This window comes from Rosa chinensis, chromosome 2, assembly GCF_002994745.2.
Source record: "Rosa chinensis cultivar Old Blush chromosome 2, RchiOBHm-V2, whole genome shotgun sequence".
Classification (NCBI taxonomy): domain Eukaryota; kingdom Viridiplantae; phylum Streptophyta; class Magnoliopsida; order Rosales; family Rosaceae; genus Rosa; species Rosa chinensis.
The window spans coordinates 14727819-14847261 of record NC_037089.1 but is presented as its reverse complement, the minus strand read 5'-3'; the positions used below and the strand labels follow the sequence as shown (position 1 = coordinate 14847261).

General features: G+C 37.9%; 14 protein-coding genes, 3 long non-coding RNA genes, 4 other non-coding genes and 1 pseudogene across 26 annotated transcripts; 19 read left to right on the top strand and 3 right to left on the bottom strand.

Annotated features, from left to right (window-relative positions):
• Positions 1-1006: 1006 nt before the first annotated feature.
• LOC112189976 lies at positions 1007-2968 on the bottom strand. The gene is made up of 5 exons (XM_024329391.2): positions 2810-2968; positions 2653-2705; positions 1722-1898; positions 1515-1592; positions 1007-1416 (listed from the first exon to the last, which is right to left on the bottom strand). Exons 1-5 carry the CDS (start codon positions 2864-2866, stop codon positions 1239-1241), a joined length of 543 nt encoding a protein of 180 aa, XP_024185159.1. The 5' UTR covers positions 2867-2968; the 3' UTR covers positions 1007-1238.
• A 3251-nt stretch (positions 2969-6219) lies between these two features.
• LOC112189975 (wall-associated receptor kinase-like 14) lies at positions 6220-11192 on the top strand. 2 transcript variants are annotated; one of them, XM_024329390.2, is made up of 4 exons: positions 6220-6772; positions 6984-7734; positions 8774-8842; positions 9602-11192. In XM_024329390.2, the coding sequence occupies exons 2-4, from the start codon at positions 7008-7010 to the stop codon at positions 10885-10887; spliced, it is 2082 nt and encodes a 693-aa protein (XP_024185158.1). In that variant the 5' UTR covers positions 6220-6772; positions 6984-7007; the 3' UTR covers positions 10888-11192. The 2 variants fall into 2 exon arrangements, with proteins under 2 accessions (XP_024185158.1, XP_024185156.1); XM_024329388.2 differs by having other exon boundaries at positions 6221-6772; positions 6980-7734.
• Positions 11193-24127: 12935 nt separating this feature from the next.
• Positions 24128-25991, bottom strand: LOC112187982 (thioredoxin-like protein HCF164, chloroplastic). The gene is made up of 4 exons (XM_024326969.2): positions 25707-25991; positions 25196-25423; positions 24918-25021; positions 24128-24647 (listed from the first exon to the last, which is right to left on the bottom strand). The coding sequence occupies exons 1-4, from the start codon at positions 25878-25880 to the stop codon at positions 24365-24367; spliced, it is 789 nt and encodes a 262-aa protein (XP_024182737.1). The 5' UTR covers positions 25881-25991; the 3' UTR covers positions 24128-24364.
• Positions 25992-27076: 1085 nt separating this feature from the next.
• Positions 27077-27768, bottom strand: LOC112188486. Its single transcript, XM_024327610.2, has one exon. The coding sequence runs from the start codon at positions 27743-27745 to the stop codon at positions 27254-27256; it is 492 nt and encodes a 163-aa protein (XP_024183378.1). The 5' UTR covers positions 27746-27768; the 3' UTR covers positions 27077-27253.
• Positions 27769-29373: 1605 nt separating this feature from the next.
• LOC112188511 (protein HGV2) lies at positions 29374-33228 on the top strand. 2 transcript variants are annotated; one of them, XM_024327635.2, is made up of 7 exons: positions 29374-29532; positions 29808-30095; positions 30616-30872; positions 31671-31874; positions 31995-32085; positions 32282-32552; positions 32643-33228. In XM_024327635.2, the coding sequence occupies exons 1-7, from the start codon at positions 29507-29509 to the stop codon at positions 32973-32975; spliced, it is 1470 nt and encodes a 489-aa protein (XP_024183403.1). In that variant the 5' UTR covers positions 29374-29506; the 3' UTR covers positions 32976-33228. The 2 variants fall into 2 exon arrangements, with proteins under 2 accessions (XP_024183403.1, XP_024183404.1); XM_024327636.2 differs by lacking the exon at positions 29374-29532 and having other exon boundaries at positions 29712-30095.
• Positions 33229-35013: 1785 nt separating this feature from the next.
• LOC112190638 lies at positions 35014-36182 on the top strand. Its single transcript, XR_002932482.2, has 2 exons — positions 35014-35315; positions 35856-36182. It is a non-coding gene; the product is annotated as an uncharacterized LOC112190638 (long non-coding RNA).
• Positions 36183-38183: 2001 nt separating this feature from the next.
• On the top strand, positions 38184-41124 carry LOC112188385 (BTB/POZ domain-containing protein At5g66560). Its single transcript, XM_024327488.2, has 4 exons — positions 38184-38654; positions 38765-38834; positions 38929-40227; positions 40306-41124. The coding sequence occupies exons 1-4, from the start codon at positions 38605-38607 to the stop codon at positions 40903-40905; spliced, it is 2019 nt and encodes a 672-aa protein (XP_024183256.1). The 5' UTR covers positions 38184-38604; the 3' UTR covers positions 40906-41124.
• Positions 41125-42875: 1751 nt separating this feature from the next.
• On the top strand, positions 42876-45606 carry LOC112190036 (cold-regulated 413 plasma membrane protein 2). Its single transcript, XM_024329450.2, has 4 exons — positions 42876-43312; positions 44091-44198; positions 44303-44373; positions 45025-45606. Exons 1-4 carry the CDS (start codon positions 43134-43136, stop codon positions 45276-45278), a joined length of 612 nt encoding a protein of 203 aa, XP_024185218.1. The 5' UTR covers positions 42876-43133; the 3' UTR covers positions 45279-45606.
• A 2965-nt stretch (positions 45607-48571) lies between these two features.
• On the top strand, positions 48572-49971 carry LOC112183749 (annotated as a pseudogene).
• Positions 49972-50168: 197 nt separating this feature from the next.
• On the top strand, positions 50169-51896 carry LOC121048967. 4 transcript variants are annotated; one of them, XR_005807175.1, is made up of 4 exons: positions 50169-50212; positions 50355-50424; positions 50595-50792; positions 51675-51896. It is a non-coding gene; the product is annotated as an uncharacterized LOC121048967 (long non-coding RNA). The 4 variants fall into 4 exon arrangements; XR_005807177.1 differs by lacking the exon at positions 50169-50212 and having other exon boundaries at positions 50407-50424; positions 50600-50792; XR_005807174.1 differs by lacking the exons at positions 50169-50212; positions 50355-50424 and adding an exon at positions 50504-50517 and having other exon boundaries at positions 50600-50792.
• An 11254-nt stretch (positions 51897-63150) lies between these two features.
• On the top strand, positions 63151-63234 carry LOC112191115. Its single transcript, XR_002932836.1, has one exon. It is a non-coding gene; the product is annotated as a small nucleolar RNA SNOR75 (small nucleolar RNA).
• Positions 63235-63348: 114 nt separating this feature from the next.
• On the top strand, positions 63349-63434 carry LOC112191116. The gene has a single exon (XR_002932837.1). It is a non-coding gene; the product is annotated as a small nucleolar RNA SNOR75 (small nucleolar RNA).
• Positions 63435-63512: 78 nt separating this feature from the next.
• Positions 63513-63580, top strand: LOC112191044. The gene has a single exon (XR_002932760.1). It is a non-coding gene; the product is annotated as a small nucleolar RNA Z105 (small nucleolar RNA).
• A 936-nt stretch (positions 63581-64516) lies between these two features.
• TRNAI-AAU lies at positions 64517-64590 on the top strand. The gene has a single exon. It is a non-coding gene; the product is annotated as a tRNA-Ile (tRNA).
• A 427-nt stretch (positions 64591-65017) lies between these two features.
• LOC112188393 (oxygen-evolving enhancer protein 1, chloroplastic) lies at positions 65018-66778 on the top strand. Its single transcript, XM_024327498.2, has 2 exons — positions 65018-65339; positions 65822-66778. Exons 1-2 carry the CDS (start codon positions 65100-65102, stop codon positions 66575-66577), a joined length of 996 nt encoding a protein of 331 aa, XP_024183266.1. The 5' UTR covers positions 65018-65099; the 3' UTR covers positions 66578-66778.
• A 1820-nt stretch (positions 66779-68598) lies between these two features.
• On the top strand, positions 68599-69615 carry LOC112183748. Its single transcript, XM_024322086.1, has one exon. The coding sequence runs from the start codon at positions 68599-68601 to the stop codon at positions 69613-69615; it is 1017 nt and encodes a 338-aa protein (XP_024177854.1).
• Positions 69616-71031: 1416 nt separating this feature from the next.
• Positions 71032-73052, top strand: LOC112188352 (CASP-like protein ARALYDRAFT_485429). The gene is made up of 3 exons (XM_024327450.2): positions 71032-71342; positions 72495-72627; positions 72720-73052. The coding sequence occupies exons 1-3, from the start codon at positions 71212-71214 to the stop codon at positions 72912-72914; spliced, it is 459 nt and encodes a 152-aa protein (XP_024183218.1). The 5' UTR covers positions 71032-71211; the 3' UTR covers positions 72915-73052.
• A 960-nt stretch (positions 73053-74012) lies between these two features.
• LOC112189815 (pentatricopeptide repeat-containing protein At2g22410, mitochondrial) lies at positions 74013-77065 on the top strand. Its single transcript, XM_024329174.2, has 2 exons — positions 74013-76198; positions 76893-77065. The coding sequence occupies exon 1, from the start codon at positions 74209-74211 to the stop codon at positions 76183-76185; it is 1977 nt and encodes a 658-aa protein (XP_024184942.1). The 5' UTR covers positions 74013-74208; the 3' UTR covers positions 76186-76198; positions 76893-77065.
• A 7174-nt stretch (positions 77066-84239) lies between these two features.
• Positions 84240-85141, top strand: LOC112188963. Its single transcript, XM_024328202.2, has one exon. It carries the CDS (start codon positions 84345-84347, stop codon positions 84807-84809), a length of 465 nt encoding a protein of 154 aa, XP_024183970.1. The 5' UTR covers positions 84240-84344; the 3' UTR covers positions 84810-85141.
• Positions 85142-94687: 9546 nt separating this feature from the next.
• LOC121051607 lies at positions 94688-95902 on the top strand. Its single transcript, XR_005806220.1, has 3 exons — positions 94688-94797; positions 95386-95626; positions 95738-95902. It is a non-coding gene; the product is annotated as an uncharacterized LOC121051607 (long non-coding RNA).
• A 14618-nt stretch (positions 95903-110520) lies between these two features.
• On the top strand, positions 110521-110901 carry LOC112183747. Its single transcript, XM_024322085.1, has one exon. It carries the CDS (start codon positions 110521-110523, stop codon positions 110899-110901), a length of 381 nt encoding a protein of 126 aa, XP_024177853.1.
• A 1721-nt stretch (positions 110902-112622) lies between these two features.
• Positions 112623-113213, top strand: LOC112183746 (STS14 protein). Its single transcript, XM_024322083.1, has one exon. The coding sequence runs from the start codon at positions 112623-112625 to the stop codon at positions 113211-113213; it is 591 nt and encodes a 196-aa protein (XP_024177851.1).
• The last annotated feature ends 6230 nt before the right edge of the window (positions 113214-119443 follow it).

The window sequence follows — 119443 nt, the reverse complement described above, 5'->3', positions numbered from 1 at the left end:
TTCCTCCAATCTAACGAGTATTTAGTGTTGTTTTACCACTGATCTCATATGTTAAATTAATTGTGGATCATAAACAACCTTTGAAAAAATGAACTGCAAAGACTCCTGATGGAGTCTAATAAGCTGCAGCTTTGTTCCTAAATGCTAGTTAAACCAGTCTGCTTAAATTGTTGCATATCTTCTTGCTTAAATCGATGCTAGTTATGCTTTAAACCATCTATAGCCACCACCAACATAATCCAATCCGTAGAATGAAACTTTGTAAGATGGGCACATAAAATCTCATTCTTAATATCCAAATTTAAGTTCTTGCTAAAGATCTATAATTGATGGATCCCTGCAGCGAGATGACGACCAAAGCCGGTGCTCTCTATTCATCAAGCTTACGCATACTGAGCTTTTAGCAATCAAACCCCCGGCAATGAGCAAAGGACCAAACCCTACCAGTAACAGATGAGGCACTCCAGGGGCCTCAACGGTCCTTTACGTTGTGCATGAATCCAGAGCAAACAACAAAATAACTCATGGAGGATAAGTCGGACAAAAAACTTTTTGCCGCACTAAGGGCGTGAACCAATTGAAGGGAAACAATAGAACATGTTGTCTTTTAATGATCTAAAATTATGTGGAATACCACCAAGGCACTAAAATATAGTGTGTAATCATAATGACTATAGTGAATTCAGATCCTCCTATCAGAAGAAGGTGGGGTGATCTTCAACAAGAGCTTGTTTTTCAATTGGCAATAAACCTGAATTTTCAATTGGGAACCACCAATGAAATGAAGAATATGCAACATGGTAATGCCTCCAATAATCCACTGGATTCCCTAATTCTCAAGCCTCCGACCCAAAACAAAAGTTACCAGAGAAATTAGAGAATAACGGTGGGAAAATGACCAAATATAAATTTTAAAATCTTGAGCAAGTAAGGAAGCAAATCAAAAGGGAGTATAATAAGTTTATGCAACTCAAAAGACAAAGGAGCCTGGGGAACAAGAGGCGGTGAAACACTTGCTTTTATCACTGAAAAAGAGTAAGAAAATACTGGCACGATTAATGTGAGAACAATGCAATTACAACAAAATTGCAGATTCCATAACTTCAAGGATTAACCCTTGGGCATGATCACTCCATTTGTTCATCAATCATTTCTAAATGCTCATCAGGAGCCAGTATGATCAGTGAGAGAATAACAATACAGAAGCATACATTGAGAAGAAAAGGATGCTGACATTTTTAGTTTGTCAGTTTTTTACTTAACACGCCTGAAGAAGTGAGAAATCGTAATGCTTGGTTCGAGTTGTTCAACACTGCTTGTGATCTGGGGATCTGCATTTTCCTTTTCTTCAAGAATTCCAAGGACTTCTCTAAGCATGGAGGAGGAGCTGTCTGATTCAGAATAATAGCATCAACCCTGCAAAACCACAAGTTAACGAAACACACAATTTTCATTCAGAACATGGCAATTTTAAAAGTATTTCTTTCTGTGTCATAAAAGAAGAGGTCCCTTACCCTGAGCTTTTTCGTTTTTTCTTCTTCTTAGTAGATTTCGAGTCAGCCTTCTCATCCTCAGAGTCTGAGAAAACTTGCCTGCACATGGAATGTGACTATCTAGTTATAATCTCATAACTAATGATAAAAACACACACATACACACAAATAGTGAAGGAAATCGTAATACTTCACACACACAGAAACAGTGTAAAAACAGAGTCATACTTCTCACGAGCTGCAAGTAGTTCAACAATGTTAGGAGGAAGCATCCCTGCAGTGCCCATGGAAGATTCTTGGTGTGTTTCATTTTCAGAAACATCTTGAACACTTTCAACAGTAGATTTCCGTGGTGTTTTCTTCTGGGCCCATTTTCTACGACGTTCTTTTCCTTCACGAGCAACCCTATTTGAAAAGTAAATATCAAATGCTGTTACACTTGATATCCAAAGTAGATGCAAAATATGGAAACTATAGTGTGCACACACACCACTCCAAACTCCCTTAAATTTTGTTACAAACTTTTCAAATCATGTCAACAGATAGGTATATGCATGGTCTAATCTGACATGTAAGTGCTATATATTCAAAAATATGCACTGATTTATAAAGCACTCCTACAAATTCCATGCCATTACTTCCTGTCGGCTTCAGTTTATCTTAGTTACTGATATAAATACCATTAGTATAGCAGCAAACATGCTAAGTTTCTATAGTCATGTAATCGGATTCCACCGTATAATCAAAGCATTAAACTTCCCAAACTTTCTACTGGCATCAAAAGAACAAAACAATGGGGTAAAGGAAACTTTCATATATGCCTTCAACCACCATTCACAACTTCAATGTTATCCAACTAATTCTACTGTCTATTCCATTTAACAACAGAGATTCAAACTTATCTTCTTAAAAAGCATAATTATCTGTCTTGATGAAACAAATTGGACAGAAGGTAATAGCCCTTTAATAAATACTACAAAAAACAATAAACAGTGTTTCGATTACCAATATTTCGGGCATTTAACCTCTTGAAATTGAGAAACTCAGCTCAAGTAAATCAATTTTCATAAGAACTCAGCTCAAATGAATCAAACTCCCACATTTCAAAGCAACCAAACGAAACCATAATCAAAATCAAGACGGTGCTCGAGTCATATACCTCGCCTTATTCTCTTTCTGAAGCTTACTCAGTTCTTGTTCCTGTTGTATTCCCTGTAATCATCAAAACAAATAGGGTAAGGAACAAGTTCCAAGCTTTTTGATTTCTGAAATTAAATCTCTGAACTTTAAAACTATATTTGGTAGAGTTGGATCACCTGCTCGGCCGTGAACTCCTCCGGCGCGTCGGAGTCGTAATCTTCTCTGTCCGACATCGGAATCCGACCCCTTTTTGTCTGAGGAGAGTTTTGGGTACGACTAGGGTTTTAGGGTTTCGGTTTTCAGGTTTAATCGACTCAAAACGACGACGCTGGTTTGTGCGAGTAGAACATAAGAGCTTTGGGTATTGGGCCGGACTGTGCGAAATGGTTCTGAGCCCTATGGGGGGAAGGATGACCTTGGGCTTGAATTACTGTAAATTGTTTTTTGAACATAAGATGCGTTCCTTTAGACTCCGCGCGCTAGAGTAATCATGAAGTTGATGTAACTAAAGATGAAATAAGAAAAATAGCGGTTACAAGAATCTCTTGCAACGGTTAAATTAAGGGTTGTATAGTAGGTGGGGATTTGACCATTTTACAACTCATTTTACTATCGTTCTGCCGACTAAACTCCACTAGCACTATAACCTATGGTCTTTTGGAGTCCATGGGAATGGTCAATGGAGCTTATCAGTCCACCAACCCTTAGGATTAGTAACCTAAATTTGTTGCTTTTAGGTAAAGAGTTTCAATAACTAGCTATTTGAGCATCGAAGGAAAACCTTCAAATGCTCAAGACTTCACAAACGAAAAATAAAAATTTGTTAACAAAATTGCTAGAGACTTCGTAAAATTCTAAAGTCAATCATATTACCACATACATGATTTGTGTGAATTTAAACTTGAAATCTCAATCATAAAGATAGAATTTTGGAAACTAGAGCTATATATCATCGTGACTTTCACAAATTTTACAGGTTCTTAATCACCAAAGAAAACACCAATCAATATATTTGATTATGGGACAAGATGAGTCCCGTTAATCAATTTGACAACCATTCAGACCTAAACCTTCTACCATAAAATGCACCGACAAATTTGTGATCAAGTACAAATGAAATCTCTTTGAAGAAAATCGATCCAAGATTGGTGAATCTTAAACTAACAATTATCAATCAAATCTTAGAAGCCTTGGTTAGCTAGCTAGGTATATATGAAGACTATTCTGCACACCAATGACAATAGTTTGTTAACTTATCACATATACCCGGCCATCTCCTAATTTTTGTTTTTCAAAGCCTGTCTATTTTTGATGGCAATGTGCATGTGACCTTCGTCATGGAAAACTTTCAATGTAGAATGATCCCAGTCAAGTAATTAATTTAGTATTTGCCTGTAATTTTCTGGGCACCAGTAGTGGTTTTGGCACCTACTTCACTCCAACGGCCACAGACACAGCTTTGTTGAGTGAAAGCACCATTTCCAAGCCAATGCTTAACTTAAGAAAAGACCAGTAAATGCAAGCTGAGCTCAATAATGGAGCCAAATTAATGAGACACGAGAATGATAAGTAGTATAATAGTGATGCAAGGAAATTGAAATAAATACCAAAGGACTTTGAGAAGTCGTTGAACCAATTCCAACGGCAAGTTTTGGATGCTGATCGATGAGATCACTGAAATAGTTCTATCAACAACCCTTGCACGAGAGACTCGATCTGTCCCACAGTCTTTGTTGCTATCCTAGAAATGCTAGGTCATGGCATTTATAGAAGATGGAAACTAGCTAGTTGTGGCTAGTGAGAGGCGCACAAAGATTGATGATAAGGTAAGATGTTAATTCGATGAACTGTTTTTAAAAAATTAAGATAATAACAACATAAGAAGCAAAATAAACCTAAGCTCTGTCTCGTACTCATGAAGAAGTTAAGATAATAAATTGACAAGCAAAATAAAATTACAGCTTGTAGGCTTGTAGCTCAATCGCTCAACATTGATCATTTTATGTCTATTTCCTACCGATAATTAGTAATAGTACGTAAAAGTGAAAGTTATTTAGCCCGTTTGTTATCTTTCTTTTATACAACTTTAATGAGTAAACCAATTTCGGTATATTATTGATATTCTGTAGATATTACCTCTTAAGGATGACCTAAATCAACTCGTCGATCGACATCAAGTAATTACCATCAAATTTTTTGGGGGTCATTGGTCAACCATTTTGGCTATATATATGAATTGATATGCCCCTCCTCCACGGTAATGACGTTGTCCACACACGTACCATAATGTTTAAGATTGGGTAGTCAAGCCTTCTTTAAGATTGCTTGGCTCGTTTCGTTTCCATCGGATCCTAAAAAGGACATACTCCTGCTAAACATTGAGTAAAAGTACACCAACACTACTAACGCTAATGACATTTCGAATTGAAAGAGATTATATTATGAAGTTAGTTGTTCTTCTACTGCACCACTTGTAGGATTGTTTATACTGAAGTCTTACTATCTCTTCGACGAAGTCGTTAAAATATAAACGTCTTTTTTCTCTCCTCTTCATAAAACAGAACATCACTTGCATTTCGTTCAACTAGCACTTAAAAAAAAAGTAGATAGAGATGGACGAGGCAATCTACTCATCTAGATGTCTTGCCAATGGTTTTGGCGTAAATATATAAAACTCAGAATGATAGACTCTTTTATCGATCAAAAATCAAATCATTATAGACATGTATAAACAGTTAAATACACGATTAACATTGACGATGTTATAATGAGGAACCGCATCAAATCTGCATATCATTTACTTTGACTAATTATGTGAAAGAAAAGTCACGATGTCCACAGTGATGCGATGGATTTTGTCCCCGTACAAATTTTCTACGCAAGGCCCCTTTAATCACGCCTCAAAGGTGCCCTAAAAAACAGAACCAAAGAAGATAACAACACCATGACCAGGTATGTATATATGAATATAAACATATTATACAAAGAATTCAGGGAGGAAAAAAAAAAATCTATATGTTGGTTGCAGCAAATGATCGAGAAGCTGGCCAAAAGACTATGACCATTGACCAGCAATTTACTTGATTATACATATAAGAAAGAAGGAACAAGATCATGGTGTACATGCGGTGATAATATAATTCTTATAATTCGGTCACTTCTACTCTGGGTTCTAAAAGCAATTAGTTGGTCTTTTGTGACCCTAAACAAAGGTCAAAACCCAGGGGCGCCGGCTATCGCTCAAGATCATGGTCTTCTTCTTTTCATGCACGTTTGGCGGGAAATTTCTCACCTTTTCAGGTGTTACTATAATAACCACAGGCCACAGAACAAAAGTGATAGCAAATTTGTGGTGCTCGAGTGAAAATGGGAAACAGACCAGTTTTATTACCCTACCGTGTTGGACAGTGCAACTGGACTTTTTCGGCTCTCATGGGTATTTTCGTCAAACTCTTGATCGACGTTCTTCATCTTCTTCACGGCAGCCACGTCTGGCAATACAGAGGATTATAGGAGTGGAAGTTAGCCCAGCATAAACTAATCAAAGAAGCAGAAAGGTGAGTACATCCCCATCACCCCCATGCTTGAAGAATATGACATTTCTTTTAAGCCATTAAAAAAGAAAAAATAGAAAAGCACGAGAGGGGAACATAGTGGAGCTGAGGCTGTTAACTAGTGAGACCCACTTCCCCACCTTCGTCGAATGGAAGCAGTCATGGTTAATAATTTAAATCCAACAATTGTTGATCTGTGTCAGTCAAACCATTTATAATTAGCCAAGCTGACCACAACATTCCAATCGATCTCTGTAATTTCCCATTCTCTACAAGCCCATTTCTGTACCAGAAAAAAAAAAAAAAAAAAAAAACGCTTTGTTCATTTGCTTCTACAGAAAGGCATCTGTGTCATTCCACCAAAAAGAATACACAACATTTGGCAGTTTTGAGTACCACCCATTTTACATTCTTGGAGTTGCAGAGAGCTGTGGCAAGGAAAATAAGAAGAGCTTTTTTTCTGGTTTTGAAACTCTCTCATGATCAAGAAGCTGAAGAAGAACCAGAACTATAATCAAAGCACTTAATTTACATGCAGAGGAGACAGAGTAATTACTCCAAATCCCATTGAAGACGCTCCCAGAGGTTAGACCTTATTTATTGGTATAGATGGCCTCCCAACTGTCATCTTTAATTGCTCAGTTTTCAAGCTTCCTTAATTATTTTTCCCAAATACCCAGAAATCAAAGAGCAGAGCCTTTAATTGCTCACTTGATATTTCTAGCTTCTTGGGTATTTGAACTTCATCCTCAACATATATGTCAAAATCTTACTTGACATCTACTTTTACAGGAAGGAAGCCAATGATTTGAGGTTCAACATGAATCATTTCCTCATGAGCAAAAACCTTGTGATTCTGCTCCTCATAGCCTCCGTATCCAAAGCCCAGAAGCAGAACTGCACAACCACATGCGGATCCGGAAAGTCTGCCAAGCCGGTTCCGTACCCGTTCGGGTTCTCAGACGGGTGCAAAATCCAATTGAACTGCTCTAACAGCGCCATCTCGATCAGCAATTTCACAGTCCAGAACATAACCTCAACCAGCATCTTCCTCGATCTCCGGGCAAAATGTGACAGACGGGTCGAATCTATACGAGACCTGTTCGGCGAAAACTTCGGCCCAACTTGGAACAACAGCTTGCTTCTTCAGAGCTGCCCAAACTCTCAAAACGGCTGCTACATTCCGGTGGACTTCGTTCAAAAACAGTTCGGTTTGAAAAACTGTACAGCTAGAAAAGGCAACATAAGCTGTTTATCTCACGAGAATAAAGGGTCGGAGATTATGGAATATAGTGACTTGAAAGGGTACAACTGTACGTACTTGTTCGGATCCATTGTGCTTAATTCCGGTAAGAACTCGGCGCTGTCGCTCCAGTTTGGGACGATCGAGTTGGGCTGGTGGGTTCAGGGCTCCCCCGGTGATTGCGCTGGCAATGCCACGCGTACGGACGTTAAGCTCGGCGGGAGGAAAACTCCGGGGATCCGCTGCCGATGTAAGGAAGGATATCACGGCGACGGGTTCAGAAACGGGACGGGTTGCCGGAGAGGTTAGTCAGTCAGTCTAGTCAACCTGTTTTTTTTTTCTTTTGACTCTTTGGAAACTTTGCTTTCTGCGGCGTCGTTTTACGACTCTTGGTCTGACACGTCATCATTTGGTTTTGGGAAAATTCTAATTTGGTCCAATTGCAATGAATTTTGTGGTGTATTTGGCCACCAAGTCATGGTAGACTTTGCAGCCAAATTCGATTTGATTTTGTTATTCGAAAAATATCGGTATGGCCTAAAATCTGGTAATGTACTTGTAGATGACTAATTAGATGTGACTAATTTAGACCATAATTTGAGGGGGAATTTAGAGTCCGATGGAATATAGACCTTGCATAGTTGCTATGAAATTTTTATAATATTCTTTCGCCATAATTTATGTCGAGTTTTTTATTCCTTTTGTTGTGAATTGTTCTCCTTGTAACCAAAGAATCGTCCGAAAGTCAAATGTTTAGGCTAATATTCCATGTTTATTTATGGAGGGATATTTGGTAAAGCACATGCATTTACTAAATAAATTGGACTTTGGATAAATAGATTAAGGGGAAGAGTAGACTTGTAATAGCTACAGTTGCTATCCGTGTATTCATTTTCTATGAGTTTTAAGTTTCAACAATCTGGTACTGATTAATGAGATTATTATGTTAAAAGGCATTAAGTAATATATCTAAGCTTGCTAGGAGAATAAGTAATATGTCTAAGCTTGCTAGGAGAAGTACTAATTGAGGTGATAATCTTATGCACTTGCAAGTTCGACCAGAATTTGTACTTGTGTTGTGATTCTGGTTCTGCTGCACCGCTGCTTTTTCAATCATCTCTTTTCTCAGAATAAGTATAAAGTATGCAAATGGCCTGTATATGAAAGGTTCTAGTTGGAAACTGACATTTTTATACAAGTGGAAATTGTGATTATGGGCCACTAATTGCATCTGTAATTGCATGAACTTGGATAATGTAGCCCATATTCCTGATACCTATATAGCTTTAGAATTTCATAATGTAATGTTTCTAATCATTTTATACTGGTTGTCATGTCTTCAGTTTCTGAATGCAATGCTTCAAGGTACTTGTCTGGACGTTTTGGGGGAAGAGTTGGTATTCTTATTGCAGGTAAGCTTTGTAGTCTTTTCCCTTTTTCTTAATTTATCATCTCTCAGTTCTTTTACCTCTCGCTTTCTTAATTTATGGTTTCAGTTTTCTTTAAAGAAAACTACTTGCATACCTCTGCTAAAAGAGTAAAAGCTATCTTAGTTGTTTAAGTCTGGTTGAAACTTGAAATCATACCAAAAATGTATGTTAACTACTTGTAGTTGCAGTAATTGACTTTAATTTTCAGAGTCTAAGCCATATGATTTATTTGTTTTCATTTGTCCCATGGTTTCCCTGGTTTGGAATCCTAAAAAGGTGCCCTTAAAAATAAACCCATTCAGAAAAGACCCTTCAGAAAATTCAAGTTGCAGATGCATTGGTTCTCCACATTTTTATCCGAATGTGGTGCATGTTTCTGCGTGCTTCTGATATTTGTTTTTCTAGTAGTCTGTCTATCACTATTTCCATGCAACACACATTCCTTGCTTGATTGTTGTGGAACAATTAGCAGGTTAAAATCTCGAGAATAATGATTTAGCTAAATGGCAAACTAACAAAAATTTTACACGTTTTTTCATGAAAGACTTCAAAAAACTCTCAAATCAGTATCTCAAGTGAACGGTAATACAATGTGGTTCTCTCATATACATGAGATATGAATCATGTCTGAACAATATTTGATAAAATTTCATTTTTTTGTTATGTTCTCTAGATATACAAGCGAGTATATGGTACATTTTAATTAGTTTCGTGTATTGCATTGCTCTGTCTTCTTTGTAGGGTTTATTGCTGGAGCTTTATTAATGGCTGGTCTATTTCTTATCTGTTACTATCTTCGTAAGCGTTCCACTTGCTTAAAAAACCAGCTGAGTGCAAGGCGCCTTCTATCTGAAGCTGCAGGCTCCAGTGTTCCATTATATCCCTTTAAAGAAATAGAGAGAGCTACTAATTGCTTTGCTGAGAAACAGAGGTTGGGTACAGGGGCCTTTGGTACAGTTTATGCAGGAAAACTCCACAATGATGAATGGGTTGCGATAAAAAAGATTAAATACCGAGACTCTAACAGCATTGACCAAGTCATGAATGAGATCAAACTCCTCTCCTCCGTGAGCCACCCGAATCTAGTGCGACTCTTAGGTTGCTGCATAGAGGGAGGCGAACAGATACTTGTATATGAATATATGCCTAATGGAACGCTATCTCAACATCTACAAAGAGAGAGGGGAGAAGGACTTCCATGGACCATAAGGCTCACAATTGCTTCTGAAACTGCCAATGCTATAGCCTATCTCCACTCTGAGATGAATCCACCAATCTATCATAGAGATATCAAATCCAGCAACATACTTTTGGACTTCAACTACAAATCAAAGGTAGCAGATTTCGGTCTTTCTAGACTTGGAATGACAGAATTGTCATGCATATCAACAGCTCCACAAGGGACTCCAGGCTATGTAGATCCTCAGTACCATCAAAACTTCCATCTTTCTGATAGAAGTGATGTTTACAGCTTCGGGGTAGTTTTAGTAGAGATAATAACCGCAATGAAGGTGGTTGATTTTGCTAGACCTCAAACCGAGATCAATTTGGCTGCACTTGCTATTGATAGAATAGGGAAAGGATGCTTGGATGAAATAGTTGATCCTTTTCTCGAACCAAATAGGGATGCTTGGACTCTTTACTCCATTAACAAGGTAGCCGAGCTTGCATTCAGATGCCTTGCTTTTCACAGCGACATGAGGCCTTCTATGACAGAAGTTGCGGAAGAACTAGAATATGTCAGGCGCAGTGGGTGGGCCACGATGGAGGAGAATGTAGGCACAGCATCATCAGTGGCATCCTCTTGTTCATCACCGTATAACGGAAGTGAGAGGTCATTGGGTGGTCTGACTGCTAAGAAGACCAGTATAAGAAGCCAGAGATCAATCGTTTCACTAAGGGTGGACAGTTCCCTAGCTCCGATGAAGGAGGAGAAGGATAACTCTCCTGTTTCTGTACATGATCCTTGGTTAAGTGACCAGAGTTCACCTTCAACAAACAGCTTATTGGGTAATGTAGTTCAGTGAGACGCAACTACTCTTTTTGTGTGCTTAGCCCATATATTATGTCCTGTTTATAGTGAAAACCAGTCCACCCATTTGCTGTCTATACATTCCATGCAGTATATTTTTGTTTTCCTAATTCCTGCTGAAATGCACCAAAGAATTTGCATGTATACAAAGATAAGTTTACACCAATCCTAATCACAATTATGTTTCTAGTCACAGTCAGTAAGAGCCAATGTCTTTATGAATGAGAATTCTACGGTGGGGATCGACGAATGGCACCCTTTTTCTATCGAAAAGATCAATAGACTTGTTGCGTTTCTTTATTTCATTGGTTTTGCTTGGCTCAGTCATGAAAGGGCCATAGGGGGGATAATGGTACATTTTGTTGAAGAGACGAATGTCTTCCCATTATATGCCTTTTAGATACTGTCAATTCCAATATTATTCTTGATCACTAAAATAAATACCACTCAGATCACTTGCCTCTTGACTCTGGAGTACATGTAGTTTGTTTGTGAATTAAACAGGAATTCGTTAAAACTGTGTTGATGACCATCGATCATCACGCACAGTAATGATTACATTCATTTTCAGTTGGGAAGCACTGAGAAGCACGGCCACGGCGATCGCAACACCAGCAAGGCAGAGATGGAGTACATTCTTTGGAGCAGAATTTGATTTCGTCTTCTTCGTTGGGCCTATAATATTTCACATGATCATAGTCACCTCTCACCCTTAAATTCTCAACCACATTAACCTCGCTGCTGCTAGAAGCACCAAGGAAATTTTCATTGCCTGTTAATGCATGGAAATTAAACCAAAGTAGAGGAGATAAATTATAGTACCGTAAGAAAATCAAGATCAGAAGAAGAAAGTTTACAGCTGGTACATACATTCTGTAAGAGCAAAGAGGATCACGAAGACGATGCAGAAGACATGCAACTGCATGTTGTTTGATTTACCGGTCGCCATTGATGTCTATGAGAGGTAGCTGCAATGAAGTTGTTGGTTTTCTTTGGTGATATACAATCAAATTGCTGTGGTATTTATATGAAGTGACTAGAGACAATACATGGTGAAATATGTGCAGAAAATCCATAGAATCCAAGAATACTATAACAGTGGCGGCTAAATTATAGACAGAATTCTTTTGTGAATCAATTGGAAATTATACCTTCTAGGGAAAGTTACATCTGTATACGGGCATAGGCTCATTCACAATTACAGTTCCTTTTCCTAATTAAAGCTATATTATGTTTGGAAAATATAATTATGAAAAAGTCATACTCAAATCATGAAATACAGTCTGTTAACAACAGTATAAACTAGTCTACTCAATCGATAAAAGTTTTCAGCACAGTTGCTCCAATCACCTCAAAAGATCCTTCATGAAGGGTGTACGTACTTGTCCCATGAGTAATCAGCAATGTATCTACCGCCTTGGTCAGAGACTTCACAACTTGTTTTCTGCTTGTCTTCTACAGACTACGTATCATCTCTACTTCCTGACCATTTCTGCCCTAATAGATCTCTGCTTTCTTGATCTAATCCTTGTAGAGCAACTGGTCCCAATACTCCCAAGTTCCATGTCTCAAAGTGAGGACCATTTTTCTGTGACAACAACTAACAATAGTTCAATTACCATTAGACTAAACACATGAAATTAATACAAGTCAAAAAACTTTTAACACAAATCAAGCTATCCACGTTATGATGTCTTTTTTATTTGTACTTTCCCACACTCACTTCCTTTAGAGGAACTACAAAGGATATGTACTGAAATCAGAAAGCACACTACAGGATCATGCAAGTCAGTTATGAAGCATTTCCTGGTATCATGAAAATAAAAAACAGTGGAACATTAGGTAGTATCAACGTACTTCAAGAAATATATGCACCTGAAAAGCAAATGTGAAACTCCAACCAAGTACAGCAAGTATAACAGACCAAAAGTTTTAGTAATGCTCTTATGCATCTTGGCTGGAATTTTTAAGGTACACTTTCTTAAAGGTAAAGTGACTGGAATTTCTATCATATGGAGAACAAAATTTCTATCATATGAAACAATAACAGCAATACAGGACTACCCAATATCATATAGTTCAGTGCAATATTGATAATTGTCCAATGAGCAGTCAATAACAAAATGGAAAACTCCCAAGAAAATTTCACGTACAACACGAGGCACACAGCAAACACATGAATTCAACATGATTTAAGCAAACTTGGTATAGGAAAAAGTGCTAAACATGGAGTTCAACAAGAACGTACATATGAATGCCAAATTCTAACATGTTCAGAAAGTGAATACCTGGAAAAAAAGTGGCTCATTTGATTGCTACATTGTAGATACCAAGTCCCTGTACTACCTAATTTGAAGATAACATAAGAAATACCATAATAATATAAGAAAGTCAAAAAGTTACCGAGGCTCTTTTCTGTGTAGAAAGCACCTTGGCCTTTTCATAAGGATAACTCGTTTGTTCCCCTTGTTTACTAAGGCTTCAGGCTAATCTTGCTTGTAAAATTTAAATAAAACATCTGAAAAAAGAAAATATATTTGTAAAAGGATAATTGAGGTGTCAAAATATGGTAACCTTGATCAATTCTTAGGCCTTATATTTGGCCTCCAATTATTACCCTCCTATATTATTATCCTTTTGTAACTTTATATCACAACCTGCTCAATATGGTATAGATAAAAGGGTAATAAAGGCCGTACTATTTCAATATGGTGATATTGTGTTTGATCTACAAATTTCTAGCCAGGTGTAGTGTCGCGGGCAGCACTGTTACCGACTAAGGGATAGACAAGGGTTTGTTATTTTTACTCAAAAAAAAAAAAAAAAACCGGAAGATCCTTACCCGAATAAACTAGCTGCTGCGATAAACTAAAAGCAAATTAAAACAAGAATAAAATTTGGAGCAGAAATGTGTTGGCAAAACATTTATTTCATTTATAGATATGATTATTTCTGGTTTTGCAATACATTTGAAAACTGAAATAATGCAAGTCTCTTGATCTGTGTTGTTTGTGGTTGGCTAGTTATCGGGACGACAACCGTAAGTACACTCGTCTTCAGTAGCATGGCAGCCAAATTTACCCGGGAGATAACAGCACCAGCAACTTCCTGGTGGTTTACATTTTGGAGCGCAAACATGAATTCTATCAACCCTCGACAGTTTACCAGTTGCCCCAGCAATATTACTCTCACCACTGCCTGTTTGCGTTGTATCGAAAAAAAAAATTACAAACAGGAAAAATTAAATTTTTCTGAAAAATCAAGAAGAAGAAGAACATACACTGAGTAAGAATCAAGAGGGTTATGAAGACGATGCAAAAGATAGGCAACTCTAATTTCATTACTTTACCGGTCGCCATGATTTGTCTGTGAGAGAAGAAATTGATTGAACTTTGGTAGTTTGGTATGCTATGAAGCTTGTTGAGATAAAAACAAGTTGTTGGAGTCAAATCCATGGTCAAGGATAATAAAACGTAGTTGTGTAATTAAAAGAGAATCTAGACCCAAAAAAATAATAATTAAAAGAGAATTAAATGTTCTGACTATAATAACTTTGTCATAAAAAGAATGGGTGTGGCTATTGCCACCTTACTATTTTTTTTGTTCACCTACTTGCTCATTACACCCTACATTTTAATTTTAATTATTAAATTTATTTATTTAACTCATTTCTCTTTCCAATAATATCCTTATATGACATATCTAATTAGAAAATAAATATTTTAACGAAAATATCTCATTTAATTTATCCTCATAAAAAAATTAAATTTATTAAAGTTTCCTAATAAAATCACAATCTCATTTACTGCCATTTAAAAAAAATTCTTTCGATTTCAATGTTCTTTTTTTTATTTTTTTTTATAAGGAATTTCAACGTTCTCTATTTCAATCTATGTAAAAATATTAGTAAATTTACAACTATGATCAATGAAGAAGAGATTGAATTCTTTCTTCGTATTTTAAATTTTTACTTTCGGCGTTCACAAATAATATTGCAAGATTTTGATGAAGTTAAAGGTAATGGTTTTGTGAATTGAATAACGAATTAATGATGAGGAGGCAACAAAAATAAAAGAAAAAATAGTAATAAATTCAAATTTGGGTTGAGAAGATAAAGATTAATGTTATTCAATGAGAAATTAAGTAGTCTTTGTATTTAACTAATTACTTATATATATATTTATTTTTTTCTTACATATTTGGATTTTAGAAAATTAGTGTACTTATTAGTCATTTTGCACTTGGGTAATATAGTCTTTCAATAATTTAAATGTTTGTAGGATAAACTAAGAAAATAGTAGGATGGCAATAGCCGCACCCAAAAAGAATTTGATGTAAGAGTTTTTCTATTGGAACCTCCAAATTTACTCACTTGACCTCTATGCTTTTTACACCTCCTATCAAATTTTTAAATACTAAATTTACTCATTAAACCTCATTAAAGTTCCTCAAATAACCTCACACATATAATTTACAAACAAACTAAGATCTTTATAATAAAAAACTTAGTCATTTCAATGATTTAATTACTCTATAAATCTTAATTACATCTCTATTCCTTAATCAGACAACATAAATCTCTTATCCAATAAAAAAAAAATCAAACACAAGGTATTGAGTTTTAAAAATTAATAAAAATAAAATAACATGAACTATTATGTGATTTTTTTATTTACTTTTTCTTTTTTAGCCGTGCCAAAAAAAAAACAGATTAATCATTTTTACTTAATGTTTCTCTATTTTCTGTACCTCATGATTAATTATTTAAATTTTTATTTATTCATTTTTATTTGCTAGCTCTATTTTTTTTTCTTCTTTTTGCAAATATAATGGATAGATTTAGATTTAGGTCATAATACAATTTATTTTGTTCTCCCTGACCAATATGTGTTCAATATGCATATCATACATTTTTATCTTAATCATAGTTTTATTTCTTATTAAATATATATATATATATATATATGAATACTTTAATGAGTATGTAGTGAAATTGAAAAATGAAAATAGATAGGGAAAATAATAAATAATGCAATATAATATTATTGAATTGGAAAGTCTAGAGAAAATAAATATAACAATTTTTTGGTATAATTATTGTCCTTAATAGTCATTTTATAACAGGTTATATATGTCATTTAATAATTCATAATAGAGTGAGGTCAAGTGAGCAGATTTGGAGGTCCCAATAGAAACTCTCTTGATGTAAATCCGTAATACATTTTAATTCAAAACATTATTGATTAGCTGTAACGACTAACTAAGAGACCAAAGTATTTTCAAAAGAGTTGCTAAATTAACATTTTAGTAAGACAAAATAGGCAAATTACCCCATTATTTTTCTCATGATTTTCGATTTACCCCCTGACATTTCAATTTTGATTATTTACACCCTAACTTTTTTAATTATTGCTGATTTACACCCTACCGTTAACTTTTAGACTTTCCATCTAATTTTCCCGTTAACTTAATTAGCATATGAGAGACATTTTCATCTTTTCAACTACCACCCAAAAATAAAAATTTTACTAAACCAACACCACAGGAATATCAGCACGTACAAAAATAAATAACAAGAGGATTTTTTTTGTTTTTGTCTTTTTTACTCTTAACACTTTGACAAAAAACAAAAGATGACACAATATTGTTTATTCCATATACTTATAAGGGTCTCGATGTTTCAATTTCACCTAGATACTCCCTAAACTTTATAATTTCACACAAATGTCCATGCCGTCAATTCTTCTTCAAAAATTATGTTACCTTGCTGACGTGGCATTCCTTTCACACTGAAATGACTATTATACCCTCACCTACTCTTGTTTTATTATTTATTTATTTGTTCTTTTTTTTTTCTTTTTTTTCTTTTTTCCATCATTCAGGCTTTAGAAATAAGATCAAAACCACACAAACCACAACAATAGTATTGTCCTGCTTTCATCAACTATTGCGTACAGAGATCATCTGAGTTCTCCAATTTTGAATTCAAACATAACCAATAATCAGAATCATGCTATAAGGTTTATTTGTGATAAAAAAACTAATCAAAGAACTTCAAAATCGTTACTGCCAAATGCCAATAATGAACCCGTAATAACCTCAAAAACCCCAAAACGTCAATTCCTGCAAACCCAACTGAAAGTGAAAAATAAGAGTACCAGTATATAGAGCTCGATGAGGCAATGGAATGTGATGTCCTGTTCATCGCCGTTCATAGCTGGAGCCGTCGGAAAAGTAAGGAAACTCGCCGTAAAAACCCAAAAGCTTCCCCCTTTCGATTCTCTCACTTGGATCATCATATGAACAAATGAACACCATAAATAGATCGGCGAGGTCGAGAGGAAGACCCTGATATAGGTGCGGCACCGTGATTTGGCCGGAATCAGATAACCCGTCGGCGAACCCATAAACTTTTCGGGCTTCCTCCTGCTGCAGTCACCGGTGCTTCGAAACAGAGACTACCGATATAAGCATCGTACCGCTTGTGGCCAGAAGACGGAGAAATTTTCGGATCGCCTATTGTTACAAAACGGGTTGGGGAGAGGTCGGTCTCCTTTTTTTCTTTTTCTTTTTTTTTCTCTTTTTTTCCTTTTAACCTCTTCTTCTTCCCCCCTCTCGTCTCCATCCTCATCTTCACTACAAACCCAAGCAAGTGCTGGCCATCCCACCATCCATCCATCATCCCTATCATGTCGGCAAGCACCACCACCCCTCCCAATCACCCCTCTCCATATGGTGGCTCCAAACCTGATCGAAGTACACCCAAACCAAATCAATTCACCTTCCACCTCCCTTTCTTCCTCAAGTTACTAGCTGGTGCCAAAACTGTGCAAACCTTTTCTCTCTATCAGTCGTTGCCGACACCAATTTGAAATTTGAACATAGCACCACCATAGAGAACAAAGCAAGATGTTGTGGTGTTTATGTATGATTTGTTTCTCTATCTAACTCAAGTTTATCGGAATGTCAGATGGAGGACGCTAGGTTTTGAATTGGGCTGAGGCTTCTGGCTTGACGAGGCTGGTTGGGGTTTGCAGCTTCTCCTCTTGGGCTGCTGCTGCGGCTGCTTCTTCTTTGGAGGCAGAAGGAGGAGAAAGATAAAGAGATGAGGAAAGAGAGCTGGAAGAAGAAGAAATGAAATGAAAAGAAAAAACAAAAAAAAAAAAAAAAAAAATAAAAAAGAGTATGTGAGGGTAAAATAGATATTTTGGTCTGAAATGGATGCCACGTCAGCAAAATAACGGAGCTTTGACGGAGAATTGTCAGCAAGGACCTTTTGTGTGAAATTAGAGAGTTTAGAGAGTATTTAGGTGAAATTGAAACGTCTGAGACCGAAACATCGAGACCCTATAAATATAGGGAGTAAATAGTATTTTGTCCCAAAAAAAATATCAACCCTCTATTTTCCAACATCAAAAGCACATAATTCTCTAAGTGGTAGACAAATAAGGCTAGTTGGGCTAAGTGCACGCATATGTGTGCACTCTAAGTGCCTTGTCTGGCCTAGCGAGGTGGCGTTCCATTATTAAATAGTCGCATCCTCTTAGTGGCAGGATGAAACTGACTGTAGTCAGATTTCTTCGCCGGCGACAACATAGTTTGAAAGCTGCATTTTTAGTAATTATGCTTCATTGTAATTGAGTTATCTTTACGGTATGTCATCGCTATGTCAAAGTAAATGGGGTAGCTAATACTGCAATCTTTGCTATTTGGTACTTGTTTGAATACATATATTTTGTAGAGACTCCTGATATTATTTTGGGATGTACTCTAGATGCTTATTGTAATAAGGGTTTGGACTCAATGTCCCCTCCTTGTATTCAGTAATTTCATTAATTAATAGAAGATTGAGGGTAGCCGCACCAGCCTTAAAAAAAAAAAAAAAACATAATTCTCTTCGATCAACCAAGTAATATTCCTTGATGGCCAATAAGAAAAAACAAAATTCGATCACTGCAGATATGGCTGCAGCATTAATTGCTCTTCCATCTGGTACATTGTTGCAACTCTGATGGGTTTGGGATAAGGGCATAAGCTCCTCAGGAGATGGGTGTTGTTCTTCCCATCTTGAGAACCAATTGAAGTCATTTCCCCTCATTATCGATATATATAACTATATATAGATAGATAGAAAACTAGTTGCAGTGGAGACTTACCCAATTCAATTTACTATGTTGCGCTAACTTTGCTTCGATCTTATGAATTACTTCATAATAATTAAGGAGGGATTGCTACCAAATCAATCCCAGCCTAGTAGAATCTGTCTAGGATTGAATTTTACTTGCTTGGCCACAGTGAAAAGATAGGAGTCAGGAATGATGGTGGTGGTGAGGATTTGGGTTGTGGAGGCTGACTAACCAGATAAGTAAGGAGGATTCTTGGTCAATAACTCAATACCCTCATGTTAATTATTTTTGTACATGTTAGTGTTGGTTTGCTCAAATTTTTTCGGGTGGTAAGTGAAAAGACAAAAATGCCCCTCATGTGCTAATCAAATTAATATAAAAATTGGATGGAAAGTCTAAAAGTTAACGGTACGGTGTAAATCGGCAACAATTAGAAAAGTAAGTTGTAAATAATCAAAATTGAAATTTCAAGGGGTAAATTGACAGTCATAAGAAAAGTCGGGGTGTAATTTAGCTATTTTGCCTTTTAATTAGTAATATTATAACTAATTTTGCAACAAATTAACTTCAACAGAGCGTGTAAACTAAATTGATATTTGTGTTTAACTTTTTATAAAGATGTCTGACCTAGCCGCTCTGCTAGGGTTTACTCGTTGGCATCTTGTCTAAGATAAAATTTCCAAATCTATGGCTGCTAACCCAATTTTCCTTTTCTCTAACGCGTCATATGTTGATCTGGGGCACGCTGGTGGTCGTGATTTTTTGCTTTTCCTTCTGCTTTGCAGCTTCGCTAGAGGTTTGATGGATCCGAGTTTGGATTTGTATTTGGGTTTGGATATTTTGGGTGATAGAGGTACGGCGGATTGCCGAATCAGTCCTTAGAGATGGAGGGGATTTCTGCCCTCTGGTATTCACGTCGTCGTCGACACTATCAATCTCGGGAGACGGCCATGGTTTCTGTCTTCTGATGATTGCGTCGAAGACGAAGACACTAAGGTTGGTTGCTGGGTCGCCGGCGGGAGTGGGCGACACAAGATTGACGACGGGAACGGGAAAGTCAATGGACATGGTTTCAACAACGGTAGCTACGGGGATCTGGCAGCCTCCATTGCTGCACAGTCTAGACCTGGATTCCAATGGTCTCGAGTTCAGGATTGCATCCTGCTATTGAGCACCGGTGGTGGAAGTGAAGACCCGCCTACCGGAATGTGGCTGCCGGCGGAGGCAAGGTGCAGCAAGAAGTTTGGTGGCGGCTGTGTATTGTTATTTGCTAAGGTTTTTCCCAACTGGGCTGCTATGGATGTGGGTCTCTCTATTGACTTTTGGATTGGATTAGTTCAAGCTTCTGTGGAAAAGGAGCCCTGCAAGGATCCTGAGACTGAAATAATGGAAGAGCTGCATGCAAATGGTGGAACTGTAGGGGATGCAAGTGCAGCATCCTCAGCTAGCAATGTTTAATTTTCCCTTGGATCGCAAGATCTAGCTGCTTGGTTGTCACTTTTATTTTACTTACTTTTGAGTATTTAGGTTTTGTTAGAATAAAGGTGCTTGATTGTCCTTAAAAGGTGGGTGTACCCAGGAGTGTGAGGCTCTGTTTTCTTAGAATAGACCCTTTGTATGTCCTAAAGGACGGCTCTTTCTGTCAGCCCGTTTCAGGTGTGTCGTTTCTAGTACTGCTTGCTGAAATATAAATTTGACTGACCCCTTTCGATTAAAAAAAAAACTAAATTGATATTTGATTGTGTAATTAAAGGGGAATTGGATGCATTGTGTAATAACTTTGTCATAAAAAATAATAAAAAATGACTGTAATACATTAATTCAAAAAGAATTTTCATATACACACCCCCAGTTACTTAATGTACACTCCCTATATTTTTTTGTCATCAAACTTCCAACTATACCCCACAACAACAAAAATAAATAAAAATAAAAATAAAGAAGATTCTACAAATATAAAATAAGAATTAAATGCTTTATATATCAAATTATTAATTAAATATTCTTATAGGTTTTAAATTTTCTCTTTTTCTTCAAGATACAATCGACCTCTTTTCAATATCATACTTGAATGTCAATGACAGATGAAATAATTGAGTCCATATGAAGAATTAGGAAGCATATGTAATATCAAAAGAGATTATAAAACTATCAAATATATCTTAGATTCATGAATACATCATCATCAATCACTTCGCGCGTTTGCAAAAGAACAACTATGGCTCATTCTTTACCGATTTTAATATTGGCTATGACTATATTGATCATGAAGATATTGACATATATTGAATCTTTTAAAATCTTAGAGGCATCATGTTTTTTAACTTCAATAACAACAGAGGTAAAAAGTTAAGTTATTCAATCTTCTAGCCTAGCTATATATATACCAACTTCATTAATGTAAAAAAGAAGAAAAGTAATTAGTAACTATCATACTAATATGTCCTCGAATTAATAAGTAATTATTCCATAATAAATCAATTATAGTAAAAGAATGTATTAAATAAAAAATTATGATACAAAGCCGACCTAATTTTTTTAAAAAATTTTCTCATTTATTTATTTAATGAGGAGGGGTATAGAGGGAAGCAGTGGTGTTCACCTGGTCAGTTGTTGACCAAATAATTTATGCTCAATAACCCTTAGATTTACATTAAAGGGTGGAAAACAAAACATCTCAACTTAATAATAATTATCTCTGCCATCGGATTACATACAAGGGTGGTTGAACATTATTTTCTTGGTCAATAACTGACCAGGTGAACATTTTCGTAGATGGAAGTTCGATGAAAAAATGAGGCAAAAAGTATAAGAGATTTACATTTTAGTCATATTATAAATAATTTTAGTAATATTATATATAATTTGGCAACAAATTAACCTCAGTAAAGGGAACTCTAAAGGGAAAATATGCTCTCTTCTCTGACTCCCGCAAGGGAGGTTTCTCGACGGCGACTATCTTCGGGTGGTGGTGGTCTTGTGTTATTGACTACGGCGGGTGTCCTTTCGCCTTTCTCTAGTCTAATTCTTGGTGGTGCCAGTGGAACTACTCGACGGGGCTCCTTGCTCCTAGGCTGCTGCCTCATTTTTCTCGTCACCGGCGCTTGATATGGTGATGGTGGTTCTGGGATCTATCTGAGGTGGGATTGGTATGCTAGTGATGTGGGCTCTCTGTTGAGGATGGCTGCGAGGGAAGGACTCGATGTTCGTCCCGTGGATGGTGGTAGTGATTGCATTGGGTTGATGTCCCGATCGGGTGTCGACGCTGAAGGCTGGGATCAGGTTCTGCGTGGGGTTTTGATGGTGTCGAGTACTGGTAGGAGAGGTGCTGCTGTGGAAAACGACCAAGGTAGGGTCTGGTTTTGCGGTGGGATTGCTATTGTCGGTTATATAGACAGAAGTGCTGCTGGTATGGGCGACGAAGGCGTGACCTGTGTGGCAGCGGCGTTGCAGGGGCTAAACTTGGCGGCATGGCAGGGGCTGCGTTCGTCATGTTTGCTAGGGTTCTCCTTGGTTGTAGTTCATGGGCCCCAGGTTGGGATTTGGGCCTTTCTAAGGGGTGGTTTTGGGCCTTTTTGGTTCCTAATTGTTTAGATTTTGGTTTAGTTTTGGGCCTGCATTCTTTTTTACAAAAGGAAAAAGGATGTTACGTCATTTTCTTTTGTTGAGTGGAAGAGATTGACAAGGGACAGGTTGCTTCTTGGTTATTTTTAATTGTTCTTGGGGCAACTGTGTTCTCTTGATTTTGCACTTAATCAAAAAAGGTGGGTGTGCTAGTATAGTGTGCTCTATGTAATGGCTTCTTCTGACGGCGAGCAAGTCATTATTGTACTGCTTGCTGAAATTTATAAAAATGTGACCTTTTCAACTAAAAAAAAACTTCATTAAGGGAATTAAATGTATTCACTAAATTAAACGTTATTGTTAGAAAGTAATTATTATTAGATAATTATTGGATTATTTGCATACATGTATTTCACAGACTCATCGTATCTCATTGATAATTTGTTTTGTTATACAAACTAAACAACAACCCCACCCCCCCCCCCCCCCCCCCCCCAAAAAAAACCAACCAACACATCGCCATCCAAGGAAGTTCTCTGCTATCCATCTCACACACACAAAATAATGGCGACCAGAACATCAATCAAAGTGCATCGCCTTCATAGCCATCTTACTGAATGTAAGCATTTCCATGTTTCTCTTTTGTAACCTAACTCTCAAACTTCTTCTTTCTTCTTCAGCTTGATCTATAGTATATGTACTTATTTAACCTTGTGGAAAGTAGACTAACTTTCTTTAAAAAATAGTAATAAAAAGGTTATCAAACATGATTTCTATTAAAATTGTGAAATACAGCACACGATTTTTTGCTAAGATCGCTTCTTCTCAATTTCAGATTGATTGAGAATTTTAGTCTTTATGATTTCTTTTTCGATATGACAAAAAGGCAACAAAATCAATAATGATTAGGATACCAACACCAGCAGCAGCTGGGATATACATGTTGGCAAATTATCAAGAGATGATCATCCATTTAAGAGCATCAATAAAATACATCTTTGTGAATATCGGTGTGGTGAAGGACGTTGTTACTACTGTAGTACTCTCAAAGGCTTGGAAAATTACTATACTCTCGAAGAAAATTGTAATAAATATTGCGTCCCCGACCTTAGCTAGCTAGCCAGTCAGAAACAATATAGATCAAGAGACTTAAATTCAAATAAAATAAATTAATGTTGTTTATTTTGTTCATCTGAGTCATATAAACGGTAGATATTTAACTTTGCACTCACCAACAGCTTGTTTTTCATTAAGCCAGATGTACAGCTCAATATAAAGCAATCTCTTCAATGACACTTGAAGTATAAGCTACTTTTTGAATTCCAGTGAAGTAAATCAAACCAAAAAAATTTATATTTGCAATAGTTTGCGTCAATCTTAATGTCTTATGTATTAGGTTCAATGTCATGCTTGTTTAGGTTTGCAGCAGACACTCCCCATGAATAAAATGGAACAACTGAAAGAGGGAAATAGGAGGAAACACTTAAACACCGTACGTCTAGCCAACTAATTACCTACCCGTTGAAAATATGTTGACACTCGACAACATGAAATCCCGCAATTCAGAAATTTAAAACTCATATTCCTTTGTTAAGTGCAGCTTACAAAGATTAAATAGCATGGGAGTCTAATGAGATTCACCAATTTGAAAAGCTAACTGTTTCTGATTTATATACGTAAACTTGTTTACAATTAGAAGATTATATCATATGGAGGATGATTACCTCTCTGATGTAATTCTTTTAACAACATGATGACTTCTCCCCCAAAAGAAGTTAGCACCTATCCGTGACTTCTTGGATCCACAACTTGGTGAACCTTTCTGTTTTCAGCACTGGAATATTTCCCCACTACACGGGCATGAGGTATGGAGGCTTCTCCGCGGGAGAGGGCATCCACATTCTCACGCAAGTACTTTTCTGGGAGCCTGCCAGTAACATTGCCCTCTTCATTTCCCTCTTTATCTAGGAATGCAAAGTGTGGAATACCCTCAACACCAAACTCATCAAGCTCCTGTTCCCACTTTGTGTTGTCAACATTGAGCATAACAAAATTTACACGACCCCTGAGTAAAAGAAGTGGTGAATATGAAAATGACAGATGATCTATATAGAATAAGAAACTGTGTAAGAGGCAAACATGTAAGGGATGTCTGAGCGTTGACAACTGATGACAATGAAGCTCTTAGAAATCTAGAGAATCTTAAACATTCCAAACAGATAAGCAACCAAAATTGGTCTAGACTAAAATGAAAGAAGGCATCTTAAATTAAGGCTGTAGCAGAGATTGATGATGCATCTATGACTAATAACAAGTTTGTACTTGAAGATCATACTTATACTGCTGCTCAACTTTGTAGACATCTGGAGCTAATTCCCTGCATACTTCACACCAATCAGCATAGAACTCAACAACAGTCGGCTTGCCATTCGAGAGAGCCTAATCACCCATAAAACACAGAAAGATCGATCACAAGCAAATAACAGCAAGGACACCTTGTTAAATATTATGTTCAGACTTCAGCAGCATGCATGTATACGCTCGGAAACAAAAATATAGCCTACACACACCTGTTAAGCTACACATTGTAAAAGAAAAAGTAATTGGACGAACCTCTTCGTAAGGTAATGCAGCAACAGTTAGGTCCTTTAAAGAAACACCAAAATCGAGCCGTCCTGATAAGAAAAGTGCTAATGCCGCAAGAGTAGAAACCACTGCTACTTGCCTGTTGGTATTTTTGTTTGGAAATTCCGGAATGCCAGCTGGGTCTGTCGAGGAACTACTCATAACCGTGCTACTCACTTCATTACCAGAAACTGGCTCAACAGGCGGCGACTTTTCCTGAATCAGAATAGCTGATCAAGATAACATCACTCGCATAGTAAACTCGTAAAGACCCGCAATTCATGAATCAGATTACTAATTCAGGGAAAATACAGATACAAAAATGGAAACTTTTTTTAAAAACTAATAATGGGTACAGATTATCATTTTTCTTCACAAATGAGCATAATTTTCTATATCAAAGACTTTAACAGCTCAAACCCAGTATAAAAAAATATGCAACTTACTAAAAGGAGAAGAGTTTAATCCTCCAAAAGCTGAGATGAAAAATGAAGCATACCGAGGTGGAAGGCTCACTGGGATTTGGGGTTTTCTGGCAAGCAACGGTCTGAAATCTGCGGTGGTCGTTGGTTCGGGAGGGAATGGAGGCTCTGAGTTGTTGGGGAAGTTGAGCAGTTCGGAAGCACGGCCGGAATCTATGGAGTCCGACGGGGTTTGAAGCCAAGCGAGCCATTGCAGATTTGCGGATATGGATAGTTCGGTTGAATAACGGACGGAGTTTTAAGTTGAATAGTGTTAATTATAGAGATAGATGACAGTCGAGTGTTAAAAGACTTTTCAAGTCATTTGTCACATAGCTAGAATCTCCAAGAACGTATGCCTCTAATTTCTAATAACTGCATTTTATTACGTCTAGTTAACACCAATAACAATTTTGGAGTGATATGCATACATATAACTTTTCCGATAAATTATTAGTTATTCACGTTCAAGTAAGTTTCAAAAATACTATTATAACTGTTATCACTTATCAGTGGCGTAGCTAGAAATTTTATTTAGGGGGGTCAAAAAATAAACAAGCTATTACATTGAAAAAAAGTTGTTTACTAACACAGTTGCTCATTTAATGAAATCTTTACGTAATTACCTTGTACCTTGATAAATTACATGATGAATGATACTAATTTGTTTGGCAATTAGATTGATTTATTAGAGAATATTAATTGTGATTCCCTTTGCATTAATAGAAATTGAAAGAGGAAAGCATCAAATAGTAAAAATAGAAATTAAAGAGATAAGATAAAGTTGATTAGCCGAATAAGCATTATTTTCATTTCCTAGGAGGGTCATTAAAGTATTATAACATCTATCTATATGGAAAGTTAACCAAATCAATAGAATGAGACCCTTTTGGCCCTATACTCCCTACCCCCATAATTGTTACGGAGTCAAGTAATTTCTTGATCCTCTTTTGGTACTTGTGGATTCAATGGCACAATAAAAGAACACCATTTACCACATAAAGTGTAGTGGAAAATGCTATTTGGAACTAATGAGACACTTATGATACTCGTGGTTGCTCAAAATAACATATTACAGTCATTTCAATATAAATAAAGATAACATAATTAAAATTATTTGGTATACAAAATCAAGCTTACTAGGACTTATGAGACACCACAATATTTATCGACCGAAAAAACACCTTGAGATTTTTGAAAAAAAAAAATTATTAGACGCTAAACTATTACCATTGGACTTCCACTTGAAAATGTACAGCTGATTTCTTAGATATTTCTTCAAGTTTCTCTTATTTCGAAAGTTTTATATTTTGCTTAGGATATGGAGTATAAAAAGCTATGGTCCTCGTCCTCCGTCGTGTCACATTTACAAATTGCAGGCGTGACGAAGCTGAATTGATCAAATTGATGGCGTAAAAAATTTAATCCGTAATTGAAAGCTCGATCACGATATAAAACAAATGGAAAAGTTTACAAAGCTGATTGAACTAGCTAATTAAGAACCCAATAATCACTACTATACTCCTACTTAAACCATTACAAAGTTTACAGAGCTCAAATTAAACCGAGATTTCCACCGCCGGTGTCAGTTTTCCGGTCGCAAAATAGCATTGACGACGGAGCTGGCAACCACGACCCCCAAAACCTCGGCTCCCGCCACGAGTCCCGCCTGCGCCAACCCTCCAAATCCCGCCACCGTTTCGATCCCCTTCTCCACCGATTCGATCCCCTTCTCCGCCGTTTCTATGCCCTTCTCAGCCGTTTCTAACCCCTTCTCCGCCGTTTCTATGCCCTTCTCCGCCGCCTCGAACCCTTCCTTCACTATCACTTCTGTTTCTCTCTCCGCCTCCTTCAGCTTCTTTCGTATCCCGAACAGCCCGATGTCATCCGCTTTTGCCGGGGGCGCCGCCACAGCAGCCGAGGCCGTCCACGTCAGCGAGAGCAGCAGCAGCTCCCTCCGCCCGGGAAATGCGGCCCCACGTGGCGGCGCGGGGGAGGCGGCACGGTGGGCATTGCGGACGGGGTGGTGGAGTGAGAGCACTTGGCCTACTACAGCTGACGGAGCTCTCGCAGCCATGTCTTTGCGAATTCTAATCTTCCAGCAAATTTTGCTTTGTTTTTATTTCAAAAGGAATCGATAAATGACGAGAGTGCCCTTGCAGTGCGTCCTAAACGAATCGTATTGGGATTCTCTTTCTTTTGACTTCTGAGAAGTATTCACATGAGAATACGAGATGCGATTAACTTCGGTGTTTTCAAGTCATGAGTGTGAGGGTGAATTGTCTTTAAATGTAATTTGGTTATTTTGAGATATGGTGTCCAAGAGGAGCAAATGATTCATGTTAATGTTATGACCTCGTCACCATCTTGATACTCGGATTTCCTTACTTTTTCAAGGTAGCGTGCATGTATAAGTGCAGGTTTGGTTAGGAATTAGACCTATTCGATTCATGACTGTCATTAAGGCCCTGTTTGGATAGCAGGAATATCAAAATGATGTATTTTCTTTTCCAAACCGATATGGAATGAAATAGATTTTGGTATTTCCATGTGGGTTCTGGAATTAATTTTTCATTTCTATTGAAGTGTTTAGTAAGTTACAAAAATGACATTGACTATTGGCAGCAAAGTACAAAATTTTTTAGATGAATAATTTATGTAATTTTGCCTTTGACAGTAAAAAATGGAGTTAGAATACCACCCCTGACTAGGTAAATTCTATTCAGGTTTTATATATGAGGGAGTCAATTTCCAGTCCAATGTCATTTTTTATTTTCTTTCCAATCTCTTTTACAACCAAACGACGTCTCTAAATGAAAAATGAAATTAATTCTCATTCCATATCATGATTTCCTGCCATCCAAACGAGGCCTAACAGTTACACACTAATAATATATATCATATTAGGAATGTGTGTCGTGGTATTGAGGACACAACCATTTTTTTTTTTAATTGGCAAAATAACAATAAAGGCTACAAATAGTCTTTTTTTTATTTATTTTTATTAAGGGTCGGTGCTGCTGCCTTCAAGCCTTGATTAATGAAACCTCAGAATACATGGGGAGACATGATGTCTATACCCCAGATTACAATAAGCATCTTGAGAACTTCCTGAAATAATAACAAGAATCTCAACTAAGATAATGTATTCTAACAAACACCAACTAGCGAAGAGTGCTCTACTGGCTACTCCATTCGCTTTATAATTGAGGTGACATACATGAAAGATAACACTTTTTTGGAAGAAGCATCATTGCAAATAGCACAGCTTTCCCACTATATTGCCATCAGAATATACATTCGGTGACACTTAGTTTCATCCTGCCATTAGGCGACTGCAACCATTTGACCAAATAAGGAACTCGCCGTCTATCCAGAGCAGACACGTTATTGCTACTAGAAGGTTGCGACAATTTGCCAGTGTAAAGAACTCGCCACCTACCTAGAGTAGATAAGGCACTCAAGGTGCATATACCGAGACCAAGCCCACCTCGTTCTACCAAATATTGGTAGCAACTTATTAACTCAACAACTAACAAGTAAAAATTACAATAACTAAAACATTTAACATTTAGCATTTAACATAAAAAAAATTAAAAAAAAAATTAAAAAATCCGAATGGACCGAGACTAAAACCCCAGGCCCATGGTAGGCCCAAATAGTCTCCTTTTAACACAACCTAGATCTAAGAGATTATAACAAAAAGCATTTGAAGCAGACAGAGCTAGAGACCGATTCGAGCTGGAAATTATTGCAATTGAATCGGCAAGAAAATTTGCCTCCCTCTTTATACTTGAAAGATATTTGGCTGAACTTTAAAGCAAAGATTAACAATAGCATGAAACAACATCATGATACACCAAAAGATGCTAATTTTCTTGTTGATACATTCAATCAACAACCAATTGTTTATTTAATAATGAATTTTTTTCTTTTAGAAAAAAAAAAAAAAGAAGGAAAGACCAGTGTCATTTTAATTTTTGTCCTCGTTAAATTAGTTAATGACGACTATACCGTTACGGCGCGTACGATACGTTTCCATTTTCCCTCTCTCTCTCTATAAAAAAAATTGGGGGTTTTCTGAGTCCATTTTTGCGCCAGAAAAGAAGGGTTTTTGATTTTTGCTTTTGACGAACCATGGCGGAGGAAGCGTCAGCGTCAGTGAACGAAACCCTAGCCCAGCCAAATGCGGCGGCGAAGTCCAACGAGGCCACCATAGCGATAGCAACCGAGGAGGGAGGCACCGAGTCCACCTGCAACAACAACAACAATGACAAGTCCGAAGCTTCTGCCGTCACTTCTTCCGACGGTGACCGCGAGAAGACGCTCGAGTTCGCCGACGAGCTCATGGAGAAAGGCGCCAAGGCCATGAAGGACTCTGATTTTGGCGAGGCCTCCGAGTGCTTCAGCCGCTCTCTCGAAATCAGGTTAGGGTTTTTCACTTTTTTTTTTTTTTTTCTGGCTTCCCTTTCATTTCTCAGCAAATTGAGCACTTTTGGATGTCAATTTTGGTTTCTGGTGTGAGGGCGTGTACGATTTAGCATAGAAATTAGGTTGCTGGAGTACGAGTATCAGTGAAATTGGGAAATTGGGCTTTGCAAGTATGAAATGTGCCTTTGATAAAAAAAAAGAAGTTCTTGTGTTAATTGAGGAAATGTGGTGGAATTCTCAGTTGCGCTTTTTCGGAATTGATATTATGCTAGTGATGACACTTGAGTTGGCATTTTGTGCATTTGTAGAGTACCAATTTTCTTTCTTTCATATCTTGTTGTAGTTATTTGTGACATTTACATGTACCTGGTCTGGCTTCGCTTTATTATTATGTGTTTTCCATCGTTTCTATTGTCATTTTAACTCATTGATATGTTATGTGATGACCTATATGGTTCTGTATGCGTTTCTGTTTCTCCAAAGTGCTTACTGTTAAAGGTGTGTTGATAAACACAGGGTTGCACATTTTGGTGAACTTGATCCACGGTGTGTTAAGACATACTATAAGTATGGATGTGCATTGCTTTATAAAGCTCAGGAGGAGGCTGATCCATTGGGTGCTGTACCCAAGAAAGAGGGTGAATCTCAACAAGAATCTCTTAATGCTGGATCTGCTAAGAATGTTGTAAATGGTGAATCTTCCACAGCTTCCGTTTCAAGTAATGCTGAACAGGATGCAAGTCCAATCCATCAAGGAGCACTGGATGATGGTGGTATGTCGCTTGTGATGAACATGTTTTTTCATGAGTTTTCTTCTATATCAGTTGATCATGAGCAAAGCACTTGCCTTTTATCATTCTTGTTGCATATTATGTGCATTTGATTTACTTAGATAGTATGAATAATAGTCTTGTCAACGACTTTTGACATGCATGAGACAGTTTCCCTGATGGCACTATTGCTGCTTGCATACATTCTGCTCCAGTATGCCACCTCAATTCTATTGGAAAAATCAATTAAATAATGTATAGTGTTAAGAAACATACGTTAAGTGTAATGCCTACATTATACCATATTCCTTTTATTAGATGTGATCTGCACATGAACAACAGTTTTTTTTTTTTTTTTTTTCATTTGTCATGCTTATGGGTCTATGTAGTCATATGGTTACTATTTTGCATTTTCAGCTGGTGTGGGTTTAGTTATTTATTTGATAGGCTTTTTCCAAGTGCAAAATACTCAAATACTGAGCTCTGTCATACAGATACAGGAACAGAAGTTTAGAATAAGCACAGTAGTCTTTTTTCCAAGTGCAGGATACTCAGATACATAGCCTCTCATACACATACAGAAACAGAAGTTTAGGATAAGGATAGTTACCTGTAAAAATGTTGGACTTGGAGGAATATAAGGGACTTGGTAGTGTAAGATGATTTTTTCTTTTTTCTTATTACAAAACTCAGTTAAGACATGGAGAACGATTTCATTCAAAAGACCAAATGTTTTAAGTAACAACAGTTATAATTGTTTTATTTGTTTGCATAACTGTTTGTCACTTCCTTTTGAGGCAGTTTCTAGCGAAAAAGACCAGGAAGAAGATAATGAAGGTAGTGATGTTGAGGACCTTGCTGAAGGTGATGAGGATGAGACTGACCTTGATTTGGCGTGGAAAATGCTTGATGTTGCAAGAGCAATCATTGAAAAGCATAACTCTGGTGATACAATGGAGACGGTGGAGGTGCTATCAGCTTTGGCAGAAGTGGCATTGGAAAGAGGTAAGCTATGTAACTGATTTAATTGAATTGAATTTTTATTTTTTACTTAGAGTAAGAGATTCTTGAACTTCTATTTATTCTGAAAGTGTCTTATTCGGCTTAACTTGTTGCTGCATGTAGAGGACTTTGAAACTTCTCTCAGTGATTACCAGAATGCACTGTCCTGTTTGGAGCGGTTGGTTGAGCCTGACAGTCGACATATAGCTGAACTGTATCCTATTCTATATTGAAGTTGGCTTTGCCAAAATCCCCTTTAAAAATGATCTATTTAGTTGGTCATCTGGTATTTGGATAATTAATGTTACTAATAAAAGGTTCTTTCCTTTTTTTTCTTTTTTTTTAATTTATATTTTTCTTTCCCCACATTTCCACCAAGTCAGAACTCAAACCTTAACTGGATAATTCAGAAATTTTCGAATATGTTTGTGTCTGGAGATTGGGTCTAAGCCTGATGAAGCGATTCCATACTGCCAGAAGGCTATTTCAGTTTGTAAGTCTCGTGTGCAGAGGCTCATGATTGAATCCAAGAGTTTCTCAGGATCAACAGCATCATCGGCTGCTTCTGAAGATCAAGGTGTCCAGCAGTCCTCAGATGTAATTAAGTCTAATAATGCCGTGACAGATAAGCAGACAGAGATTGAAACTCTAACTGAGCTTTGTGGCGATCTGGAAAAGAAGGTAATTTTGACATGACATGTTGATATTGACAACTGTGTTTTGTTAATTTCTTTTCTTCTGAATTGTATATATTTTTTTTTTACTCTGTAGCTTGAAGATTTGCAACAACTGGTCTCGAACCCAAGATCCATTCTAGGTGAACTTCTGGGAATGATGTCTGCCAAGGCAAAAGCTGGTGAGAAGAGTGCATCTTCAGCAGCGGTGGGTTCTTCACAGATGGGCACTGGTAACAACAATGGAGGTTTTGATTCCCCAACCATTTCCACTGCTCATACAAATGGATCTTCTGGAGTCACACATCTTGGCGTGGTAGGAAGAGGAGTGAAGCGAACGTTGACAAACTCAGGCACGGCAGAATCAAACCCAGGGAAGAAACCTGCTTTGAATTCATCAGAGGGTAACGGTGAGGGCAAAGAATCATGAAGGCTTTGAATTCTCGTAATTCTAGGACTAAGGACTATTCTGCTGATTCTAGATTTTAGTATTCTGTTTGGAGTGATTCCTAGTGGATAGAGAGTTTAAACAAACTAGTAGACTTGTATTTTGATAAATCTTGCTACTAAAAAATTGAGATCATGGATAACTCGCTGTTCAGTCTAGTTGGATATTGTCCATGCCGTGAAGTCATTTTCTGTTCTATGAAATGAAAGGTAGATTTACATTTTACCTTTTGCCTTCTGCTTTTTGAAGTTCTTTGGTTAAGCATATTTTACACCTGCCATTTAAAATTTGTGAAGTTTTAGAACTTGGTTAGTGATGATTTTTTTTTCTTTATTTTCTTTGTTTATTTTGTTTCTCGTTGATCCAATAGATATTGTTCGGAGTGCAGATAAATGCTTCTGTTTCCCTGTACTCTTAAAACTTTTATTTACCCCTCTTTTACATGTGAGGCACCGACCACCACGGCTAATTTCTCAGTTGGCCATAGAGTGCACAGTATCCCGGCAGCCATGGCCGACAATTGACAATGGCTAATCTGTGTTAAAATTTTATAATCTGAAAAACAAATTAAGACTAAGATATAGAGACAATATTTGAGCAGCATCAAATTAGAATTGGGTAAAATGTCCCTTCACTGTTTGCACCTTATTGAGGTGGGATGACTTTTCGAGTATGCAATTGGACAGATCTAGGACATATCATATCGTATATCACGTCGATGTTTTGCTGGACAAGATCATTGATATTCTTACTTTTGGACTGGACCAAATCAGGCTAACCTGAAAGACAAATTTACCGGCCCTGTCAATGAGTTTGTTGGTGTTGTCAATTTTGTTTAATTAATATGAACAGTTCATCTCAGAAGTCCTCTGTGTATTTTTCAACTTGTTCAAATGTCTTGGAGTGATTTTTCCTCGAGTAATATGGACACATTTACAGCCAAAGCCGCTGAAACGAGAATATTATTATTGTTATGGTTGACATTGCTTATGAACACAGTAGCAGCTGAGCATCTGAAAGTGGAACCGAGTGATATTCTTACCATCTTAGTGGTTCCCGAGTCCATTTCACAATAGATTGGGATATTGAAGTAGTGAAACACAATAAGTGATTATTGGCCGCAAATTTTGATTCCTAGTATTTCTGATAACGATATATGATTCCGTTTTGTCTTGAATATTGTTGTTCTTCTTTCATCAATTTTGTTGTTTAGGTTTGTTTTTCTTGTCATTCTAAACTATATAAAGGTATTGCATAACTAATTACGTACAACAAAAAAATGACTGAAAAATCAATTTTTACAAAATTCATCGTTCAAGTGTGCAAATTTTAAAAAACTAAAACCCCATTTATGAGCTCACGTTCAAAGATCACAAGTCATAACTAAACAAGTAATCATATATGAAGTCATCTTTAAATGATGATTTTTCCAAAGAATAACTCTCTACAGGGCATCTTTCATTATCATCATCTTCATTCTACTATTACCTCAAAAATGATGCAGGATAAATTCTTAAAAAGAAGCCGAAATGACAAATATTTTTCTTCACCTCCAAATATGTCGTTGACATATAAGGTCGGTAAAGTTGACATATATATATATATATATATATATATATAACTGCTCAGGTGCGGATATCCGCACCTAAGAAAAAAGGTACGGATTTCAAGTTTTGACTCACTTTTCAATCATATTTTCACATCTTAACCGTTCAGTTTTTAGGTCCTAATGTATAGATCACCTCTGCAAAATTTCAGCCAAATTGGTGATCGTTAAGACATCCAAAACTGCAATTTACATCCCCATACCCGACTTCATTCCCCATCCTCTTACCCGCCTCAATCCCCGTAATAAGAAATTGGGGATTCCCCGTCTCCGTTTCCGTCCCCATTAGGGATTACTAATGGACAAGAGACGGATGGATCATGAATTACTATGCAAAGAGCATAAGCGATAGCTTCAACACCGAGGTAGTGTCACACCCCATTAGTTGCTCCATCAAGACAAAACGAGTCGATGATATCCAAGTGGTTGACGGCTTTATATTAGTAATGATTGGATAAGAAGTGGAAGCAAAGCATCAAAATTGATCCACACAAATCTTGAGCTCGATCGACCAAAAAACAAAGAACCAAAAATGTGTTTCAGGGTGGAGTGCAAACAATGTGGGAAGTACTCGTGGGGAGGGTGTGGAGAGCACTTGAAGACTCTCTACGGCAGCATTGATAAGGGGAAGCACTGCATGTGCCGTTCATGGCCTGGGGTTGTTATACCCAAAGAAGAATCACCTACTGAAACACAAGCAGTAGCCTCTGCCTCAGGTAACCCTAGATGGGTAGGAACAAAATCTAGATTGTGTGATTGATGATATTGTTGATTGGTTGTTTCTAGGTTTAGTAGTTGTCTAGTATGGTATTAGAGCTCGGATTCGAGGAAATTATGGGTAGCTGTGAGGAAGCCGCGATATCCTTTTTTTCTTATTTCATTACTTTTGCGCGAATATACAATTCTGACCGTAATAATCTCGCATTAGTTTTTATTTTTTATTGAATATACATTAACGTGTTCAATGAAATGTCTCAATAAATTATTTTATAAACTTAGAAAATTTTGAGTCACGCTTATCATAATTAGACATCTAATTTTACATATTTATTTTTCACACTTCTATTATTAGAAATTTCTGACTCCGCCATAATTTCAGACCAATCGTTCACTCTCGTAATGCTTGCATCACTCGTGACCTTTGTAAACAGTATTCTTTGGGCACTTTAAGCAAGCATAATCATATTAGCTTAAGCAACTTTGTTTCGTACTATCCCTTGAGCAATTGATTGATCCTTTGATATTGGTCTGTGCAGGAAAGTAGCCTATCAATAACCTCCTACGCTAGGCAGCAGTAGTGATATTCAAGGTGGCCCTAGCACAAAAATGAAGAGGGGGAGAAAGAGTTTATTCAATGGTAGTCGCTAAAAGTCCTAAAACCCTAGATGAATAATATCGTTTTCATCTGAGTTCTGTACTTCTGTTTTATATGTTGTCTCCAACCATGCATGATATGAGTGAATAAGTCAATAAACAATGTTAGTGCAGGTAATGTTGGTCAAGACATGTTTGACCAACCGAAACCTGCCCTTTTTTTACTGTACTGATTGAACCAGCAATAATAATAATAGAATTATGATTAATGCTAATTGCATATTCCTTGTATATTCCTCCAATCTTGTGCACACTGGTCTTCAGAATTAATGCTTCAATTTACCGTTTTGGCTAGAATCATGGGGTTTGGTGTCATTGTTGGATGGTTTGTCATGGTTTTTGTGCTTCCCGTTCTTTTAAAACCACTTGTAATTGTTTATTACCATTGAGAAGTATGGGTGTGAGAGAGAGATTGAGATAAGAAATCTGGAATTTTAGACGGGACAAGATGAATATGATCAAATAAACACTGAGACCCACATAGCCTTTTTCTAGCCAATTTTCTGTGTTCTGGTTTGTTCCTGAAATTTTTTGGTTCCCTTGTGTTTGGCATTTCGTTGTCTTTCTTCAGAAGGGTGCTCAATATATGCCACACTATTCTTCTCTTGTGCATTTTGTCTTGATGATTAGTCACCAAACCATGTGAATACCCTTTTTTTCTTTATAAAGGATGGGGCTTATAACAGTTAGTCCACCATTTCTATGATTTCTCTTTCACTCAAAAATCAAAATCATTCAAAAGGAAAGGAAAGCAATTACTATTATATCAGAAGATTCAGTGACATCCAAGTGGGGGGTTTGTCTGTCTTCCTATTGCTACTGTGACCTACATCATTTCCCTCCCTCATAATATCAAATAATTTAGGACATGATATAAGTTTAATAATTGGTTTTTCATAATAATCTCAAATAATCTAGTAGCACATGATTTGAGTTGAATAATTGGTTTTTCATTAAAAACAGTACTAGTAATTTGATAATAATGATCCATATATATATCTCCAACCATTTGTGAAACCATTTATACTTCCCACCATTTTTGAAATTTGAACACCTCTCAGTTTCCTACTGTTTGCATGAAAGAAATAATGGAACCCTGCTTTTCATTGTCCTGCCATTAATGCCTGCATAAATGCAATCAAGTAATGGTTCTGAGAGTAGATACACTGATATAAATGCAACGAGAGCTCCACATCATTTGCTTTCAGACCTGAATTTCAAAATATCTGTAGAACAAGTTTGTACAATTATCTATTGTGATGTAGATCGAAAGTTAAAAGAGTTCCGGAATATTGGAATCTAGATATGTGAATTGTTCGATTAGTAATCTCTCAAATATAGAACACTTGCAAAAATAATATTACTACTCAAGTTCCTAACATATCGTGAGAGGATATAAAAGATAGACTTAAAAAAGTGATACAAAAGATGACATGAACATATTTTATTTGATTAGAAAATAAAAAATTGTTGTGCAAATGTAAATATGTAATTAAAAAGACTAATCTTTAAGGTATTTGTCAAACAATTATCTCTTAATTCGTACAAAGAAAAGAGAAGTCTACCAACTATTCTTGTTCATTTCACGTACTAAAAAGCCAAGTACAACGATCCTTCGTAGTGCATTCGCCAAATACAACAATCTTTGCAATACATGCTGTCACAAGCTCCAAGTATGAACTACGAAATCCAAACCATCAGATGAAAGCCGGCCGATATAAGAGGAACTATAGTGCCTTGTATTAACTCTTGTGGGCGGTTGCGAATATCTGATGGCCCCAACCCACCAAAAAACTTCTCTCAGTCCTAGTGGATTTTTGTTCCAACAGTTAAAAAATCACAACCCCAACAGTACTCTTCATTAAGATATTAATGGTGTCATTTTACCAATGCCAAATTTTGCCATGGACTAAATAATGAAGTTGGTAGATGATATCTAAAATGGTCCGGATGGGATTTGGTGGACACATCACACATTGTTTCTTCCTTCCAAAAAGAAATGAAACTATATAGAATTCAAAGAAATGAGACCCAACCCAGATTACGAAATGATCAAATTCAATAAAAATATTGGACCAAAAGCAATGAAACCCGGTTCTAGTTGTTTAGTTGTAATCAAACTATGCAAAGCAAAAGCCTAAATAGGTAATGGTGGCTTTTTATTTGTTGCAGATGGAAAAAGAAATAATACACATTTAAAAAGAAAATTAAACATATTTAAAAGATGAAAGTGCCTCAAAGACAACGTACCTTTTCTGAGTCCCATTTTTCTATCTTAAATTGGAGATGGTGAGAGAGAAAGGTAGCTCTTCAGGGCAGAGTGGGTGGGAGAGAGTCTGAGAGTGAGATTCTTCTTCTTTTTCTTATGATGGGATTCATTCAAAGAGAAAAGGAAAAATGTTAGTGCTCATATTGGATCCCCCTTTTTCAGAAATTTGTTCAAGCTCTGTTTGTCTTCTCTGATAGTGTTTGATTCCAATCCCTCCCTTTTGCCTTCCTTCCCTTCTTTCTGTTACTGACGTGAAGTCAAATCCCATTGTCTCTTTCAGCTTAGCTGTTTTCATGGATCTGGGTTTCTAATCTTCTGATAAAGATAGGGTTTTTCTTGGAGATACTGATAGACAGTTAGTGATGGAGATAACAGAAGCAGCTGAGAAACCAAGCTCCAAAGGCCAAGCATGGTGAGACTTGAATCTCATTCAAGACTCTACCTTTTCACTTTTTGCTGCAAACCCAATTCAAAACCATGCACCAATTAACCAAATTCCTCTTTCAAAATTTGTTCTTGCAGGTTCTGCACCACTGGGTTACCAAGCGACATTGTGGTGGAAGTTGAAGACATGTCCTTTCATCTTCACAAGGTCAGTCAACCTATAAACTTTTATCAAACACATCACACACTTTTTTCCTCCACCACCAAATTCAACTAACAGTTTCTACTTTATGATTGCTCAGTTTCCTCTCATGTCCAAAAGCCGAAAGCTTCACAACCTAATCACGGAGCAAGAGGCTAACCCATCACATCCCCAACAAGAGCTAGAAGAAGAGCCGGACGAAATTGAAGAAGTGCAGTGTCAAATAGTCCTCTCAGACTTCCCGGGCGGCTCCGAGACCTTCGAAATCGCCGCCAAATTCTGCTACGGCGTCAAAATCGACCTCAACTCGACCAATGCGGGACCTCTCCGCTGCGCCGGAGAGTATCTAGAAATGACAGAAGAGTACTCCGAAGACAACCTCATCTCAAAAACCGAAAGGTTCCTGTCTCAAGCCGTGTTCAAGAGCTTCAAAGAGTCCATCAAAGCTCTCAAATCCTGCGAGCGCGTCATGCCACTGGCAGAGACCCTAGGCATTACACAGAGGTGCATCGACTCCATCGCTAACAGAGCCACCAACGCCGATCCGAGCCTGTTCGGCTGGCCCGTCAATGAATTCGCCCCGAACCCAAGTTCATCCAAACACCAGATTCTATGGAATGGGATTGACACAGGTGGAAGAAGAAAAGGGATGTCTAGAGCAAACCATCCAGATTCTTGGCTCGAAGACTTGGTCCTCTTAAGCCTCCCTTTCTTCAAGCGATTGATTATGGCAATGAAAGACGGAAATCTCAGCCTGGAAATGGTGGAGACCTGTTTGATGTACTACGCCAAGAAATACATTCCCGGAATCTCAAGATCGACTCGAAAGTCCTCTTCTTCCACCACCACTTCTAGCTCCTCTTTAGCTTTGGAAAACCAACAGAGAGAACTATTGGAGACCATAATCTCAAACCTTCCATTGGAGAAAACACCAAGACCTCCAACCAATACAAGATTTCTATTTGGGCTGTTGAGAACAGCGAATATCTTAAACGCCTCGCAGGGATGTAAAGCCGCATTGGAGAAGAAGATTGGGTCGCAGCTCGAGCAAGCTAGCTTAGACGATCTGCTCATACCGAGCTATTCGTATCTGAATGAGACCCTATACGACGTCGATTGCGTGGAGAGGATTCTGGGGTATTTTTTGGACGGGTTGGAGCAGAGAAACAGAAACAGAGATGGAATTGAAGGTGGAGATGAAGACGAAGACCGTGATATAGAAGGTGCTAGATCGCCGGCGCTGATGCTTGTCGGGAAATTAACCGACGAGTATCTCTCCGAGATCGCATCGGATGCGAATTTGATGCCGGATAGATTCTACAACTTTGCCATGGCGCTGCCGGAGCAGGCGAGGCTGTTCGACGACGGGCTTTACAGAGCAGTTGATGTTTATCTAAAGGTAGGTTTCGAAAGTAGTTTAAAAATTTTCCCGATATGGTTTCGAAAATTAAGGTTTATATGATTCGTGTTTGTTTAGGCTCATCCATGGATATCGGAACCGGAGCGGGAGAAGATCTGCGGGATACTAGACTCCCAGAAGCTGACACTCGAGGCGTGCACGCACGCCGCGCAGAACGAGCGGTTGCCGCTACGCGCCGTCGTGCAAGTCTTGTTCTTCGAGCAGCTTCAGCTCCGTCACGCGATCGCCGGTACCCTTATCGCCGGGGAGACCGCGCCGCCGGACTCCAGTCGGCCCTCGGTGTTGCGAAGAGAGGCGGAGACTGAGGAGGACGAGGAGCAGGAGGAGGAGGAGGAGGAGGAAGGCGGTGCTGTGGAGGTACACGCGGAGGAAGGAGGAGGCGGCACGTGGAGGTCGGCTGTGAGGGAGAATCAGGTGCTGCGGTTGGATATGGATAGCATGAGGACACGGGTGCACCAACTTGAGCGGGAGTGTTCTAACATGAAGAAGGTGATCGAAAAGATTGACAACAAATCGGGTCAACCCGATGGACGGGCCGGATGGAAAGGCTCGTTGACCCGGCGGTTCGGGTGCAAGTTCAAGACCCAAGTGTGCGATTCGCACGAGCCGACGGTCGTGGACGGGCGGAAAGGGCGGCGCCACCAGCATCAACAATAAGGCATGCCACATCAGATTTTAGGGGCCCCGTAAATTTTTTATGTTTGTATTGACGCTTTCGCGGTAATGATTTCGTTGATTGAGGTCGCGGATTCGAAACACATCTTTTGAGGAACACATGAGAAAATATGGTATGTTATTATTGGGGTGAAGGCATCAAAGCAAAAGCGTTATATGGTAATAGTGCAAATGGAACCTTTTCATGCATTCTTTGCTTTAGCTTTTGCTTTTTGGATTGAAAGTTCTAAGGAGTTGGTATGACTTTTGGAAGCCCCCGGAATATACATAATGGCTGGACAAGTCGTTAGTCATAATGATAGTGGATTAGGTTGGGGATAGCTCAATTATGTCAAGCAAACATTCCCTACTTCTTCTAGGAAGATGGGAAAGTTGAGTGTCGTTAGTCTATCATCTAGGAGCTCATTTGCGACTTAGGAGCTCTAGACCTTGAATGGTAATAACGGGCTTATGAGTGTCAAATGTGAACCGGTGGCTCAAAGCCTAACCTAACAAGATGTCCAATTTAACAACAAACGCAAAACATAAACTGTTATAAACCCAAGTGATCATCAATCTAAGATGCGCTGTTGAGCACACATTGGAGTACTTGGTTGTAGAGTTCAGAGTTTAGCCAAGAAGTAAGAACGCCATATTTTTATTTATTTGTAAAGAAGAGAATATAAAAATGAAGGGATATAACGTTAGGCTGCACCAGATTAAAATCAGAATTTCTTTGGTGTCGCAAATTTCAACAAATTATGAACTATCTATAATGTAAATTGACAAGAATATCATCCAAAAATATTATCATAAAATATAAAACAAAAACAAATATAGTTTAGATAATTTACATTTATTTATCTTCACCATCAACGTTTATTTATTGTTTGTTTATCTCAATAACACATGCAGAGCATGAGGAATTTTTTAGGCTTTTCCGAGGCCAAACAAGCATAATAAATAAAGATAAAAATCTTATAAAAGAGAGGATTTTTAAAATTGAAATGTTAAAGTGAAAACACTTGAAAAATATGGTTAGAGAAGCAATTTCAAACAAATGTTACAGAGTCAAAAGTAATATATGATGTGGATGTATATATGATATATTGTATTGTAAAAATTGAGGTGACTTACCTTTTTGGTTTTTCAGGTCTTAGGTTTTCGTTTTCAGTTAGGTTTTAGGTTAGGTTGAATAAGTCCATACTCAATTGAGCTAGGATTTGAATATTTTGGTGTTGGTGTTGTGCCATTGTATGGTGTCATTCCCAGGGAGGATTCAGAGCACCAACATGAATTGACGGCTAGATTACACCAAGTACACTTTTTAGTTATTAAAAAACGGTTGATTATAAATATCAAAAGTTGAGATAATCTTATAAGTTTTGGCTCACTTGCACCGTCAGTGCATGGAAGAATTTTCAATCATTCCCAAAGATTATCTTCTTCAATCTCGGTATTTTCTTATTGTCAATGCATGTAATGTCCCTGCACATATTTTGGTGGTTTTGGAATACATTGCTGAAGGAGGTGAAGCTCTTCTTGAGGTTGGCCTTGAGGATGTATAGTAATTTTTGGGATTGGTTTTCTATCAATATCCCGGATGTAAGAATGATTACTATAGTTAAATGTTGAACACCATTGGCTCATAGTCACTATAAACGTTGGATTTATATAAGAATATGAGTAGTTCATCTTCTTTAATTATAGTGATTGTGAACTCACAGTTATTTTCATTTTTGTAATAATCTTTTGAAGTAATAAATGGAATTTTCTTTTCTAAGAAAAAAATTTGAGTTAAATCTGTTAATCCATCTTCGTGTTGGTACTAAAATTTGGCGAAAGAAAAACAAACAGTGGTCAGAAATATAAACTCTAAATGTTGAATCGAGAAAAGAAAGCGGCTAAGCTATCAACACGTTGCATGGGTTGCAATCGGGAGGGCTGAGCAGGACTAACCTCCCGTCCGCTACGTGTTCACTAACCTGTGCGTCCAAGTGGCAGAACAGTCAAAGCCTGGAATCCTAGGAAACAGGGTTTGGGATCCGAAGCTTCGCCACCACTCTCTGACAGAGACTGAGCTCATAACAAGGGGACCCTCAAACTCACCCAACAGAGATCTAAACATCATAAACCCAGAAACAAAGGCTTATTGGTGATCTGGTGTTCACAACTTTTTTCTGAATTGCATTGCAGATTTGACAGCATTTCTGAGATCACAAGGAGTAGATATGGGGAGGGTGGACGATTTGGCTATGAAGACTGACCCAGTTGCGGCCACCGAGTTGATGAACTCTGATATCAATGAGCTTAAGATTGCGGCCAAGAGACTCATTAGGGATGTTACTAGGCTCAGTGGTCTTGGTTTTGGGACTACTTTTCTCAAATGGCTTGCCTCCTTTGCTGCCATGTGAGTGCTTAGCTTTCCCACTCTCTCAAAATTACGCTGTTTCTGCCGTCACTAGCTCCTATTTTGTTACGTGTTTGATCAGATTTAGGGATGTAGAAAATGGGGAAAGTGACAGTCTTGGTTGTAAATAGTATTCAATGATAAGATTTGGCATGCAACTGATGTTTACCTTGGCAGATTTTCTAATTGTTTAGAAGGGAAAAGTCAATGAAGTGATTCTTTTTGGTCTTCATCTAATGGATGTACTATTCTTTGATTAAAGAATATATACTTTCAATTTCTTTTTCTTGCAGATTTATGCGTCTCTATATTACTATTATGAATTTGTGAAGACCATTTTATAACATGGATAGTGCACAAAGGCAATGACATATACAAGAAAACAATTGCTTTATTTACCTAATCTTCTTGGTGAGCTGCAGCTCAGTAGACACTAGACAGTGAATGACTACCACTCTACTTGTATGAAATAAGTTCGAATATATAAGATCTAGCCGAGTAGGGGTTCGATTGTTTAGACAAACAACACACTTTCTCCATTATGATGTCGGTTTTTGTACATGTTCACTTTATCAGATTTTGCTTGGATATGAATGAAAGAAATTTGTAGTACTTCAGATTTCAGAATATATTTTATTTTTCCTTCTACAAGCCCTGAATTCGTTCAAACTACATTATGGAGGCTAGGGGATTTTGTTCTTAGCAACTAGTTGCTGAATTCTGTCTGAGATGTCCTTTCATAAAAATAAATTTCAGTCTTAGAATACTTTCAATGCAGATATTTGTTGGTATTGGATCGAACAAACTGGAGAACAAATATGCTGACTTCACTCCTAGTTCCTTATATTTTCTTTAGTCTTCCTTGGGGGCTGTTCCACTTACTGAGGTAATTCATACACTCTGATTGGTACATTTTCTTGTTGACTTTACAACCTTCTTTTATTGTCAATAGTCTCATCTATTCACAACTTTTGCCTCAATATAATTCAGAGGAGAGGTTGGAAGCTGGATTGCTTTTGTTGCTGTTGTATTAAGGCTTTTCTTCCCAAGACATTTCCCAGGTATCGGCTTGAGTCATTGTACAACGTTGATTACATTTTACTGTTCTATGTACTCACGTTTTTGGTTTTCTCTGCTGATTGTGAACTCACAAGTATTTAATTGTTTAACCGCCAGAAATTTCTCCATTGCATTCCAATTGAACCTACTTGAAATTTGTCTGCATGTTTGTGCTGTCTGTGTAGGCATTAAATCTGTTTGTTTGAATAATATATCTCAACTTACACACTATATGTAGCACGATTCTATTTTCAGTGGGCAAGATTTACATACTTGGTGCACTAGTTTGAGTTCAGCCATATATATGACACTGCAACCACTACTCTTCCCTGCATTTGAGATCAGATATCAAAACGTATACTGTGGCTTTACATCTTTGTTGTAGATATTGAAAAAGTAATTGCTTTACCATTCTTGGTGAAAAATTAAACTGTGAGAATGCGAGTGAAAAATGGTTATATATTAATAGATGTAACATATGAAGTACATGCAACCTTACAAGCTAAAGTGATCAAATGCTTCTATGACAATCATTCAAGATTAACAAGTCCCGCTAACTGTAAAAACACATGCAGTATTCCTTACAAAATAAGGAAAAGTCTGAATGCCTTTTTTCCCATGATCCAATCTGACAATGTGATAGCTCATTGCAGATTGGCTGGAGATGCCGGGTTCTCTGATCCTTCTTCTGGTTGTGGCTCCAAGCTTCTTCGCAGAAACCTTGAAGGAGAGCTGGGTTGGCGTCCTGATATGTCTCCTCATTGGATGTTACCTGCTGCAAGAGCACATCCGGTCATCTGGTGGATTCAGAAATTCATTCACACAAAGCCATGGAATATCAAACACTCTCGGTATTATCTTTCTCTTGGTCTACCCTGTATGGGCATTGGTCATCCACTTCATTTAAGCATTCGTAGCAAACAGTTTCTGCTATCAATTGTTTCTCTTTGTAAGACATTGGATTTCATTATCTGTGACGATTTTATTTGTAGTTCAAAATTCGGTTTCTGCTTCTGCCCCGAAATTTGAACATGCAAAGACTGGAATATGGAATGGAACCTTGTTTGTGACTGAGGCTCTTCATTTATATCCTCAAGAGCACTCCAAGTAACATATTTTGGACAGTCATACAAAAATCTCTCATAAAGGGGATGATCAAATGAAACTTCTCCGGACATGACCTTTATGAAACACATTCTCTGCAATTGATCAAGGAAATTGCCTTCACTAATTTTAATCTCAACCTTGTGGCTAGAAATTTGTTTTTCTATCAATGGTTATGATTATTATGAGAATGAGGATGTATGCTCTAGTCGTTGGTGTTAATCATGATTCTGGTTATTATGAGAAGAAGGATCATAAAACTCCTTACACTTGGAAAATAATTTTTCTTCCCGTGTTACATGGACGTCATGTATAATCTATGCATTATCACCAGAGTTGAACAGGAAGGTGTCTCGTTCAATTTTGTTTGGTTGGAAGGTGATTTCCCAAATAAAATCAACCATACAGAGTAGAAATATGCAACAGAGACATCATGTCTACCTTTATATGACTCAGATGAACAAACAACATTCATTTATTTTATTTCGATTTAGAGAAACAATTAATCCAAGTCTCTCGATCTATATTGTTTCTGATTGGCTAGCTAGCTATAGAGTGCAATTATCAGTACACTGTTGTTCAGTCCTATAGCAAGCTTCCTTGCCCTGGAGAGTACAACAATAACCTTTTGGACCACTCTGGTGGGCGCAAACATGTATTTTTTTTATGCTCTTATAAAGTGGATGATCGTCTCTCGATAGTTTACCAACGTGCTGCATCTCCTTGCTGCTGGTGCTGGTATCTCCATCATTATTGTTTTCGTTGCCTTTATGTGTCGTATTGAAAAAGTAAACATAAAATCAAATTCTCAATCGATTTGCAATTTAGAACAAGTGATGTTATCCAAAAATCATGTGCTATAGTCCACAATTTTATTTGAAATCATAGTCGTTAGAAAGCTTTTTATTTTTTTTAAAAAGTTAGGGGTCTAGTTTCTACAAGGTTAAATAAGTACATGAAGCTGAAGAAGAATGAAGAAGTCTGAGAGTTAGGTTACAAAAGAGAAACATGGAAATGCTTACATTCAGTAAGAGTCAAGATGGCTATGAAGACGATGCAAAAGACAGCCAACCGCACTTTGATCGACGTACCGATCGCCATTGTTATGGGTGTGAGATAGCTAGCAGAGAACTTTCTTGGTGATGATATATGGGGGGAGGGGGTGGTTTATATAACAAGCGATCACTGAGAGACAGTGTGTGACATACATCTATGCAAATAATCCAATAATATTAATTAGTTGCTAATTAATTTGTGGCATGTCACCAGCGGAGATTTGGTTGTAGATTTTGTGAAGCCATGAAGGTAATCATTATTAGCTATTTAGATTTTGCTCACTCTATTTCTTTCTTTGATAGATTTTGTGCCCCTATTTGGATCATACTATACTTGTAAAGCGATAAAAGATTTGTTACCAAGAACACAACTAATATACTCAATTAATTTTTAGAGCAATAAATTTTTAATATCAAAAGGACCACATGATATATAAGGTCACTTTTACAGTTTTACTAACTTGTTGTGACATGTGACTTGTTGGTAAATTATAAATCTAACATTATAAAGGTCATGGGTTCGATTCTCACTGACATATGTAAGGGTGGGTGGGCTAAGGGTTTTTAAAAAAAAAAAAAAAAATTTAATACAAAATATATATGTATATATATATAAAGTCACTTTTACTAACTTTATTATTTTCTAGGCCACCTAATTTTTTTTACTCTTGTAAAGCCACCAAAATATAAGAAATATTAATATTTACACTGGATTTTTAATTTTCAATATTTACAAAATTACTACTGTGTCAAACAACTATTGTCATCATTGAAAAGTTAATGTCAATTAACGAACAAAAAAGCTATTGCAAACGAAGAAAAAAACTATTGTCAAATAACCAAAAAGTTACTATTAGAAAAGTTGTTAGGTTCAATGTCAAATAACAATAATATTTTTTTTTAATAGTTGTTAGTTTTTTTCTTCATACACTGTTGTCAAATAACCAAATGATGACCCCTACACTACTACAAATCTGTTCATTTACATCACATCATTTAAATCGGTCAGACTTGCACACGATGTAAAAAAGTAAGCTAACGTCGCTTTTGAAGAATACCGATTTAAATGTGTATCATTAACATCAGTTCTTAAAATGACAGATGCTAAAAATTTTGTTTCAAAATTTGCGGGAACCTCAAATTCGTAAACGCGCTAAGTGTTTAATGAATTGAATGGAAGCGGGTTCTAAAACTTAAAATTTTCACACTTAAAAAAAAAAGCACCCGACCCCAAAACTGAAATAGAAACCCTAAAGTTCGAGCTCCTGTCTCCTCCCAAACTCGAGCTCCTCTCTCCTCACTCGAACTCGCTGCCATTGTTAAACAGATCGCCTCCTGCATCTACCTTATCGGCTTCTTCGGCATCGAGTTGGTCCAGTCCTTCATCTCTTCGGCATCGACGACACCTGGGAAGACGACAACGAAGACGTCCTCATCGACTCCTGCTGCTGCCCTCCCCCTGCCAAACCCAAATTTGTGGACGCCGACCCCGTATTGTGCTCTGAGGAGGACAAGGACATCACCCAGGCCGTTCTAGACGGCGCCGTTCCGTTTTACTCTCTCGAATCGAAGCTCGGGGACAAGAGAGCGGTGGCGATTCGGCGCGAGTGGCTTTAGAGAATGACCGGAGGATTCTATTATGTCAGCTTCAATGAAAGAGTTTGATTCAACTCGGTGGGTGCTCGACTCCAACCAGCTCGGTAAGCTTCTCTCTATCCTCAATCTGTTTGAACTCTTAACTCCGTATTCACATAAAGCCCTTGTGATTATCATTTTGTTTTTCTCTTTCCTTCTTGATTCTGGGTTGGGGCAGATGGGTTTTGCTCTGCTGGGTTTGGAGCTAGTGCTCCTTATGTGTTTTTAATCTTTAGCAATCAATTTCTCACACTTCAGAATTGCTTTTATATTACGTATGAATTTCTGGATTTTTAACAACATTGAAGCTATTTTTGTAAGATTATAGGGATGGTTCTGAGGGTGAAACATGTAAGATACTGTTTATAGGCATTATATCGGACTACAAGCAGAGTAGAGAGAAAAAAAAAGCAGGGATTAAGTTTTGTTTGGTTTGTTACTTTTGCTCTTGTTTTTGCGATTTGCTGTTGTATGTGATATTCTATATCCTTATGGGGTGCTTGCTATGTCTATGTTTGAAATTGATACCATGTGGCATCCTTGTTTGCATTTTGCTTATAAGTCGAAATTCTGAATTCAGGTTTCCTAACACCTATTTGCTCGTTGGTGTTTGCAATGATGCTACCACTCACAAGTTTAAAGGGAAAACTATTATGACGGAGTCCGAACGGTATGAATCTCTTTGCCATTGCAAGTATGATGATTTCTCTGTTACTTTCTTCTCCCTCCTCCCCCCTCTTAAATTTCACGTCTTTTTCCAGAAAATTTATTTTTGGTTTTGTGGATATTCTTGGGACTATAGTAATACATGTATACACACATACATATGTATCTGTGTGTGTGTGTGTGTCAATGAAATTTTCATACCATAGAGTTGTGTAGTCAAGACCATAAACAGTGAGTTTTACTTGTGCAGGTGGGTGGATGAAGTCATTCCTGATGCACCCTGGGTAGTCAACGAAGAATATCTTGACAAGCATAATATTGACTATATAGCCCATGACTCTCTCCCGTAAGGAAATTTTTTTAAATTTCTCACTTTTCAGCACAAATGTTATGCTGCTTCTTGGTGACCTTAAGTACTGAAATCATGGATTAACTTAATATTTGTTTCTTTGTTTACTCTTTGCTTCTTTATAAGATATGGTATAACTTAGATCTTATAGATATCGATAGTAGTTGCATATGTTTCACACTTTTTTTTATTATTAGTGACACACTGACCATGCAATTGTTTATACTCTTTGATGAGTCTTGTACAGTTATGCTAATGCTAGTAGGGCTAGAAAGGATGTATATGAATTTGTAAGTTTCACATAATAGTTACGTTTCTTTTGTTTCCATGTCACCTTATACTTTAGCATTTAATTTGTTATTAGGTGCTTCTTTTCTTATAGGTCAAAGTCGTTGGCAGGTTTGAGGAGACAAGAAGAACTGAGGGGATATCGACATCGAACATTATAATGTGGATTGTAAAAGATTATAACCAGTATGTGTTGTGTAACTTGGATCGTGGTATACTAGAAAAGAGCAAACAGTGAGTTTTGTGAAGGAAAGAATTTTGGTTATGTGCTTTATCATTATAGTGAATATCTGACTGTATAATCTCAAATGATTTTGTCTTTTGTTTTTAATCCACTAAGGAGACGGTAGTTTTTCCATGTCGAAGGAACTTAGCTCTTTGCTTGCATGTGATATCAACAGGAAGAACGATTGAGGGTGAACATGAGGTTGAAAAAGTTATAGTAGAAAGTGAAGGAACATCAAGAAAAAGTAGGAGAAAAGGTATGTCCATGTTGTTATTAGTTTAAAAAAAAAACAAATGGTTTCTTTGTTACTAGTTTTTAAAACCAAAGATTAATTGGTTCTTTTACATGGGAAACGGGAACTTAACTCGACCTCCTACCCTCATTTTCCTTGTTGCAGCTTGGTTCTCCATACAAAGTTCCAGTTTTCTATTGCTCTCTCTCTTCACAAGTTTGTGAACATGAGGTTGAAAAAGTTATAGTAGAAAGTGAAGGAACATCAAGAAAAAGTAGGAGAAAAGGTATGTCCATGTTGTTATTAGTTTAAAAAAAAAAACAAATGGTTTCTTTGTTACTAGTTTTTAAAACCAAAGATTAATTGGTTCTTTTACATGGGAAACGGGAACTTAACTTGACCTCCTACCCTCATTTTCGTTGTTGCAGCTTGGTTCTCCATACAAAGTCCCAGTTTTCTATTGCTCTCTCTCTTCACAAGTTTCTCTCAGAGAATAGGGTATGAATCTTTGCGTCTCTTAACTGAAATAAACCTATGAAAATTAGCTTCTTTCTCGATTGGGGATTAATTTGTCAGCTCATGAAATTGGAGGTGAGGGTTCTGTTTTTCAATTTGACATTTTTCTTGTATGTTTAATCATAGTTTACATGTATGATTGAAACCATTAGAGCAGGACGGAGGCTCAGTACATCACCGCGAAAACGTCAAAGTGGTGGGACATAGAACTTCCTGATCCCTTTGGCGACAGCCACGCCATTGCCCAGAACATGAAGCCAGTCATCGTCAAATTGAACTACAACGACCCATTCTCAACCTCCCGCTACGGCGACACCTAAATCGCATCGCCCTCAATCACATTCTAGCAGGTACTTCTCTTTTTTTAATAAGATTTAATTTGGCACTTATGAAACTTAACATTTGATTTACATCTCAATCGAAACCCAAAATTGAAAACCCAGTTAACTATGATTGGTTTAATTTATTTAGTAGTGATTGATATGTTTGGTTCTTATCATGTTGTGCCACTTTGGATTTCTTGTGATGCATCAGTCCTACACTTCAAAGAGCACCAGATTAGAATAAAAAAATGAGAAGAATTTATTATGGAAGTTAGTTCCATTATAATTGGTATCGGACAGTATCACCAAGTTGTTGGAAGGTTCAAGGATAACTACATTTTGCATTCCTTTGATAGTTGGTGACATTTTCATTCCTTATATTTGTGTTTGTTGTTTTTGCTTTTCATACATCCCTAGATAAGTGTTATATCCATGTGTGTTGTTTACCCGAAGATATTGAGGAGCTTATATTTTCATGTTTCATGCTAGGAACATGTCTTTTATACGTTTGTACTATTTTCATGGTTTAGAAGAAATGGACAGATTAGTTTTGGTGGATTTTAATATTGGTATATACTTTAACCCTATGAAATTAATTGCATCATTCTTCTTTGCCAGCTGGTTTTCATTATTTAGATGTCCCTATTTGGACTTGTTCCTTGCATTGGGTGTTCTTAACAATTAGTTATTGCTGCGATTGTGGTGGCTAGTTTAGAGGATGCACTTTTGTCTTGCTCCCTTATGCCACTTTTATCTTCTGTAACTGAGATTGACCGAGTATGCAAGTGATGTGGGATTCTGCAGTCGCATATTTGGATACAGTCCTTAGTTATGAGTGTAGAAGTCCTTTATGTTCTACTTTCTGTATCTACTATGTCAATATAATCCACTGATATCTTAGAGTTGCAGGTCTATCCAGAAGCGACACACCTAATAATTCCATGGTTTTGAGAGGCCAATCATCTATGATGTCCACGCACAACCCCATTTCGTGGACAGCACTGCTGGAAGCCGTGACCTCTAGATGGTATGAATAAACCTTTTCCATCTTTGTACATTGTCTGAAGGATAAGTTGAAGATTGGACAACGTCTGTGATTGTCGATTCGTTTATTCTTTCAATTTCAGACTGTTAGTATAGGGAAATTCAGAAGATTTTGACAAAGAGGGCAGCCAAGTTCAATATTGCAATGGATAATGTAGTTGGTTGCTAATATGTTTATGGACTAGCCTTTGTAGGTTTTGGGGTTTTATTTTGTGAATTATGTAGAATCATGAATGAATATGAGAAAATAAATGGAAAGCCCCAATTTTTGGATGATGAGAAATGTATTTCTTTTCACACCAGCAGCTAGATGATTATTTTGCACATCATGCTTGTCAAAATGAACTGATGTATATAAATGCATAACAAAACAGTAATGTCAAAGAGAACGATGTCAATTCAGAGATTAGAAATCAGTACCAAAATAAAAATCGATGTCTCATGATTATCAACGTATCGAAATGTCACCTCAAAATCGATGTACACAAAACCAATGCACATCGATATCTAAACACCAAACTGTTATCTATTGTTAACGTACAAATCAGTTACTATAAAGTAAACCGATTTACCATGAAATACAGGACATCGGTTTTGAAAAACAGAAGTGATGTCTACAACGAAATAACACATCATTCTTAATAGATTAACCGATGTTGCCTAAAGGCACATACATCGTTCTCAAGAAAATAAGGTGGCAAGATGCACGTAAAAATGGACACGAACAAACAAAATTTTTTGGAGACTGATGTCTACAAGAGTATTAGACATCATTTTTGAAATTGTAATCGATTTAAATGTTCACTTAGGTATTGTTCAAGCTATACTTTACTAAGCATAAGATGTGAAAATATGAAAAATTAAATGCAGTTAACATACAAAATTATGATGATTATAATGATTATACATCGATTTGATTTTTAGAATCGATGTTAGTTGTTGTCTGGGACATCGGTTAAAAACGCACTTATACTGATGTCCATATCTTTTACATCAGCCACAAAGACATCGGTCAAAATTTAGTTTTACATCGGTTCTGGACTGATGTAAATGAACATAATTCTAGTAGTGCTAGCTTAAACCTAACAATTCCATTAGTGTTTAAGTGCTCAAACCTAACAATTCCATTAGTGTTTAAGTGCTTAGTCCATCATGATTTGTTTAAGGCCAACCACTATGGCTTGGTAGCCTATATATAGAGGCTACAACAAGTAACAATTCACAACACAATTCATCAATACATCTCTAAGATCATCCAAGTCTCTCTAGAGCTACCATTTTCCTTCTCTTACCGGTGACCACACTCCAGTCCTAGAATCCTCAGGAGCCGACTGTCAGTGCCACCAAACCCTCTGTCAACGTGCTTCGGTCCTAGTCTCCTCGGGAGCCAACTGCAGTACCCTGACCATAACGGTTACGGAACCAACCAAGCAAGGGTAACACCCTCGCAAACCAGCCAAGCTAAAGTCAAGCTTTAGCAAGTTCTTCCCACTTCCTAGTGATTTTCGCTCTGCTCGATCTACGACGTTGAGTATCGATTCTGATTTTGAAGAAACTCAGCAAAAGTCCTCGCCATGAGGCACAAAGAATCCCACAACGAGGTTGGTGCTCTCCTCGTCTACAATCGCTTGAAAGAAGTCAGGTCAAGGGACACCCCCGACGACCGCACCCAAACAGTGCTGACACGCCCGCGCAAGAAAAGAGACTGTTGACCAGCTGCAACAAAATTAGAGCCAAAAATATACATACATACATACATACATACATACATACATACATACATACATACATACATACATACATACATACATACATACATACATACATACATACATACATACATACATACATACATACATACATACATACATACATACATACATACATACATACAAAGGTACAAAGTTAAAAGAAGAAAATACAAAAAATTCGTCAAAAATAGGTGGGGTACAGAGAAACTATCTATAATTACATGCATGTAGCGATTAAGATATATGGATACAGAGAATTATAGTGTGGGTCATTTCTTAGTGGGGTTCTTTCACCGTGTATAAAGAAACAAAGCAAAGACGTGTGGCCGCAATTTTCAATTTAATATCTCTAGTGGGTTTCAATGATGAGGACGATATCGATGAGAACAAACCTGAATTCTTCCAGCACCACAAACTAGGCATGCAGCACTATTTTCTTGAACCAAACAAGAAATCAAACCCTCTATCTGCAACATAAGGGGATAAAGAGTGGTCGGAGTTGGTGATAGAGATGATTACAAGCTGAGGGCAAAGACCGTAGAGGAGTAGAGCATACAGTTTGGAACCTGACCCGGATACGGTGCATAAGCATATTAGTGTTACAATTAGACTATCAGCTTGATGGAGCCGAAGGAATGGTCGGAGTAGGTAGCAGCGGTTGCGAAGGCTGGCTGTAGTGTCTCGGATTTCGTCGGAGAAGATAGATATTGAGAGAGAGAGAGAGAGAGAGAGAGAGAGAGAGAGAGAGAGAGAGAGAGAGAGAGGTACACTTAAAATTTCATAATTGTTCAGAGGCCAAAATTGTCTTTTCGCCTTTTAACTTTTTTGTTGTGGGGGGTGGGGTCAAATTTGGACATGAGGTCAAGGGCATTTTGTACCTGATGAGAGATAAAAATGTATGATGACTTAATTAATAATATGTTTTAGGAAAACTGAATTGGGAGAGAATTTGCTATGCTTTTATTGATATAGGGGCCTCTTTATGTAGATGATTACAAGCATAGAGAAAGAGTTGTACATGGAAACATAATTATATATTGATTGGATATCAACTAAGATTCCGAGATTATCTCTAACATAAACTCTATTTCAACTAGAGCAAGTAACCTAGAGTTTGGACTAAACACATATTCTAAATTTACTTGAACACTCCCTCTTGTGTCACCCAAACGTGGTGCTCCTCTCATTGCCTCGTCAAAAAGCTTTCTTAATAACAAAAAACCAGTGGAACAAAAATAACCTCAGTCGAAGGAGAAAAATAGTACAACACACCCTTCACGTTTCGAGATCATACATGTAGACATCTCCCCCTAATGACCACGGTCATGGGAGTTCGGATAACCTCCGCAAACAATGCTACCAACATGTTTCTCGAAAGTGGAATTTAGGCAATGGCTTAGTGAGCAAGTTTGCCACACTGTCCTCAGATTTAACCTAGTTGACTTTGATCTTGAACAGAGTCTGTTGTTGCTGATTATGCTCGGTGTTGTTGCTTTTGATGTAGTCTTGCTTCATTTGCTCAAAGCAAGCAGCATTATCCTCATAAATGCTCGTAGGCTCATTTGTGGTAGACTTCAAACCATAATTGCTTTGAACATGCGTAATTATAGATCCAATCCATATACATTCATTAACCACTTCGTGAAGAGCAATAATCTCTGCATAGTTCAAAGATATAGCGACTAGGGTCTATTTTGTAGACCTTCAAGATATCGCGGTCTTGCCCATGGTGAACGCATAACCAGTTTGGGAATGACCTTTGTATGGGTCATAGAGATACCCAGCATCAGCAAAACCTTCCAAAATACCAATGTTGTTTTGGGATGGGGATAAAGGACGCAGGCCAATATTGCCGGCGATCCTAGTGTGTGATGGCTTCGAATCCATCATCTCTCTGTAGGGATAGAACAAGCTCATATCAATCATACACCTCAAGTATCGAAAGATCTGTTATACACCGATCCAATGGCGTCGCGTTTGCGCAGAGCTGTGTCTAGCTAACAAGTTCATGGAAAATGAGATGTCCGGTCTTGTGCATTGAGTTAAGTACAATAATGCACATATTGTACTTAAACAAGGCACTTCTGCCTCTAGCACGCCTTCGTCATCATCTTTTAGACGAAGATGATCATTTTCAGGATCAAGACTATGGATGATCATGAGGGTGCTTGAAGGCTTGACCTTGTCAAAACGCCTAAGCATCTATCAACATGATGTTGAAGTTCCAAATCGAGACATAATCATGTTGTCCCAAGATCCTTCATCTTAAACTCGGATTTTAAGTGTTCAGCAGTTTCCCTAAATTCTTTAAGGGCTTCTAATGAAGATCATGTCGTACATAAACCGCGATAGAATTCAGAACTTGTATTAGAAACGTGCCGACATATCCCTTCCCAATCAAGTAGTCACTTTTGTGAGCGTTTCAGTCTCATTGCAAACGCGCTCCGTGGTCTAGAGCCACTTGACTTGGTTAAATAAAGTTCACTATGAACCTTCATGTATATTCCGTATCTACATCCACATAGAGATACGTAGTAACCATATTTGTAAGTTGCATGTTCAGTTATTCGGAAACTACCAAACGGACAAGGTAGTGGAATGCAATGATATCCATTACGAGAGAATGTGTCTCATCGTAGTCTATTCCAGGGCGTTTTGTGAGAAGCCTTCTATCATAAGGCGAGATTGTCATTTCTTTTTCTCATCACGCTTTCTAACGAAGACTCATTAGTCAATAGGTTTAGGGTTTTATGTTAGGAGGTATTGGCATCACTAGCTCCAAAATCTTCCTCTTCGTTAGAAAATCCAACTTCACATGGATCGCATCTTTCCATTTAGGCCAATTTTCTCTATGTTGGCATTCATTCATCAACGGAGTATGGTTCGATATCATCAGATTCAACAAACTCATGCTCAATGAAATGCGTGAATACATCATCAATCATGATAGAGTTTTTATCCCACGTCTCATGTACACTAGTGTAATTTTCATAGAGCTGCATATTTTCAGGAATAGGTTCTAACATTGAGGCGTCCTCCAACGATAACCATAATCTTGAAGATTCTCATGAGACAGATTTTGAGTGTCAATGATCAAAGGATTGAATTATGTCAAAGCATCATTCGAACCCACGGGCCTCCCACGCATCCTAGCTGGGGCCATGTCTTGTAACGCCAGAGTGCTACTTTCTATATCGTTGGTGCCATGTCTACCTCCATGTAGGGTGGCGCTACGTCCTCTAGTAGGGACGTTCATCCTTGCAGGCATATTTGTAGCAGATATGTGTGATCTCGTCACTTTAGCGGGGATCGAGATGAGACATAGTAGGGATAGACCACGACAATTTCTGTCATTCATGTTGAACATCCATGTTCTTATCTCCCCCTAACGATGGGAAGACTGTCTCATCAAAGTGACAATCCGCAAATCTAGTGGAAATGAGATCACCTAGTAAGGGCATTAAGTGGCAGACGATTGTTGGAGTCTCAAATCTAACTTAGTTGCCCATTTGTTTGTAAGGACCCATCATTGTCCGCTGTGGCGGCGCAATTAGCACAAAAGTGGCATACTCAAACATGCGTAAGTACGAGATACTGGTACTTAGTCACTAGCTGTAATGCAGAGGTAGATTGAGTGGCGGTAGGTCGTAGACAAATTAGCAATTTAGCATAGCTACATGCGATATTGCATCACCTTAAGCGGATATAAGGAGATTGGTGGGCATTATCAATTTCCGGGCTACTATCGTAATCATTTTCACAAGACCATTTGGGTGTGTTCATGGAAATATGATGTCCAGCATTAGTCCCAATGCAATAACCATCGAACAGTTTTCGATGTAAACTCTCTAGCACTGTCAAATCCAATTGACTGAATATGATGATTCGGGGAGTGAGACCGTGTGAAGTCTTTAGTAGACGAATCATCATATCATGACTAGGATGACCTATCATGTCGTTACAAAGCCAATATGTGTCTAAATCCAAGAGATTTTCTCTCATAACTTTATTGGATTTAATAGCTCGAATAGTGACATAAAGTCCACTAGAGAGACACATAAACTTCTTTAAAATGCGCATTTATTCGCAGTCATTAGAGGTATTGCAAAGGAACTTGTTTCCGTTCTCTACATGCATTCCCGCATGGAATCTGTTAGCTCGAATGGGTTAATAGGGTTTGATTCGCCCTAGGAGCGTAGAGAGTTTCTGTGACAATAATCAAGATGCCATTTGGCAAATAGAATTTGGGCTATTCCGTGTCCTTGAACTAATCCTGATGTTCGAGCCATTGTAATCACAAAGGAATATGCTCAGAATTAAAATGAAGTCATAATGAAAGAACTCAAAATTTTATTCATAAGCCAACGGTGTACATTATTGTCTCTTAACCATTAAGAAAATCTAATCCAAATGCTAGCTAATGCAAAACAAAGGTAATCATTTGACTTCTTTCAGTAACTCCAAAATAAATATGATCAGGTGAGTAGAAAGATGTAGGTGGAGCAAAACTCGCTTAAGTACCACTTATCTCAAAACCTTCCTAGACATCATCCTCATTTTGGATGAGTTTATGTGAAGAAAAACTAAACCAATAACATTTACTACAAAGTATATGGCAATTGCCTATTACATCTCTTGAAAAAATAAAGGCTTAAACAGAATTGGCGATCTATTGATCCCAGCCAGATTTGAAGTCTTCAACCCTTCACTTTACATCATCTTCTTGATCTTCTTGTTCCACATAGTGAGATTCTCTTGCTTCACAATATGCTTTGTAGGTAGTGACAATTTCTTCACGATCTCTACAAATGTGTGCTCAATGGCCGGATACTCCACATCAGGAACATTCATCTTTGTGCTCAGACTCCATTGATTGAGGAGCTTTGAAAGCGTCACTTGGATGTCTATTAGTGTAACGTCCCGAACCTTAGACGTTCACTCATTCACTAGTTATTAGACGATAAACGTCAATCGCTCACGTTTTACTTAAGTTTTGGTACTATTAGGGGCCCGAATAGTTGGCTTGTTGTTCGGGTCAAAATTTGAGAAAGTTTTCTTCATGAAAATTGTAGAGGACGTTAAACCGAGTTCGGAGACACGTGATACGCTAAAATTGGAGTTATAACGAAGAAGTTATAAGAGTTTTAAGTTAGTGGCAGTTTTGTAATTTTGTGGAATTCATGTCTATAAATAGAAATCTGGACTATCCATTTCGGGAAGGCCCCGAAAATTTCTAGCTTTCTTCCTCTCTCGCTGACGTAACTTTCCGACGTCACCGCCGCCTCATCCGACCACCTATGGCCATGAAATTGGTGTCAATCTCTTCATCTTGAAACAAGATTTCTATCCATATATGCCTTGCACCCACCCTATTATTCATCATAGACGACGAATCAAAGCCAACGAGTTCACAGTAGCAGCTCGGGTTTTTGGAAAATTTTCCAGATTCCAGCCATCTCTAGCAGCATGTTTGAGCTTGATGGATGCGCCTCGAGACTTGGATGATATCCCTCCAATTTTTTTTTTCTTTCCACAAATCGAAGTGAAATTAACGAATCGAAGGTTTGAATTTCTTGAGCACTATTCAAATTAGGTACCCACTGTGCATTTGATGTTTTAAGCAGTTCTAGGTGTTTTCTGGTTTGATGGTAGTTGAGAAAAATGTTTTGAATGATGAGAAGGTGGTGCAGCCAGATTTTGGTGGCCATCTGAGGTGGTGGCCGGCGACGCGTGGACCCCACGTGCTGCCACTATAGATGATGCGTGGCGGCGCGTAGACCAGTGATTTAGCTTCTGTTTTTAACTGGTTAAATCCTATAGTCGATGTAGAATGTATATATATGTGTGTGTGTGTGTGTGTGTGTGTGTGTGAGTTAGATGAAGATTGGAGATGTTTTGAATCGATTATGAATTTTTTAAAAGTTAGAATTTCGATTATCGATTTACAAGAATCTGACAGTCGGATATCTCTCGGTTCTGCCTCGAAACCTTTAAATTAATGAATTGGTATTAGAGGTAAAATTTGGGTTGAATCAGAGAAGAAATGAAAATGTTGAATTATGAGGATATGACGTGGGAATCGTGTTTAATTTCTGGATAGTTATTCACGAATTATAATTGTATACAGGGCGACGTACCGAGTTACTGCTCGACGAGGGAAACCGTTTACATGGTCGTCTAAATAGTATTGTGAGTGGACATTTGTTTTTAAATTAATTATGCATGCAGTATTATTATTATTTTCCAATTGAGATTTAAATTATGAGCCTTGATTTATTAAGATTTATTTATAAATTACTAGATTAGTATTGAAATTCCTTCCCGATGGCTTTTAGTAGATTTTTGAGATAGTTATTTATGAGTTATTGAGTTGGGAAATAATTTTCTGGAAGTGATTGATTAAGAAAATATTGTGAGAATTATTAATTTCGAATATCGATTTTTATGATGATATGCGAGTACGAATGATTTAGCAAATATTTGAGCATGATTGAATTATCGAGATTTCTTGAGTTTTGAGCTCCGAATTTATCAGCTTTGAAGCTATATTGAGAGATTTCTTTCCGAAGGCATTTATTGATTTATTGAGTATTTGACTTATGCTTTCAAGGATTTATTGAGATATTGAGTTTTGAGTTATCGAGATATTCTTAAGTTATGCTTTCTTTGAATTATTGATGATTCATTGGATTAATATCGAGTTTCTTTTCGGAAGCAATTATTTGAAAGTGGTTGATTCTAGTTTATTGAGGAGGTAAATAAGTTAGCGCATGCATGCATTACCTGGTCGGTAGTCCCCTCCAAGTAAGTCTGGTCGGCAGGGGATCCAGACAATATTCTGGTCGGCAGTCCCCTCCAGAATATTTCGGTCGGCAGTCCCCTCCAGATGACATGAGGTAGTTAGTCGGCAGTTCCCTCTAACCATCACCTCCTCGTCCGGTCGGCAGTCCCCTTTAGTCATCATCTATTTTGAGATATGAGTGATTTAACGAGATGTTTGAAATATCATTATGTATTTGAGGGATTTGAGATTTTAAAGAGATTTCAAGATGATCGACATTACATAATTGGGATTTCAGTAAAGATGATGATTAAGAGTGTTTTCAAGATTTTTACTGCATGCGATGTTTTAGAGAATAACTAGGGAAAGCATTGAGTTTCACTTGTTTATTTGAAATTACTTATTTTTCGTCCACTCATTCTAACGATTTTCAAATGTTTTTTCCCTACGCCCTTCGATTTCAAATGCCCAGTTTGCAGGCCAGTTTAGCTTGAGGTCGAGTGTACATGGGGTTGAGGCATAGCTGACATAGCTTTCGCATTATAAAAGTATCAGTCCTTTATCTTGTATTCTATCATCTTGTACGCTTGTACATTAGATTGCTTTGATAGCCCATGAGATTAATATTTTTAACTTCAGAATTGTTTTGTGAAATGGGAGATGTTGTGATTTAGGGAGCAGGGTGGCTCCAGCAGATTAATGGTGGATTATTTTAGAAGTGTAAATGTCTTTCTACAGATTTTGGGTAGTCCACTTTTAGAGGAAGTTCCGCCAAATTTTTAGTACAATTTCTTCTAAAGTGGGCCCCGCATGGCCACTTTGGATTTCAAGGTGAAATCAAGGGCTGGTCAAGTCACTTAGTGTTAGTGGGGCCACCAACATGGCTAGAGACGTTGCCTCCCTCTCTCTTTACATGTTGACCTCTTCAGTTCCATGTCCGCATATTTTGGCTGTTACCTTCCTCATTAGAGCGAGAATATGGGTCAGAATGTTCACAATTGTCCATAAATTTAGGGTTTCATTCTTGGCGCGCTCCCTTAGGGGCGCAACTATAATTGGACTCCATAATATGCTCTGTTCCCACTGGTCTCGAATTATAGTCTTCACAAGGATGTTGTCATGCTTTTCAATGACATTCATAGCTTCAATGAGCTCATGAAACCTTGTGATCCGTCTTGCAGTAACATCGATTTGATAGTTCTTAGCAACTATTAATGCAGAGACGGGGAAGGTATAGAGAATCCTCTCAATCAACATCGCATCTGTGATATCTTTTCCACAGAATTCCATTAAGGGTTTAATGCGAAATACTTATGAGTTGTAGTCAATAACTTACTTGAAATCATAGAAGCGGAGGCTATGCCATCTCACTTCTAGTTCAGGAAGCAGGGAGTCACGAATGCTGCCAAATCTTTCTTCGAATGAGACCCACAGTCTTCTGGGGTCTTCTTCATTCATATACTCGTACTAGAGCTTATCATCCATACAATGAGTCATTAGGATAATGGCTTTCACCTTATTTTCCTCTAAGACTGCTCTATTAGCTTCCAAAGCTTGAGCTTGCTCAACAGTTAACATGTCCTGGCTAGGCTGGAGAATGTGTCCAGGATTCCATCGGCCTTGAGATGCTGGTGGACATCACGAACCCACTTCTAATATCAAGAGCCAGTTGTTCCCAATGGAGTGAAGTCCACTTTGCTCAGGTTACTTATCCTAAAAGAGAACAAGAAAAAAGAGTTAGTTTCGGAGAGAAAAAGCTACCACAAAAACGAAAGAAATTTCTAAGCATAGTCGCTCCCAAGAATTCCGATTCCAAGAAGTATTGGATTAGATTGAAACAATGATGTGTTTGTCGTCGATCATAACTTCTCAACAAACTCTAAGTTTAGAGGACTCTACAAGCTCCAAGCTTGGAGTGAGCACGAACCCCCACGGTTTGACTTTTGGTCTCCTCTATGAAGAAGAAATGGAGGTAGAAGAAGGGATGTTGTAAGTCCCTGAGGAAAAAGTAGAGAAAAGGAACAAAAACTCTAAAAACGGGAACTTTAAAACATACCTTTAATTAGGGTTTCTGGTGTGGCACGGTGTGGCTGCAATGTGGCGCGTTGTGGCAAGGTGTGGCCTGCTGTGGTAAGGTGTGGCACGCTGTGGTAGTAGTGTGGCCCGCTGTGCTGATAACCTGTTTTAGGAAAACTGAATTGGGAGAGAATTTGCTATGCTTTCATTAATAATATGAGTATCTTTATATAGAGGATTACAAGCATAGAGATAGAGTTGTACACAGAAACATAATCGTACATTGATTTGATATCTACTAAGATTCTCCGAGATTATCTCTAACATAAACTAAATTTCAACTAAAGCAATTGTCCTAAAGTTTGGGCCAGACACATATTCTGAATTTACTTAAAACATAATATAAATTTTAAAAAGAAATTTATGGGTAATTGCTACAATACAAAAGCCTCTTGGATTCTTAAAACTAGCCCATAATCACAAGTGCTAGTTTAAGCCCATGGTTGGTTTCTGCCAACGATGGCATATCCGTCATATTGAGGACACCGAAAACCCAAAACCCTAACCCATTGACGCCTATAAAACCAAACACACGAAACGGAGATGTATCATAAGCCGAAGTCGCTCTGGTTTTCAACCCGCTGTTCCGTTCCGCCGCTTCTTTTTCTCTACTTGGTGATGGTCATGGGGCTAATCATTTTGGGGTTTTGATTGATTGCTCTGTTTTCCTCAAAGCATCTAGCTTTTCTCTCTGAATTTTTTGTTTGTTTATGTTGGTCTAATTTTCTGTTTTTCTCTGTGATGATCAAAACGATGACGAGTCCGATCCATTCATTCATTAAATCGTGACGACAATCGAGGCATTTGTCTGAGAGGAATCGATTTATCTCTCAAAGTTTCAATCTTTGTTTTACTTTATCTCTCAAAGTTTCAATCTTTCCTTTTTGTTTGTGTTTGATTTGGTTTGAATTATGAAGTGAGTATTGGGTTTTCTCTGTGATGATGAAAACAGATGACGAGTCCGATCCATTCATTCATTAAATCATGAGGACAAAACGAGGCATTTGTCTGAGAGATTGATTAATACCCACTTCCTAATTTTTTGTTTGTTTGTTTTAATTTAATGATTTTTGGGTCAATTTTAGGATTGAGGAGCAGGCATGGTGATGATTGTTTTATATTCTGATGTTTTCTGATGAACATTAACCTCCTACTCATGCTGAATGTCTCTGCTCTTTAGATTTTATTTTGTTAAAATTTTGGTTTTGAATTGTCATTCTGTTCCTGTCGTTGTGTACCTCAATTGTTGAGAGAGAGATGATGTAGCGATGATGAAAAAAGTAATCTTTACTCTTTAATGCATTGAGGGTTCACCGATGATTTCTTTCAAGCACTTTTGAGCTAATCTCTCTCTCTCGAGTTTGAGGCTTTTGTCTGGTCAGTTTCTTATGTTTCATGTTTGGTTGTTAATTCCATTGGAAGTACTTGGTTACTTTTATGGAAAGGAAACCCTAATATGATTTCAGAAATGTATAAACCCTAATATGATTTCAGAAATGTTTAAACCCTAATATGATTTCAGAAATGTTTCAACATGGATGAACCTCTTAGGCATGTTGACGAATACGCTGTGTTGATGGACTTTCTGACGATCTTGACATATTTGGATGGCAAGGAACTTGTAAGTGGGTAACAAATTTTGATGCCTATTGGCCTAAAACAAAGAGGAACATATTTGAAGAGCATTAGCACTATTGGCCTAAAACAAAGAGGAACAAATTTTGTAAAACCTTCCAAAGCAGTGGGAAGGTTTTACAGATCCTGAAAAGAATTTCTAGGCCAACAAAATCTTTGAAGAGCATTAAACCAGTTGAGATAATCAAATCTTTTAATTATTAAAACACTAACTGTGAGTGACACAAAACCCTTGACCAGATGAACAGAACAAAACCAGTACTTCACTACAAATCTTGGTGGCTGAAAATGAAATGGGTGTTGCTTGCTCCTACTCAAACAGAACACTTCTCCAGCTGCTGGTTTTCCTAGCTTATACTGTTGAATCCAGCAGTTTCCCGAATAAATTCGTATCACTGATAGTCAGAGTGGACTTACCAGCTTATTCATTCAAATACGTAAAATGCAACAACCGTTAGCATCAAGGCCTATTAGCTCAGCTGGTTAGAGCGTCGTGCTAATAACGCGAAGTTCACAGGTTCGAGACCTGTATGGGCCAATTTTTTTATTTTCGTTTTCCCACTGGCTACTGATATTTCTCTAGTCCGAAATAAGTTGGTCAAAGTGTTCCACCCGCAACTTTGAGATGGTTAGCTAAATTGGTTTTAATATTTGTTAGTGTATCCAGGGTTAGAGGTTCGAAACACGTTTCCTTTTGATTTTGTATAATAGGTTGTTTTTTCTGAATATCAAGTTACACTTCCCCTGATTGATGGCAATGTGTAACTCAGGTAGTGATTATTCAACCCATATATATGTGGAGCAGGAAGCAGAGGATATGAGCCTGCTCATCTCTGACCACCAGTATCTTTATCCCAAATATGAAACTTGCCACTTGGCACTCAAGCTTTACCTCCATTCCACCAATCACAACCCACCTTATCCTATCCTTTATCCACCAAAGCCACCAAATAATTGTCTCCACCATATTCCGTATCAAACCCCCCACTCGGATAATATACACTGATAGATCACCACAGAGAAGTGAATCACAAGTGAACCATAACCATGGCAGCCTCTATGCAAGCAGCTGCTACACTTATGCAACCCACAAAGGTGGGTGTGCCATCTAGGACCAGCCTGCAGTTGAGGTCCTCTAATGTTTCTAAGGCTTTTGGGTTGGAGCCAGCTGCCTCTTCTAGGCTCACTTGCTCTTTGCAGACTGATCTTAAGGAGTTTGCACACAAGTGTGTAGATGCCACCAAGATTGCTGGCTTTGCTCTCGCCACTTCCGCCCTCGTCGTCTCTGTATGTTTAGTATATGCTGCTTAATCTTACTACTTTGTGCATGTATAGCATGTTGCGATTAGTTACGAGTATGTTGTGATCAGTTGAATGCTGCAAGTTCTTTACATATTTCTTATACAATGGTGATTAGTAAGTAAGATACTAACATCCTTGAAGTAATGAAGTATATATGACAACTAATGAAGTACATGATAATAGTCTAATAGTTGTCGGATATCTGACGTTATATTGTGAACCTTACTGTCAATCTGTACCAATAATTTAACAAAACTAAACTGATTAGTAGTCTAAATTGAGAATCGAACAAATAACATGTTAGATTTTGTATTTGGATAGCACTTTGAAGCAAGAATCCATGTGATCTTAGTTCAATTCCAAGTCTGACTACATCTGTTAGTACTAATATATAGTTCAATTGGAAGTCTAACAATTGATGGTGTTAACTCTGAATTACATTGTTGGGGATAACTTGTGTTTTGTAGGGAGCAGGAGCAGAAGGAATCCCAAAGAGGCTGACCTACGACGAAATCCAGAGCAAGACATACATGGAAGTGAAGGGAACCGGAACTGCCAACCAATGCCCCACCATTGATGGTGGATCGGAAGCCTTTGCCTTCAAGCCAGGCAAGTACGTAGCCAAGAAGTTGTGTCTAGAGCCAACTTCCTTCACAGTCAAGGCAGATAGTGTGAGCAAGAACGCCCCACCAGAGTTCCAAAATACCAAACTCATGACTCGCCTAACCTACACCCTTGATGAGATCGAGGGCCCTTTCGAGGTCTCCCCTGATGGAACTGTCAAGTTCGAGGAGAAAGATGGAATTGATTACGCTGCTGTTACAGTCCAGCTCCCCGGAGGTGAGCGTGTGCCTTTCTTGTTCACCATCAAGCAACTTGTGGCGTCTGGAAAGCCCGACAACTTCACCGGAGAGTTCTTGGTACCCTCATACAGAGGCTCCTCTTTCTTGGACCCAAAGGGCAGAGGTGGCTCCACCGGTTATGACAATGCCGTTGCGCTGCCAGCTGGAGGAAGAGGAGATGAGGAGGAACTTGCCAAGGAGAACACCAAGAATGTTTCATCATCAAAAGGGAAGATCACACTGAGTGTGACCAAGACCAAGCCGGAGAGCGGCGAGTTGATTGGAGTGTTTGAGAGCATTCAGCCTTCTGATACTGATTTGGGTGCCAAGGTTCCAAAGGATGTCAAAATCCAAGGGGTCTGGTATGCTCAGCTTGATTAGAATTATTCCCTGTGTATGAATCAATGTATTTACTTTTCATTCTGAGGTTTCAGATTTTGCTATAAATCAAAAAATGGTGTTGCTGAACTTCTCTTGTAACCCAAACTGGAAAGCACTGAGATCATTATCTTGTTGTATATTATCAGGTCTATTATTATGATCCAAATGCCTAATGAATTCTTCCGAAGCTCCTCTGCTTCATCAAAGTGTTTGTTTATAATTGAGCACTAAAACTAAAAGATTTTGAACATTTTTCTTGTTGCACAACTAAATTAATCAAAAGGGTTCCAACAGCAAAAGGTTTGATATGGATTTAGGTTAAGATCTAGTTGGTGGGCTGCAATTTGGTGGTGATCTAGTGAAAACAAATCAGGACCAATGAGGTTCATCCATTCATGATCTATCTTACTTTCACTGTAAGCTAGTTATTTTTTCATATCATTTTGTGAGTGAGCCACACAAATTGGATATTTGGAGTGAGTACCATTTGAATGTGATCCATACAGATTTGTCAAGACACTAAAAGCTTATAAAAGGTCTATGAAAATACCATATGCTTTTGTCCGGTAACTTTTTTTTCTTTTTTTTTGGTTCTGTTGTCTGGTTACAGTTTGAAAGATATTATTCGTATTAATATTATCCATCAGCAAGAAACGAAAGTTCTACTAAGAAATTATTGTTAAGGCCTTGGACGTTGAAACACATGAACTTGATTCATTATGAATATGATATTGTTGAAATGCAAAGCACCAAACATTTGTCTGAGTATGTAATCCAAATTAAAAGCATAAGCATGTTTTTCATCTGAATTTTAAGAAAAATGATGTGATTTGCCAAACATCGTTGGAAAAGATTTGAGTTAGTGAAACTTGTGATAAAAGCGTTTAAAAACAATGCTTTATCCTTAATTTTGGTAACCAGGCAAATCTCATAACCAACTCATCATTTCCAATATAAAAGGTTTAGGGTACTAAGTGCAATCAACACGTACCAAATACAAATAGATTTGAAAACATATTTCACCGTTCTGCTGGTTCCGACATACCGGAGGTTAAGCAGACGAATTTTTGTTGGCTACAATGCTACATGCTTTTATCGACGAAATTTCGGCAGCTTACATGCTTTCGCCAACGAATATTCTTGGGCGAATGTGATTTTTTTTAAAAAAAAATTTATTTTATAATTTAAGGTCAGTTTTTTCAACATAAATTTCCTCTACAATGGTGTTCCAAAGAAATATTTGTCACTAATGGTTTTTTTTTTTTTTAAATATATATATTTAACGGCATTCAATTCGTCAGCAAAATTGTGTCGTGTTGAAAAATATTCTATTTATGTGTGTCGACTTATTAAATTAATATTACTTTCCGTTGTTGTAATAGGAGAAGTTTACTCTAGATTCCTAGTCTTAATTACAATAGGATTCCTTGTACTCAAAGAATTCTACTTGTACCCTCTATATATAAAGACTCTTATTATCAATGAAAGACACAACTATTCTCCCAAATTCTCCCTTTACTTTCAGTATTCTAAAACACGTTATTAGCATGAGCCCTACCCCTAATTCAGAAAGCCAAAATCCATTATCTTCTTCTTTCCTAGCAGTGAAACCCTAAAACCCTACCCTAGGATCACCTTGTGCTCACCCTTGTGCCGTCACCACCCCCTGTACGCCACCACCTTGGAGAAGAACACAAGACTAACAGACCAAAAAAAAAAAAAAATCAAGAAAACCAAGTAAGTTTTTAGATTAAAGTTGTTGCTTTCTGTACTTTCAATTTCTTCTTTTTCTCCGAGGACTTCCAAAATCCCTTCTTCTACCCCCACCTTTCTTATAACGAGGTACTTGTTAAGGACCGAACTGTGGGGGTTAGTGATTAGCTACGAACAAGAGTTTCGTGAGCATCGATTTTAAAACGACCATTTAACATCACTGTTTTGGTCTAATCCAAATCTCTTGGAAATATTCCGTAGAAGTATTTAAGACTCCGAAACTAATTCATTCTTCTTTGTTTCTCAGGATGTCGAATGCAAATATGCAAAAACTCGACTTCGCTAAATTGGATTCAAATGGTGTTGGATATCAATTATGGGTGAGTGACGTCGAGGATCACCTCACTGCCAATGGGATTCTAGCAACGATTCGACCGCCGGATTCAAACTTGTTGGTTCAGCCAACTCCGACCAAGAATGCTCAAGCACTCATATTGATTAGGCGCCATATAGACGATTTGCTCCGGAAGGAATATAACTCAATCAACAACCCTAGGACTTTGTGGGTTGTGCTTGAAGAGCGTTTTGGCAATATTCAAGATACCCTCTTTGACTTGAAGGTGAAGTGGAATGATCTACGCTTCTCGGACTTCAAGACTATTTCTGAGTATAATTCAGAGGCCCTATGCATCAAGTCAATGTTGAAATTTTGTGGAGAAGAGCTCACAGATAAGGATTTAATTGAGAAAACCCTCTCGACCTTCCCTGTTTCTGCATTATTGGTATCAAAGCAATATTGGCTTGAATACAATGATAAACGGATCACGAGGTTTCATCAGCTTATCAATGCTATGTTGATTGCTGAGAAACATGATAACATACTCGTGAAAAACTATAATTCAAGACCGGTTGGAACCAAGAGCGTTCATGAGGCAAATTATGGTGGCGCATTTAAAGAAGGGTGCAAAGAGCGAAACCCGAAGGCAAAGGAAAATCAATCCGAACGTGTCGGTCCATATAACCGCCCTACAAATGATGGAAACCGCCAGAATGATGCACGGCCACGTGGCAACAATGGCCAACATAGGAGAGGAAGGGTTAGCGCCGCCGGACGTGGTGGTGCTGCCACCGACTCCCCTAGGGATCGTTCACACGCACAAGGTGCGTCTCAATTAAAGGAAGCTGGTTATAGTGATGAGGTATGCTATAGATGTGGATCTAATGAGCATTGGTTTAAGCGTTGTAAAGCGAGTGAGAAGCTAGCTGCACAATACAAGGCGTATAGAGATATGAGAGAGCAAGAGGCCTATCTCGTAACTGAATGAGAAGAATGGAATGGCAATGACGTCAATCTCGAGGTTGTGGACTTTTAAGTCCGGTAAAGATGATATGGATGTCTCCGATTTCGATTAACCACCAATATTTGTAAAGGCCTTTTGTGCCTTAGTTTTGTTGATGACATTGGTTATAGTTATTATTTGGATTAGATTTTTTTTATTACAAAACTTGATGTAATTGTTGGCTTTTATTGCAATAAAGTTTCAATTTATTTAATTATATGTCTTGTGCATATTTTAATTTGAGCTTTACATTTTAGGTATGTTTCCTCGAGAACTTGAATATCTTGTGGATAGTGCTACTACGCACACCATACTTTGACATAGGCCATTATTCATTGAGATGGTGCATTCTCAATTTTTGTGACTATGATGGCAGACCCATCAGAATTGATCCATGGCCGAGGACCGACCCAATTTTTGTTGCCCAATGACACTTTGATAAATGTCACCGAAGTTCTCTACGCTCCTAGGGCAAGAATGACTATTTTGAGTTTTAAAGATATTCGAGTCAATGGTTTCTATGTGGAAACACATAGTGAAAAACTGAAAATGGACTAGAATTCTTCTGCATTACATCTAATGATTGCGGATGTAAACGTGTATTAGAGAAATTTATGTGTCACTCTAGTGGGTTATATGAAATCACTATTCGAATTATTGAATCCAACAACATTATAATGAGAGATGACCTATTGATTTTTCATTTTGTACATTTTCCTAAATGATTTTCAACTTCATGGTAAGTAATTTTACAAAAACTAGAGAATCACATCTTAGATCTATCTAATGTATATTTTTAATTTTTTTTTTAAAACGATAAATGATCTAATTAGAGTGAGATTGATACAACCCTACATGTAAATACAGTAGTCTGAATTAGAGTTGGAGTGAGATAGGCACAACCCCACATGTTTGTCTTATACTTTCATTAGTGTAGTCTAAAATATAATACTAAGCAAGTTCTTCTTCTCATGCATTTTATAAATTAAAGGTCACTTCTTCTCAAAAAAAATAATAATAATAAATTAAAGGTCACTTCATGCTGATTATTGATTAGTTGTTCCATCCCCAAAATCCCAATATTCCATTATTGACTCCACACTAGGTCCTATTGGTTTCAACGGCATTGAGCACCAAGTTCAGATAAAAAAAGATTAAGGGTTCCATCAGATTAAGTTAAAAAACGACTTTCAGTGGTTTAGCACGGTGCGTTAAAATTCTTGGCATTTGTTAATACCACACACCAAACCTTGCCGGAGAAGAACACAACCATTATTGACCTCAGGAAGAAGAAGATGCCAAAGCCAAAGCCAACGCTGCTTACCCTTCACGTCCCTTTCACCTGTTTCTTTTTTTTTTTTTTTTCTCCATTCTAGTTTCTCCTCCCAAAATTCTCCTATTTTACACTATTCTGACCATTTTTGCTCTCCAGCCCATAATTAGTTGAAACCTCACTTTCTCATACTCATTTATTTTCCTTCTATCATTTCCCTATCAAACTCATTCATTGCTCTGGCGTCATGTGTCCAACACCAATAATTGTTTTTGCATCACCATGAGAAAAGTCTGCATGCAACAACCATGGACGAACTGCCAGGCTCGTTGGGCACCAGTGCCAGCTTGGCTCTGCGTTTCGGCCAGACCCTATTCTCCACCGCTTCTCTTCTCTTTATGTGTTTGGACGTCGAGTTCTACAGCTACACAGCTTTCTGGTAAGTTTCGAATTCTTCCGGTTTGGTCCTTATTAGTTGAATTGAGTCCAACCCTTTTGTGATTTTATCCGGTTCTTCAATACCCTTGTCTTTTTTTTCGCGGAATTTATGGAAAACTAGCCTGATGGTTGGTTTTGGTTCATTGTTTCTGAACTCTAATTCTTGGGGATTAGGTATTGACTATTGATCACTTGGTTAAGAATAGCGAAATTGTACAATTGATCATTTGGAATTGAGCTGGATTAGTTTCAGAGATTTCAAACGCAGAAGATTAGAATTTAATCATTGATGTATTGGATTAATGATGAGGGGATTGTTAGTACTTGGCTTTTTGTGCAGCTGGTATACATAAGACCCTGGTGCAACCGACAATTGAAAGCCAAATATCCAAGGCTTTTTTGTTTCGAAGTGTAAACTTGTTGTATCTTTTGCTTGCCAATATGTACATTCATAGGACATAATGTCCTGTGCTTTAGCCATATATGTCTCCATATCATTGTGCTAACTGATAAGCTTTGGCAATTGAATTGTTTCTGAAGCTATACCAAATTTGGTATTTTAAATTATGACCTGAGCTTTGTCCCAAGGAAAAGAATTAGCAATTGCCATATCAAAATTCATGTCGTTCAACTGTTCTTAGTTTGCTTTTATTTTCATTTTTTGCATAAGGGAATGTATGTCTGTGGTATCAATTCTGATGTCATTGATCTAGTATTTGAGAATCTTGTTCCTAATATGAGAATATCTTACTACTGATATGTCCTGATCGATTGGTGTTGGTTCTGGAACCTGTTAAGTATTCCCATCTTTTGAAAGAATCTTATGGACAAGGATTACCAATTTTATGTTAAGAAAACTGAAACAAGATCATATGACACTCTTGCAACAATGTCAGTTATTCCCTTTAGCTGATATCTAAAGTCATTTGCAGCATCTTACTCATTTTTGCAAAGATTAGTCCAAGTTTCTTTTGAATTGTTTGACCTTATCATAGATATATGTATCTGTTATTTCTTTTTTTTTGACAATAAATAATATGTATCTGTTATTTCGAGTATGCAACAAAGTAGGAACTGATGTACTCTTAGTCACACTGGCACAGTAAATTCATTGATCAACTTAGTGACTCCATTGTTCATGTTGGTTTTGCAGCTATTTGGTAACAGTAATGGGTTTGGTAGTTCCATGGGGCATGACTTTAGTGATAGTGGATGCCTACTCTGTTTTTGTTAGATGCTTACCTCGTCAACCAAGAATAATTATAATCCTCATTGTAGGAGACTTGGTATGTGCTTCTTATGTATACATTACATGAACAACTTCAGAATCCTTCTTTGCCCAACTTGTTGAAAATGTATTTTATGCTCAATTTTCCAGGCTTTATCTTATCTCTCACTAGCTGCAGCCTGCTCAACAGCTAGTACCACAATGCTCCTACATGATGCTGGTCGATCCTTATGCCCAGCAAAACTATGCACTAGATATCAGTTGTCTGCTGCAATGGCTTTTCTTTCTTGGTTTCTCTCTATGGGTTCTTGTCTATTCAATCTTTGGCTTCTTCCTTCTTTATAATGCTGGCTGTTGAGTCCTATCCAGCAAATGACTCTGCCAAAAGATTTAAAAAAAAGTTCTATCATACACTGAAATTTTGGAAAATACAAATGGAGTTCTGTTAGAAAATGAAAGCAATGTACATTCTCAGGGTTTCTCTATTGATTTTGTACTTTATTGAACAGGAAAAGGGTGAAAAATTCTCTCTTTTTTCCACTTGTAAATATACACACATAAACCTGAAATCCTACTTATTACCGTCATGTTGTAATTGTGGCCCGATACAATAATCCTTGTCTCGGGTAAAAAGCATGACATAAATGATGATCAACTTGTACCAAATTGAGGCTTATTTTTAGGTTATTCATTGTGTTCCCAAGTTTTTCTTTTTTGGAGTCAACTATTGTGTTCACAAGTTAGAGCACACAAAATTGACTTTCACATGGTCAAAAACAAGCCCATTTGAGTCAAGTGCTCTCTTGATATCAAATGCTATGGAACCCAAAGTCATTTTGAGTCAAACAAGAATGTACCTCATCAAATGATAAAATTGAGAACCCTAAAAAATAACATGTTTACATAAAACTATATACTTCACGTACCTATTAAATTATATTAGTTGAACACTAACAATCTAACCCTACGTCTGGGTTCGAATTCCGCCAATGCTGATTGGAGTTAAATCTCAATCTATTCTCGGTGACCGGGTGGAGGAAGCGTTCTAACATAATCACAAGGCACTGATTAAGTCTCTGGGCCTAAAAAAATCTTTGAGGAACTATGTGATCTAATAACATATCATATCTAAACAACGATTTCTCCGGAGTACGGACGGGGAAGATGATTAACAGGAGGGCAAGGAGCGTCAGATGTGGGTGAACGCGTGGTAGGAGTAGTAGTGGCAGTGGGTGGCGCTGGGGACACGGGAGTGGATGCAGAAGGGGAGGCTCCGGGTGACGTGGCGGATGTTGAGACAATGATTGCTAGGTTCTGGCCGGACTGGCAGTGGCGTCCGAAAGTACAGATGTAGTAGTGGTCGCCGGCGGCGGTGAGAGTGATGTTGGTCGGGCCGGTGGTGATGGTGCTGCCATTGCTACAAAAGTGATGAAGTTAGGCATATGTCCCAAAAAGCCATATTCCACAACTTAAAATGCCAATGTCTGAAGGCACATAAACAACAAAAATGACATGTATCGCACATCATTGAAGTTAGGCATTTTTTCCCTTTATTTTTTATCCATCTTACATTGGCCCCCCCCGTTCACATCAGCAAAATTCAAAAAACCCGTCCTTCAAATCCAAATGCTCAACCGCCATGTACTTCCCCCTCAAGCATCCGACCGTTATTTCCCGCCTCTTTTCCTCTCACTCTCTGCAAACCAATGTCACCCACAATTTCAAGACCCAAATTCACCAAACCCTGCACCGCCTCGTAGAGCAATGCTCCTCCATGTCACACCTCAAGCAACTCCACGCCCAGATCATCCTCCACCAACTCACCAACCAAAACCTCACCCTCGGAAAGCTCATTTCCTTCTGCTCCGTCTCCGACGCCGGAGACCTCCGTTACGCTCACCTTGTGTTTGACCAAGTCCATCAACCCAATAAATTTATGTACAATAGTCTAATTAGAGGTTACTCAAATAGCAATGACTCATTCATGGCTATGTCTTTGTATTACCAAATGATAAATTCCGGGCTTGCACCGAACGAGTTCACATTGCCGTTTGTTCTTAAGGTTTGCGCCGGAAAAACGGCGTATTGGGAAGGCGTGGTGGTTCATGGCCAGGCATTTAAGCTTGGAATTGGGTGTCAAGTTTGCGTGCAAAATGGGCTTATTAATGTGTATAGTGTTTGTGGGTTGATACATTGTGCCCGGAATGTGTTTGATGAAATGTCTGAGAGAAGTTTGGTGTCGTGGAATTCGATGATAGGTGGGTATGCTGGAGTTGGTTCTTGGAAGGAAGCTTTTGGGTTGTTCAGGGAGATGAGGGATTTCGGCATTGAGCCTGATAAGTTCACATTGGTTAATTTACTTTCTGTTTGTTCACAGGCTTGTGATTTGGAGTTGGGGAGACATCTGCATCACTATATTGTGGTTAGCGGGATGGTGGTTGATCAGATTTTGAGAAATGCTCTGCTGGATATGTATGGTAAGTGTGGGCATTTGCCTTCGGCTCAGATGGTTTTCGACCAAATGAATTACAAAAATGTGGTTTCTTGGACGTCGATGGTTAGGGCGTATGCTAGACATGGGCGCATTGAAGTTGCGCAGAAGTTTTTTGATCAGATGCCACTGAAAAATGTGGTTTCTTGGAATTCACTAATTTCATGTTATGTGCGAGAAGGCCAATGCAGGGAAGCTCTGGATCTCTTCCAGAAAATGCTCAATTCTGGTGAGGTGCCTGATGAGGCTACCTTGGTTTTCGCTCTCTCAGCCTGTAGTCAAATTGGCGATTTGGTCATTGGAAAGGAAACCCACAATTACATTAGCAACAGCAATATAGCACTCACTGTAACTCTTTCTAATTCCCTTGTAGACATGTATGCAAAATGTGGTGCTGTTGGAACTGCTATAGATCTTTTTAGTCAGATGCCAGAAAAGAATGTAGTATCATGGAACATTGTTATTGGTGCCCTTGCATTGCACGGTTATGGATCAGAAGCAATTAGGATATTTGAGCAGATGCAAGAAGGTGGAATCTGTCCTGATGAGATCACCTTCATCGGATTGCTTTCTGCTTGTAGTCACAGTGGTCTTCTAGACTGGGGGAGATATTACTTTGACAGAATGAAATCTATTTACAGACTCTCTCCTGAAATTGAGCACTATGCTTGCATGGTTGATCTGCTGGGACGACGTGGGTGCTTAGAAGAAGCAATTACACTGATGAGAGGAATGCCAATGAAGCCCGATATTGTTGTTTGGGGTGCTATGCTTGGTGCTTGTCGCATCCATGGCAACATAGATTTAGCCAAGCTAATTCTAAAACAGCTGTTGGAGTTGGAGCCACATGGTTCTGGGCTTTACGTGCTTCTTGCAAACATATTTGGTGAAGCTCACAGATGGGAAGATGTCAAGAATATCAGGAAACTAATAAAAGACGGTGGAGTCATCAAGTGTAGAGCTGTGAGCTCCATTGAAATTGATGGTTGTGTTTATGAATTTATGGTTGATGACAATAGACATGCAATTTCAAGCAGTATATACTCCATGCTCGATCAATTGACAGATCATCTGAAGTCTCTTGTGTATAATCCTACTGCAATGTGTGATTTAGAGGAACCGTAGTGCTGCTGTATCAGTAAGTTAAACCCTGATAATTGTTTACATGTTAAACATTTTTAATGTAACGAATTACAACTTACAAGCAGGCAATTATTTCTTATGTATACCAAACCATGGAGCAATACACATACATTTCTGAAAAAATAACTACTTTGCTTTCAGAATTCAAGTTGAAGATTCATTCATTAGACATTAGCTACTGCAGAACAACATGAAAAGATTTACAAAACTATTCATTAGAGACTATGAGTTAACAACTCTAAAAAAATTCCAAAAGGTATCAGGTGTGAAAAGAAAATGTTCCAAATTGCAACTGAAAAGTATGAAATTGGAGAATCCTACTCCAGGTGTAAGTTAGACATATGACATAATCATCTAAGCACTCGGCAGTTGCTTAACAAAGAGACATATCTTCTATGAGCTGGTTTTTCCTTTCAGGAGTGTTCATCTATACTGCACAGAGCTCGAGCAACTGAATACAAACAGTTCTATTAGAGAAGAATCATTAACTCGGTAACCATGCAGCAAGAACCTGATGATATAGCCATATAGGTGATAAAATCACAGTTGTTGCCAATACTGTTAGAATACCATTTCAGAAAATATCAAAAGTGCATTGAAATTTTCTCAGAGCAAGTTTTTAATCAGTTCTGGCCATTTTGTTCTTCTCTACCACTTTCTAGTAACGTACATTCATAATTCATCTCCAGGCGTTCTGAGCTTCACATCAAACTGCAGCTAGGAACTGTAATATATACAGATCGAATGGAACTTCTAAAACTTTCCTACTTCGTGTTCAATCCAGTCCAAGTAAGTACACTAGTTGAGAAACTCCCTCTTTCCTTTCTCTTCTGTTTGATTGTATATGGAATTGTCCAGAGAAACTTTTGGATTATTGGACAGACCATTCAAATCCTTTTGCTGCAGATTAATAACAGAAACAAAATCCAATTAGGTACAACCCTACACAAGCATTATATGCAGCATTAACTGCGAATCATTTTTTGACAGCCAATTAATAGCAGCCTCTCTGCTCCAATAAAAACAAGAAGGATAAGGAACACCCAATATATCCCCCATTCTGTCAAGTTTTTTATGGGATCAATTGCATTATTGAGACTGAGGAGGAGACAAAAATTCTTTGTATTTGTCAAAAATATGGGCATTATTTAGTACTGATTGAACCTATGATAATGCAGAACCAATTTGACCACGGAGGAGTCTTCCTAAATCTGAGGGGACTAAGAGGTAGGGCCTTGACAACCTTGCATAGATAAAGTGCTCTGGAGGAAGAAGTTTCAAGGTAATGACACTGCCCAACTACATTCATCTAACATCTAAATTCATAAAAAGATTAAAGGGATACCTTGTCTGTCCTATAAAATTTTTATTCAAATCTAACAACTATGGTTTTAGTCTTAGATCGGATTCTTTTCCAGGGTTTTGTCTAGCTTAATAATCAACATATAATTGAGTAGGATTTGCCTTTTTCCGGTTGGTGGGGTTCATGGTCTGAGTTGCCAACATGTGTGTGATTCATATTCAATTCATTTAGCAAAGGAGAAGAAAAAAAGTCCAACCAGAAATTAAAGAAAATAGTATCTCATATCCTTACCCATTCTGCCATTCATGCATCAAATTTTTCATAAATGCTAGTCGCCTAGTCCTATATACTTCATAACCAATAATTTTCTTTAGAGAATAAGCAGTGGGTTTTTTTTTTTTTTTTAAATCCCTTGAAATAGAAAGATTTATAACCTTCACAATATAACTGGGCCTAGCCCAAAAGAAAACGACAAGCCCAATAGATGGCAGCCTGTGGATAAGGAATCCCCATCACACTAGGTTTGTTTGACAACCAACACACCACAACTTAATGGCGTATTTAGAGTGTCAAAAGAACATAAATTTTTGTTCTGATGAAGAAATGAACATAAATTTTTTTTTCCGGTGAAGAAAAGAACATAAAAGTTCACTTTAAAACAATTGCTGCAAATGAGAAATACTCTTTAAAAATCTACAAAGGAAGGCGGCCATTGGTGGTAGACATTTCTGTCAAAAAGACCATGATTGCTGCACCTACATGCATGCATGAGTGTCTTTTAGATTTTGGTGGGAAATGGGGGAGAGATGAAGAAGCTTCAAGGAAAGAACGGTTTTCGGAAATGGTCGATATGGGACATGTCAATAATTAAAAAGCCCTTAAAGCACCTTCATATATAATTAACAAAGCACGATTAGTTTACATATCTTTTTGACAAAGCATGGAGTACGTTTAGAATCTAGATATATTAAATTAAACTTAAGCATAATGTGTAAGGAGGCCAAGTAGGATTAGCTTTCTTTTCTTCAATAATCAAAAACATAACGAAGCAATTAAGAAACAAGCATCACATTCCACGAACTCCATTGCCTGTGTAGAATTGTCGGGAGTTTAAGCCTTTGGAGACAGTTTTGCAGAATTATATTCATTTCAATTATTTGGTAGTAGCAGGATCCATAATTGGTGATTCTTCCCTCCACGTACTCTTACTCTGTCTCTGCTGTCTATCTGTCTCTCTCTCTTTGTAATATGTGACAATTTAATTGAGGATAACATGCATGGCAAAAATGGACGAAAATTCAACTGGGTTTGGCTTTTTGTATATGATCAAGTTGAGCTAATCCTGTTGTGCTGTTGGTGTATGTGGGATTACAGTGACAACGAATCGTGTGTCATTTATGATAAGAAACTCAACCGCCATCTCCCTTCTCTGCCTTTAACTACCCTTCTTATCTGCACTTTCCTTTGACGATATCAAAAATTCTAATATGAACCAAGGTGTAGGTGGACTATAGGCAAAATGGAAGGTAAAATGGGGCATTTGGGTGGTAAAATAGCTGATTTTTTGCCTTAGTGCAGGTGGACCTTGGTCCACACAAGACTCTTTGTGAAGATATATAAAGAAGTTGTATTCAAGTATTTACCTAAGATCAAGGTGCTGGGTTCGAGTCATCATGGGAGTAGGAATGAAATCCTTTGATCTTCTTTTAAAAAGGAATAAAAAAAAAAAGTTGGATTCGAGTCCTAATTAAACAGTTTGCGTGTCAAGGTTATGTTGTTACCATTTTTTTTCAATAATGTTGGGATTAACTTACGGCCAAAAGATATGTAATGGTGGTGCTCATAATCTTGTTCGTTTTGTTGTTAGTAAAGAATATCGATTGTTTTAGTAAATGACAAGGTCTGCTCTGGTTTGAGGTTGACTGATTGATTTATGAACGATGTGATTGTGGTGTAAAATTTTCAGTTTGCATGAAATTATACATTTCATTGAATGATAATAACATAACACGTTAAACTATTGCGTAACGTAGATATTAAGATGATAGTTTGCGACTTTGCATGAGACACATAAGCTCAAAATTTAAGACAGAGAGAAACGATTTTAAAATGCTCAAGAACAGTACTAGGAGTGTAGGACAAGAGGACATGCATCCCGTTTATCAATATGGATATAAACATACTTACTGCACTTTGTATTTTCTGTAATGCAAAGCAGGAAGAAGTTTATAATGGCGTATTGGCGTTGGAGTAGAGTAATGACAAATTGGCAAGGCATTGCAGAAAAGGGCGGCCGAGTTTGGAAGGAAGCTCAGCTGATTCCTATCGTGCATAAAACAAGCAAGCAGTGCCGGGATACATGGAGCATGCAGATTGCAGCAGACTTGGGGCTCATACCAGCAGACCCAACTCGGCTCACGCCACCCTCCCTCTGTTGGATTCTCTCTCTCATTTAAGGCTTTGAGTGCTTATTACATTTTCCAAAGGCTCTCCTAGCCGTCGTCTTCCTCCTCCTCCTTCCTCCTTTCCACGTGCCTCTCCTCATGCATTGCAGCGAAGCACCATGTACTCCCACACCATGCCACGTTTTCCCTAGTTCCCATTCGTTTCATTCATTCTTCTTGGCCCTCTCTGGAATTTGGATTTTGCTGGATTCATTTTTCTTCAACTACCCTTTAGTTTTCCGATCCATAATAAACATGCATGCCAGTTAAGGGCATTATTCACTGATCTATCTAGAATTCTAGATCTTGCGTTACAATGTTCTCCGGCCCTAGTAATGATCACCTGCGTAGTTTGTCTATGGATCAGTGACATGAGTCCAGTCACTCACCTACTCCATGTGAAACATGGGGTTGCTTGGTATAAGTAATTTAGCAATGTGAACAATTAACATGTGACCATTTGCAGGTGTAATTACTGCGACTTGCAATTTATGGAGGGAGAGAATTCACCCTAATAGATCGGGTCGAGTTACCCTATTCTGTTTGACTTTCCTTGTAAATATTGAAGAAACCTGTTACTTTATGAAATATTGTTATTCTCATAAGTTCAGTTTTTTTTTTAGAGAACGGAATTATGTTCCATTAATATAACGACATCTCTCAGTCAAGTTAGAGGAATTCGAAATTTCCTTATATTACAACTCAATGCACAAAGCAGCCTACATAAAACAGAGTTACCAAAGTAGATCCAAACAAACTTAAAAAGAAAAAGTAAAAGAACAAGAAGTAAAAACTCCTACACCTATCTAATCCTAAGTCAGAGCCACTGAACTGACAAGCATTGACGCCTAAGACCATCCTGGTGTACATCATCACTCATCAAGCAGCAAACAGCTACAACCAAGGGCCGAACAAATTGAGGATACTTATTGAAAGCAGGTAAAAAAAGAGGTCTCAGCCACCTCTTAACAGCCCAAAACAGGCCCAATCCAAAAGGTGAAAAAAGAAAAAGAACAGCCCAGCAACCCAGACTGGCCACAAGCCCATTGCCCTAGGTCCGGCCCAAGCCCCAGACTGAAGCTAGGATCCGAACTGGAAAGAGACCTGAAACCAATCTGTCACACCTCTAACGCCTCCTGAGCCAATGTCATTGCCATCACCGACCCAGAAGACTCCATTCCAATCAAAGCTAAGGCCCCAACCTTCATTCACACTCCAGATCAACCCACCGCGAGCCATCGGAGCTAATAGCTCATCACCGATCCAGAGGTTGATGATCCTCCGCCATTGATGGTTTAGAGATCCGCCCGACTTGGACTCAAGCCACTACCCATAGACCGATGCAGCACCTGTCCCCGACCTGAAAGTCAAAAGTTCAAAACACCTCGCCTCTCAGTCACCGCCGCTCTGATCCACAACCACCCAAACGAAGTCAGATTGATGAGTCAATCTGACACCGGCACTTACCCAGCGACCGCATGATCTGGTTTAGGAACGAAACCAAACACAATCAGGAAGCCTCCAGACCAGAAGCTTCTTGCCATCCACACAATCGATGTTGAGTACCCGCCCCGCGATGCAGCTGTACGTCGCCTCCAGTTGAAACCTATGTTTTGAAAACCTAGGTCGCTCTGAGAAGCTCGGAGACGCCTCAAACTAATGACATAATTTATTTATTCTCATAAGTTAACTTCTCATGACTGTTTTACAATCAAGTGCTAGCTGAAATTGGTTTCGAATTCTAATTACACTTTTTTAATGTTAACTAATGATCATTGTGGTGCTATTAGGTTGTCATGGGCAGCTTTGAGAGTTTATGTGCTATGAAGGTTAACTCCAGAGAATAAAGAAAAGTAATTTTTCTGTACAGAATCTTTTACAATGTATACTTCAATATGTGCAAGTAAAATTTTTGTAAGGAGAAGCCTTTTGTCTTTTGAAATAGAAAGAAGAAAAAAGATGAGTGGAATCCACAAGTTATGAAAAGTAGAGAAGGTAGAAATCTTGGAAGAGAAAACAGGAAAGAATACTAGCATTAGCATCATATCAGCTCTAATCTGAAAAGATCTAAAGTTCCTTTGAGGCAAAGGAATAGGTTCAACATTCTTAAGGAATGAATTCTATGAGTATCCAAAACCAACATAACCGCTATTGTTTTGCATATCCAAGAGAAAGGGTAGTTTTGTGTCACATTTATCATGAGGTGTTACTAGAATCACTTAATCTTTCTTTTCTATCCTTTCTTTTAAACTCCTCAATCCAATCTTTTATGATGAATTACTGTTTCTTCAGAAAGAGTGTAAGAGCAAGTGCACCGGTGCTCTTTTGCCCGGGCACCACCTCAGCATTCCATGATTTTGACTGGGCAAGCTCCATTTTTCCTCTCCACCGGGCCTGTTTTGCCTGGGCAGGATTTGCCTTTGTTTGACCAAGGGCAAGAAAAATGTCAAGCCCATGCCTTTTTCTTTGCCCAGGCTTGGCTTGCTGCCACCTTGGCCTGCAGCAGAACATGGCTGACATCACAATGGCTGCGCAGAAGGAGACGCGACAGAGAGACAGCGTGAAGAGCACGGGCGAATGGTGTGCTGCCACGTCCAGTACAGTAAAAAATGAACAGTAAAACGGTGAACAGTAGACATGAACAGTAAAACGGAACACTAAGTCAGAACAGTTAAATCCACTGGGTGAACAGTGGATTATGTGAACAGTAAATGTGAACAGTGAAAAGGAGTGAACAGTGTTGACCGGGCAAGAAAACAACGGGTGCAAACCCATGTCCAGTGGCAGTGAATAGTAACTTGACCGGTCGAATTCTTGACTTCTCGACTTTGCCTTTTCTTGACTACGGGTGCACTTGCTCTAAGAAATTGTACGGCTAGTACTATATTCAAACTTAAATAAAGGTAAATGAAAAGTAAACAACAACATGGTACGTTTAATCAACATCAACGAGATCACATTTATCCTTTGTTCGCAAACCCTATACCGCAGGTCACTTTTATGATATCTCTTGTATCTTTCATCAAAGAAATTCATTTCTATCTTCCTTTGTAAATAAAAAAAAAAAAAACTTGTGCAACGAAAAGGGTTCGTCTTCACAAGTAGCATATGATCACACATAAATGTCTCGACTCTTGACCCTATATTAGTCAAAATTTTCATGAACTCCACTTTCAACACGGAATTACTACCCAACCTCTCTACTTTTTTGAAGGAATCAAATTCTCTATGTTACAAAACAAAATTATTGGAGAGGAGTCTAAGCCAAAGGCTCTTACACACGTTTATTGGTACACCATCACTTGTTCACATCATGCTTTGGTGGTGAAAAGCTTTCTTCCCATATTTGGGGTACAATTTTTCCCCTCGTACAGCACCTTTTGACATCACTACACATATAGGAGTTACACCCCCATACCACTTCTTCTACTTCCCAACAGATCACTTATTGTCCTTCTCACTATGTAACATAGTGAGGTACATGCACCACGCCACACTAGTCTTAGTCTTGTGGGCAACAAGCCAACAACTTTAAACCCAAGTGAAAAAAGTATAGAGCTAGTGGGCATTGGCATTGGCATTGATTAAAAGGTCTATCACCATCCCATTGAACCGTTTACCTTAACATTTGCTTTGGGTCAAAAGTATCTATACTTTGATTCAAATCTTTGATCGGCAAAACGTGTTTATTCTCCTCACATTAAGATTTATACATGTAGAAGAGTCTCTCTGTCTTGATCAAGATAAATCGGTACATCACACGTCAAGTTTTCATCTATTTATTATCATTCATATTTAATTTAAGATTTAAACAAATCACATTTACGTGTATTTACTTAACATGAAACGAGTATACAGTTAATTACTTTTAAGTTTATGAGATTTAACTCCTTTATAGCTGGCCCTTCATCATTCCCAATTTCCCATCCGGATAAACTCGACTCTCCATCGGAAAAAAAGACCAACAAAATATCTCATTACCATTTACGGATTTACCACAAGGTACAATGCCCATATGACTCCTATAGTCCTATCTCTCTCCACAGTAAAAAATTATCCCTAGTCCATTAGTCCCGCCCCTCGTAATATCCCCACGATTCAGGGGTAAATACGAAAACACTCCCTTTTAAAAACCCTTGATACAACCTGTCACCACCAACCTCCAGCCTGGCCCTGCCCACTGATCTGAAAACATTGCTTAGCTACACGACAAATCCGACGTGGCACTCTTGTTCAAATTACGAGGGACCACCACTCCTCCTCCTCCGTCTCTCTATTTATACCCCCTCATTTCTTCTCCACTCCTCTCCGTGCTCCGATCTCGACCCTTCTCTCCTTCTCCCTAAATTCCAACTCCGACCCATTTTCCGGGACTAAATTCCGACCCGACCCAGATGGGAATCTGCAGCTCCACGAGCTCGACCCAAGTGGCCACCGCCAAGCTTATTCTACCCGACGGCAAACTACAGGAGTACTCCTACCCCGTCCGGGTTTCCTACGTCCTCCAGAAGCACCCCGCTTGCTTTATATGCAACGCCGACGAGATGGACTTCGACGACGTCGTTTCCGCCGTCAACGACAACGACGAGCTCCACCCGGGGCAGCTCTACTTCGCTTTGCCGACGAGCTGGCTCAAGCATCCCTTACAGGCCGAGGAAATGGCCGCATTGGCCGTCAGAGCCAGCTCCGCTCTCATGAAGAGCGGCGGCGAGAAATGCCGCTTTCGGAAAAATTCCGTTTCTCCGGTGACTTTTTCCGGCGAGGAGGTGAAGTCCGGCCGGACCACCGGCGGGGCGAGGAGGGGGAGTGGTAGTGGGGGGAGGAAGTTCTCGGCAATGTTGAGTGCGATACCGGAGTAGGGAGCGGTAGTTTGGGAATATTAAGGAGGAGGGTTTGTGTAAATATGGTGTTAATCATCTTGTGATTAAGGGGGGTTTAGGTAGAGTTTTAGCGGGGGGTCTCGGTGAATTACCAGAGGGTAATTTTTTTTCTTTTAATTGTTGTACCTGGCAACCATTTTTGGGGATGTGTCACAATTTTGGCCCTAGATGGTTTTGAGAAAACAGAAATTTCTCAAAATTCAAATCTTCAGAGCTCATTGACTTTTTATTTTGCTGAACTAATACTTGATTATTGTATTAAAAGATAAATAAGCTTGGGTAATATTCATAAAAATCGCTTTATTTTGTCAGTTGACGTAATTCAGTACGTACATAAAATTCTCAAAATATTCTCTTTTATTAAAACTAAATCGCTTTATCTTGTTAGCTAACGTAATTTATACAATGAGTCATTCACCTAAAATTCTAAAATGACCTGATACATGCATGACATTCTCAAAATTAAGTGTCATATGTAAAATTAGTTGAAAGTGCTGCCTAATGGTCATATCTGCTTCAACATGCCAAAATGTATTGTTAGTCACTTCCATAGAGCTCTAATATTGTTGATAATCAAAAAGGCAAGCACCCGATAGTTATATTTTTGGAAAAGTTAATTTTTGAAGCAACCACCGTGATGTTTACTCTAAATCTTTCATTTTGGTGGTTTTAGTAAATTGAAAGCTGTGGGTTTTATTATAAAACCGCCAGCTTTAAAATAATAATAATAATAATAATAGTAAATGGGGTGATATATAGCTTTAATTAGTTTATTAGCAAGAGGACCAAGAAATTTGACTGCCGTTTTCAAATCCTTAAATGGTGTAGGGTTGAATGTGGGAAAGCTAATCAAGTATGATAATTATGTGAAATATATATTTGATATAGATGTCACACGAATATGGATATAAAGTTATAAAAGAGTAGGAGAGGAGGTGTGCAATTAATTTGGCAACGGGATTTAGATGCAGAGAGGTTGATAATTAATCAACGCGTTATTTGTTGGTTAATTAGATTGGAAGAAAGGAATTTCTTTACAGCTGTGTAGCATGCAACTAGGGACCAACGCTAAGCCATAGCCATTAATTTTATGACCAAAACGGATGCCTTATGTATGTGAATCTCTCCCACTTGGCCAGTACTTTTTCGGATCAATTATGTGAAACTTTGGATTATCTAAACTAATAGTGATACGTAATAGTAAGAGTCTTGTCGAAATCGTATTGTGATAATCTTATCCAATGAGTTGTCTGAATATATTTTTGATAGCCAGATATTTAAGATAATTGAGTGATATTACCGTCTAAAGTCATATTGAACTAGCTGAAAGCTCAACAATAGTTTATCAAACTTGTAATGTGTATGAAAGCTACAATTTGCCAAATTCAATGTGAAGTAAATATCTGATTTACGTAATTAAACAACAACTTTTATTTTAGAAAATTAAGAACTAGTTTGTCAAAATCAATATTAAACGAAGTAAATATCATCATGTAAGTCATTGTTTAAGTGATATTTACTTATTGCCAGATTCAACAGATAATCTCAACAATCTTATCATTATATAATTGATGTGTTAAGCTAATTTTCTTAAGCTAACCATAAGTTGTAACATCAAATTACTCACGTTTGCAAATTAGAGATCAATCGGAGCCAAAGTTACTATTCACATTCCATTTGTCAACAATTAATCATTCGCTTACTCGAAAATGACTTGCATAAGAATAATTTTGATCCCAAACTGTTTCCACCGCTGCCGATCTTCTCATAGAATAGGATCGACGTTGATGTCAAACACCAAAAAGCGACGATCAATGATAACGAAATGGGAATTCAAGCGTACTTAATTTAACGCATGTGTTTATTATACCATAATGCCAAAACGATACCTAAAAACCAATAACCATCATCGTGATGATGATAATATAAAGATCGATCGAGAAGGGACAAGAATATGGCGCAGGTCATTTTCTATCTCCTTGGCATTGTTTGCCACATTGTTTTGGATCTTGGCCATGATAATAAAGACGTTTGGTTTGCTGAGAAGCTAGCTAGCTCAGCTGGAGAACATAAATGACGGTGAATCTGGGTGTGTATGAGACTGAGTGTGATATAACGACAGAGATGGAAACTGAGAAGAAGGAAGAAGGAAGAAGAAGGTAACGTACGCTTTGCATGGGATGCTTTCAATTTTGTACATATAATAATACACAGAGCTACAGCTGTTACGATATGCTTATTAGTCCATCACTCCATCTCGATCATATAGAATTTTATGGATATTTGTTGATATAAATATGTATATATGAGAGGTGGTCAGGAATTTGTGAAGGGACTTCTTGTCCTCCTCTGGTGTAGGTTAGTTTTCTTTTGGTGTAGGTAAATTAGTGACTGGGTTCGAAGAAATTGTGGTAGCAAATATATTATTATATAATGTTTTATCACTTTATGATACGTATATGTTAATAGGACACAAATTTACCATAGAAAGTTTCTTCCTAGCTATAGATACAAAAGCATGTCTTATTGATCAAGTCATTTCATGCATAAAATACAAGATTAGATGGCCAAGTTTTTTATAAGTTAAAATATGTGCTCAAATGACTCATTTGGTTATTCCAGTACTTTAGTGCAAAGTTTCACACGTTCGTTTTATTAAAACCCTCATAAAATATCACTGAATACGTTTTTGAAATGTTAAATTATCACTGAATACGTTTTCACAACTTAAGAAGATAGATTCCGGTCTCTCGGTTTGACATTATATTATGCATAGACACATTGATAACTTATGATTGTATTGTTCCTTATACTTATAACATTTTTTTTCAGCATAAATGAAATCACTTCATTGAATTACAGCAGTAAAATGTGGCCCAGAGTTTATAACTCCCACTAGTAGTGACTAGGGAGAATGTGGCTGGCTCTATTGGAACACTAGCTAGATTTGACAAGTTCTTTTGGAGAAGTTTTCTTCTTGATGTGACTCGGTAAACAAGTAATCCAAATGAACTTTTTGAGTATGTGAAAAACTAATTGAACATTTGAACCATGAATAATTCAAGTAATTTGGTACATAACAAGTACAGTCAAGCTTAATTACCAAAACACTAATCAAGATTAACAATGATACGTATACATCTTAAGTACGTGGAATGGAGAATAAAATTAGTCTTCAACAACAAGAAAACCAGATCATGGGGATAGGTTAAATGAGGGTAAAATGTCAGAGAAAGAATTTAAAAAGTTCACTGGCCTATAATTAACAATGTAGAAATGACCTGCTTCGTTGCTTAATTTACACATATTTACACAAGTGGGGAAGAAAAACCCCAGAAGGGAACAGATCAGTTTGAAATTTTCATGCTTCATCATTGTGCAGATTAAGCTAAGCTAGCCAGCTAGCTCATTGGAGAGACATCATATTCAATTGGCCAATCCCAACAAACTTCATAGTTATCCACAATCAGAATTACGTACTTAGCTAGCTGCTTACTGGGCCAAACCAAACCAAAAGCAAACAAAAAGATTAGCTCAGTAGCTAGCTAGTGCTGTAGTGGTCCTCAGTTTCTGGTGATGATCTTTTAGTCCTTTTAAGCTTCAAGGCTACAAAGCTAGTTAACTTGATTATAAATCCCAGATCGAATAATAATTGAGTTTGTTTATATATGCTTATGGGGCTGTACTGGCTCCTCGATCTTTCCCTCAGCTCGGAATCTTTCTGGTTTCTACGAAGAAACACGTTAGGTGATAGCACCGTACCAAAACACTCGTGAAAATATCTCACTCGGATAAGTTGTGGTAAAATTGGTAAAACCCTATCTTCATCGATATCCGACTTGACTTTCAATCTTGTTTTGGACAAACTCATTACTTATCCAACAGTGTTTTGGTGGTTGCAATTGAATGGTGCAAGTACCCCATTTATTTTGTGAAACTAATATATGCCAGTAAAGTTAATATTAAAAAGATTTACGTAAATAAAGAAAGAATTAACAATGAATATCAAATGTATTCTTTTGCTTTTTACTTATACATGTATGTATATATATTTATAGAGGCGAAGAAGTAGATTAAGGGAAGGAAGTATTGGACCGAAGTATAATCATTGTGCCTCCAAAATTTTATTGTTTGAGTTACGAGTTAAGAAAGTGAACAAAAGAAAATAACATTTTGGATTAATCTACCTAGATCATTTTACTATTGAGTATTAACTCTAAAATATTTTTTTATAATTGAAAATAGGGCTAAAATTACAAATAGAACCTTATAGATTATCGATGGTATATGAATTTTAATAGTTGTGACAACTAGTACTTAAACTTTTTTAGTTATTTTGAAGTAGTATCTAAGGCCACATTCGGTCATAAATCTAGTAAAAAAGATGAGTGAGGAGCATGTATCCTATTTAGGGATGTCACTCAGTCGGTTCGAATCGGTTATATGTATTACCAACTTCAAGACCAAAACTTTCGGTTTCAAAACTGAGCTACCAATTACCAACCAAAATTTTCGATTTTTAATTATATCTACCAAATTCGGTATTTCGGTTTTCGGTACTACCAACTTTAGAACAACTAATTCTTTATAATATAAATTAGAATGAACAAAACTAGGTTTTTGAATTTTATAGTCATAAACGTTGTATTCATCTACTAATTATAGCTTTCTTTTGTATATATGACATCAAGTTTTAGCAATTTTCACTAAAACTAGGTTATTTAACCATCTTTGACTAGGTTCCTTAAAATACATGTACTATTAATGTAGTATATGTAGTAATATTCATACTATTATAAATTTTTTTTGTTTATTTCTTAATATACATGTATGTGTATTGAAAACTGTAGTATATAAATCTAATATTTAGATAATCAGTAGATTCGGTATTTACCAAAACCAAACCAACTTTTTCAATAATTTTCGATTTCGGTTTTATCGGTCTCGGTTACCAAAAAATCGGTTTACCAAACCTAAAACATCGGTCGGTATTCGGTCGGTTTGGTAATTACAAAACCAAGTGGCAACCCTAATCCTATTTATCAAGGTTAAAGATGACAATTTGTAATAGTAGTTAACTGTAGCATGGCCCAAGTCACTATCTTCTTCTTCAATCTTTGATCTATGAAGCAAAAACCTAAAATTCTTATGTCAAATTAAATAATGAATGAACTCAAATATCAAACATATGCCTAATAAATGAGACATGTGTGACTCATGTGTTATTTTTGGCCGGAGTAGTGAGCAACTGTGGCTTTGGGTATCACTTCAAAAAAAAAAAAAATTCGAAGAGTACGTACATGCAGATACGGGTTGTGAAAATTAACGACTTGCCGAAAAACACTTGGCATTATAGTACTGCAAAATCGATCTTTTCGGGTCTTAATGCACAACGTTGCAGAGACTTATATACCGAGTAGTTTGGTTGAAATGTCAATCATTTTGAAATTACTAGTTTCTGCGAATCTGCACCAAGCACAAGGAACAGAGAATAGTTTGGATCTTAGCAAATTAATGGCGATTGGTGCTGCCTCCACTAAAGGCCTCTTTATGTTTTTGTTTGAGGCGGTGAAGATTCCAACCTTGTCACTTTGATTAGAATACAAAAGGAAAGGGGGCCATGTCTTATAATATATAATCCTATAATAGCAAGCATGAATATCACGTTCAACATCAGCTTATTTGCCCCAGCGATAAACCTACTTGTTTTGGCTTGCCTCCATTTTCGTCTTCATGCTTTTACCCCCCACACTCTTTTTCTCCATATCCTGCAAGCATTTCATGGTCTAGATTGCTTCGATACTAGAGCTCTTTGGATCCAGCTGTTGATATTATTCATGAGCTACGTGATGCATTTCTCTCCGTGAGAAATTTCGAAAAGCTTTCTACCGACTACCATTTCACAAAGGACGTGTACTGTATTATTGTCCATTGCTACAACTTCATCATTGATAACTGTGCTACTAGAGATATGTAAAGACAAGATATATCATGCGTGTGAAAACTTATTGATCGATACAGTGGCATAGCCAAAAATTTAGTTAAGAGGGGTCAAACTTACATAGCTAGTCGATTAAGTGAAAAAAATAAAAATAATAACCGACTCGATTTAAAATACTCTTTACTAATCTACAAATAATCACCTAATACAGTTTTTTTTATCTCCAAACTATTTTCCTATGATGACAAAAAACAAAAAGAAATATGCACATAAGGATGAGATAAACAAATCAAAGAGAGGAATAGATATACAAAAAGAAACACATTTGTTTGTAAGAATAAGGTGTCATAAGCTAGTTAAAAGTAACTATTTTATTACTTTAGAAGGGGCAAATTGAGTCAAGTAACTCATATTTTTCTTACATAAAAGCAAACACTTCAGGCAAAATAGAGTTCATCAAAGATGGTGAGCAGGGTCAATTGACCCTTCTGATATCCATGTAGCTACGCCCTTAGATCGATACCTTTATGGAGGTGTTTTATTTCCGATTTCTCGATTTGTACTAGCAAGTTAACCCATTTTTGTGATAAAAAAATATTCTGTTCGAGTATCAATAATTGTATACATAGATATTTTAGACGAAAGAACAAAGTAATTTGACTCATATTCACTTATGATATCTTCAATCATATTTTCTACAAATGGGAGATCCACCAGCATGGATGAAACTCTTTCCACTTGCTGAAAAAAAAAAAACAGTAAATACTATAATCGTGGAGTTAAAGTAATTTGTTTTCTCACTTTTTGACGGCTTCTTCATGTCATTTCAAGATCTTCAGCGCTAAGGAAACTATTAATAATCCTCTACAACGTGGATGGCCGGATTGAACTTTTTTTTTTTTTTTTTTTTTTTTGACAACATGCCGGATTGAACTTTGAAGTTCTTAGCAATTACGAAAAAGTGCGAAAAGGGCCATACTCTAAACGCCTAACAAGAGAATTGGGGACCCAAGTTGGGCCTGTGCAATAGACAAATGAAAAAAAAGTTAAGAAAAGGGACAATAATCAAAAGAGGGAAAAAGATCATGTTAAGAAAATTGAAAAAAGCGTCGGGCAAAAATGCTTTACTTTTAGGGTTCATGCATTTTGTTATATACTGCCAGCTCCTTCGTTCTTTCGTCTTTTTGGTTTAAGACAGCAGATTGCTCTTTTTAAGTGGAGTTTATTATATATTATATACAATGCATGCAATCATCGATGGGGCCTATATATCACAATCAATGTTAATTTCCAACCAGAATGTTGATGATTGCGTATTATTTGATGCAGTTCATGATGTGACTAGTTTGTTGGGAAAGTCAGTATTACACTATACAATTATATACTTCGACATCTAATTAAATAGGCCAGCATAATGAAAACATAAAGTTGGAAGGAGAGCACAGCCGCACAGAGACGATGATCCTGTAGGTGTATATATGCTCTATATTGATTGCATGCAGTAGCGTAATTAGTTCTTGGTATGAAATGGACACCATATCCATGTGGAGGATAAGATTGATGATGGATTACAAACCTAACAGGGCGATCTTTACTAATTTTTAGTTATCATCACATTCCAATATTTTTTAGAGCAGTGATCGAGTCAATTTATCGTTATGAGATAGTAATAAGAAAGTATAATAAGGCTGCTAGTACGTGTTGCATATCGACTCAAAACTATAGAAGAAAAAGAAAATAACATATGTCATTGTATTGCTGATAAAAAAAGAAGAAGGAATATTATTATCCAAAAAGCACACTGTTCCATTTATCTTTGCTATTATTATTATTATTTTTTTGAAAGGGATATCTTTGCTATTATTAAACAGAAGTAGATGATTGTGGGGGGACGTTAAAAGTGACGATTTTAGAGTATAAAACAGGGAAAAGATTGATGAGAAGAATATTATAGGAACAGGTGAAGCACACATTGAACGGAGATAATCAGAGAACTGTATTCCTACTTCTAAACAGGGACGTATCCTCATATATTATAGTTCGCAGAAAAGGATCGCAGGGCGTTTGCATTTCCCATTCTATAAAGAAATGTTTGAACGACTTGAACTTGATAGTGTTTGAAAAGTAAGTTATTAAAGAAACATAGATGAGCTAGAAGCATTGGGAAATCGATCATTTCGATCACTTTCAATTTGCAGGGAAGTTTGGAAAAGGCTGGATCTTTGACAATCGTGGTCACCATGAGCTTCTGATTAATTAAGTTTACTTAATTGTATTTTAAACCTCTAACGATGTTTACAGACAGGGAAGTTTGGAAAAGGCTGGATCTTTGACAATCGTGGTCACCATGAGCTTCTGATTAATTAAGTTTACTTAATTGTATTTTAAACCTCTAACGATGTTTACAGCTAGCTAGTTAGATTGTTTATGGATTATAGGAAATGGGTCTCTGACTCTATGAAGTCCCTTGCGATAAGAATGGGGGAATCTGCATTTTGAAATGTGTAGACAACTAGACATTAAGTGGGAGCAATTCAGATTTCTAAATACAAAACTATACTAATATGTGTTAGAGTAAGTTCACCCGTTGGATCACCAGGTCACCCACTATTCACTACTTTTTAGTGTTAATTTCACCCTCAGGGTCACGAGCACAGTGTATTTCGTGCCCTGGGTCACCCTGTACAGTGTTCTAGGTCACCATGGTGACCTGCACAGTGTATTTCGTGCATTGGGTCACGGACACAGTATATTTCGTAACCCAGAGAATGAAAACATACACTAAAAAACAGTGAATAGTAGGTGACCCGGTGACCCAACGGGTGAACTTGCTCTTAATGCTCATACCTTCAACATTATTTTAGCAAAATTCCATAGTCACATGCCAATCTTCATTAAACAATTTGTGTGCAAATTATGCACCATTATATAGTTCCTAGCTGCTTTACCATTCTAATCATAATTATTGGAATTTAGTTGAGATCTTGGTTACTTGTGTGTGTGTGTTTCGATTATTTCTCCATATCTAATTTAATTTTGATGTTTATGTTTAAACAAATAATTTTGGCTTTTGTGAACTATATAGTATCATTGTTGCCGGCCTCCAATCAGTTTGCTTTTCAAGTCAAAGAGTGGTTATCAGTAAACATCGCAAGATAATGAGGTTTTAGCCTTTGGTAATTGTAGTTGGTCACCGTATTTTTTTCAATAACACCGGATGTTGTGACAATTCAACATTTTACTTTCTTTTCCAAGTTTTATTTATTTATTTCTTATTCTTTTTATTTGAGTTAAAATAATATATTACATTAATCTCAGACTAGAAGGACACATATATAATAATTTCATATATTTGCATCTTGGTCAAGTAAATTGAAACAACTAGTACCATATAGTAGAATATTGACGCTCACAGGAATTTCAGCTAGAGAGATAAAAATTGGTTGAGAAACTTTCTCTTCCATTCCTGCATTTTCTCTTCCATATATAATTTTCAAATTTATAACTTATTTAGCATAAATTCCATAAGTTGTACATGAATTCTTAGGACTCAAGACAAAGTATTTTTCGCACTTAAATACGACGAATGTTCATAAAAAATACAATTACATTATAAAGTAAGTTAAATAAACAAATATATTAATCACAACAGCTTATATGAAACAATTTAAAGTTTAGAACATAAGAATATGTGATTTTAAGTCATCCTTATTCTTTTTATTACTCATGTTATAAAGTGTCCAAAGCCCAAGGCCCAAAAGTCCTTTTTGAGAACCTCACTGAGACCCTCCCCTTACAACAATAAAAGACAACCACAACCATCCCATCAGATCTAGATCTCCTTAAAACCCCCAAACCTTAACCACTACCACTCAGCCGCTTCATGTTGTCCGCGCCTCTACTCTCTCTTCAGCTGGTTCTCTTTACTGTTGTTATGGGTTTGATCTGGTTAGGCCGTTAGGGTCGCCCTCTCCATCCTCTGATCCGACATATATATGCACTAGGGGTTTGGTCGATTCAGTACTGGTGAGTTGTTCCAAACAAGCCGCATTTTCCTATTTTTGACTTTCTGTTTTTTCTATAATTTGCTTTTTCATTACATGAATTGTCTTGGTATATTAGTGTGTGTTTTTATTTATCATTGAAGATTTCTATTGGGACCTCCAAATCTGCTCATTTGACCTCATTCTATTATGAATTATTAAATGACATATATAACCTACTATAAAATGACTATTAAGGACAATAATTATACCAAAAAAATATTATATTTATTTTATGTTGACTTTCCAATTCAATAATATTAGAGTGTATTCCTTATTATTTTCCTTATCTATTTTCATTTTTCAATTTCACTACATACTCATTAAAGCATTCATATATATTTAATAAGAATTAAAAATATGATTAAGATCATGTGACATAAAAATATATGATATATATGTTTGAACACATATTGGTGAGGGAATTAAAACAAAATAAATCCTCTTATGATTTATGACCTAAATCTAAATCAATCCATTATATTTGCAAAAAAAAAAAAAAAAAGATTGGATATTGTTTGGCTCCAAAACCAGTATGGGTGCAAACTGTCTCTTTTGAGCGTGTGCGCAGGCGTGCCAGCACCGTGGGGTGCAGTCGTCGGAGAATCGCTTGACTTGATTTCTTCTCAAACGCCGTGGACGAGGAGAGCACCAACCTTGTCACCAGGTTCTTCTCTATGCCTTTCAGAAAAGGGCTTTGGTTGTGATCTCTTCGCGTCACCGAATCGATACTCAATGTTGTAGGCTGAGCAGAGTAATCACTGGGAAGTTTGGAGAAAGCACGGGTTTGGTCAAAGCGATGGAAGAGCATGGTAATAATATCGATCTCAGCCAAACTTTCTTCTGTGCTTTTGTTTTACTTATGTTTCTAATCAATTGTAGACGCTTGATCATTCATCATCTTTTCTGTTTCTTTTTAATAGATTACAGATAAAGATGGACACGCTCTCGAGTATCTGAATGATATCGAGTCCAGTAGGACAGCTAATTTGAAAGGATTTGAGCTGAAGTTCATCTTTGACGACAATACCTTTTTTATGAATAAGGTCTTGACTAAAAAGTATGAGTTGACGGGTGACAACGACTCTGTTTCCTTGAAGGCAATTGGGTAATTTAAGTTTATGATATTATACACTTGTACTGATTTTTCCTTTTGTTTCTTCTTCTTAAGTTTGTGTTATTTTCTTTAGGACTAAAATAGATTGGAATCCTTCCCACAACTTAACAGAGAAGAGCAGTAAAAGTTTCTTCAATTTCTTCAAGTCATATGCTAGTATGACATACTAGTATGTACTATAGAACTTTCCGTAAGGAAAACATCATCCTTAGTCTTCTTCACCTTATTCTCATGTTTTGCAATGGACATAAGTGCTACACACTTCGCAGCCTGTATTATCTGGATACGAAGCACTTCGAACAACAAGATTTTTCCATTTTTTCCGTTTTTTTTTTTGCATTACCTCAAAATAAATTTTGTTAATATGTTAATATATATTCTAATTGCCTAATTCAGCTTCTTATGTTTCTCTGTTGATCTTTTTTTCTTATATGAGTTTATTTTGAGATATGAATTCTTTGTTCTTTCTTAGATACAATGCAGCCTCTGCCTCTCACCTGGGAAGTACCAAATAGAGAGCATGTCCTCCATGGAATGGATGCTTTTCTTAGATGGTATCGCAACAATATTCGTATCATGTCCTCCGCTGCCTCCTCTTTCAATCCAAAATGTCCCAACAAATTTCAAGTTGAAGACCTCTCTCTCTCGAGGAGATAGCAGTGAGGAACTGAGGATTCAAGATTATATAGAAGGTAAGGAACTAAATTTGATTTTAAGAGCTCGCTCCAATATGATTTTTTCCGGCAATCGAATTTTACTAAAGGATCAAGGTGTTAGTTATAAACCAAGGAATCGTAAGAAAGGAGACAAGTTATGGTACTGTGATATTTATTATACACTGATTTTACATCTATTTGAACAAAAATTACAATTTAAATGAATAAAAATTACAATTTTGAGAAAAAAGTTACTTCATTCGTTTACACTATTTTAAAACCAAAATTACAATATTGACAACAAATTTGTTTAAAAATTTGTAACAAGGTCGTAGGTGGTGTAATTACCATTAATAGAACTAAGATTACATAAAATGGGACTCAAGTTACCACAGTGACAACAAATTTATTGTCGCATTTGTAAATGTGAGTATGACATACTAGTATGTACTATAGAACTTTCCGTAAGGAAGACATCATCCTTGGTCTTCTTCACCTTATTCTCATGTTTTGCAATGGACATAAGTGTTACACACTTCGCAACCTGTATTATCTGGATACGAAGCTCTTCGAACAACAAGATTTTTCCGTTTTTTCCGTTTTTTTTTTTTTTGCATTACCTCAAAATAAATTTTGTTAATATGTTAATATATATTCTAATTGCCTAATTCAGCTTCTTATGTTTCTCTGTTGATCTTTTTTTTCTTATATGAGTTTATTTTGAGATATGAATTCTTTGTTCTTTCTTAGATACAATGCAGCCTCTGCCTCTCACCTGGGAAGTACCAAATAGAGAGCATGTCCTCCACGGAGTGGATGCTTTTCTTAGATGGTATCGCAGCAATATTCGTATCATGTCCTCCGCCGCCTCCTCTTTCAATCCAGAATGTCCCAACAAATTTCAAGTTGAAGATCTCTCTCTCAAGGAGATAGCGATGAGGATTCAAGATTATATAGAAGGTAAGGAACTAAATTTGATTTTAAGAGCTCGCTCCAATATGATTTTTTCCGGCAATCGAATTTTACTAAAGGATCAAGGTTTTCGTTATAAACCAAGGAATCGTAAGAAAGGAGATAAGTTATGATACTGTGATGTTTATCATACACTGATTTTACATCTATTTAAACAAAAATTACAATTTTTATGAATCAAAATTACAATTTTAAGAACAAAGTTCTACATTCGTTTACACTATTTTAAAACCAAAATTACAATATTGACAACAAATTTGTTTAAAAATTTGTAACAAGGTCATAGGTGGTGTAATTACCATTAATAGAACTAAAATTACATAAAATGGGACTCAAGTTATCACAATAACAAATTTATTGTCGCATTTGTAACTGTGAGTATGACATTCTAGTATGTACTATAGAACTTTCCGTAAGGAAGACATCATCCATGGTCTTCTTCACCTTATTCTCATGTTTTGCAATGGACATAAGTGCTACACACTTCGCAGCCTGTATTATCTGGATATGAAGCTCTTCGAACAACAAGATTTTTCCGTTTTTTCCGTTTTTTTTTTTTGCATTACCTCAAAATAAATTTTGTTAATATGTTAATATATATTCTAATTGCCTAATTCAGCTTCTTATGTTTCTCTGTTGATCTTTTTTTCTTATATGAGTTTATTTTGAGATATGAATTCTTTGTTCTTTCTTAGATACAATGCAGCCTCTGCCTCTCACCTGGGAAGTACCAAATAGAGAGCATGTCCTCCACGGAGTGGATGCTTTTCTTAGATGGTATCGCAGCAATATTCGTATCATGTCCTCCGCCGCCTCCTCTTTCAATCCAGAATGTCCCAACAAATTTCAAGTTGAAGACCTCTCTCTCAAGGAGATAGCGATGAGGATTCAAGATTATATAGAAGGTAAGGAACTAAATTTGATTTTAAGAGCTCGCTCCAATATGATTTTTTCCGGCAATCAAATTTTACTAAAGGATCAAGGTTTTCATTATAAACCAAGGAATCGTAAGAAAGGAGATAAGCTATGATACTGTGATGTTTATCATACACTGATTTTACATCTATTTAAACAAAAATTACAATTTTTATGAATCAAAATTACAATTTTAAGAACAAAGTTCTACATTCGTTTACACTATTTTAAAACCAAAATTACAATATTGACAACAAATTTGTTTAAAAATTTGTAACAAGGTCGTAGGTGGTGTAATTACCATTAATAGAACTAAAATTACATAAAATGGGACTCAAGTTACCACAATAACAAATTTATTGTCGCATTTGTAACTGTGAGTATGACATTCTAGTATGTACTATAGAACTTTCCGTAAGGAAGACATCATCCTTGGTTTTCTTCACCTTATTCTCATATTTTGCAATGGACATAAGCGCTGCACACTTCGCAGCCTGTATTATCTGGATACAAAGCTCTTTGAACAACAAACTTTGTCTGACAGTGCTTTGGATGACATTTGTTGCATCATTGGTTGCAGCTGCTCGAGTCTCAACGTGTTTGCCTCTGACAGAGGTTATGTGGGAGGTGTCCTCACTTTTAGGCTAGATGATCACCAATTTGATTGTCGTAGGATGGGACCATATGGCCAACCGATCCCTCCTTTTATTGATGATCGCTTAATGATGTAGAGACTCATGGTGCACTATTCATATTATATGTGGAGTAGCATACTGCATATGTTAGCTTGATGGAAGACAAATTTTACCTTGACTATCCCTACATCATAATCACTGGAATGGGAATTCCTAATGTGCCAACAAGGCGCTTCATTAACTTACTCCCAACCCTTGTCATTGTGGATAGTGATCCATATGGATTCCAAATTCTATCCACATGTGCTTTTGGCTCCAAAGCTATGGGTTATTGATTCACACGCAATGTACGATGTAGGGAGCAAGTCCCACTCTCAATCCCGAAGGAGAAGGGTCTGCCACACTTTGGGAACCCACCGCCCGTCCCCCTATTCATATTTTATTAATAAAACAAAAAATGAAAAATACAAAAAAGAGGGGGGATATAAACCATACTCTAGAAAACCAGAGTGGCAAATAAAGCACAACTCTAATCAAGCATTACGCTTAAGCAAGAAAGGAGACAGAGTAGATGGTGCGGTTAAGTACCAAACTAATGCAGTGGATGCCAAACCCATGTTTGTCAACCTATTAGCAACTGTATTCCCTTCATGGAGCACATGAGAGCAATGAAAGGTCAGTGAATATATTAATACTGTTTTTGTTGTAGTGAAAATGGAATTGCAGAGAGAATAAATGGGAGAATTGTGTGTGTTCTATTATTGATAATAAGAGCCCTTTATATAAGGATTTACAAAGTATATAATGTTACACCCCATATCTGATATACCCTTGTTATTCAGTTGCGTGGAATTCCTTATGGTTACCGTTCGCGGTTATAATTTTAACGTTTAGGGGGTGGTTAAAAATTGACTTTTTGTGAGTTAATAATTTGAGAAAATTTCCTTCATGAAAGTTGTAGAGGACGTTAAACCGAGTGCGTGCATATGTGGTACGTAAAAATCGGAGCTCGTATGCAAAAGTTATGAGTGAAATTCAAATATTACTGTTCATGGTAATTTTTCGGATAAAAATAGAAACTTACCAGGGTAGGTTTCCAAAACCGGAAACCCACCCCCCCATTCTCTTTCTCTCTCCCCGACTCTCCCTTCCTCTCTCGGCCGATTCGCTCCCCCTCCGAGTTCTTCCTCTTCCGGCCGCCTCCGGACGTAATCCGGCCAACCCCAAGCTCGGTTTCCTCCCCCGGTCACGTCTGTGGAAGCATCTTTGGACGATTTGGCCGGAAAAGCTCGGATCGAACGAATTTCCTCCCCGGTTGCAGTTTTGGATTTTGGCCGATTCCCGGCCATTCCGGCCACCTCCGGCCCCCATCTCACTGTCGAAGGTTCGGTTTTCATCACTGATCATTTCCCCTATGGCCTTGTATCACGATTTGTTGTGTAGAGGTCGAATCGACGAATTGAAATTCTTAGGTTCTTGAAGTTTTCTGGGTTTTTCTTCATTGTTTGATTTCGGCCATTTAGAGTTAAAATTGATCAATGTTGTAGTTGAGAAGTTGATTGGGTCTGTTGAGATGATGTTGTTGCCGGAATTTGGTGGTCATCGGAGAAGGTCGCCGCCGGCGCGTGGTCCCCACGTGCCGCCACTGTAGGTAGCGCGTGGAGGCGCGTACAGTAGGGTTTTAGACGTCATTTTAATCCCCTGTACCAGTGAATGATTGTAGAACGTAATGCATGAAGTTTGGTGGAAATTGGAGGATTTACAAATTGAGTTTAAATGATTAATTATTGATTATCGTGAATTCGATCGCCGAATTCCTTTTGAATTCACTCTAGGTATTGCATCAATGACAGATTAATGTTGGAGCATTAAGGATGGATGTTGTAGAGAGTTGAGGAGTCGGATTTTAGGAAGAAGGATGTTTTGAATTTCCAATTATAAGTATCGTAAAGTTAAAGTTCCGTCCTGTGAATTATATATTTATGATTGTTCTTCGTACAGGACGAGAGGAGTCTCCATACGAGGAGAATCACGAGCGACGTCAGGATTGACCGCTTATCGTGAGTGGACCTTTGATTTTAATTGATGCATGCAAATTAAATTCCGCAAGTTTTAAGTTATTGATTTAACAACTATTTATCGAGCATTTTATTTTGGTTTGGATTATTGAATGTTTTATTGGTTTGAACTTTTGAATTAAGATTCGTTATGCTCGATTTGAGGATTTTGTTTTATGCGGATTCGGAAATTTATACTATTGATTTTATATTTATATTCAGCTCTTGGAGCTTTTTAAGAGATTTACGAAATAAGAATTCGAGGAAGCAAAACTTTATACTTCTTTATACCCTACTTATATTGGAACTTGAGATGATCTTGGCGTGCGGGGTCACGTCTTTATACACTTGGATTCTTATTTCGTGAGATAAGTGGGGAAATTATACAGATTTACTGGCTTTGGACGATCTCCTTCCTCACCATACGCGGGTCATGTGAATAGGTCTCCTCCTCACTTACTTTGTGTTTGTGAGTGGCAGTGAGGTAGCTTTCTCCTCCTCACGTGGGTGGTAGTCGAGGTGATATTCTCCTCCTCACACAATCTATGTGTGAATGGAAGTTGAGGTTATTAGTTCTCCTCCTCGCACAATCTATGTGTGAGTGGCAGTCGAGGGTAGGTTGAGCCTGAGGGGCTCCATTCCCGTATGGTGAACCCATTTTCCCCATGTTCTTTTGTTGTTGTTCTTGACTAGCGGGGCTAGTCGGTCTCTTTTTTCTTATTGCATGCATCGGGAGTTTTTTTTTGAGATAATTGTGGAAAAGTATAAAACCCTTTTTCTTTCAATTACTTATTTTTGTCCACTCACGCTAACGTTTTTATATACTTTTCCCTGGGCCCTTCGGTTTCAAATGCCCAGATTGCAGTGTTGTTGCTCGGTGTACGAGTGTGAGCCATAGTGACCGCACCTGCTTCCGCCATCACCTTCTGTAGGTTACCTGGTTAACCTACTATATTCCTTGTCTATTTATATTCCTAGAATGCTCTGATTACTAAGGGATATGTGACCCAACTTATATGTATTATATTCGAGGTCGATGACCTAACTTTGGTGATTGTAGTAAATTGTATCTTTCGGAGTTTATGTTTGATGTGGATAGCTTTGAGTTGGGTTGTTTAAATTTGGGAGCAGGGTGGCTCCAGGAGTTGTGGTTGGATTTTTTAGAAGTGAATTATTAGCTTTCAACAGGATTTTGGGTTACCCATTTTTAAGGGAGGTTATGCCGAAATTTTTGGTAAATCTCCTTTAGAGGTGGGTCCCGCAGGGCCACTTCGGATTCCAGGGTGGAATTCGGGGCGGGTCTTGTCATATAATCTTGTCATACAAGGAAATAGAATCCGAATATAATTAGGAAATCTAAGACCTTCTCCCCTATTACAACTCTAGAACTAAACCCTAGTTTGAAGAGGCATACTCAATGTCGATAGCTGATTCACACGCGATTTACGTGTGTTTCTAGCCCTAATTACCTTAAAATTACCGAATACTCAAGCATTATTTTGTAGTATTACTTTGTTTTCTTCATTTGTAGGAAACAATGGTCAAGAGACAGAAAATATGAAACAAAGAGCAATCTCGAGTGAAAAGTCAACTTCTGACTAAAGGACACTTGGCCTGATAGCAAGAAGTCCATGCCCAAGACCAAAGAAGCACACAAGTGAAGACCCAAACCCATTTGTATTACATCTTTGTATTCAAATTTCAAATTCAAAATGATGTAATAACAATAATAATTAGTGGACCACACACCTCACACACATCACACATGTGGATGAAGATATTTATTTGTGTTCACACTAGGCGCACACACTCACTTACGCTTTTACCCTCCTATTTTGTTTATATTTTCCAAAATATTTTCTAAACTTCTAATTCTCTACATTTTTATTAGGTTGTTTTATTCTTTTTATTTTATCCTTTTTCTACTTGTTTTTGAGCCCTTGGATCTAGGGTATAAGTCTAATCTTGACCCTTGAACCCAATGGGGTATTTAAGCACTTTTGTACACACATTTCACAAGGTTAAGACCCATTTTTCTACACCCTAGGCCTTTTGGCTGAATTTGGGACTTCTCTCCCTTCTCACCTCTTCTTCACTTCTTCATCCCCCATTCTTCACATGTAAGCTTGCACAAGGAGGAGACACACACATTTCCGGTATCTAGGCCACCATCTCTACACCATGGCTTCATAAGGGTAGCAAGAGAAGCCATGAAGTTATGGCAATAGCTAGTGACAAGCTTTGCCTTAACTTTCATGGATTTCTCCTCTCTTTCCCTCTTCTTTCTCTCTCTTATTTCTTGCTTATGGTGGTGTTTGATGTGTATTGATATATACTTGTGTGTGACCTCTCATGGTTTTAGGGTGTTGAAACCCAAGTTTAGTTTTGTATGGTTTTGTTGAGGAATTAATAAAATTAATGTTTATTCATAAGATTTGTGTACTCTTCCTTTAATTTCTTCACTCTAGATGTATGGTTTAGGTTTTCCCCTCCTTAATCTATGTTTGATGTGTTGGAATTGGAATATTAAATTGGGAATTTATATTTCAATTTAGATTATGGCATGAGTATGGTGAAATTTGCCCACTACATATGTCTATTTCCATTTGGATTTCTTAGATTGTGGTTCTCCAATCATCCAATTTTGAGTATTATTACCCTTGATTGTCAGAATAGTATTCGGAATTGTTGGGTAGGGTAATTGTTATCACAAGTACTCTTTTCGACCTTATTATTTGTGGTGATGGTTGTTAGAGTGTGTCACAATCGATTGTTAAAACATATTGTCAAAACATAAAGCATTTAGTTTTGAGCACTTATGGCCCTAACAAGGCATAAGGTTTGAGACTAGTATAGGGTAGCCAAAAACTAAGTATTCTTTCTTCTTCTTGTTTTTGCTTAGGGTTTGACTACTATTTTATGACAATCAATTTAGCTTTCTTTTGGACCTCTTAATGTTAATGCTAAATGGAAATCCGACAAAACATTTGAAGCATCATTTGAATTAATCATCATCATTCCATATGATTTTAGATTTGTGTGGAGAACCTTGAATTCCATGGTGACCGTTTATCCCATGCATCCCATCCTTCTATATATCTTATTTTTATGTCGTAGTTAGTTAGTTTATTTATCATTTATGAAAATCCAAAAAATATTGTGACTTTCCCACTACCATTCATTTGTAAATCCATGTGGGTGTGAGCATTACAAGTACTTTTGTGTGTTTCACGGCCCTATCTAGGCCTTGCTTGGTGCAAGGCCGTCTATGTGACTTTGTGTGATGCAAAGTCATGCTTGAATGAGGCTCGGTGCCTTATTTAGCATTTTTTCTATTTTTATTGTTTGTTCAAGTGATTTTCAGTGACCTTAGGATTCTTAGCTAACTTGTAATCCCAGAGGTACGATAAACCAGGACATAAATACTTCTAATCTTTGATGACCGTATTGATTGTTACGCGATAGGCGAATGAAAAATACTTAAATCAATATCCTTCAACACTCCCCCTTGTGCAGCTCAAATTTGGTGATGACTCTTTGATCGTTGCCTCGTTAAAAAACCTTTCCAGGTAACAAAAACCCTGTGGGACAAAAATAACCCTGGTTGAAGGACAAAAAGAGCACAACATATCCTTCACTCTTCGAGATCGATCATGTAGACATCATTCCTCCCCTTGATGTCGACATCTCCCCCTGATAGCTACAATCATGGGAGTTCAGATAATTTTCTCAATCCGAGGCTCTTCACATGTTTCTCAAAGGTGGATTTAGGTAACTACTTAGTGAATAGGTCCGCTACATTATCCTCTGATAGGATTTGATTCACTTCAATCTTTAGAAGTGATTGTTGTTGCTGATTGTAAAAGATGTTAGGCTATATATGCTTGGTGTTGTCGCCCTTGATGAAACCTAACTTCATTTGCTCAATACAAGCTGCATTATCCTCATAAATGCATGTAGGTTCATCTGTGGTAGACTTCAAACCACAAGTTCCTCGAATATGTCTAATTATGAACCGTAGCCATATGCATTCACACATAGCTTCATGTAGAGCAATAGTCTCTGTATGATTCGATGAAGTAGCAACATTGTAGACCTCCAAGATATCGCGGTGCTTTCCATGGTAAAAACATAACCCATTTGGGAGCGATATTTGTGAGGGTCAAAGAGATACCCTGCATCAGCAAACATCACCGTTGTTTTAGTGTAAGGGAGGAGGATGACGTCGGCCACCCTTGGCGGTGGCAGCTTTGCCGGTCATGGAGTCTTGGACGACGCCTCTTGGGCTAATGAGATCCTTTCTCATTCTTCCGTCATTCTTCTCTCCGTAGGGATAGAACAAACCCATATATATCATACATTTTAAGTAATGAAAGATTGTATTTATACCAGTCCAATAACGTTGCGTTAGCGCGTGGCTATATCTAGCCAATAAGTTCATAACAATTGAGGTGTCCAGTCTTGTATTGTGGTAAGTACAATAATGCTCATATTGTACTCAGGTAAGTACTTTTGCTATTAACAAGTTTTTGTCATCATCCCCGAGACGAAACGGATTTCTCTTAGGGCCAAGACTACGGACGACCATGGGAGTGCATCTTTGACTTTATAAAAATGCCTAAGTATTTATTAACACGGTATACAAGTTCTGAATCTAGACAAAACCGTATTCTCCCAAGGTCATTCCTTTCAAACTCGGATTTCAGGTGTTCAGCAGTTTCCCTTAACTCTCATAGGTTCCAACATAAACCGCGACAATTGCAAATCTGGAACTTGTCATGGAAACGTGTGGGCATAGTTCATCATATCCCTTCCCAATCAAGCAGTCACTTTAGTGAGCGTTTCAACCTCGTTGCAAACGCGCTCCATGGTCTAGAGCCACTTGACTTAGGTAAATGAAGTTCACAAGAACCTTCATTATATTCTGTATCTAAATCCCCATAAAGATATGTAGTGACCACATTCGTAAGCTTCATGTTCAGTTATTCAGAAACTACCAAACTGACAAGGTAGTGGAGTGCAATGACATCCATTATGAGAGAATATGTCTTCTCGTAGTCGATTCCAAGGTGTTTTGTGAGAAGCCTTGCGCCATAAGGTGAGATTACCATATATTTTTCTCATCACGCTATCTAACGAATACCTATTAATGTCAACAGGTTTTATGTTAGGAGGTGTTGGCATCTCAGGCCCGAAATCTTTCCTCTTTGTTAGTGAATCCAATTCAACCTGGATTGCATCTTTCCATTTAAGCCAATTTTCTCTACGTTGGCATTCTTCAACGGAGTAAGGTTCGATATCATTGGTCTTAATAATTCCATGTCTTCATGTACACTAGTGTAATTTGTAGAGATTTCTATATTCTCAGGAATTGGTTCTAACATTGAGGGGTCCCCCAACGATGTCTCTTGGACATAACCACAATCCAGAATATTCTCATGAGACGGATTTTGAGTATCAATGATCAATAGATCAAGTTGTGCCAAACTCGCTCTCTTCTTAGGGTGAGAACCCATTGAACCTATGGTCTCCTACGCTCTCTAGCGAAACCCATGGCCTATGACGCCATTATACCACCTTTGTGGCGTCACCATACCACCATCCATGGTAGTGGTGCCATATCCATCTCCTCTGGGTGGCACCATGTCCTCTTGTGGGGACATCAATCCTTGCATACTTGTTTGCAGCAGGTATATGTGATCTCGTCACTTTTAGGGGATCAAGATGAGACATAGTGGGGACAGACCACGATAATTTCTGTAGTTCTTGTTGAACATTGACATTCTAATCTCCCCCTAACGACTGGAAGACAGTCTCATTAAAGTGACAATTCGTAAATCCAGCGAAAAAGAGATTGCATGTCAAGCGTTTTACCTAGCGGACTTATGGTTGGAGACTTATGTCCAGCACAGATATATATATATATATATATATATATATATATATATATATGCATTCGTTGCAATGACTCATGTTGCCTCCTAAAGTTGTATGACTTGTACATTGCATTTAAATTGTTGAGGTTCATTCTAAAGTAACCATAAAGTGGAAAATGAATTTGGAGAAACCAACCGCTCGATGGAGAGATTGTAATGTTTTATGGTGGTTGTAAAAAAATCCAGCTAATTTGGTTTTCATTTCGAATTCGATCAACTAAGTCAAACTTAGTTACTCTTATAAACCTATATTTATATATCATACACTCCAAACAGCAACCCATATCCATTCAAAGAAAATGGAAAAACCGACCGTTGGATGAGATTATTACAATAAATTATGAGTGTGGTAAAAAATATAGCCAATTTCACCATATTTTCGAATCCAATCGAATTGGTCAACCGTAGTCATGATATATGCATATGCACATATTCTATATAGAAGTATAAGAACTTCCACACACACACACACACACACACACATATATATATAAACACACACACACATATATCTATATATATGTGTGTGTATATATATTTATATGCAGTAATGCATATATAAACACACCAATTTTGCGGTAATGCATATATATCTTTTCTATGTATATATATATATATATATTTATAAACACACACACATATATTTATCTACAATATGAAACCCTGAACTCACCTTGAACTGAGCCTGCATATATAAACACACCAATTTTGCGGTAATGCATATATATCTTTTCTATTATATATATATATATATATATATTTATAAACACACACACACATATATTTATCTACAATATGAAACCCTAAACTCACCTTGAACTGAGAATTTAGAAGCTTGACATATTGTAGAGAAGAAAAGCAAGCTCAAGGAGAAGAAGAAGATAGCAACAGAAGGCCCAGCTAGCCATTTTTTCTCACTGATTCTACAAGCTTCCATATGTTTATAAACACACACCCACACACACACACACACACGCACAGATATATATATATATATATATATATATTTATAAACACACACACATATATAGTTTATGGGCTTTTACGGGCCGGGTCGGGTTTTTGAGGGCTTTTTGACGGGCAGGGTTGCGGGCCTCCATCGGCCCACTTGATCCACAGGTTTTTTGATGAGCCCTACTCACTAATAAGTCATCTCTCTTAGAATTCCATTATCCAATCCTCAATCTCGCTATCGACGGTGCCGACTAGGTGGACCCCCACCTCAACCTAATCAAGGGCCGCTGCGGGTACCTCTTGAGAGAGAAAATGGTGGAGGGTTCAAGAACATGAACGAATCAACGATTGCTAAAATTTTCCGCTTTTGCATTTTTGCTGTGTTCAGAAAGATAAATACGATGAATTTCTGGGTTCAAGTGTTGCAATCTAGTTGTTTTCTTGTCCTTTGAATCTAGAATGTTTGTTTTTGTGTTTTTGATTGACTTCAAGTTTTTGATCTATTCATTTGGTTTTCTTCTAGATGGCTTCAGTTACTATCTGTAAATTTTTGGGCTTAGAAATCTGGGTTCGCCATTTAGTGTTCATATCCACCTGGTTTTGGTGTTAATGATGAGACTGTGAAGCAGATTCTTTGGTCGATATGCCAGGCGTCTCATCTCCTTCTCACCTTGGTCTTGAATTGAAAGGCACCCCATGATTTTTGAGGCATTTTCTGAATCCAAGTTTGGGAATGAGTTTGGTCAGTTTTTTTGTCTGAGTGTTATTATTTTGGAAGGATTTGAGGATTTGATCGATTTTAGGACTGATATCAGTTAACAAATCTTTTTTGCCCTCCTTCAACAAGTCACGTGCATTGCACGTGGTCAAATTTGACGGTTCCGTAACAGAAAGTGACTGTGGGTACGACAGATATACGAAAAATTGAGTCTGGGTATTACAAATTCGGGTATCATATTGTCAGTCACCCAAGTCTCCAAAAACTGTTGGTGCAAAAAACTCAAAATATAGGCACAAATATTTTCTCTTTTAAAAATAGAGCCTACAACACTATGGCAGGTCTTCTTGCACTAAATTAACATTAGACCAGAATCCCTTCACCAATGCACTTAATAACCACCCTAAATATTAGGCCCAACCCCCCTAGACAACCTACTTTCGGCCAAGAGTTAGGCCTAAAAGACCCAACCCTAACCCAAGCAAAGTGAACCACCTAGAAAGCCCAAGCAGGAGCAGCAACATCCGACAAATCACCGACCAACAAAACCAGTACGGCGGCTTGAACCACTAACAAGCCATCAACACCAGTGCAAATTCAATAGCACTGATCTCCCCAACAGGCGCACCAATGAACCTCCTCTACACAGCATCGCCAGCAGAGAGTATGGTTACACTAGATCTAGTCAGCCCAAGACACCGGCTGCCAATTCTGATCGGATCAGAATGAAGAAAGCAAGCCCAAATTAGGGCTAAGGTGGTTATCGGAAGTCTAGCCAGATCCATCCTCCATCGTCATCATCTTCATTAGAGTCAACCAATAGAGATCCAAACATCGACGTTCGTCGAAACTCTAACACGTCCTCGTAATAGATGGAAAACCAAACAGAGCTTTGTTGACAAGCACCAATGTTGAACTCTAGCAAGAGAAGCCTTGACCGGCGCTGATAGTGATGGCCAAAGGCATCGTTGGAGACCCAAGCCTAGGCGGCTAGGGTTTGAGGGCTACAAAACTCTCCCATCGTATTTAGGATAAAAGCAAAATATTAGTGTTTCTTCTTTTTATGCGAAACCTTCAAGGTTGTTCATTGTAATTACCATTTTATTTCTCAAATTTCGACACAATAAGTCTGACTGCCTTTTTCTCCGACCGGTCCTGCTTTCTATGATAGTCATCACATTTGATCACTCATACATAGCGAATAGAACCCCGAAATCAACATGTTCACGGTTCATTGGTTCAATGATTGTAATGGTAACTATTAATTGCGATAGTACATTCCCGTACCACAGAGCACAAAATATATTACCTAAAATAATGAAGAAGCTCTATGGAAAGAAAAACATGTGAAACAAAAAATCTTTGAAAATAAATTTTCTAAACCTTTCTACATGTTTTTAGGATAAAGTTTAAACACTAAAAAAGGCAACACAAAATTGGAATGTACATGCAAAAGGATACTAAAAGTTAATGTCAATCACTAGGCCATTAGCTGAATCAAACAATGTAAACACAAGTTGTCATGAGTTGTTTACACAAGAGTGGACACAAGTTTTGTTCTTGTAAATTGTGATTTGAATATTTGACACACAATTGGGTTTGACCCAAAAAAGAATATAGGTTTTGAAAATTACTAGCACATACCTTTACAGAATAGAAAGTCGTTTAATACAAATAAATAACCCGAATAGTCTCTGTGTAAATGAGTCCAACCCTATCTTCTCTCCCCCTGTCTCCCACAAAATTATGGGCGTCTGCGCTTCGTCTCCAACCATCAAGCTCAAGAGAAATGGAGGCAGAAGCAGTAGCAGACAAGAAGGAACAAGCTCGGACTACATCGGACGTCCAAAAGGGATTGTCGTGATCGACGTGGACGGTGATCAGGTGCAAGAGTTGAAGCAACCGACCCAAGCCAGGGGGATCATTTCGCAGTATCCCAACCATGTTCTCTGCAACTCCGAAGCCATGTCCGTCGGCACGTGCGCGCCTCACGTGCCCGACGACGAGGAGCTTCAACCGGGTCAAATTTATTTTCTGGTGCCACTCCGCCAGGCCCAGAATCCGCTTTCTCTACCGGAACTTTGTAATCTCGCAATAAAGGCCAGTTCTGCACTGGCGAAAAGATGATCAATTTCAGTGAGTTGTTCTTGTTCATTCGTTCTCTCTTTTTGGGCGTCAGATTATTTATTTATTTATGTTTGATTGGATGATATAGTCAAACACATTGGAGCAATAAGAAAACTATCACTCTGCGATTGAATAATTTTTGTTCTTCTTAAAAGCCAGTTGTGTAACCAGATGAGTGAGACTGAGGTAGGTCTTATTTTGGGGCGGGGAAAGTTGGTAGGTTTGACATTGCTCTGAAAACGTGGCCTTTGTTTTTGGCTTGAAATGTGGCCCGACTTTAAGTTTTAGACCCACGTACCCTTAAACTAAGGAAAAATTACGTGTTAGATAAAATGTCACAAAGGAAAATCTTTGTTGTCAGAAAAAAAACTTAACATGATTTGTGCTAAACTTCACTTTGGATTGTGTGTATTTGGGACTCTCAGTCATAGTGGTAAATTTTCTTCAGTTGTTTACTAATGGCACCAATGTGCAGCTGAGTCCGAAGTTTCTGAATAATCCTAAAGGGAAAATTTCACAAATAGTCACTCAACTATGACTCATTCGACACTTTGGTCACTGAAGTTTCAAATATATCACTTTGGTCACTCAACTATTACACTGTCAATCACTGAAGTCATTTTGTTAATTTTTTTCATTAAAAAAATTATAAAAAATACTCTTTGGGTGACTTAAGTGATTGACAGTGTAATAGTTTAGTGACCAAAGTGTCGAATGAGTCATAGTTGAGTGACCATTTGTGGAATTCTCCCTAATCCTAAATGTCCGAGATGCAAAGGCCTTACTTGAATCTTGGGCCAACTTATTTAGAAAAGTTTAGGTATGACACCGTTTCACATTTTCTCAATGCGTTTCCAGGATTGGATGCTTACTCATTTCAGGTTCAAAAAGCAATACTACAAGTCTACAACTTAAGGGTTGGCTTAGTATTTGATTTTTAAAATCATTATCTTGTATATATGGAAATGGAAATGCATGGTTTGTTCTTTCTCCCTGGCCCAAAATTTTATCCTGCAATTTGTTAGTAAATGAATCATGGATGGAAGCTAATATTTTCTCTCTATTAAACCTTCTGGACATTGTTCGACTAGGTTGGTCTCTCCTCCTTGTGGCTGGTGCAAACTCAACTCTAATGGTCGTTGCACCTGTTTCTTTTGGAAAACTAATGTGGGTGGGCTGTACGTTAAGATATGCTGATGGAGTTTGTGTGAAAGCTAAGGTTTTGCTGTTAATTTGGGTATTGAACTATTGATACTGTAACGGAAGCAGAGCTAGGTACATATAAAAATTTCTGCTCTTGAGAGGAGTGCATCCTGAAGTTGAATATTATTGATGAACTCTTCGTACAAAACAAGGACGTTACCGAGAATCGTTACCTTGCTGGTAAATTGATCTGAAACATGTAAATAGGTGACATACCTCTAGTACGTTATATGACTTTTAATCCAATATCCAAAAACATAGCATATGGTACTTTATTAAAAAGTCAATTGGATAATGTTTGAGCACCTCAGATTACTTTCTGCTCATATGGATTGCATCAATTGAGTCCAACATCACATTTAATCCGACGGAATGGCCTGTATTCATAGTCATTACATTCATGTTGGTGGTCGGCTTTTCTGGTTTGGTAGACCAAACGAGGCAGAACGCTAGCTAGCTATAAGAACAGGGTAAACTGAATGGAGTTTGATGTCAGAACAGAATAGATGATGAAGAAAATGGCTCGGGCCTTGGTTGTAGTACTAGCCGTGACTGTAGCCATATGTCTCACTCAGTGTCACGGCTACGGCCTACCCGTTAGACCTCATTATATAAACTTTTACGGATCAGGACCAAGGCTCATCCCCAGAACAAATTTATCCCTGGATTTCCTGGAAAGTCAGAACAAAGCAAGAGCCGCAGTTGGGGTTGCCCCTCTTAAATGGAGCCCTTCCCTGGAAAAGGCCGCACACGACGTAGCATGGTCCATGATCTATAATGAAAAGGGTTGCCATTCTTATTTGGACCCGATGAGCCTCAATCGAACGTTTGACATTGGCGGCTACAACCAGCACTGGGATCGTTATGGAACACTGCCACCGGGCGAGGTTGTGGACAAGTGGTTGCTGATGAAGAAGTACTACAACTACGCCAATAACTCGTGTAGTGTGCGCAACAATAGGTGCGGTTGGTATACGCAGGTGGTGTGGAGGAACTCCTTGGAGTTGGGGTGTGCTCAGGAAAGATGTTTCGAGAACCGGCAAAGTAACGGTATGACTATCTGTCTTTATAGTCCTCGTGGAAATGTTCCAGGGCAGAGACCGTACTAGCTTGGAAGAGAATTGTACTAATACGTTGTGTAAGTGATAAATAATGCATGAATGATGACTGATGCTGTATATTATAGTGTGTACTGAAGTGCCAATAAATTAAATTACAAACACCATATGTTATATCCATTACACCGATTTCTGTTCTAGTAGTTTCATGAAGTAGCATCAGTTTGGTAGTTTAATTTGGAGTTATCAAGAGAGAGCACCATCGAATGGGGTGATGATGGCAAGGGGCTTGGGATGGATAGGGGCTACCGGAGAAATGGTTCAGAGTTTAAGATTCATTATTTATGACCGGAAGGTTGGTGGACCAAACTACAACACTTCTATTTTTTTTTTTTTTTAATAAAGGGCTGGTGCGGCTGCCCTCAAGCCTTGATTAATGAAACTGTCGAATACAAGAGGGGGACATTGAGCCTAAACCCCTGATTACAATAATTCCGAAATAATATCAGAAATCTCTACAGGAGACCTGTATTCTAACAAGCACCAACTAGCAAAGAGTGCATAATTAGCTACTCAATTTGCTTTAACATAGGAGTGACATAGCGGAAAGATAACTCGATACGTAATCCGATTACAACATTGCATAATTACCAACTTCAGCACAGCCTTCCTCCTATGTTGCCGCCGAAAAATAAATCCGCCAACACTTAGTCTCACCCTGTCACTAGGAGGTAGCGACTATTTGACGAAGCAAAGAATTCGCCGCCTACCCAAAGCAGACAAGGCACATTGAGTGCATACACAGGCTAAAAGCCCAACTTGCCTTACATTACTGACGTAAGAATTTATTGCTCGCATGAAGCGAAACTTAACTAACCAGCAAGAAAAAATTAAAATATGAACTAAAAACTCAACTTGGGTAGGGCCCAAAAAGCTCAAGCCCAAGCCCAAATAGCAATGAGACCGCAACCATCTAGTCAAGCCTAGCCCAAATTTGCCATCACCTGCATCAGAGTCTCGCCTGTATTGAACCGCTGTCTGCCACAGACCACCGTCTGCAATAGATCGCCCCCCGCATCGAAACTCCACAATCTACCTCAGATCACCCTGGCCAGCCTGCATCGAACTCCCACCCGCCGATGGTCACCACTGTCGCCACTCCTCCCACCTGATTGTCCCAAAGACAAGCTTTTCCGACTACTCTATCTAGACCGGATCAGGGAATAAAATCCGCAGCACCAATTAAGGATAGCCTAATCTGCAAAAACCAGCCCAGTCCAAGTAGGTGTCCAACGACCACCTCAGATCCCATCGCCCTCTTCCCTCCCAAACCACCAAAGACAACCGGGTTCACTGACGCCCCTCCGACCCGCGACTGAATCCTGCAAAAAACAAGCCACAATAACCTCCCAGCGACTCTGATCTTACCAACCATGAGCCACCGACCCGATTGATCCAGAGCGAAACCACTCCAATCAAGAGAGCAGTGCTCACTCAACACTAAATCTCGTCCGACGACAGCGTCCGTGGACGCGCCGTCGGACGGAGGCTATAACACTGTCTTCGAAACCCCTACTACAACACTTTTATTTAGATTACTAGATATTTGAAATGGGATTTTCAGGGCAACATAAAATTGAGTTCGGGGACAGGGGAAAAAAAAAAAAAATAATAATGTGTCTGGACTGCATCAATTATGATTGATTGCCTAAAAACTTAATTCGACAAGAATTGAATACCAGCTTGATCATGAAAAGAGAAAACCCGGTTTGCTGCAAATCTGGCGTTCAGTGTCAAAATTGTGATTGCTCTACCTTTTCGGAAAGGGAACGACACCAAGAACAAGACTCGTCCCTTTGCCACGACATGTGGGCTTTTTCAGACTTTCAGGTCTCAAAACTACAATTTACTGTTTTTCCGTATTTTAGGTTTTCTAGTTCCATTTGGATTTGTTTTGTTTTAACCTGTTGGTTTTAGGATTTCATTGTTAGTCGCCCTAGGGTTTCTTTTTCCATATATAAGTAACCTTACATATTAAATCTAATATCTTTGATCGGTATAATAACATTGTTTTTAGGAGCTACGTACTTTAGCTCTTGCTCAAAAAGATATTAAGAGAGGTTTAGCTTATTCTACAATGTCTCAGTTGGGTTATATAATTAATGTTGGCTAAATGGCTACATAACATATATTTTATCATATTATCACTCATATTGAGAGTTTTCTCATCTATCTTTGATGGAATCCAGAATTATTATTTTAGGTTTATTGCTTGTAAATCTAGAGTACTTTCCAATTGCATCATTAACACGATATGAAAGTTTTTTTTTTAAGGGAAGACGACAAACTATATTAAGTGAAACTAAAGAGTACATGGAGTGATGTAAAAGCATCGAAATAAAATAAAAAAGCATAACAAGATGCACAAACGCATCTATAATGAAAAAAGAATAATAAAAGATAACAAGATGCATAGAAACATCTGAAATGGGAAGTAACCAGGATGTGACTTGATGCTGAACAACATCGTTGCATGCACTACATATGTCACGAGAGCAGTGTAAATGTAATAGTAACCGTAACCGATTATATGATTACCTAGGAGAGGTGATTCTCTCAACAGGAGTTTGAAAGTAACCGATGGTGTCAAAAACTCAAAAATTAGCAAACGAACTCCTAAGAACTAGAACCAATACCATATCAAAAAGAGCAACTGTCTCGGATCTAAGATCCAGATTTGAGTGTTTCCTGGATCCCAAATCCGAATCCAAATCCGGCCTGAAGCAATAAGGTCTGACAAAGCCCGCTTGACACAGATATAGGCCCAAATAGATCTATTGTGGGCACCCAGGCAGTTGGGCACCCTCACTCCAACCCATCTCTGGACACCCGAAATGCAGGGCACCCCTCCTAAGCTGCACCGCCATGACGCCGAGCCACACTGCACCACCGTTGCCATCCCTTGACCAAGACCGGACCGAGGATCCCCTTGCAACTAAAGGGCCCAAGTACGGCGCCTCCATCCTTCGCCCGAAAGAGCTGATCTCTTCGTCGATACCCATGACAGCCATAAACGCCACTGACGTAGAGAAATCAAAAGCAGTTTCTCTAACCATCGCCGGATTTCAGCAACAACCCGGAGCCGAGTTGCTATAGCCGAAGAAAGTCTGATCATATATCTTCCCGGACGCCTCCACTTGGTAGATCCAGGATCCCACATTCGGTTTGGATCCACCAAACCATGGCACCGCCGTCCGTCACCATCTCTGAAGAGGGTGGCACAGGCAAGATGAAAACCTGAAGAGGGAGGATCCCACCGACAAATCGATGAGATGAGGATGCAGCAACCGGATGGTTGGAAGGGTGAGGTACACGAATCCAGAGAACTTGCCGGCCAATGACCGCGAACACCATTGACGCAAGCCAAAGAAAACGGACGGCAAAACCCTAGGGTTAGCCGCCGCAAGGAAGAGAGAGCGAGAGCTCTCATTTTTTTATATAATAGGTTTACTCATGTTCTTCTTTCTTCTTCTTTCAACACAATATGAAAGTTGGCATAGATTGACCTAACAAGGAAAAAATCAATTTAGACATATAATTTGTAAGAAAAATAATTATTGGCATTAAATTCGTAATCAATAAATTTTTCCACACGGGAATAAGAAGTATATATGGAGTACTCGCTTTACATGAAAAGCGTTTTGAGATATAAACGAGTACCACATTATAGTCAATTAATTTTGAGGACGAAAAATATCATATATATGTAGTTAATTATTACATACATGTTGGTGGTCGGCTCGCTGGGTAGCTTGGTGTTTGATAAACCAAACCAAGCACAAGAATGATCACGGATTCACTATGAATAATTAAACCACAACTGAAAACTGATCATAGCATGCGTACAACTAATATCAGACACCTCCAAAATAAAATGGTCCATAATGCCTCGGTCGCGTTAGTACTAGTACTTGCTCTAGCATATGGTGCAGCAGCTCCTCTGCCAAATGAAGGGACAGAATTCGTGGATGCTCACAACCAAGAGAGGGCGGAAGTTGGGGTTGGCCCTCTCAGGTGGAGCTCATTTCTGGCGGAGATGGCAATATATAGCCAAGTAATGACGTACCAAAGAACCAAGATGGGTTGCAAAATTGCCGCCACAAGCTTGTGGTACTATGACTACTATACCTATGGCGCCAACTAGGTCCGAGACACTGAGCGGTCATCCCATTACTGGAACTGCGCCACATTGTGATGCGTGGGCGGATCCGCGGAAGAGAAGATTTACTACAACCACTTGGACTACTAGAGTGTGCCGGATAAGGTGGCTTGTACACGCAGGTGGTGTGGAACAAGACTTTGGAGTTGGGATGTGCTTGATCGGTCTACATGTGACGAGTAGAAGACGAGTTTAGTTTTCTGTTACTATAGTCTTCCAGGAAAATATGCAGGGCATCTGATGTACGCACTTGTGAAGGCACTAGAAAGTAACCTATAAGCACAAAACAAGTAAATCAAATATGGATCAGAAGCTAGAGAACAAATATATACTACGCATACTTCATTAAAAATCATGATTATAAATATAGAGGTCTTAATGTCTTATGACGTCTAGCTCATAGAGATGGCATTACGTACGATAAGTCCATATACGTCTAGTCTGATACTTACTATATATTTATGTTTGGTAAATCAGACTCTAATTAAGAAAAACTGATAGATCAGGCCCTTATAAATCAAGTTTCTCAATTCTAAATTGCCACAAACGTCAACCAAATCTTCCAAAAAATGAAAAGAAATTAATACCACTAGACTCGCTAATAACCGGTGTTCTTGATAGAGTTTCTCTTTTAACAGTGTATGACTGTGTGTTCATGATCTATTTCTCTTTTAACAGTGTATGCTCATGATCTGGTTTATATATAACTTGGTACAAGAAAAGGACTTTTCCAATAACCGTTACCTTGCTGGTAAATGTCTGAAACATGTAAATAGGTGCATACCTATAATTATATGACTTTTAACTCATATCCAAAAGCATAGCATATGGTACTTTCTTAAAAGTCAAATTTTGCTTAGTGTTTGAGCACTTCCCATTTCTTTCTGTGCATATGGATTGCATCAATTGAGTCCAACATCACATTTTAGTCGAGTAATCCGACCGAATGGGATGTATTCATAGTCACTACATTCATGTTTGTGGTCGGCTTCCCTGGTTTGGTGGACCAAACGAAGCAGAATGCTAGCTAGCTATAAGAACAGGGCAAACCGAATGGGGTTTGATGTCATAGGACGGAATAGATGATGATGAAAATGGATCGGGCCTTGGTTGTAGTAGTAGCCGTATGTCTCACGCAGTGTCACGGCTTAGCCAGTAAACCTCGTTATTTATTTTATGGAATGTCAAAATTAATCATCCAAAGAAAAAATTTTACCCCGGAATTCCTGGAAACTCACAACAAAGCAAGAGCCGCAGTTGGGGTTGCCCCTCTTAAATGGAGCCCTTCCCTGGAAAAGGCCGCAAGCGACGTAGCATGGTCCATGATCAATAACGAAAAGGGTTGCCATTCTTTGGACCCGAGGAGCCTCAATCGAACGTATGACATTGGCAGCTTCAACCTGTACTGGGATCGTTATAGAAGACCGTCGCCGCGCGAGGTTGTAGACAAGTGGGTGGCGGAGAAGAAGTACTACAACCACGACAAAAACTCGTGTGTGCGCAACAGTAAGTGCGGTTCGTATACGCAGGTGGTGTGGAGGAATTCCTTGGAGTTGGGGTGTGCTCAGCAAAGATGTCACAAGTGGCTGCAAAGTAACGGTATAACTCTCTGTCTTTATAGTCCTCCTGGAAATGTTCCAGGGCAGAGACCGTTCTAGCTTGGAAGAGAATTGTACTAGTACGTTGTGTAAGTGATAAATAATGCATGAATGATGGCTGATGCTGTATATCACACGTGCACTGAAGTGCCAATTGCCAATAAAATAAATAACAAACACCATATTTTTTTTGGTGTAAACAAACACCATATAATAACATATGCATTAGACTGATTTCTTTTCCAGTAGGTTCATGAAGTACGTAGCATCAGTTTGATAGTTTTGGAGTGGTGATGATGGCAAGGCTTGCGATGGATAGGGAATACCGGAGAAATGGTTCAGAGTTTAAGATTCAGTGTTTATGACCGGAAGGTTGGTGGACCAAACTACAACATTTCTACTTAGGGCTTGTTTAGATATAGGGATTTGAGAATGTGGATTTGAATTTGAAATCTGCCTGTTTG

What these genes read in the sequence shown, in the direction of transcription:
- LOC112189976 (XM_024329391.2), bottom strand. Translation starts at nt 2,866, where the DNA reads ATGTCGGACAGAGAAGATTACGACTCCGACGCGCCGGAGGAGTTCACG. An exon ending in AGGAGTTCACGGCCGAGCAG is followed by an intron (nt 2,706 to 2,809) that starts GTGATCCAACTC and finishes TGATGATTACAG; the next exon opens with GGAATACAACAGGAACAAGA. An exon ending in CAGAAAGAGAATAAGGCGAG is followed by an intron (nt 1,899 to 2,652) that starts GTATATGACTCG and finishes CTTTTCAAATAG; the next exon opens with GGTTGCTCGTGAAGGAAAAG.
- LOC112189975 (XM_024329390.2), top strand. Translation starts at nt 7,008, where the DNA reads ATGAATCATTTCCTCATGAGCAAAAACCTTGTGATTCTGCTCCTCATA. An exon ending in CGGGACGGGTTGCCGGAGAG is followed by an intron (nt 7,735 to 8,773) that starts GTTAGTCAGTCA and finishes TCATGTCTTCAG; the next exon opens with TTTCTGAATGCAATGCTTCA. An exon ending in AGTTGGTATTCTTATTGCAG is followed by an intron (nt 8,843 to 9,601) that starts GTAAGCTTTGTA and finishes TCTTCTTTGTAG; the next exon opens with GGTTTATTGCTGGAGCTTTA.
- LOC112187982 (XM_024326969.2), bottom strand. Translation starts at nt 25,880, where the DNA reads ATGGCTCGCTTGGCTTCAAACCCCGTCGGACTCCATAGATTCCGGCCG. An exon ending in CTGCATTACCTTACGAAGAG is followed by an intron (nt 25,022 to 25,195) that starts GTTCGTCCAATT and finishes ATGGGTGATTAG; the next exon opens with GCTCTCTCGAATGGCAAGCC. An exon ending in AAAGTTGAGCAGCAGTATAA is followed by an intron (nt 24,648 to 24,917) that starts GTATGATCTTCA and finishes TCTTTTACTCAG; the next exon opens with GGGTCGTGTAAATTTTGTTA.
- LOC112188486 (XM_024327610.2), bottom strand. Translation starts at nt 27,745, where the DNA reads ATGGCTGCGAGAGCTCCGTCAGCTGTAGTAGGCCAAGTGCTCTCACTC.
- LOC112188511 (XM_024327635.2), top strand. Translation starts at nt 29,507, where the DNA reads ATGAAACAACATCATGATACACCAAA. An exon ending in AGCCGCTCTCTCGAAATCAG is followed by an intron (nt 30,096 to 30,615) that starts GTTAGGGTTTTT and finishes TGATAAACACAG; the next exon opens with GGTTGCACATTTTGGTGAAC. An exon ending in AGGAGCACTGGATGATGGTG is followed by an intron (nt 30,873 to 31,670) that starts GTATGTCGCTTG and finishes CTTTTGAGGCAG; the next exon opens with TTTCTAGCGAAAAAGACCAG.
- LOC112188385 (XM_024327488.2), top strand. Translation starts at nt 38,605, where the DNA reads ATGGAGATAACAGAAGCAGCTGAGAAACCAAGCTCCAAAGGCCAAGCA. An exon ending in AGCTCCAAAGGCCAAGCATG is followed by an intron (nt 38,655 to 38,764) that starts GTGAGACTTGAA and finishes TTGTTCTTGCAG; the next exon opens with GTTCTGCACCACTGGGTTAC. An exon ending in CAGTTGATGTTTATCTAAAG is followed by an intron (nt 40,228 to 40,305) that starts GTAGGTTTCGAA and finishes GTGTTTGTTTAG; the next exon opens with GCTCATCCATGGATATCGGA.
- LOC112190036 (XM_024329450.2), top strand. Translation starts at nt 43,134, where the DNA reads ATGGGGAGGGTGGACGATTTGGCTATGAAGACTGACCCAGTTGCGGCC. An exon ending in CTTGCCTCCTTTGCTGCCAT is followed by an intron (nt 43,313 to 44,090) that starts GTGAGTGCTTAG and finishes CTTTCAATGCAG; the next exon opens with ATATTTGTTGGTATTGGATC. An exon ending in CTTCCCAAGACATTTCCCAG is followed by an intron (nt 44,374 to 45,024) that starts GTATCGGCTTGA and finishes AGCTCATTGCAG; the next exon opens with ATTGGCTGGAGATGCCGGGT.
- LOC112188393 (XM_024327498.2), top strand. Translation starts at nt 65,100, where the DNA reads ATGGCAGCCTCTATGCAAGCAGCTGCTACACTTATGCAACCCACAAAG. An exon ending in CTTCCGCCCTCGTCGTCTCT is followed by an intron (nt 65,340 to 65,821) that starts GTATGTTTAGTA and finishes TGTGTTTTGTAG; the next exon opens with GGAGCAGGAGCAGAAGGAAT.
- LOC112183748 (XM_024322086.1), top strand. Translation starts at nt 68,599, where the DNA reads ATGTCGAATGCAAATATGCAAAAACTCGACTTCGCTAAATTGGATTCA.
- LOC112188352 (XM_024327450.2), top strand. Translation starts at nt 71,212, where the DNA reads ATGGACGAACTGCCAGGCTCGTTGGGCACCAGTGCCAGCTTGGCTCTG. An exon ending in TACAGCTACACAGCTTTCTG is followed by an intron (nt 71,343 to 72,494) that starts GTAAGTTTCGAA and finishes TTGGTTTTGCAG; the next exon opens with CTATTTGGTAACAGTAATGG. An exon ending in TCCTCATTGTAGGAGACTTG is followed by an intron (nt 72,628 to 72,719) that starts GTATGTGCTTCT and finishes TCAATTTTCCAG; the next exon opens with GCTTTATCTTATCTCTCACT.
- LOC112189815 (XM_024329174.2), top strand. Translation starts at nt 74,209, where the DNA reads ATGTACTTCCCCCTCAAGCATCCGACCGTTATTTCCCGCCTCTTTTCC.
- LOC112188963 (XM_024328202.2), top strand. Translation starts at nt 84,345, where the DNA reads ATGGGAATCTGCAGCTCCACGAGCTCGACCCAAGTGGCCACCGCCAAG.
- LOC112183747 (XM_024322085.1), top strand. Translation starts at nt 110,521, where the DNA reads ATGGGCGTCTGCGCTTCGTCTCCAACCATCAAGCTCAAGAGAAATGGA.
- LOC112183746 (XM_024322083.1), top strand. Translation starts at nt 112,623, where the DNA reads ATGGCTCGGGCCTTGGTTGTAGTACTAGCCGTGACTGTAGCCATATGT.